Source organism: Maylandia zebra, linkage group LG10 (assembly GCF_041146795.1).
Source record: "Maylandia zebra isolate NMK-2024a linkage group LG10, Mzebra_GT3a, whole genome shotgun sequence".
Lineage (NCBI taxonomy): Eukaryota > Metazoa > Chordata > Actinopteri > Cichliformes > Cichlidae > Maylandia > Maylandia zebra.
In genome coordinates, this window is record NC_135176.1 from 29,808,649 (window position 1) to 29,952,259 (window position 143,611).

General features: G+C 39.6%; 7 protein-coding genes and 2 long non-coding RNA genes across 12 annotated transcripts; 5 read left to right on the top strand and 4 right to left on the bottom strand.

The window, feature by feature from the left end:
* Positions 1 to 16,993: 16,993 nt before the first annotated feature.
* Positions 16,994 to 54,543, bottom strand: pof1b (POF1B actin binding protein). Of its 2 annotated transcripts, none has more exons than XM_004551140.6 (13): positions 53,936 to 54,543; positions 49,242 to 49,322; positions 35,673 to 35,941; positions 31,935 to 31,968; positions 31,073 to 31,153; positions 30,392 to 30,484; positions 29,362 to 29,475; positions 26,482 to 26,634; positions 26,242 to 26,361; positions 25,322 to 25,453; positions 23,511 to 23,581; positions 22,761 to 22,875; positions 16,994 to 21,783 (listed from the first exon to the last, which is right to left on the bottom strand). In XM_004551140.6, the coding sequence occupies exons 1-13, from the start codon at positions 54,317 to 54,319 to the stop codon at positions 21,763 to 21,765; spliced, it is 1,668 nt and encodes a 555-aa protein (XP_004551197.2). In that variant the 5' UTR covers positions 54,320 to 54,543; the 3' UTR covers positions 16,994 to 21,762. The 2 variants fall into 2 exon arrangements, with proteins under 2 accessions (XP_004551197.2, XP_004551198.2); XM_004551141.6 differs by having other exon boundaries at positions 16,994 to 21,738; positions 53,936 to 54,541.
* Positions 54,544 to 55,604: 1,061 nt separating this feature from the next.
* LOC101474571 (putative monooxygenase p33MONOX) lies at positions 55,605 to 66,373 on the top strand. 2 transcript variants are annotated; one of them, XM_014413609.3, is made up of 9 exons: positions 55,605 to 55,764; positions 56,955 to 57,078; positions 57,193 to 57,259; positions 60,104 to 60,279; positions 60,353 to 60,464; positions 60,764 to 60,891; positions 62,458 to 62,561; positions 62,677 to 62,864; positions 63,901 to 66,373. In XM_014413609.3, the coding sequence occupies exons 3-9, from the start codon at positions 57,235 to 57,237 to the stop codon at positions 64,110 to 64,112; spliced, it is 945 nt and encodes a 314-aa protein (XP_014269095.1). In that variant the 5' UTR covers positions 55,605 to 55,764; positions 56,955 to 57,078; positions 57,193 to 57,234; the 3' UTR covers positions 64,113 to 66,373. The 2 variants fall into 2 exon arrangements, with proteins under 2 accessions (XP_014269095.1, XP_004551196.1); XM_004551139.3 differs by having other exon boundaries at positions 63,904 to 66,373.
* A 619-nt stretch (positions 66,374 to 66,992) lies between these two features.
* On the bottom strand, positions 66,993 to 74,467 carry LOC101466621 (rho GTPase-activating protein 24). The gene is made up of 9 exons (XM_012919140.3): positions 74,357 to 74,467; positions 74,160 to 74,273; positions 73,605 to 73,812; positions 73,397 to 73,529; positions 73,189 to 73,262; positions 72,952 to 73,073; positions 70,837 to 71,071; positions 68,527 to 69,471; positions 66,993 to 68,270 (listed from the first exon to the last, which is right to left on the bottom strand). Exons 1-9 carry the CDS (start codon positions 74,382 to 74,384, stop codon positions 68,030 to 68,032), a joined length of 2,100 nt encoding a protein of 699 aa, XP_012774594.2. The 5' UTR covers positions 74,385 to 74,467; the 3' UTR covers positions 66,993 to 68,029.
* A 12,963-nt stretch (positions 74,468 to 87,430) lies between these two features.
* Positions 87,431 to 97,125, top strand: LOC101466333 (dual specificity protein kinase CLK4-like). The gene is made up of 13 exons (XM_023155264.3): positions 87,431 to 87,548; positions 91,233 to 91,326; positions 91,453 to 91,547; positions 92,133 to 92,256; positions 92,738 to 92,804; positions 92,952 to 93,065; positions 93,255 to 93,421; positions 93,773 to 93,867; positions 93,987 to 94,116; positions 94,195 to 94,277; positions 94,348 to 94,427; positions 95,431 to 95,506; positions 95,593 to 97,125. Exons 2-13 carry the CDS (start codon positions 91,290 to 91,292, stop codon positions 95,728 to 95,730), a joined length of 1,206 nt encoding a protein of 401 aa, XP_023011032.3. The 5' UTR covers positions 87,431 to 87,548; positions 91,233 to 91,289; the 3' UTR covers positions 95,731 to 97,125.
* Positions 97,126 to 100,184: 3,059 nt separating this feature from the next.
* gpr119 (G protein-coupled receptor 119) lies at positions 100,185 to 103,731 on the bottom strand. Its single transcript, XM_004551386.2, has 2 exons — positions 102,950 to 103,731; positions 100,185 to 101,041 (listed from the first exon to the last, which is right to left on the bottom strand). Exons 1-2 carry the CDS (start codon positions 103,452 to 103,454, stop codon positions 100,356 to 100,358), a joined length of 1,191 nt encoding a protein of 396 aa, XP_004551443.2. The 5' UTR covers positions 103,455 to 103,731; the 3' UTR covers positions 100,185 to 100,355.
* A 5,998-nt stretch (positions 103,732 to 109,729) lies between these two features.
* Positions 109,730 to 116,130, top strand: LOC143420878 (uncharacterized). The gene is made up of 3 exons (XR_013100640.1): positions 109,730 to 109,899; positions 110,365 to 110,481; positions 114,006 to 116,130. It is a non-coding gene; the product is annotated as an uncharacterized LOC143420878 (long non-coding RNA).
* Positions 116,131 to 116,396: 266 nt separating this feature from the next.
* Positions 116,397 to 117,243, bottom strand: LOC143420879 (uncharacterized). Its single transcript, XR_013100641.1, has 2 exons — positions 117,036 to 117,243; positions 116,397 to 116,751 (listed from the first exon to the last, which is right to left on the bottom strand). It is a non-coding gene; the product is annotated as an uncharacterized LOC143420879 (long non-coding RNA).
* slc25a14 (solute carrier family 25 member 14) lies at positions 116,441 to 135,621 on the top strand. 2 transcript variants are annotated; one of them, XM_004551138.5, is made up of 9 exons: positions 116,441 to 116,504; positions 117,211 to 117,315; positions 118,655 to 118,793; positions 121,775 to 121,869; positions 127,789 to 127,874; positions 128,104 to 128,199; positions 128,460 to 128,584; positions 128,670 to 128,883; positions 130,971 to 135,621. In XM_004551138.5, exons 2-9 carry the CDS (start codon positions 117,252 to 117,254, stop codon positions 131,010 to 131,012), a joined length of 861 nt encoding a protein of 286 aa, XP_004551195.1. In that variant the 5' UTR covers positions 116,441 to 116,504; positions 117,211 to 117,251; the 3' UTR covers positions 131,013 to 135,621. The 2 variants fall into 2 exon arrangements, with proteins under 2 accessions (XP_004551195.1, XP_004551194.1); XM_004551137.6 differs by having other exon boundaries at positions 116,451 to 116,610.
* A 1,896-nt stretch (positions 135,622 to 137,517) lies between these two features.
* On the top strand, positions 137,518 to 141,734 carry btg4 (B-cell translocation gene 4). The gene is made up of 4 exons (XM_004551135.3): positions 137,518 to 137,995; positions 139,563 to 139,700; positions 140,679 to 140,958; positions 141,271 to 141,734. The coding sequence occupies exons 1-4, from the start codon at positions 137,823 to 137,825 to the stop codon at positions 141,472 to 141,474; spliced, it is 795 nt and encodes a 264-aa protein (XP_004551192.1). The 5' UTR covers positions 137,518 to 137,822; the 3' UTR covers positions 141,475 to 141,734.
* The last annotated feature ends 1,877 nt before the right edge of the window (positions 141,735 to 143,611 follow it).

Here is a 143,611-nt window from a genome sequence, read left to right on the forward strand (position 1 = left end):
TCGAAATTCATTCATTCATTTGTTCCATTAGGACAAGTGACATCACTGACAATATGCAACATAACTGAAATATGAACCTCATCTTTTATGTGTGTGTGTGTGTGTGTGTGTGTGTGTGTGTGTGTGTGTGTGTGTGTGTGTGTGTGTGTGTGTGTGTGTGTGTGTGTATATGTTTGTGTGTGAGGATGCTCGTGCATCCATGTGTTCGTGTGTACGAGCTTTTTGTCTTTTTTTGGTCTGCGCCCTTACTCAGCAGGATCCTGGCTAGAGCAAGATGCACTGTGCAAGCATACAAGCGTGTAGTCCACACACGCACACACACATTAAGGTAACTGGACACTAGTCCCTAATGGGGGTGAGGGGAGCTCTGTTTCCTGTTGAGGAAAGCATCTGAGATGAAACAAACTGCTGGTAGAGACGCTGAGGAGAGGGGGTAAAGACAAAGACAATTAGATTATCTAAAGGAAACCAAAACTACCTTCAATTAAGGCCCTTTCCTTTACCTAAAATCTAAAGAGCATTTTTCAATAAAAAATTACCAAAAAAAAAAAAAAAAAACACCTTATGGTAACTTAGAAGTGTGTTATGAAATGTACAAAAGGTCAGTATTCATATCATGTTTTGTTTGTGTTGAAGGTTAAAAATACAGCTTGAATATGGGAACAATTTACATTATGAAAATTGATGGCTGCCTGACAATAACTGCCCAGCTAAGATAAAACATAGCTGTCGTGGAGGGTCATCCACGACAGCTATGTTTTATCTTCCTTAGCCCTGAGTCAGATAGGCCTTGAGATAACTGAAAACTGTGTAGTCCCACACTAGTTGGTGACCGTTTGCAAAAGGTTGCTGGCTTTCACTGGGTGAAATCAGTTGCAAAGTGCTCCATCAAAGACCTTCTTGTGATTGCCTCAGCCACCTTTAGTATGCATGGAAGACAGCAGCCTGTCTGCAAAACTCACTAACTTTTAATTATCAAAATTAGACCTATTTTAAGAAAATTTGTGTGATATTTAAAGCAATACTGGATGGGTTTTTTTGGTGACTGCAGCTTCCAGGTAGCAGCATTTAGTAATGCAAACAGAATGAAGGGCAATCTCCATCCTTTTTCGGTGAGCTACTGTCATTGGTGTTTCAAAGTGCAAATATATTGGTAACTTACCACATCAGTAACTTCAATCCACAGCTCACTCTTCCTGTCATATGGAGGGCAGCTAGTGAGCACTCCAGCAAAGCTCAGCTAAGCTTACTTTTTGGTTGCACATCACCAGCTTCTAGTATCTACTCCTCTGACCTCTGGGTTATTTCCATCTTTATCAAGAACAAGTTTCCTCCATATTCTGCAAAGTACTGGGTTTGGTAAAGTAGTTCTTGTTTTAGGCAATAAATCATTAATAGATGATGATGGTGGTAAATGCACGTTGTTGCTATATCACTGATATCATGAAATAAGAATTTTGATGAGATGAACAGTCATCAGTCAACAGCCATTTCTGATGTGCGTCTTATTCTTTCACAACCACTTAGTGAGTAGTTGGGGAGTATTTGCAGACAGATCACTGTCTTCCATGCAAACTAAAGGCTGCTGCTATTTCTGATGTCATGTTTTGAGATTGTATCCTGACATTGTTGTCAAACAAAATTTCCCAAAAAACTTCAACTTTTCTGCATAACTGAACTCATTTGTGTGGAAAATGTATAAAAGACAAATGAGAATCCATAGACACGGGCCTATACGTTCTTTTTATGTGTAGCAAATGCAAACTCTTGCTCGTCTAACATGAAAGTTGCATGCCAGCTGATGAAAATAACTACAAATGTGTGTGTGATAAAGAGGGGGAGAGATAGAAAGATGTTCTGGGTCATGCAGAGATCAATTCCAAATGGCCTGGTTTACAGCACACAGTTGACAAAGTCATTCATTTCTGCCGGCGCTCCACACTCTGGAGGCACTCTTTGTGATTGTGTGTGTGTGTGTGTGTGTGCGTGTGTGTGCGTGTGTGTGTGTGTGTGTACTTGTATCTCTGTATGATTTTTGTTATGTGTCACATTGTGCTGCAATAACAAATGCCTTCTGGATATGGAAGAGGCGTCCCACCCATGAAGCACATGGGTATCAACTTACACAACACATTACAGTATGTCTGTCACGTGAACAGAAGTGCACACACACACTCTTTCCTTTCACTGCTTTTATCTGAAGTGCCTGGCTGAACAGTCAGACAGGAAGCAAGGGGGAAATATCTCCTTACTTCATATGCTTCAAGGTTAGTCTGAGAACTGCAGTGCTGACGGGTTTGATGAATCGATGTGAAATGACTGATGAGTCATTTTAGTGGTTTTGCTTGACATGGTTTTTAGTTAAAGGTGAGGAATGATGAAAGTTTGTAGAATAGTTAAACCACAGGCTGTAAAAAGAGTGCTGCCATGTGGTTCCCTGTGTGGTTTCCGAACATGTGTTTTGAACCCTGAAGTTTGGGTTTACCCTCCTTCATGGCAATGCCAAGTGCCAGAAATTCCAAATTTAGCTTATAAGGAAGGAAACTGGGTGGAGCTGAGATTAGACTTTTTATGACTATAGTAACCATCCTACTAAAAGATATGGATGGTTACATGGTCTTGCATTCTTCCCATCATCTTGATTTGATTTCCTTTACTCATAGTGTATCATCATCAGTTTGCTATCTCTATCTACCTTTGCATATATGTGTTGGTGTACAGTGCTGTACAAAGGCCTTGAGTTACCCCTTGTTTTGTCGTTATATTTTTCTTGGAAAAGAAAAACTAGGTGCAGTGATTTATTGAAAAAAAACTAAATACATTTTAACAAAAGTCTTAAAAGTCAGTAATTGGCATGACTACCTTTATTCATCACCCAGGCCTGAACTCTCTTATGCAAGCTTTCTTTTAACTTCTTTAAGTAGTCTTCAGGAATAATTCCACAGGTTTCTTTAAAGACTTTCAAAGCTCTTCTTTGGGTGTTTGTCTCCTTTTGTTCTGATGCTTGTCAAGATGATTTCACACTCCGTTAGTGTTTAGATCCAGGCTCTGGAAAGGTCAACCAATGCCTGATAGTGTTCTGTTTTTTTCTATCCAGGTATCCTTTTACTGTGTTGATGAAAAATGAAGCTGTGAATCAAATGCTTTCCAGAGGGAATTGTATGGTGGATGAAAACTGATGGTGCTTTTCTGCTTTTATAATTCCATCAGTTTTGATAAGATCCCCAACACCACTGGCTGAATGCAGTCACAAACCCACGACACAGCCTCTACCATGTTTTACAGTTGACTGTAGACACCCACTCTTGTACCTCTCTCATGACCTCCTCCATAACATAGTGATGACAATTTCAACCCAAACTTGCACAAGTACTGGACTGATTCAGTCCAGTACTTGTGTGGCTGGAGACTGAGAGAAGATCTCAGATCTTCTCCTGATTGAAATTCTTTTTCCTGCCATGTAGATTGTAATTTTTACTCTGTCCATTGGGATTCGCCACGTTAATAACTTTTATGTGGGGGAAAAAGTTAGCATTCATCGCACTGCGCTAATGTGTTTATATTATCCTAAACATAGCTCTCTAGTTAGCCACCATTATATACCAACTAGCCCAACTTCAGTAACCTGACAAACATTGCCACAGTTTAGTTTACTGTCTTCATTTATGTCTGACATGATAACAGAGCTTTATGCTTTAGATTCAGTTTTTCAGAAATCCCTCAGTCAGAACATGGTGTATCATCTTTAGATTGAAAATAGCAAGCTACCAACCATCCTCTTTTCCCCAGACATGTCCACTTTTCACTTTCTGTCCGGGGCATCCAGGGAGATTTTCGAGATTGATGAAAATGTCCGGGTTTTCCTACTTTGGACCCATATGTGTGACGTCATCTCCGAGCTGCGGCTTTGTGAGTTGTTGTTCTGCGCTCACAGACGGGACAGACATGTGTTTATATACCGTATATAAGTAGGAAATGTTTCTGCTAGAAACAAACAAGCAAAGTAAAACTGCCCTGTTGTGGTGCACAGCTTTACAAGAGTTCAACCAGAGTGCTTCACCTTGACAGTGCCTTTTTAACTCATCAGTGCTCCTGCTACACTCACTGTCCAGAACCAAGAAGCCTGCTTGCTTGATGATATATTGTGAAAGGCATCTATCATCTCATTTCATCTGGATACATGCATATCAGTGTTAGCTGGGCTGTGTGCTCAAATCTTGTTAAAGAGTAAATGTTGATTTACTGTGATGGTGAACATTATATCCGCTGGACATCATCATATCAGAATTATTACTGCAACACTGATAGAATGCTGTGGAATGGAACAGACAAGGAATGTCACATAAATGTCCAACGTAATCCAAATCCTTTAAATTTATGCCCATCCTTTAAGTGTTTCATATAGGGCTGCCACAAACGATTATTTTGATAGTCGACTAGTCACTGATTATTTTTGCGATTAGTCGACTAATCAGATCATGCATCCATTGGACGTAAAACGTACAGTTATTGAACCAGCATGCGTCTGCTCTTATATAACTATCATTAGCTTACAGCTTGAACTGTTTAAGGTATGTGCTAACTAAAAATAAAGACAAGATGATAGTTTGTTTCGGTGGACTTTAATAAACTCTCCTGGCTAGCTATCGAGCTGGTGGATAACAGATGTCTCCGAAAACGTTGGAGCACTTTTGCAAATGTGTGACGTCTTGATAAACCGATCAGATACTTGAAGTTTACACAGCTACATTCTCGGTCAGTGGAAGTATACAGGAGTTTCTCTGTGAATGTCACATTCCAGCAGCAGCATATTTGGTGCTTGCTTGGACATTTAGGGGTTTTTTCGCTGTAAAAAGAAGTTTTCTTCCCACACGGTGAGCAGCGGACGCTAATGTTTTTGTCACTTTTTACAAAATCAAACTCAAAGTAAGGTCAGTACTTCCACGCTTTAAACGCTGCACGCTCATACTCTCTCCCGCACTCAATATATTATCCATTTTTGATCTGCACACAGCTGTTGCCACGAACAGGGCACTCGCTTGCGTCATTGTCATGAGACACTGACGTACTGACAGCGAGACAAATCACGGTTTTAGTAACGCAGTAACGCAGCGTGCTTACGGGAAAGTAACAGTAATCTAATTACCTTTTTTGCAGTGGTAATCCCTTACTTTACTCGTTACTCGAAAAAAGTAATCGGATTACAGTAATGCATTACGCGTTACTGCCCATCTCTGCGGCCTACAAAGGATGCGGATACTAAATATGGACACCGCTATGAAACCGGACACTGCTTCTTCTTCTTCTTCTTCTTCTTCGGGGTTTAACGGCAGCTGGCATCCCTGGACATGCAGTGCTGCCATCTTCTGTTTCAGTCCGTTATTACACTCTTAAATCCTACAACTTATTCCTGCGTCTTTCAGAATCTTACAAAGCTTCAAACGCCGATTTTAATAGTCAACGTAATCGTGACTAGCCGACTAATCGTGGCAGCCCTAGTTAAGTATGACATGTTTGAGACATTTACAGTCTTTCCTGGGCATAGGATTAATCCAATCCTGCATTTGGGTCAGGTCAGGTATGATTGCACATGGCTGGTTTTTGGAGTCCCTACTTTTTAGGTGTTGCTCAGTTATACCAAATGCACAAATGCGCACACACACACCTTCTAATTGTTGCTGATATTTGGGTGTAGAGAAGAATAGAGCCACTCATCCATTAACTGACCAGGCCCCACTTGATTGGCTCCGGACAAACCCCTGAAATAGCTGGATTGGCTGTCGGCCAAGCGCTCATTTCCTGTGTGTCTGAGAGGAGCTCCAGCCACCGGAGCTCAAATGCATTTCCTGACTGTGTATAAAACTTTTATTAATGACCAGGAGTGCATCAGAGGCTATGCTTGCTCACCCACACCCATTCCCTCACCCCCTCATTCACTCACTCATCACGGGAGAAGGAAAAAAAGAAAGGATGATGGAAGCGAAAATGAGTTGCAAAGAGAAACGATGTGATGCAAGTCAAGGAAGGGAGAAGAGGGTGTGTGTGTCTGTGAGAGACAAACAGACATTGATGGATGGATTAGGAGATGGGAAGATAAAATTAAGTGAGACAAACCAGAGCTGAGACATTAAAAGATCAAGAGAGAAAAAGGAGATAGGGAGGGGGTTTTCTATAGGCTCCCAACCTACCGTATCACTTACAGTGTTACTCAATTATGTCGCAGCACATTGCAGGTCACGGAGTCCACCTTTCATTCCACTAACAATCAGACTGACACAGAAATATCACTCATAATGTGAACCTCAAATATGTATAAAATAGAATCAAATGCCTCTGCAATGTTGCGTGGAGATCAGGGGCAGTACCTGTGGACTGGCAGACCGGGGTGGTGGTCCCCATCTTTAAGAAGGGGGACCGGAGGGTGTGTTCCAACTACAGGGGGATCACACTCCTCAGCCTCCCTGGGAAAGTCTATGCCAGGGTGCTGGAAAGGAGAGTTCGTCCGCTAGTCGAACCTCGGATACAGGAGGAACAATGCGGTTTTCGTCCTGGTCGCGGAACACTGGACCAGCTCTTTATCGTCTCGAGGATACTTGAGGGTGCATGGGAGTTTGCCCAACCAGTCTACATGTGTTTTGTGGACTTGGAGAAGGCATTCGACCGTGTCCCTCGGGGTGTCCTGTGGGAGGTGTTGCGGGAGTATGGGGTGTCTGGCCCATTGCTACGGGCCATTCGATCCCTATACAACCGTTGCAAGAGCTTGGTTCGCATTGCCGGCAATAAGTCAGACTCGTTCCCGGTGGGTGATGGGCTCCACCAGGGCTGCCCTTTGTCTCCGGTTCTGTTCATAATTTTTATGGACAGGATTTCTAGGCGCAGCCAAGTGGCGGAGGGCTTTCGCTTTGGTGGCCTCAGAATCTCATCTCTGATTTTTGCGGATGATGTGGTTCTGTTGGCTTCATCGGGTGAGGGCCTCCAGCTCGCACTGGAACGGTTCGCAGCCGAGTGTGAAGCAGCTGGAATGAGGATCAGCACCTCCAAATCGGAGGCCATGGTTCTCAGCTGGAAAAGGGTGGAGTGCCCACTCCGGGTCGGGGATGAGTTCCTGCCCCAAGTGGAGGAGTTCAAGTATCTCGGGGTCTTGTTCGCGAGTGATGGGAGAAGGGAGCCGGAGATCGACAGACGGATTGGGGCTGCAGCTGCAGTAATGCAGACGCTGCACCGGTCCGTCGTGGTGAAGAGGGAGCTGAGTGTAAAAGCGAAGCTCTCAATTTACCGGTCGATCTACGTCCCTACCCTCACCTATGGCCACGAGCTGTGGGTAGTGACCGAAAGAACGAGATCGCGGATACAAGCGGCAGAAATGAGCTTCCTCCGAAGGGTGGCTGGCCTCTCCCTTAGAGATAGGGAGAGAAGTTCGGCCATCCGGGAGGGGCTCAGAGTAGAGCAGCTGCTGCTCCACATCGAAAGGAGCCAGCTGAGGTGGTTCGGGCATCTGACAAGGATGCCCCCTGGGCGCCTCCTGGGTGAGGTGTTCCAGGCATGTCCCACCGGGAGGAGGCCCCGGGGCAGACCCAGGACACGCTGGAGAGATTATATCTCTCGGCTGGCCTGGGAACGCCCTGGTGTTCCCCCGGATAAGCTGGAGGAGGTGGCTGGGGAGAGGGAGGTCTGGGCCTCTTTGCTTAGGCTGCTGCCTCCGCGACCCGGCCTCGGATAAAGCGGATGAAGATGGATGGATGGATGGATAGAATCAAATGATTTGTCATTATTCTTAATAAGCGTTCAGTAGGCTAGTTTTGCCACCTTGAATGTCCAGTAGAGTCAATCAAAACTTTATTTTAAAATTTCTAGTAATTGCAGTTGTTGGGGATGGAATAAGAAGTTTGTCCCAAGTGATAAATATTAATGAAATAATTTGGCCATGATGGTGGGATGATTGAAATGGAAGTTTTGGTGTGCTTGTCCACTACTTTAATCAAAATCGCAGACTGCATTTAAAAGATAAGTGAAACCATTGTGATGTCAACCGTTGTATGTGCACTGGTATTTTATCCTTTGCCATTTTCTTCTGAAACCCTTTGTGACCAGTGTTGGGGTCGTTTCTCAGAAAAAAGTAATGTATTAAGTTATTGAATTACTCACTGGCGAAAGTAGATTGTAGTACATGTTACTTTTGCATCAAAAAATATTTTCACATAATTACCACCTAACAATTTAAATGTCAGGCTACAGTTCCACACACAATGATTCTAATGAGGACCCACACAATTAGTTTTTATGTATGAACACAAAGCAAAGTTGGCAACCAGCAGAAAGCTTTAGCTGGCTTCAAAGCTACTGACACAATGATTCTTATGTGAGAAACATGAACAGGTAGGTGGACAGGTCATCACTGTCTTTGTTACCTGTTGAAGCTCAGGGTCTGGCTGCTGAGCTGAGCCAGCATTCATTCAGCTTTAGCATCATTCTGTGTTCTTGCCTAGCTTTGCTTTAGCATGTCAGCCATGCAGATGTTTGCAACGATCACAAGCTGTGTTAGCAGTATAATGTAGTTCTTATTGTCCTGGACACAGTTTGCATTTCACCATTGTGCTCTCGTCACTCTTGAGGAGTGTTGATATGGACATTACATTTATTTTTACTAAATAAAAGTAATGTCCATGGACATTTTCATTTTTTTTAACTTTTAATACTGTCCATATTAGCACACCATAAAAGGTGTACAGTGTTCCCTCGTTTATTGCGGGGGTTACGCTCTAAAAATAAATCCGCGAAGAAGCCAACTTTATTTTTTACAATTATTATAGATGTTTTAAAGCTGTAAAACCCCTCACTACACACTTTATACACTTTTCTCAGACAGGCATGAACATTTTCACACTTTTCTCTCTTGTTTAAACACCCTCAAAGTTCAAACCTTTGTAGAAAAAAAAGTTCAGTATTATAGAATGAAACCCGCAGGTGCCTTTGACGGTGCAAAACATTTCATCGACATTGTTGTTTGTTGGGGAGAAAACTTACAAACACACATTACAGAATTTCAGAGTCACACTACTAGCAATCAAAGATTTATGTAAATTTCACAAGCTGAATGCATTCTGTACTGTACAGGAGACACAGCACGAGATTGGCTGTTAATCAATCAGGACGCAGAACACAATGCGCTGTTTAAAAAAAATATATGCAAAATTGCACAAAAAAAAATCCCCGAAACAGCAAAGCTGCGAAACGTTATAGCGAGGGACCACTGTAGACCACTATCATTTTACTCCTCAATGTACATGAACATGTACGTACTGAGTTCAGCACAGTTTTGCGTTACAACATTACTTTGGAACACGTTATTTAACACCTGTTATTTGGAGAAGAGCTGGAAGTTATATGAAACAAGGACCTAACCATCATGCATTGGTTTGTGGGTGATCTTAAGCTTCAAGCTCATTTTGATTGTTGCCATTATTGCCATTTTAAAAATGGGAGGTGACAAGCAAAGTCTGAAACGACTCATCACAGGGTTGGCCTGCCCTATAGCATACTCTGCTTTATCATAGATCTTTTTCTAAATAGGGTAACAATTTACAAAATAAACACTATGTTGTAAAAACAATATATATTGTTTTTTCAATAAGACTAGAGATTGAGACCACAAACTAATCCAAAAAGAGTTTACTGTGGTTATAAATCATAATAGCATTATAGCTCCTTTTCCTATGGACTTCAATACAACCTGACTTCTTGTTATTAATTATTAAGAATTCAGCTTTTTACATCCAGAATTTGAATCTTTTACATTGTTTATGCGAATTTGCTGTAGGAATCTGTAGGTTTGTGTAATATTAAATGGGACAAAAGATTTTGGCTTTTAAACAAAATGCTCTTTGACTGGAAAATTAACTTCTCAGGGGAAGACCAACTGAGCTTTGAACAAGACAAAACTGCCTTCATTTGTCATTCAGAGTACCCAGTCCCCTAATTAAAAATAACTTTAAGCCTTAATACAATTTTAACATGTGTTGTCTTCTTCTTCTTTGGCCTGCTTCCTTTATGGGGATTACAATTGGTCATCTAAGTCCATCTCACCCTATCTCTAGCATCTCCTTCTGTCACACCAGCAGTCTGCATGTTTCCCTTCACTACATCCATTAACCTCCTCTGTGGTCTTCCTCTTTTCCTCCATCTGGCAGCTCCATATCCATCATCCTTTGTCTGATATATCCACTATCCTTCCTCTGCAGGTGTCCAAACCATCACAGCCTTGCCTCTGTAACTTTGACTCCAAACTGCTCAACTGTCCCTCTGATGTATTGATTTCTTATGCTGTTTATCCCCGTCACTTCCAATGAAAATCGTAGTACCTTCAGCTTTTTTGTTGGTACCACCACCTTCAAACCATGCATCACAGCAGGTCTCACTACCATTTTATAAACCTTCCCCAAAGCATATGTCCAAAAATAAAATTACTACCTGTACATCTGTGATGAAGGTGGGAAATTGGCATTATAAACCCAAGTTATTTTTGGAACTAGAAGGCTTTATATTTCAAACATGAAAGTTTCTGTTGGTTAAAACAAAAATATTTAAAGTGGTATTTAACAGGTGACAATTAAGCTTTATGTTCAAGATTTGAAACTGACTTTTCTAGCAGGTTTTCTATGCTTACAGCCTCTTTTGGCTTAATAATGACTTGTAATAAAACTTGTTACACATATTCACAGTGGATGCAAGAATGAGTCACAAATAAGATGCAAATATTTCTTTTATCTCAAAAACAGGAAAACAAAAGATCAGTCTTTCAGGATATTTTTTATAAGGCAATTTAGGAACCATAACTTTACCTAAGTTTATGTTGGGAAGCTGAGAACTGTGTGAGAACACTATGTGGCCTTTTATCCCACCATAAAATGTGAATGGAGAGCTTCAAATGTGGATTGAGAAGCATAATTACATCAAATGGATGAAAGATGAGAGCTGTCAACACTTTCCTGGCAGGGTGGAGAGACAAAGGAAGAGCGTGAGGCAGGGAGAGTGGTGACTGCCATGACTTGGGGAAAACTGAAAATATCCAGGCTGACACACAACCTGGAGATCCACCCAGACTACTCAGTAGTGTTGAATGAGTGAGAAAAATTATTTCATATATATACTATATGACTAGAGTTCCTGAGTGATGTTAACCCTGTAAAAGTAGGAATCTCTTGTTTATTCTGAAAACAGATCAAATATATAAATAAAGCCATGTTAGGCCCGAGCATTTAAAACGAAATTATTAAACTGTAGGAACAGAACAATGGAAATATAATAGCTAAAATTTACAAGGCAGATCAATCTGTGCTTTTCAGTGCAGTGCAGTGTGATTTGCATCATTGTGAGCTACAGCCTTTTCCCCTACTTAAATGCCTGGCTGTGACCCAGTGTGGAAGCAGGGGGTTGGCGATCATGTGTTATTTTACTGTGTACCCACCACACACTTGCACGCACTTCCCGACCCCACAGCCAAGCAGGGGGCTTCAGTAGGTCATTGACCCCAGGCATGATGCCTGGTTAGTCAAAGAGAGGGGTCGATAGGCCTGGTTGTATGAAGTAAAGAGGTCAATATGGATAAACGACAAAAAAAGTGAATATTATGGCTTGTTTGTTTGTTTGTTTGTTTTAAATTTGCTTTATTCTTGAATTCTCATATTATTAGTTATATAATTACAGTTATTGTTATCATCATATAATTGTTTAACAATTATCTATTTATGATGTGTTCTCAATATTCAGAACAACTTCTTCTATTATTTTTGTGACAATGGCTGCTATCCTATCTGGTAAATAAATCCTTTATTTGAATTGGGTGGGCAAAAACAGATATCTAGTTTAACTAACTAACACTTAAATCATACATGAATCCAAGACCACTGTAATATTCTTGTTTAGAGGCAGTAGATCAAGAATTTCTCCTCTAGCGTTGTTTAATGATACAGTTAAAGCAGGGAAAACAGCAATTGGAGACCAGCATGTCCATAATTTTTGCAATGGCGTGCAGTGAACTTGACTTTCAAAATGATTGCTTTGAAGACGAGGTCTGCAACCACTTGCAGGCAGTTGCTGTCTTGAAAGTGACTTTCTGCATCAAGACGGTGATGAAACAGCAATAAGATAGAGTTGCATGCAATTAGTTTGGGATAACACAGTGATTATCTCTGATAAATAGGCAAAAATTGCAAATCTGCTGCCATCTGTTTTCAATTTGTTTGTTGTTTCTGTATGCAGAAACATTAAACAATTCAAGTTCAGCTTATATTCAGATTCCAGTCAGAAAGTCAATGATTTAAAACGATTTGAAACAGAAATGTCTTCACAAATGGCCTTGCTTTTATACACAAATACAACCGCATGGCAATTATCCTATTGCAAAAAGATGCATTGCAGACGAGTTGCACTTATTGTGGTGTAGACTGACTCAGGTTGATTGCAACGTGTTGGCAATATGTATACATTTACAAATTAGAAAGCAGTTATTGGCAAAGCTTAGCCAATCTAAGAGTGATTGACGACAATTATTAAGAATCACAATCCAACCCACTGCCTCCCACTCAATGTCCTCTGCAGTGGCCTTGCAATCAAAAACGGTCCCTCAGAGGTTGAGAGTGCTGCACATGCAACCTCTGCTCAATCAGTTGTTTTTTCGCAATTATTTGCAAATCATCGCAGAACCACAATTTTTTGTTTCGATGAGATTACTGTTCTGTTTTTACTCTTTAATTTATATTTTATATATTTATATTATATTATATTATATTTTATATATATATTTATAATTTATATAATTTAATTTAATAGTTTAATTTATTAAACTATAGTTTAATTAATTCTTACCTATGGTATCGACAAACAGTTGTAAACTGATATATTTCTGATCCAAGAAAAACTGAATTTCCTGTATTGCCCACTTGAGGCCGTCTTTAAAAAAGTGAGGACTTTGCCATAGACATAGATGTTTCATGTTTAATGTTAAATTTATAACACCATGTTACTACAATAGTCTCCTCTAGGCACCTTGTATTGTGAGGTAAACACCTCACCACCGGTTTGGGGAGATGGGAATGAGAAGAGAAAATAGGCTCGCTGTGTGGCACAGACTATCCAAACAGACTGTGCTTCAGTTATGGCGATTAGTTAGTTATTGTATTTGTTTTTGGGTAATGCACCAATATGAAGCTTACTAACGTTAGGTGATAACCTACTGCTACTGTCTAAATATAGCATATTTGGACATAAAAATGCAAATCCTCAGGCAAATGGGTGACATTAGGATACCCACATCATCTTTTATTCTGTTTGTGGAACTATGCTCTCATTTCTGGGAACCTAAATATGATCATTCTTTTTGGGCAACCACTTTTGGTGGACCAGTGTCTGCTGATGCCAAAGAACATCTTACTTGTGACTATTAAGGCGCTAATGGATTCTGACACATACAACTATGTCTTATGTGATCAAGCTGGATCAGTGGGCCTCCCCTTGATGATAAGCAAAGAAGTGACTGAAGAAAGGATCTTTTGCTTATATGTCTCCTGGAGGGTGATTGTAGTAAAATGGTTTGACAACAAATGTTTCAACTATCACAGCAATGGAAGTGGAACTGTGCCTCTTTCAACCATCAAACTATGGAATAATAAGGTGCTACACAAAGATTGCCAAGCCATAGCCATTTACATATACTGGCCAATAATCAGCCACTGACCCTTCTGACACGGGTAGTGTACTGAAACCTAGCTGAATCAAAGCTGTTCAAATTCCTGGCTGGTCTGCAAGAGGAACTGTGGCCCACTGAAAAACCACTGCTCTCAAAGGTTTTGCTTAACAGTCAACCAATTTGAAGCGAGTCAACAAAGTTGGTTGACCGTCATACCCCTCTCGACCACAGATGTTGTCTCAGAAGAAACGTTACACCCCAAGACCCTCAGAGTATGTGGTATTTATACTTCGCAGCCAAAAGTACAACTTACAAAAGAGTCCCAAATTACTTTCAAACATTTATCATCCTCCTCCTGTATATTGGCAACTTGCTGATTAATTCACCATTATTTGCCAATATTCATAAGGTACATCCATTCATGCCAATAAAGCATATTGATCTGATTAGAGAGAGATAGAGAGAGGGAGAGAGAGTGAACGAGAAAGGATGACTGGAGTGCGTAATGGGAAAACATTGATTATGGCTGATAACTGGCTCTTTGATGTGGATAATGCAGTCACTCTCTTCCTGTCTCTCCACTGCCTTTACACTCTGAAACCCCCGGGCCTCAGAGGATATTGGGTTTACAGAGAGGGAGAGAGAGAGAGAGAGAGAGAGAGAGAGAGAGAGAGAGAGAGAGAGAGAGAGAGAGAGAGAGAGAGAGAGAGAGAGAGAGAGTGTGTGTGTGTGTTTGTACATGATGCATAAGCTTGAATTTGATAGAGATGTGGCATGAGATTATATTTTCATAGAAAAAAAAATAATTGTGCAAATGCAAGGGGGTGAACAGTGTTTATGTTACGACAAAAGCCAACATTGAGAAAAGAGAAGCAGAAATTGCCTTTTTAGGACTAGTGGAGGTCAGGGAGGATGGATGGGTCAGTACAACGTTGAAACAGGAGTTTTGATTAAATTTTCTGTTAGTCTTAATTTTTACTATCTAATGTTTACATAACTTTAAATCTACTACAAGAAATTCCCTATATACTCATATTACAACCCACATGAGTCATCGACAACATTAAAAGCTACAGTCGGTGACTAACATTTATGATCTTGTAACAAACTGATGTTCTGCTTGGTCCAGGCATCCTGACGCCACTACTCCCACCCTCCCACACCACATGGCTACAGCATTCCCCACCAGTAAGGACCTCCCCCAGTAGGACAATGTGCCCTGACATTGTGAAAAATGCTCAGGAATGACTAAGGTAACCCGATGAAGTGTCCAAGACATTGACCCAGCCTCCGAACTCCCCACATCTCTGGATGTACTAAAACAAGCCTCAAGGCCCACCCTCCAATCCACATTAGGCCAAAGGGTCCATTCAGTTCCAAACACCACTGGGGTTTGCAGCACAAGGGAGATTTACATGATATTAGACATGTGGTTTTGATGTTGTGGCAGATCAACATCTATTTAAAATACAACAAAGAACACTTCAGTTTACAACAAACTGACACTGTTGTGATTCATTCTTACCAACCGTCTTTCCTCCAGAATTAATAAACACCTGTTTTCAGCAACATTGTTCCAATGAGGTTTGCAAATCGCTGGTGGAAACTGGAAAATTTACTAGATCTGAATCAGCTGGATGTTTAAATGGCTAGCTGTTTAAGTTTGCATTGATAAATGAGAATTTACTAAATTCATTTAAATGTATTATAATAAATAATCAACGAGCAGGTGAATGTTTTGCCAAGTCATACTATGAACCAAGTATGAAAACAAGCGTGTGTAACTGTTAACAACAACTCAGTTTTGTAAGAGCTACAGTCTTTGTTTAGCATTAACTTTTATTGTCCTGCTGACATCAGAGAAAGGAAAGGTAAATACAGTTTCATGCACTTTATGGCCATAAAGTTTAAATTGTATTTAAGCTTATGATTTGCATGAATTCACATTTAAATCCCCTGGTTTATTAACATTATTAATACTAATTATTAATGAATATTTAATACAAAAAACGCTAATTTGTAGCTGATTATTCATTTGTTAGTTGTGTTAGTGCATATAATCAAACCTCTAAACCGGTGACGTTTGTTTTAGCAAAATTAAAGTTTCTGTTCCTCGGTCTTTTCTTCTGTGGTGCAGCACATTGAAAAATTATTTTAAAGAAAATGGAACTTGTTGTGACTGAACCCAGGTTTGGATAACATCTTTGTTTCTCTTTTTCCATATATTTCCTCATATTTAATTCATAATGCCCACACGGAAAGAGCTGCATAATCGAGTCAAGAAATGTGTCAGTGAGCAAAGAGGAAACACGGAGAGCCACATCATGAAACTAGCATGGTTATCAGTCAGAACAAATAATATTCAGCCCATGCTGCAGCGAATAGAATTCCATGCTTGGAGATTAGCTAAGAAAAAGAAAGATAAATAGACAGGATAAAGTGCTTTACAAACAGTAATATTAAAACGGGAAACCAAAGTCTTAAAAAAGTTTCTTTAATCTGCGCAAACAAAATCCTAAATAAATGTCCTGCCCATTAAGTAACATGTTTTCAGAGTCTAAAATCAGATGATAATAATAAACAATTTAGAAAATCCGATTATTTGTAGTCTGATCGCTTTAATCCTGTTTGCATGTAATCTTTTACTTCCCAGTAATGACTGTTCTCTGAGATGGTTTCTGCTTTCTGCGACCATGTGGGCTTTGAGAACACTGACTGAAGTCAAAATGGTTGACTAGCAGCCAAGTGAGCCAAGCCCTACAGAGCTGCCATGACCTCATTCTCTGTCTCTCTGCTCCATCAGCTCCACTCATTGACCCCAAGTGGAGAGAGAGCTGCTCAGGGGAGCTGGCTCCCCCTGCTGACCATTCTTGGACCAGCAGCCTCATGAGACTTGAAGATGAGAGTACTAATACAGTTGTTTTGACATTCTTATACCCTTTAAGGAGGGAAAGGAGCACAAATGTGCTTTTCTATTGTGAAGACAGTAAAAAAAGAAACAACTTTAAGGGCTTAAAGTAAAAAGAGCTGCTTTTATCCTTGTCATTGTAGACTTTAAACCAGTTTAAGTGACTTGTATTCTGTTTCTTAACCCAGTATGTGGAGCTTCAGGTTTGGATAATTTGTTACAGGGAGTCTGAATAGATTTTTAAAAAGTCCAGATACATACAAGTGAAAGCCAGCAGTGTGGACAGAGGGAAGTCAGACACCTGTGCTTTCATTTGGGTGAACTGACCCTTTAGTAAGACCATAATCTGATAAATGCTTCGTTCAGGCTGTATCTTAATTTAAGTACAAACACAAGTGCACTTCTTCAAAGATATATTACTCATTTTAATTGCAATCCACCTCAGCTGAAACAGGACTGAGGCAAATTCTCTCGGAATGAAAAAATAAAGAAAACAGTTTGCATATGAAAATATATTTAGACATTTAGATCTTTTTGCATATTAGCTACAACCAATTAATTTAGCTCAACACACAGATGATCCTTTGCTGGAAAAGAAAGGCAGGGTTTAATCAGGATAGCAAGCAAATGAAGGCACCTCGTTTGGCGATCAGAGAGCCGTTACCACAAAGTTTAAAATGATCCGTGTAGCTAACATGGTAAACACATTAAGGCACTTCAGGTTCCACAAAGTCAAAAATCGTTTTACAGGCTTCCTGCAGAAATGCAGCTGAGTGTCCACTGGGCGACTCTTCTGTCTTTAGAGTCAATCAGATGTTTAGTGCAAGGAGTTTTTTTGCAGTGTGGTTGACACTGTGTGAGGCTTTGCGTTTTTTTCAGTAGGCTATAAATCAGAGCTGCAGCCTGTAAAACCAGTTATAGTACCCGAATGTGTTGCACACACTAAAATAGTTAGGAATTCAGTTCAGTGTGAAACTCATTGAGACCACATCACAGCAAAAAAAAAAAAAATCTGTACATGTTTTTGACACGATAAACTGCAGAAATATACAATCAAGGAGACAGAAAGAGAGGAATATGTAATATGTAATAGTCAGAGACTGTAGTACAGTTTATACGCTGCAAGTCCTGTACACACTAGAGCAGAGGTGGGGAACTCCAGGCCTCAAGAGTTCGAGGCACCTCTGCACTAGAGGGACAGCAAAACAGGTGATCAGTAAAATTACTTAGCAGCAAACCACAAGAGGAGCCGTACTTAATTTGGGTTAGTACTACTTCAGAACTTCTTTAAAGTTTGGACTCAGAAATGGAGATGTTTTCAATTTATAGATAAATTGGTCTGATATATCAATATAATCATTATTAATTTGTGACATTTAATAGAATATACATGTATGCACGAGCTCTTTTATTCACTGTTGTGTTCCAGTGGGACATTACACTCCCTGTTTTAAGTTCACTTTGTTAAAAGCCTTACTGATCAGTACAAAACCTGCTTTGCATTGCATTTTACCACAACGAAAACTGGTGCGCTCGATACATAAGCACCAAATACAGCTAGGAGCATTTGGGGGTTGATGATTCCCTCAAAATATTGAAAATACACAAACTAAACCTCATCAGTTATTCCTTGCAGTAAAATACTCCAATATGTGTGTGCTGGACTTTCATAGAAGAGCACAAACCAGCTCCAACCAGAACAGAACAGATATGAGAACCTCAGTACCCAAATGAGCAAGAAGTCAAGTATCAGAATTAAGGAAACGTGTGTCTCACAGCTCCTCAGCTTGCCTTCATCATATTCAAGAAATGTTTTATTGAATGGCACCCGTAAAACATGCGTCTCGACTTGTCAAAGCGGTGACTTCAGTTTTCAGCACAGTAGATTGTAAAGTAGAAGTCATATTTGAGACTGGCCAAAGAACAAAGATCAAAGAGAAGAAAATGCTTTTATTTCTACAGCTCTGCATAAAGCCACTTTTCACTGCTGATGGTCAAGACTGCTGTTTTGCTTGTACCACTGAAAGGAAATCAGGGGTGTCCAACTCTAGTCCTGGAGAGCTACTGTCCTGCAGCTTTTAGATGCATCCTTGTTCCGACACACCTGAATCAAATGAATGGCTTGTTACCAGGCCTTTGCCAAACTTGATGGCATGCTGAAGAGATAATCCAATCATTTGATTCAGCTGTGTTGGGGTAAAAAAAAGGAAAAGTAGCTCTCGAGCACTGGAGTTGATTTAAATGCATTTAAATAAAGCTGCCAGTCGAGGCGTCACCATCACTTTTACCTCTCACGTCTTTCTATTCGGGTTGTAGCCAGTTTGTGCTGTTCTTTAAAGGAAGAACTACACATTGTTTTACAAAGATCTTGTAATATTACTTCACTGTTGTCTATATCACTTACAAACAATCATTAACTGTATTTTATACCCCATCATCAGCATCAGTATACTACAATACAAATCAACGACAACATAAGCAGGTTTAGTAGACAATCACGGATTGGTGGTTGTTTTTTAAAAAGAGGATGAAAACAATAACTGGACCTTCTCTATGCTTTCATCATTTTGGGTCAGATTATGTTGAAAATTAACTTTGTATGGAAGTTGTTTTTTTTCATTAGAACTGTCTTACAATAAATTCAAAACAGAAAAACAAATCTAATCCAAAAACTGTTTAATTACTTTAAAATCATACATTTAAAATTCTGAATTTTCTTTTGAGTTCTGCAAATACATTTGCCCTTAATATAATTTATTACCATCCAACCCTGACATTCGGTTATTAGCAGATTTTTTTTTTAAGCTTGTGGCGCAGTAACAAATACACAGCCTCAGTTTAAAGTCAGTAGTTTCAGTGTTCTATTTCATGTAAACCACAAGCTGCTGATGAGCCAGTAAAGCAGGCTACAGTGCCTTCAATACCTCTTTAACACCATCTGATACTGGTGCCAGTAATAGTGTTGAGCCAGTTCTGTCTTCAGCACCACAATGCAACAGGTTTTAGGACCGACTATGTAGTGTCAGGGAGTTGAGGTAAGTTCTATTTTAAGAAAATCATGGCAGCCAGAAACTGTGGGCTGTACCTACCAATCATTCTTCACTTTCTTGTGGTAGCCCCTCCCACACCACTGATGTCAGTGATCCCAACTCTCGGCCGGGAAATTTTGTGGTGCCGTTCTGATGCCAGGTTTTTTGGCATGGGCACTGGTCTTTCCTTGGTAGAAACACACGGAACTGGCTATCAACTGGGCACCTGCATCGGTGGAAAAGGGGTATGAGTGCTACCCAGTAGACACAAAGCCTTCTGCTTGTATGTAAGAAGAGTAGAAAAAAGAAGCTGAAACAGAAACAGACTCGGGCATAAAGTTTATATGATATTGTGCTTTAAATCTTCTTGCACCATCTTAACACCCCCCCTTCCCAAAATCATGCTTCAGTTCCAGCTATATTCCCCTCCCACCCTCCCGCCCAATGTGATGCTTCGCACCCGGAGGCATCCAATCAAGCCTGAATTTTCTCACACGAATGTGAGGCATCACACACCCCGAACCCGAGATCGCACATGAAAGCTACATGTGAACCCATTCACCTCTGAGTCATAGAAAACTTACAAATAAAGTAAAATGCACTGAACAAAAAAAAACAGTCACTTAGCACTAAACAGAAGTAAACTACCCGTTAAGAACGTTTGTTAAATGATCATGAGAACCGCAGTGCAGAGGGGGATTATTCCACACGCGCACTGGAGAGATCATACACTAAGCACGCCCAGCTTACAAATATACACAAATATTTACATGCAGAGTAGCAGTCATAGAAATGCATCCACTTCCTCGTCCCCTGGGCAAGAATGGCTGTGGTGGCTTTGAGGAGGATTGCATGCTACATGCTACATGGTACCAGTCTTGGCAAAACACACATCGGTGACAACTGGAGGCTGACACTTTGGTACTTAGCATTTGGTTCCACAGCGGTGCATTGTTTTCCTTCGGTTAGCTGCAGACTTCTTGTCTCGTTGATCCAATCTTTTGACATTTAGTGATTTCAAAGGTAATTAAGCAGATTTGACAGTTTCTTTTACAACTTCTCGTGTTTAGACAGAAGCATAGATTTGCAAACCTCTGTCAGGAGAGCTTTTCTAGAAAAGCTTATTCATAGTGTTCACAGTTAAGAATACTGAAGTCACTTTATTAGGTATATCTGTCTAGTGCAGCCAGTTCAAAGAATGAACAAAAACGGACACGTTGTACTATGATGCATGAGGATGCACAGGTAGGCTTAATAAACTGAACAGAGAGCATATAAAGTATATATATTTCAAACAATCTCCTTCCTCTAGAAAGAAAATGGGAAATAAATAAGAATATTACTTCCTTAGAAACAAAACTTAAACTATTTCCATCCAAGAATTTTACAGCATGGGAGGACAAACATCCACGTGGAACCAAATCCAAACTTATCTTGCCCCAGCTGGGTAGAGATGGGACAGATAATCATCAACAGAGCAATATATCACAATACAATCTCCTGTGAATATTCTTGTATATCAGACTAAGCCTGAAAGATTTTAAATTTCAGGTCATAGTGTACAATCTTTCCCATTTCTTCTTTAAATACCAACTTTGTGAGGTATCACAGATGACTGTATTGCAGTATATTGCAGAATCACTTGTTTAGTGATTCCATTGAGTGCTTTGTATTAATGTGCTAAAGTGCAGAGTCAAACCAAATAAGACTGAATGTTAAATTTAGTGAAACCAGCAGAATGAGGTTATAAAGGTGAGAAAAGAGAGGAAGCATCCATCCACGTCGGACAGTTCAACTCTAATCTCAGCGTGTTCCCAGTTGTCGTGACTCTTTTTACCCGTGCCTCAATCCATAACTGGCTGTAGCATCATCTGATCAGATTTGGCCTGTGATTAGTAGATTATTAATTCCCTTTTTATTAGTTACAAGGGGAAAAAAATGAAAATTTTGATAAAATTGTCACCCCAAACAATTTGGTCAAAGCAAAGATCCCAAATTTAGGGGCAAAGAAGGGGATTTCAACCACCACCATCCCTGGGAGCCCTGAGGGGAGGGGGAGGAGCATGCAGGGGAATAGGGGGTGACATCTGGATCTTCTGGTTGGTCATAGTTCATTCCTGTCGGAGAGAAGCAGTGTGTCTTTAAGGGGTTGTAATGATTTCCTGTTTCAAAATAAAAAAAACAGGTAGAGCTGTTATAATTCAGTTTAAATATGCAAACGCTTCACTTGTTTAATGGAGAAGATGCAAAGAAAACACAGTTTCCACAATTTGAACAGCCTCGGTCTTACGGATTCTCAGAGTCCCGACTATCACATTCCTTCACAGTAGATTACTCCTTTACTGCTTCATTGCAAAATACTTTAATGTTACAATTCATGATCAGAAAAATAAAAACAATCTCTGATATGAGCAGGAGGACTTGACAAGTCGATGTAGTCACGGGAAAACTGGCACATGCAGACACAGACAGTATAATCAGGGCTTTGCTGTTTAGCTGAAAACTTCAAACAGTGTAGGTCAATAATAAAATAAGATATCTTGCTTTCACAGCACGCAAAAAGTGCAGTTTTTATATTTATTATTTCTGAATAATGAACACTGATTTATTTGAACTCTTTTAAGATTTGACATTATGCATGAAATAAACTCCAAGTTTGAAGTTTGAATTTCCCCTTTTTAACATTCTATTTGTCACTTAAGAGCCGATAATGATGATAGACTTTGTTGCACATGTAATGAAGCTGCTTGACAATCAATTGATATAAAATCTAGCCGTGTGCCCACATGTGGATTGTTTTATTCGTTTATTTTCACCTTTGTCAGTTTTTTTTGTTTGCATCAGGTTGTAAATCTGCAAAATTAACTTAAAGTCCCACAAAAGTCTTTACATTTTGTGCAGTTTGTCAGTTTTTCTGTCAGAATCTCAGTTCAAATCACGTCGAATTATAAACACATACATGTAAATTCAAGAACATATGAACTTTTGGTAATTTCTTTTTCAACAAACCTAATATTTTTTAATGCAGCTGTATGTACAGGTGCACTGCTGTCGCTCATTAAATCAGTGTGGAATGTAGAGCAGCTCAGTGAAAGTGACCTGCTCACTCTCACCCTTCACTCTCGCCTCCTGTTTTTACCTGTTTGATCATCTGTCCACTTCTCTCGATGACGATGGTCTTGTCTTCTTTGACAGGTGAGGTGACCTGGTAATCATCACTGAGCAGACCAAGGATCGGGTACTGGTTCCTGTACCTGCAAACGCACATTTAGTTGTTATTCTCAGATTGTGAGTCACGTGGATGGTTAGAATTTGTCTGTATATACTGCATTCAAGTGATTCAACTGTCACTTATCTTTTTGAAAGTGTAATAGGTGGCAGTTTAAAAAAACAGATCTCCCCAAAACACAATAGATTAAATAATTTTGTTCTATTGTGTTTTTCTCCTTTTTCTCTCTTCGGCCAAACAACACGTTCCATAATCGCATTAATTAAGAAGAGCCACACCGGCAAGCTGTACAAGTACTCCTGTGAAATTTGTGATTAAAAATCAAGAATAAAGGCTATTAAAGGTTTGGTTTTCATGTCATTCCACTTAAGATAAATCCCACTCTTTTACTGTGTGTCCAAATGGGTGTCTTTCAGTGCCACATTTAATGACCTGCCTTATGTAAAAGATGCCCACCGTTCAAAGACCTGAGAAGATAACGTCAGGCTTTGACTGTGGTTGCTGGGTTAGTCCTACACGTCACGTTGCTTCAAAGCATTTTCAGCATGAGCTAGCAAGAACTCAGTCAGTAGAATCAGCAGAGTTAAGGGTCACTTAACTTTATATCAAGTTAACTTATGTTATCTTGTCTGGCAGCAATCTGTCATAGTTATTTCGTACCTTTTGGTGATGATGGTCTTAGTGACATTCTTGGAGCTGCTGTTCCTGTCCTGCATCAGCCTTCTGATCTCCTGAGGACCACAAGAAGCCGTCAGTTAAACGGCACATTGTGCTCCACACAGATAGCTCACACTCATTCCAGTCACTTTGCATTCATTTAGGCAATTTTTTAAATGTGTCAGAGTAAAATGGAACTCGAGTACCAACACATGGTATGGAATTTATAGTCTTTTTTACTGTTAACTTCACAGCAAATGAATGTCGAGCAAAACTATTTCCTGCAGTTTGTGCAGTTTTAATTGCGCTGGTATGTGATGTGAGCCACCTGAGGTAATCAAACGCGCCTGAGGTTAAACAACAGATTTTGAATGAAAACAATGGAATTAGAATGAAAAGAACAGAATTAGAATGAGAAGAATCATATTTGAATGAAAACAACGGAATGTGAATGAAAAGAACAGATTTTGAATGAAAACAAAAGAATTAGAATGAAAGCACGGGAATTAAAATGAAAAGAAAATAATTTGAATGAAAAGAACAGTATTTGAATTAAAGCAACGCAATTTGAATGAAAACAAAAGCATTAGAATGAAAACAACGGGAATTTGAATAAAAAGAGTAGAATTAGAATGAGAAGAACAGCATTTGAATAAAAACAACAGAATTTGAATGAAAAGAACAGATTTTGAATGAAAACAAAAGCATTAGAATGAAAGCACGGGAATTTGAATGAAAACAACGGAATTAAAATGAAAAGAAAAGAATTTGAATGAAAGCAACAGATTTTGAAATTAAATTAACTATCATCTTTCAGTCAGAGGAATGTAGTTGGACCTGAAAGGTACTGGCTTTGTTTTCTTCATTTACAAACTTCATTTTTAGCATTCAGTTTGTTTCTGCATGACTAAAGACAAATCTGTTGATCATCCAAAATGTAGTAAGTCTGATGGTGATAAAGGAAAATTGTGGTTTACTAAAATTGCTTTTGCAGTTTGCACATAATTGAATCCAGACTGGTTTTAACTGGAAACACAGCAGGATCAGTGAACAGAATGAGTCGGACGATCTCACAGGAGCTTCACAAGTTACCCTTTTTTTCGGATGTGAAAAATGGCAGACGGTAAAATCATTACCTTCACTATCAGTTTATATTCTACATATAAAAAGCCTATTTCTACCTAGAAACATCTAATCAGACTGCTTCCGCATATGCAGATCTCAGTATTAAACTTTGTGACTATATTGATATTGAAGCTGATATTGTGTGGAAAAATAACCCCACTTTAGTTAAATTCAAACTGAATGGCTTTGCAGTACCTCAAATGGCCACGTGAGGCTGCTAACTGACTCCATCTCCATTCCCAAATGGCTTTTAGTGTCAAAATACCAAACTTTTACAGCAGCAACAGGCAGGGTCAGAGCCTGTAGAAAAAAGTTATTTCTATAGGTTTTCCCTCTTCTTAACAACTGTGAGAGGGTGGAAATTAGAGGTGGGGCTATTTGAACTCAAAGTTGAACACAGGCAGCTGTACCCACTCATCTTTGTTTTAGTCCATCATTACAAACCTGTTGGTCTGCTTTTCATCACAGCCAGGTCTCCAGATATAATTAATACTTGATCTGTATTTAAGGTTTAACAGATTCTTTATAAAACGAACTGAAAAACAGCTATTTTATATAATATCCAGCTGATTCTATTTAGTCTCTTGATTCTGAGAGCGCCGGTTTGTCTCGACTGATCCTTTTGATAGTCTTCCATCTTTGACTGGCACAAAATTAAACACAGTGTTGATGTGTTGTGTGTTGCAGACCTCCTCTTGTTTGGAGATGGTGGTCTTCTGCTGCTCCAACATGGTGAGAAGCTCTGTGATCTTCAGTTGAAGACTCTTCTCTGAGGACGACCTGTCAGTGGTGACCTCTGTCTGAATCCTTGTTATCTGGGTCTGGAGAGATTAGAGCAAGAGACGGAGAGCAAACCAGGAAAAAAAATGAGTTTAGGTAAGACTACGACTGGGAGCATGTTAGAAGATATATTTTTATGTTTCTGGCCTATAACATGCAACTGAAACTGCCAACAACGTGCAAGCGAAAAACAATGCCTTCCTTAAATACAAGCACCGGGATGCACCGTCATCTAACATTAATCATTATTTCATGGTTTCTGGTACCAGCACTCACTATGGGAAGCAGGCAAACAGGAAGCATTGTGACACTGTGGGCAATGTTGTGCTGGGTTAGGGTTGCAGACCACGTACATCCTTTCATGGAAACAATGTTCCCTGATGGCTGTGACCTCTTGCAGCAGGATAATGTGGCCTCCCACAGAGTGAAAATGGTTCAGGAACGGTTTGAGGAGCACAACGACAAGCCTCCAAATTCCCCAGATCTCAATCCAATCGAGCATCTGTGCGATGTGCTGGAAAAACACATCTGATCCGTAGAGGCCCCACCTCGAAACTTACAGGACTTACAAGGCTCTGTTGCTAACATCTTTGTGCCAGATACCACAGCACACCTTCAAGGGTCTAGTGGAGTCCATGCCTCGATGAGTCAGGGCTGTTTTGGCAGCCGAACAGGGACCAATGCAATATTAGGCAGGCAGATCTTTGGCGACAAATCAACTTTTGTGCAGCTTCTGTAGCTCGCCACTTACCTATCTGAAAACCAAACTTCTGTGGTCTATTTTTTTTTTTTTTTCATTTTGATGAGAATCTAGTTCTTCCTGTCTTACCCTCAGCCTCTCGATCTCCCGATCTTTCTCTCGAGTCAAGGTGCTGAGCTGCTCATTGTACTGACGGGATAATTCGTCTGTTTTGATCTGAAAGGTGGAGCTGCTACCTTGTCCAGCCAGCTGATAGGAGGGACAGACAAGACAAAAAGACAAAAGATTTCAAAAACACATTTTGCTAAATAACTGCATAACTTTCTTTATTTAAAGAGATGTAGGGGAAAAAAGCATATCCAGCTTTACCTTCTGTCGGAGCATCTTGTTCTCATTCTCCATTGCTTTCATTCTTGCTTCCATCTCTTTCAGCTTGAAGTCACGATTCGAGTCGCTACTTTGTTTGCTCATGATCTGGCTCTCCAGTGAACGCTGGGCGGCCTGGGATTCCTTCACAGACAGCTGCAGAAAGACAACACACATAGACGCTATGTAGACGCCTGAATCCAACACAGTCAGAAACTGCAGTACCTGACTGTGTCAAAGAGTATTATTTGTTAAACTGAAGGTCAAATTCTTGCCTCAACGTCGACCTGCTATTTGTGCATATGCAGTAATCCATACTCTGAGGAATCACTACAAACATCTTGCGTGTCCTCATTCCAAATAAAGAATTGCCTTTTTAGATGAACTGACAAGCAAAAGTAGCAAAGCTACTTACATTTCTCCTTCTCTGATACATGAACCCATGCAGATAGATTCACAGAAGCAGCACACATTTTCAAAGATTAAAAAAAATAGCTGGGTTGTTCAGGTTTTCCTCATTTTGATCCTTAAGTGAAACATCTCCACTATTTGCACAGTAACGCTGGCCAGTGACTGCAATGAAACACTTTCTATGAAGAGTGCAACTGAGTCCTGCCCATGCTTGAAGGCAAAACAGGTCATAGCTCTCTGTTGTCTTTGCAAACATGCCTCCAGAAAACTCTGGATTTCTGGAATTCTGTTTTCATAGTCAGCACGCGTGAAAGAATGGAATCGCCTTTTTTTCTGGCAATTTTCATAGTGTTGTGATAATACGTAAAGTTCGTTTTTTGATTTTTTTACACACAGCCTTCAACTGTAGTAAAATACTTCTCTGTGACTATTAGTGGAAATGACAGCAGTCACTCTTAACAACCGCAATGTATCCTTTAACATTTCTCTCCTTAACACCATAGCTACCCAGGACCTCCTCTGCTCCCTGCTCCCTTCACCTACATGTCCATTGAAGTCCGCTCCAATCACCACTCTCTCCTCAATGAAGACTCTCTTCTAACACTTAGTCCAGAAATCCTCTCTTTCAACTGACTTCCAACCTGTGGGGCACACACTTTAAAACTCAGGAGAGTTTTCTCCAAGCATGACATCCCGGTGCATTTCAGACCCAGCAACACGCTCAGACAAAAACTGGTTCACCCGAAAGACAAAACGCCAAAACACAGACTTAACAATGTGGTGTTTGCTGTACAGTGCAGCGAGGAATGCCCAGACTTCTACATTGGAGAGACCAAACAGCCACTTCACAAGCGCATGGCACAACACAGAAGAGCCACCTCCACAGGACAAGACTCAGCAGTCCATCTGCATCTTAAGGATAAAGGACACTCTTTCGAGGATGCCAATGTTCGCATTTTGGACAGAGAGGACAGATGGTTTGAAAGAGGAGTGAAAGAAGCCATCTATGTCCACTGTGAGCGACCATCTTTGAACAGAGGCGGGGGTTTACGACACCAACTCTCTGCCATCTATAATCCAGTTCTGAGATCCCTTCCCAGACGCCTTAACGCCCACACACATCCTGGGCCATCTGACCTCAGGAATTCTTATGATAAGGTGGGGCCAGGTTTCACAATGAACTCACCCGAAACTCTGGCTGATTGGGACCCACGCCCAGTTTCCCACCTTGGCTCAGGCGATTAGAGGATCATCAGGGGGTCCTTTTGTCCCTCTGTGGGGGGAAACTCCCACTAGGTTTATATCTGGGACTCTCCACCATTTGACCTTAGAACTGAAGAAGCTTCTCGGATGAGAGGTGAAACGTCTTCAAGCAACTTAAAGAAGTCCAGACGCTTTTCTTTGCAAGCTCCTTGACACACTTTAAACACTCATCATATTTTCTTATTATTTCCAGCATGAAACTCTAGACCCTGTCTGGCGCTCTCTCTACCTCAACACTATTCACATAGTCTTGGTTCAAGATCGCAACTACTCCATTTTTCTTCCTATCTACACCATCGTAGAACAGTTTGAATCCACCTCCCTTCCACCCTTGTCTCCTGAATACACAACATATCTATGTTTCATCTCGCCATCATATCAACCAGCTCTCTCCCTTTACTACTCACAGGCCCTACATTTAGTGTCCCTAATCTCACATTTACACACCTGCCTTTCCTCCTCTGTCTTCACCCAACAGTAGCACATTTTCTCCCATTTCCAGTATCTCATTCTTGATGATCAGCACATTTGATTTAACGCAAACGTTTAACCTTCTCCATTTATGCAGGGAACAGGCACTAGGAGCACACTGGCTTGTGATCCCCCATCACTGGATGCCAACACTATGGTGGTGAATTTTTAATTTTACATCTGTATATTGGACTCATGGGCACTTTGACTGACAGCTGGCTTTGCAAGCACTTTGGTAAACTACAGTAGCTTGTTCTGGTGTAGAGACCTAAAGATAAAGGCAACAAAAAATTTAATATTTTTTAGCCTTGGGTAACCAAGTTCTACCTGCTAAGCAGAGAGAGGCCACTAAAAGAAACCTCTGACACTGAAAATCTTAATAATTTTGGCTGTTTAAAGTAATTTTGTAGCCTCTCATTGGTCCATTTCATACTGTAGTACCAGCCTCTCCCTCAGCCTGGTTTTGCCTGCAGGTCTCCTCTTCCAAAACCCTGCCATGCTTGCTCATGATTGTCTGATAGTTCGGGTTCTGTCTCTGTATGTAGACACTGACATTAAAAGAAACTGTACTGGAATTAAACCGGCTCTTTTCCCCTCCAGTGTTTTTGTGGTATTATGAAACAAACCAAATACAAGTTACTCATCAAAACGGTGGTTTCTCCAAGCACAATTTGGAGAAACAAATTTTGTTCATGAATATTTGGCACACACACTAACAGACAGACACATGTGGAGTACCTGGAGCTGTCTGTTGTTTTCTCGGACGGTCGCCAGGAGGGAGTCATACTGCCGAGCCTGGTCTGTTTTGAAACTCAGATCTCTCTCCAAAGAGTCCTTCTCACTCTCCAGACGCTGTAATATCAGACAGACATATCACATCTTTAACAGTAATAATCATATACTTCATGATCGCTGACATGCCTTCTTCTTTGCTTCTGGATTCAGATTAGTCATTACGCTGGGCTTGTTGTTGGAATCAGAGAAAACACACATTTGCATTTTTGATTCCTTGTCAGTTTAAAACGTTAATTGTTAATGTGACTCACCACACCTCATTAATAGTTTGATACTATCTTTCTGGTGTCCTGTACGTGCCTGTCTAATTGAAACTATTTAAGTAACTCGCACCCCTGTGAAAAAGCTCATATACGATGCGTGAAGCCTTTGGGCGCATACTGTTCTACCCTGACAGACGCTGCTGTACAGATCTGAATGTTACTTATGTAACCACACCCTCTGTCATGTTCTTCCCTCAGTGCTGATGTTACACTGAAGTCGTTATCAACCAAATAGGTTCAAGTGGACATGGCAGAACCATGAGGTGTTGATGTTACGGTCACATTTACACTCCTGACTTAAACCCATTAATACCGAAATTTGAATGTTTAATATAGAAGCATATTGAATGTACCACTATATTTATTCCCCTACAATATTATAAAGTGTTAGCATTTTTTCTTTGACTTTCTTTCTTAGGAGATGTTTGCTTGTTTGTTGTCATGTACTGGAGTTTTCTCAGTTGCTTAAAGATGATCTGACAGCTTTGATTTATACTCCTGTTTGTGTTTGTTACCACAGTTTTTTATTTTCTTTTGCTGTCGCCGCAGAGTCAAACTAGCGGTTCCAGTTTCTCTCCAAGATTCCAAGAAGACACAAAGCCGATCCACCCTACTTTTTATCCAGATACCAAGCACTGTGCTGCAGAGGACAGTGTCTGAGTTATGGTGACTGAGCTGGGACTTGTCTGAAGTGTTTTTCTCCTTCTTACCCGCAGGTCCTCCGACATGTGCATGAGCTCCTCTCTCAAACTGTTGAAGGTGGACAGCAGCAGACGCATGCTCTTATCTGCAGTGAGACGAGTCTGACACACAAACACAGAGAAGGTAACACCAGAGAGGGGACAGAAAAAACAAAGGTGTGAAGCTCAATGCTTTGCAGTCGTAAATATTATTTAAAAAGCACATATTCTGCTGTTTTAGGCGGCCCAACACAGAGGCTACTGGTACAGACAGAATTTCAAACGGTAACTAGTTTGACCTTATTAATGATCTTGTCTGGATATGATTATGAGGTCCAATACACAGTATTGAGCACTTTACTAAGGTCTAACAGGATAAACACAGAGCTGAATCCACTGTCAGAGGCCATAAGAAGATCAAGCTAACCTTCACTAGTCCTGTTTCTTTCAAGAACCTTTTAAATAAGAGGAAGGCTGGAATTCAGCCTATAATTAACTAAGACATGTGGTTAGCTAAGACAGCTGGAGGAATCCCAGCTCCCATCTATCCAAGTACTAACCGGGCCTGACGCTGCTTTGCTTCTCAGATAAGACGAGACCAGGCATCGTCAGGTGACAGGCTTGAATTTGTGGGATTATATTCTCATTGATAGCAAAATGTGTTATTAATTAAACTTGTGTATTATTGGAATCTTTCTGTCTGTCACTTACCTGTAGCAGGTAGCGCATTTGTTGCTTGGTCAGTTCAGTAGCTCCTTTTGGAATCAAAGCCTCCACCTCCTCTTTATCCACCTGAAGTTAAAGAATGACAAAAACACTTTTACTTATTCATCACCTGGCACGTTTTTGCACATGTTTTGGGACTGTCCTGTTGTATCCAATTTTTGGGTCTTTGTGAACTCTGTGTTATCTGAGGTACTGGAAGTTTTTTATGTTCCCAATCCTGGTCTTTGTCTCCTTAATGATACCTCTGAAATCTCCTTAAAACAAATACAATGCAAAATGTTGTTCGCTGGATTCACATCCGCAAAGAAGACTATTACGAGGCAATGGTTCAGTCCTGACATTTGTATGGAATCATTCTGGAGACGATGTCTTATCCGTGTTATTGGTTTTGAACATACCACAGCAAAATTAAATAAAGCTTGACCCACGACTGTCGAAGCTTGGAAAATCTTCTCATCCAGAGTTATCTCCTGGAAGAGGCAATAATTGGTTTTAACTTTGTGTTTTTGTGTTTTTTCTTTGCTGTCCCTATGCCTTGTGACTAATGTTTGCTTTGCTACTGCAGTTTACAGTTGTGCTGTATATGTCTGTACCCCCCCCCCCCCCCCCCCCCCCCAAACCCCGTTTTAAATCAATAAAATGTTGATCACAAAAAAAAACACTTTTACTTTAGTTTTTGTTTCCGAGGACTTTAGTCAAAATCTCTCATATTCTGCAGAAAATGTCTGAAATCTGATTAGTTTCAAGGTTGTGACTCATTTTGACCGCAGCTAATGTTGTTGTGTCTCTCTGAGATCTCCTCAGATTCACTTATCAGTTACTTGTGTGATGGAAGATTGTTTCTCACCATGGAATCTTTTCCCAAATCCATCTGGTGTTTCCTGGAACACAAAGCAAGGAAAACAATGAGTAAAACAGCGTGACTGGAAAGAGCTCCAGTAGGCGTGTTTTGTTCTATCTGAACAAAAACCTGTTCATCTCTGATGATGCATCAACGATTTGGGCTCCTTTTGGTGCACAAACTTATTTTATGGTTGAAAATTTTAATTTAGGACCATACTGAGATTAGGCACCATACTTAAGGTCACATGAAATCTTAGGATCATTTCCTGGTGCTGTGCTTTTCTATGTGTGGATAAGTTCGTGTGTTTTCCTGTGTGCCCAGAGGAGCGCCTGTTGGTGCCACTCTGACTAGCTCCTCTGTCCCATCCATATTCATCAAGGTGTGCGATCTGGCTAATGACAGCTGCAGCATTTTAAAGAGGTTTTCAGCTTTTCATGGAAACATTTCTTGATTATATGAAAACACCCTGAATCTCATCAGACTTGTCAGCGTGATATTTATTTCAGCCTAATTGCTTAGTCTGGACTGTGAGTCAGCGCACGTACAATAGTGTGGAACAAGTAAGTACATCTGTGCTCGGTGATTTAGAGACATGTAGGTGGTTGGCAGGAAGGTGAAAAGTTATGGCTACCCTCTCACTCACCCACACCTCATGAATCAACTGGGTGTTAACTTATTGGAGCTCCATTTCACTCCCTTTGGCCTTTTTAGCAAACCTGACCTACAGTTCATCCTTTTTTCTTACCTTGGTTTCCTGTACTAACATGCAGAGTGATGTGAAAATTAAGCAGAAACTGATGACGGTGAACATGTGCAAAATCAGCATGGGTGATTTAAAATACACGTGCTGTACCAGGTTACGTTTTCAGGTGTACATACTGTGCAGGCACTCCTTATGATTCACAGACAACATGTGTACAGCTATATACACAATTAAAAAAATACAAATCAAAAACTGCAGAATCCACTGTCAGCAATCCCAAAAGCACAAGAAAATTCCAAAACACGTGATCCAGAATGCTATTATCACTCTTGCACAGCTCAAACACAGCACGAAGAATCTTTTGATCAAGTTTTCAATCTGATTTGAAAATGCTTTCCTGTTTCTTTAATGTAAACCATCTCCAACAAAACTCCAACTTGTCACACTCGTGTCCAAAGCACCGAATCTCTCCCAAATGACAGAGCAATCACACAGTTTGCAGGTGACACTGATCACCACAGTTCTGTTGTCTCCCACAGCAGCTGCAAACAGTGCTCACACACTGTATAGATCCAGTGCTGTGGTTCATCTCCATCTTTAGTATATTGATTATAAAATGGGGAGCGACATGCTGGGTGTGTGGATATCTGAATGGGCTTCACCAGAGGTACTGCATGACCTCACCTGGGAATTTGAAGGGGAACTGCGAGGTACTGTAAGGAGATCAGAGACGAGAAACTGCGGGAGTTACGAGCGAGAGAAGCCAACCCGAAACTCGCCTTCAACCTGTTTGAGCATGTTGCGCATGAAACTAATCCAAGCTGCCAAACCCAGTGTCTGTCTCCATGACAATCTCACACAGCTTATCTAAATGGTGTACAGCAGTCCAATTCAAAACGATGTATGCGTATAACATCTCACCTTTCCGTGGACAAACAGAAAGGTGTGATGTTAAAGAAACATCCAACATAAAATTACACATCATCATTCGTTGTTCTGATCTCTCAAAGTTCACTTGAGGAATGAAAACAATTCTTCCGTTAGATGATTGGTGCTTGACGATGGGGTTGCAGATCGTGCAGGTGTCAGTAAAAGATCTCCCACAGGTTTTTTAGTTTTTCATGTCTGTGTGGACTGGAGTCATCATGGAGGCCCCTCCCCTCATGATAGAAAGGTTTCATCATAACGTGGAGGTGAACAACTCCGTAATGGTTTGAAAGACAACTCCCTCTAATGCAGTGGAGCATGACGCATTGGGTAATTTAACCAAAGCATGACACAGATGTTTCTCAGTTGTGCTAAACTCCAAAATCTGGTAGAAATGGAAGATTTCTTTGCGAAAGGCTATTTGTCTGGTAATAAGGACCGGGGTTTCCTTTTGTCCCCTGGTACTTTACTTATTCCAGAGTAAGATATTTGAAATTTCCTCTTCAAAATAAATCCATACTTCTCAGTTAAAATTTTTCTTTTTTTAAAAGCATATCACACAAAATAAAAGCTTTGTGTTTTGACTAGGTCATGGCCAGCTTTGCATTCTGCACTAAAAGTGTTGCAGAGCATGTCTGAGAACCAGACAATAGATGTCTTCATTTCACATCACTGCTTAAATAGCAGTGCAAGAAGTTGAAACAGGGAGCAAGAACGCTGTGTGAGTTTTTTTCATAAACTCATTCTTTTCAAGTAGTTCTTGCATCTGCTTTATATAAGAATAGAGGTTAAAATGCTAAAATTAAATAAAAATCAAATGTAAGCTTGGATTTAACCTCAAATTATGAAGACTCTTCCCTTAGGCTATTTTATTACAAAACACTGCATATAGTTTAACTGCTATGCAAATGATACCCAGTTATATTCACGCCAAAAATATTCCTAAAATGAGAAACATCCTGTCACATCCTGTGATACTAAGAAACTAGTCCACACATCTGGAACAATTGGAATTCCTTATTATCAGGCTTTTTTTTTTTTTTTAAAAACACAGTCTAGAAGGAGAGACTATAGTAGGCTCCAGAACTGAATTTAAAATCCTTCATCTCACCTACAAAGTCTTGAATAATCAGGCTCCATTATATCTTAAAGGATTAGTACCATATCTTACTATCATACCTGAAATCTGTCTGTGTTTGTTCCTTTTTCCAATGCAGGAACTCCTGCAACACTTAAGGGAAGAGGAAAAATTTTATTGACTGACCAACGCGTCATTTTTGCTGTGATTTGTTCCTTCACCAACTCTTCCTACACAATCAGAAGTTGAGCAATCCAAATTTGCAACAAAGAACAAGATATGTCAACAGGCTAAAACTACCAAACTTTATTTTGCTATAAAAGGATTGCATCGTTTTCATTTCACAACCACCAGCACGAACAGGCCATTTGCTACTTGTTTATTCAGTGGTTCTTAAAGTTTTAGAATGGGAGGCGGAGCCTCTCCTCTGAAAACAGCTTCAAGTTTGAATTCAGACGACAGACATCTTATCTACTTTTATGATTATACAGTAAAAAAAAATATTAAAAAGTATATTGTTTTGTTTTGTTTTTTAAATGAACTGAATGAAGCATATCATTAATGCTGGATCAGATGACCCAGAAACATCCATTAGTTATGGCTCAGGCTGTTGGCGGTCTTCCCATGATGCATTGAAGGTTTCTTCTGTGCTCACGTCATTCACTCCCCATGTGTTTTATTACTGTCTTCTCTCTTATAGTGGCTTTTGTCCCCTCTCCCTATGCTCTCTTTTCTTTTCCTTCACTCCCATCGACTAGTTGAGGCGCAAAGCTGCCGTTCTCTAAGCCGAGTTCTGCCAGAGGTTACTTCCTGTTAAGAGGAAGTACTTCCTCCCTATTGTTGCCAAGTGCTTGTTCATAGGGGATGTATTGATTGTTGAGATTTTCCCTCTAATTTTGTGGGGTGTGTAACTTACAATATAAAGCATCTTGAGGTAGCTGTTTTTGTAAATTAGCACCAAATAGATAAAGTAATTTTAATCTTGTGTGTACACTGATGTAGATGTGAACTTAAATGCCTAAAGTTTACTTACTGTCCACGGATCTTGGACACATGCTCGGAGATGTAGGAGTGGATGTCGCAGTTCTTCCTGTAGACATCAGCCAGCAGCTCGCCGAAGTAACGTGTGTCCAGCTTTGTTGGCTCTGGTATCTCCTTCAACTCAGTCCTCACCTCCCTCCTTGAGATCTTCTCTATCACTGGAGGTGGTTTCGACTGTATGACATTAACAATCTCCACCTCCTCCACTTCTACAGCATCCCCCTCCTCCTCTTCCTCCTCCTCTTCTACCTCCAATTCAACCTAGAAGTACCAGGACAGAAACAGATCCATAAGCACTGTGTTTTATCCGAATGACATGATTAAGTCCTTTTTCAGTCTTTTTTCATGGTTAGTTAGCCAAAGGCTCTCGGAAACAGACACTGAATCGTATTCAAGAGAAAGCAGACATTTCTGCAAATCTGGACAGCACACATCAAATCAATCAATGAGTAAATAACGTTCAGATCACAAGTAAAGTAAATAAGTCTGTTAGGTAACCTGTTGGTTCTTGCTCCAGAAAGGTATTTTAAACATTTTCAAAGAAAATCACCAGAAGTGATTTAACACAAATGTAAAGACAGCAGGAAATAAGCCACACAAAGCAATTCAGGACGAGTCAGTATGATGACATGAATCTGTCATCTTTTGTCTGTTTCTCAGCCGATAACTGTAAGGAATGCAATTTTGTGCTTTAAGTAAATTTTCTTCTCAGCTACATGCTGAACACCTGCCAACAGGGATCACGCTTGAAAAGAAAAGAAATCCTTAGCAGACCGAATCACAGCTGCACTAAACGACATCTTAAACCTTTTTAAAGGTTAAATAAACACATTAAAAATTGCAGCTTATTAAACTGCTGCTTCAAAGGCCCCACTATTCTTGAGAGGACTTTCTAGGAAGGGTTAAAAGCCAACTACCAGGAGGCTGCACTCTTTTATTTACATAAGGATTACTTAAATATGTGGGGAGACAAGGCTTGGCTGGCAGTTTGCATTCCAGTTCATGTCTGAAGCTGATGGGGTTAAGGTCAAGACTGTGCAGGACACTTAAATACTTCTGCAGAATTGTCTTTATGGCTTTATGCGAAGAAGAACCATTGTGTTGAAATGCTGAAGGGGCTTCCCTGACCTGCTGGCCTTCACCATGCTGCACTTCCAAACTACACTCAATCAAAGCCAAACACATCTGTCAGCTGCAGCTATGTGCATGTAACAGCAGAGAATTGCAAAATGCTGGCTGTTAAAAAGCACTTATTCACAACTCAACCCTCCAGACCTTCAGTGACATCTTACAACAAGACAATCTCATCTCTGAATCTTTTGAGCTGAGGGAAAGTCCCAAGTAGTGGCTATAATTATTTACAGAGGAACAGAGAGACAGAGAGTGACTGAGAGGAAAAAAACACTAAATGGTTTTTCAGGCATGTTTGTGTTTTGCCCATAATTCGAGACATTAATATTTCATTCAAGTTTACACACGAGGAGAAAAAAACTAAGATGAACCAAATGAGTCGATACTGTCATATTAAATCTTTAAACATGTTATTGCTCAAGAGCTATTATGTACATGGACAACCAGTCATTAACATAATAACTGCACTTTGATTTTATATCTAATTTCACTTTCTGTCCACTACAGGAGAGATATGTTTCACTAATACAATATTTGGCAGGCATTTTCACAGGGATACAGATTTTACAGGAATAGTCAAGCTGTAGTTTTTTAACTTTTTCACAATTTTAAAATTCCATCCATCCATCCATCTTCATCCACTTTATCCGAGGCCGGGTCGCGGGGGCAGCAGCCCAAGCAGAGAAGCCCAGACCTCCCTCTCCCCAGCCACCTCCTCCAGCTTATCCGGGGGGAATACCAAGGCGTTCCCAGGCCAGCCGAGAGATATAATCTCTCCAGCGTGTCCTGGGTCTGCCCCGGGGCCTCCTCCCGGTGGGACATGCCTGGAACACCTCACCCAGGAGGTGCCCAGGAGGCATCCTTGTCAGATACCCGAACCACCTCAGCTGGCTCCTTTCGATGTGGAGGAGCAGCGGCTCTACTCTGAGCCCCTCCCGGATGGCCGAACTTCTCACCCTATCTCTAAGGGAGAGGCCAGCCACCCTTCGGAGGAAGCTCATTTCTGCCTCTTGTATCCGCGATCTCGTTCTTTCGGTCACTACCCACAGCTCGTGGCCATAGGTGAGGGTAGGGACGTAGATTGACCGGTAAATTGAGAGCTTCGCTTTTACACTCAGCTCCCTCTTCGTCACAACGGAAGAGGGTGAATTTTAAAATTGCTTAGTAAAAAGTAACGTACAGCTGGGGCTCTTTGTTTACAGTTTCAAAGAGCAAACAGGGAGGTGATGTTCCCGTTATTTAAGTTTTGACTTAAAAAATACGAAAACTTAAAACTGTGACGAGTTTTACGTTTTAAAGTTTTAACTTTTTTTCATGCATTAAAATGTAAAACTAAAACTAGACTGAACTGTCTGACATGTTTTTAATGTTATAAATCACTAGTTGCACCCTTTCCACCACTGCTTAAAGGCTCAGTATTAACAATTAAATTAATAACACCTTATAAATAACAGTAATAAAACTAATAAAGACTCATCAACAGGCACATACTGTTCAGTTTTTTTCTTTTTATTTTACAGTTCACAGGTATAATTCATCCTGACTTTTATGTGAAAAAAGAACCCTACACAGGTTTTTACTGTCAGTGTGATCATGTTATTGCCTGACTCTGAGCACAGTATGTACTAGCAGGTTTTTTTAAGGCCTACCTGTGACTTGGGTGCACAGAAGTTGCAATGAGTGTGATGTCATGGTTTTGCAATGTACATCTGTGAGAATGCCAGCATCAACATAAAGAGTCTGGCACCACAGCTAAAACAATTCCTATTCCTGCTTATGCATTCTGTTAGTACAGAACGAGTACTTTTTACTTTTGGTACTTTAAAGTACATTCCACTACTAACGCTCCAGTTCTTACTTAAAAAGTATTTTTACGTGTTGAATTCTACTTATGGCACTTTTAAACTCAGGTATTTAAACACAGCAATTTGGCCTATTTGACGACCAACACTGGCGCTAACACTGAAAATCATGGCATTAAAGCTGCAAAAACAGCTACTTTATTATGTTCTAGGACTTTTTTAAAGATTTCTCTGCATTTATTTATTTAAAAACACCTGCGTGAATGATCTTTCCAGAATGGTAAACTCAGAAATTTCTTTTTAAAACTAAATACGTTGGACTAAACAAAGATAAGGATAAGATAAGATATTTCTTCCTACACATCCAAACCGTGGCTGAGCAAAGTGGTTCAGCCAGATTCCACACAAGCTCGAGGGAAGATCACAAGCTGGAATTTCCCACCAAGTGAAGTTCAAAGCATTGTGCCATTGGAGAGTCAGCAGGTCCTGCACAGAGCACTACAGGTGCAGCTTCTTTCACCACTGTCAGAGAGGTGTTTATTCACTAATACTGTGTTGCACAGTGCTAAAGAGAAAGGTGTTTTAAAATGTTTTGCTCATAAAAGAGACATACACAAGACTACAAACAAAAGAACTCTGCAGGATTTTTCTATAATTCATGCAAAAAATAGTTTTTTCCCTCCACACGATTAAACACTGCATACATACACAAAGACATTACTGCAAGGTTGTGTCAACAGATTACATCATAATTTACAGCTTTTACTGATGAACTAGTATTTCAGCATATACGGTACATAAACACTACCAGTGGGAACCTTGGTTGTAATGCGGCAGGTTTCCTTTATGCATGGCTCATATAATAAACTGCTGTGTAAGTCCTATCAGGAAACAGTGGCACAGGAGGTGGGTGTTACTATTGTTAAAATAAGGGTCAAGGAAATTCCAGAGAAGGGAAGAAAAACACATGTAGTGAAACTGTTTAAATGCCTGAAAGACAGCAACAAGCTCAGGTAACTTCTCACAAGCTCTGGGAAGCCAGAAATGCAAGACAATCGCTTACCTGTGTGAGACAAGCCTGACTAAACCAAAAAAACTGCTGAAGTTTCAAAACTTTAATCCCTCAACAGAAAGAAAGGCTTATCTCAATGTTATCTTTAATTTTTGCAAAGTGAAAATATAAACATCCCTCTAATCCTGAAAAAACCCACAGTAAGTTTCATGCGCATGATCTGTGTTACGTACTAAGTTAAGTCTCCCACCTGTTAGTATATTTTATTTGTACCTATTTTATTTTATTATTTTATTTACTTGTATTTATTTGGTTTCTGTGAAGCACTTTGGCCTACATCTGGTTTTTAAATGTGCTATATAAATAAAATTGTATTGTATTATGAGATGTGAGGCACAACAGACAATGAAAGCAGCACAAAAGCATGATAAACAGTAAGTAAAATGCACGTTTTTATATAATAAATCACACAAAGAGCGATTTTGTTTATTAAAACAGGTCCAGCTCTCACGGAGGAAGAAAAAACAAGCGACTCAGATGACGCACAACTCTGGTATTTGACAGGCTGTAAATCCTATCTAGACACTGTGAAACCTCGAGGTTGGTTAATGATCCCACACAGAGCTCAAAGGTCACAGCAGTGCCAAAGACTGGCACTACTTTCTCCTGTTTCTAATTCTTAAACAGTAAGAGAAAAATGGGAAACAAAAGGAATGAGGCGGCTACACAAAAACTATAACAGCGTGGAGGTGGGAGTGTCTGCAGAGAAAAGGAGTGTAGAAATGACTGACGGGCAGATCACTCTGGACACAAACACGACTCTAAAACAAGCCGCTTGCTATCAGCAGACATGCTGGTAATGGCGTGTAATCTATATAATATTATTAGTTTTCACAGGTTAGTGTCAAAAGTGTAAATATCCTCCTTTTTTTAATAAACTATATTCCACAGCTACACTCACCAGTCCCATTTAAAGTGACTTAAATGAGTTGATCTGTGATCTCTTTTGTCTGTAAACATGCACATACAGCTTGGTAGCAATGTGGGTAGTTCCAATGAATAAAATCTCTCACAATGCACGACAGACAACTGGTATGAATGTCACGGTGGATCCACACACTAATTCAACAGTCTTTTAAAGCCACTTCCCACACGTCTTAGATTAAAAAAACCAAAAAAACAAACGGATATCAAAAAGATATAAAACTGCAACAAAATCTTCAAATTGCATACATTTATATATCAGGTCAATAAGTTTAAGGCTCTTTGAGCAAAAATCCAGTTTTTTGCTCAAAGAGCCTGAAATTAAACTTGACCCCTGAGCTCAATGCTCAGTGTTTGTTACAATGTTCACTTTTTTTGTGCTATTTTAAAGCCTAAAAATGTGTTAGCTACTCAAAAATAATACCAGTCAGTATGTCACTACAGGTTAATGCAAATAATCATTAGTTACAGCCTTTCAGCAGTATGAGGGTAATTGCGTTTCATGTTTACCATCTCAAATGGTTGAGGTGCTCCAGGTTGATTTTCTTCTTCTTAACTGGAGATAAGATTGTTTTTACCTGTGATACGAAATCAGGTATTTTAAGTAAACGTGGTTAAAAAAAAGTTGAAAAGGCAGCAGCTTCCTGTTTTGAATGCAAACAAAACTTTTTCAGCCTTCAGTAGCTGACTGTCACGGGCTATGAATGGAGCTTCCACAAAGAGCAGTAACTCAATACATCATCACCTCACTTCTTCACCATGGCAGGCCTTCTGGTCAATGTGTGTGTGCGTCCGTGTGTGTGTGTGTGTGCAGGTCAGTGCATGAGCCACACAGGCTCTCAGAAGCCTGAGTGACTGAGAAACACTAGAGATTGTTACTGGAGAGAGAAGAGTCACGTTACCACACAAGCCTCTTTGTGTGAGTCTCTGTGAGTGCCTTTGTGTGTGCATACTGAAGAAAAAATCCTTATCATGCATGACTCAGTCTGTCTTTTTAAGACTTTTTAAATTATTTAATAAATTTTAATAATTTTAAATTATTATGAATTATTGAGCCAGGAACAGTCAGAAGCCGCATTAAAATGTGGAACTGAGGTGAAGGTGGGTTGCAAAGCTGCTTGCACATAGCCATCTACTGTTGGCAGACTGAAACAGCCTAAACTGAACTTCCTATTGAGACTCATATATAAGTTTCTGCTGAGCAATCGGCCATCATGTGAACGGCAGAGACACCTGCTGATCTGTCGACATCTTGGCAAGCCTGAACAAACATTAAATTAAATTTTTAAAGACATCAGACGTGTAAAATCCTTCATTCACAAAAGTGAGACAAGAGACATTTTAATCTTATTAAAAATAAACATTAAAATGGGATATTATTACAATAGAGTTTAATGCTGTTTTAAGCCAGACCTTTAGTTCACAGTTTTGTCCACAGTTTTCCCTCAGTAGGAAATAAATAACTCCTACACTGGAAGCCACCGAGTAAAACTAAAACAGGAACTCAACAGGATGCATTGAACAGGTGGGATATTTGTTAGCTGGCAACACTGCATGTGTTGGGTTTCCAATTATAGTGCAGGGGCTTCTGTGATTATGACTATTAAGTTTGACCTTTAACAGGTACAGACTGTGTTACCTTAATGATTAGATGCTTGGATGAACCACAGTTTTGTAGCTCAGCAACAGCACTGACATGTAGTGCATGCTCGTGAAGATGGATTCAGTCACTGAAAACAAAAAAGGCCAGCCAAACCACAGTTTGTCTTGAAGGCAAGACGGATTCACATGTGATAGTGATATCCTACAAGAATCCAGCTACACCAGAAAGTATTATTTACACAACGTGTACATCAAATAATGACTATAATTACAAAAACATCTCTGGGCTTTTGGATATGAAGAGGGCAAAAGCTGGGGCTCACTCTGAACAGATCACCAGTCTGTATTTCTCTCATTTATGTGCCTTCAATAAATTGTGAGAAAAAAAGACAACAAGCATGAATGAGATCAACATAGCTGTGCCGGCTTTTTGAACTACAATTGATAAATGACTTTTAATCTGCTAATTTAATGGCAGTTCAACTTTCACAACCCCAAACCAAAACAAAATGTATAAACCATTAGCTTCAAAGAAAAAATAAAACATGACACTGACAACGAAAAAATTTGAAAACTTGAACTTGACTATGAAGTCAACTCAACTGAAAACCTCACTGAAGCCAAAGTGATTGCAGCATAAGGTTATAACTCTGTGTCTGTGGGTGTTTATCAGCAGAGAAGACTGAGGAGCAGATGGTATACTCATGATAAAAAACATGATGCATTTCAGCTCTTTGAAACTTGCTGATGTTTGAAAGGAGTTGACACTGCAGAAAATATGACAGGAAACTCACGTCAGACAGGCTGGATCTGTGTGGATCACCTGTTTGATCAGCTGTTGATCTTTTTAACAAGATAAAAAAGTGGACAGTGATAATTCCTAAGAGATTCCTTAAATTTAAACATTTAAAACATGATATCATCATTCTTGCTTCACCTCAATGTGACTCCCTTCTTCACCATCCTATAATTAGGCTTGAAAACCTCACATACCACACAGCTGTGAGAAAAACCCTCTAAGGAAGCATCGGCGCATAAACCTTCAGAAACCTTCAGCTCAAACACAGCTAATCACATTCACAGAAGATAGTCGCAAAGACTGCATCCTCCACACCAAACATGTCTGTCAACAACCATCCTGCTTAATTACCCATGAACCTGTAGATTTTTCATTTGGCAGAGAATTTTTGTCAGAGCACGAAATACTTCAGGGAATCCTTGAAATCTGATTCTTTACACGGCATCAGAGATGTAGAAGTTTCCATCCATTGTAAAAGACAGAAAAAATGCTGAATGTTGCTTCCACATCAGATATCTTCCTAAGAGAAACTATAAAGCCACACATTAATGCGTTGACCTTTACTATGTGAGAATTTACTATGTGCTTGCTGAATCATAAGTCATTAAATCAGACAGATCTCCTCTTCGGGGTCGTCTCTGTGCACCTCTGCACCCGTTCTAGCCCTGCTGCTATTTTTAAATCACTCCATGCAAGCACATGAAAAATTCACAGGAAGGCAAATCCACAGCCAAATGTTGTCCCTGAGGACTCCACAGTACCGTTCCTTATTAACGGTCTGGTCCTGTGGGACACATGTAAAAACCCTCCTCGTCCTTCTACTGACACATAAAGGTTGAGACAGTTTGACAAATATGTTAAATTTGAGGTTCAAAGTTAAAACAATTACGACATTCCTTCCCAACATTCATCCAAGTCAGAACAGGAGTTCCTTGGAGCTAATCTGCCCTAAGATGACCTTTGAGATGGAGTCTCCAAACCTTAAGATCCCTCCCCTGTTATTCTAAGCTCATATCTGTTTATTTTGGACAACTGTTTTTCTTCTTCATTTTTTCTTTATTTTGTTAAAAAACTGATTGCAACATCTTCTGTCATAAGCATTAATTCATGAAGAAAAAATCAGAGTAATTATGAAAACATTCTTTAGCTGCACCCCTGTTCTCGTTCGTCAGAGAACCGTGTTATGCTCTAAAACTTGCTCCGTGCAGGGAATCCAAGTGCTTTCGCACAAAAGTGGGAAAACATGAACCTGGCAGGGTGAATGAACAGGCCAAAACTACTGCCACACAGACAAAAGCCCTTCTGTTTAATAAAAATGAATCCTATCCTCAAGCAACAAGATTTCGCTTCACATAAAGCAAGAAACACATGTGCAGACATGCTTTTTACTATACCTTGCAAAAGCTGGGGCCTTCATGTAACACATGAATCTGCTACCATGTGAAATTTGCGTTTCATTGCACCAGATGTCACAGTCAAACCCGCTCCCAGGTCATAAATATGCTAATATATAGAATTTTAACTTCAGCCTGTACAGACCTGCAACTGTAAACTTTCATTTGCATGCAAAGCAGTGGAGCGGTGTAGAGTGTCCTACGGTCACTGCACGCTGATTGGCTCTGTGACAGCAGCATTTTAGGTAGTGATGCATTTTAGAGAAGCGTCCCTTGCGTGCCTGTGGAAGTCTGTTTATGTTGTGTGTGTGTGTGTGAGAGAGAATAGGTTAAATGTTTTTCTTCACTGTGGGTAACATTTTCAAAACTGGTCCGGCAACTTTTTTCTCCTTTGATCTTCCCGTGTTTATCGCTAGAATTTAAGCCGAGACTTGGCTGGTGACAAACATGATGTAGGTCACAGCGGTAATGGTTACCTGGTCAGTGCAAAGGAAGCGCTATATTCAGTTTCTTCTCTGTAGGCGCCTGATACAAGTCAGATCTACAAAACAGAGTTTGATCTTGAGAAGATTCAGTTATGCCACACCTTCCATTCAGGGTTAACTGATACTCTTTGTTAATCAGTCGCGTCGTGTTGCTTTTGGAAACATTTTATCTGCTGCTGTCACACACTGTACAGCCTATGAAACATGACTTCATTCAAACCAAAACAAAAATGTGAACAGCCTCCAAAAAGAGTAGCTGGGACTCTCTATCAGTTCATTTAGAACTGAAGAAGCCTTTTGGATGAGAGGTGAAACACACAAGTCCAGTTCTCTTCATTTCAAGCGCTCAACGATTACCTGGATGATGTAGAACCTACACAGATGTGAGGCAGTTACCTCACATCTGTTAGAATCTAACAGATGTGAGGTAACCGCCTGTGCATCTAACAGTCAGATCATAGTATTTAAATGTATATATGTTACCTTACCCTAAAGTAAAAGCCCTTTACAGCTCTTTGTATCGTGCTTTAAGTGTGCATATTTCTATTGTATAGATGGGCATTTTAACAAGATTGATGTGCCTTTGGAGTCAGCCTGCAGAACTGCAGTTTCTAGCAGGTATGCATTGGCTTCACTTTTCAGGCCTGGAGGTTGCAGCTCATGGGTGAATTTCCCTTTACGCTTCAGATTCTACCTCTTATCCACACTGTGCAGCCTCATTGCGCTATGGCTGATGATGAATATGGAAAAAGGTGAGAGGTAAATGACCAGTCTGCCAATTAGCATCTGCATTTGCATCTAATAACCAATCCCCACCGCTCTCAAGTGCTCAGGGAATGTCTTTCAGTCCTCAGATAACAAAGGTCAAAAGGCCTCCGTGACATTCAACAGCACTCCAGCCGTCTCTGCACACTACAAGAATCCATCATGTTTTGGGTTTTGTTTTCTGAACTTGTTCCCCTCCCACGGAGATGGACAATTTTAGCCCTCCAATCTTTCCGGCCTCACCGGTGGGTCCGTGTTCATTACAAACACGCTGTGTGTTGAGAAATGTTTTAGTCAAATTTCCAAGAATGTGTCACACAGTAAGAGTGGCGTTTGTGCTCAAAGTGGCTTCAAATGACTTCAAAAAATGTTAAAAATGAAAACCATCATTAAAGTCAGGAGCAGACTGACAGACATTTCTTTTTCTGAGAAAAAAAAAAGTCAGGTCAACCACAATTTGCTTCATGTCACTTTATCCTCACTAAAAATGAAATCATCAAGAAAGAATTCTTCAAGCAGGTCAAGAAAAGCTGATTAGTAATAAGTTGTCACTGACGAGCTGACGGGAAAGAACGCTGCGAGCAAGTTGGAGCGAAAGCAGATTAGAGGCAGGGGTAACTCCAGGACACTCTGCAGATGGTTGATGTACGAGCAAAGACTGTGATTACGAAGTTTTACCTTTTCATATCAAACCATTTTATTCTAAGATTAAGTGAAAAGAAATGAAGAAAAAGACAAAAATACCAAAGAAGACATAGAAAAAGATGAAAAAGTCATAAAAGCAAAGAAAGAACACAGGAAGTGAATGAGTTTGACCAGACGGGCTTCACCGATGCTGATAAAAAGTGGCTTGTGATATTTTCATCAGACTATCAAAACATGCAAATGACAATGCTGTAAGCTTATAAGGCAATGTAGCTACCTATAATCAGGCTGGTACAATATTTGTTGAATTGCAAAGTTTTACAGCATTGGAATAGTTAACTAGGGTTTCATTTACACAAGCCATTTCTTTTTTATCAAGTGGTCAAAAGCAGCTTTACCTTCACAATAAACAAGTCAAAGGTCATAAAAGTGGAAATATGTCAGTGATAAAGTATTACATAACTGTGGACTGGCTGATTAATTTGTTAGTGGACTTAACAGACTTAACAGTGTGTTTAGATACACAGGATTTTCTTCGGCTGTGCCAAGAAAAAATGCCACACCAGCTCGATAAATCAAAGATCCTCCCTCCTGTAACAACAGCCATATACATGACACTGCAGGTTCAAATCAAAAGAATGCATCCACCTACAGCAAAGGCCTCTGGGAAGTGGCCAGACACACCTCAATTTTCACACCCACCCAGCATGGTTTGTCAATGTTGTGACCGTTTCTGGTCCTGTGATTACGAACAAAGTGCTGTGATAACAGTGTGACTGTAAAGCAGGGCGTTGCTGCCTGCACAGAAAGCATGCATGTGCAATGAGTTGCCCCTGGCTGAATTCATTTTAAAACAAAACCAGATAAAAAACAGAAAACACTTGCTATGCTACTGTACTTTGATGAACTAGTGTTCCCATGTTGAGACTGATGGGTGTGTCCCTGCCTAACTGACAGACGAACTCCACACCCCTTCTGCATTTTTCCGTCTTTTTCAATTTTCATGTTGAAGAAACAGCTTTGACTTCAAAGTGTCTGTAACTACAGACAGAAACCAACAATTGTTGTATCAAAAATATTGGACTATGATCAGATTTTTCTGTGTTCAGATTATCAAATTCATAATTTGATTCATAACAAGTTGAAGTCTTGTCTTTTGGGTTTAAATTTTGATTATTTTTTTGTTGCATCAGTGCTGATGCTCAGGTACAAGCAAACAGTCTTTCGGTGATTAGACATCAATGTGCAGCATGTTTCTAACCACACAACTAATGTACATGTTTAAATATTCGCTGAAATGCGGCAGAAACAAAAGATAGATTTAAACGTTTTAACTGTCCAGTCACTCTCTGCCTCACAACTTCACATTTATGTTGAATTACTGTTGATTTAATTTGTATATAACTGTAATGCAGTCCATCCTTTGCGTTTACATGTCAAACACAGTTTGGGGGTTTCCTTGCTCTTGAATGCTTGCAGCATGAACCTGTTGAACTAGACTGTGGTGTGGTGCAAAACCTCTTCTCTCTAAGTTTTTCTTTTTAATCTTGAAATGACACTGTCAGACAATGGACCCACCTCTGACTTGTTATAACAAGCTACAGTCTCATTTGCCTAATGATGTGTTCATCACTGACATGAAATGTCTGTTGGTGGAGTTTCGACCTGTATTCCTATTGCTGCTGACTTTTTTCAAATATTATTCTTATCATTATTTGCACTTTTCGTTCATCTTAACACCATGAAACAAACTAAATATACTTTAAATAGATTTGAAGCTTGTGCTCTTGTAGCTTTAAAATCAGTGATGAGTAGGGATGGGTATCGAAAACTGGTTCTTGTTGAGAACCGGTTCCCACTGTTCCAATTCCTTGGAATTGTTTGCCATTTTTGCAAACGATTCCCTTGTTGATTCCAGTCGCCCCGAATGACGTCACCACGTTGCGGAGCGTCATTTACCTGGCAGGAAACATGTTGCTAAGCGGCTCAAAGGCTCAAAAGTTTGGTTATACTTTACGAGAACGGATGACAACAGGGCAACTTGCAATACTTGCAAAGTAGATATTTCATTTAAGGGAGGAAACACTACGAATATGCAAAAGAATTTGCTCACAAAACACACGATGACCTTAAATGAATGTCATGTTTTTAATTCGCTCCAGACTCGTGAAATCCAACCCAGCAGCAGCGGTAACGTTCGCACGTCCTCTCCCATTAATGCGGCAGGTAAATAATCAACTAACAGTGCATATTATGTTAGCGCGATCTGCCTTATTACAAAACCTGCCATTACTGTGCATTTAGGTGACTATGATGAGAGAGACAGACAGAGTCTGGCTCAGATGCTGGCAGTTCTCGCTGCAGTCTACCGGTAGCGTCTCCTTTCAGGCCAGGATAGACGAATGTCACCGAGCAGTGTCTAAGTTTGTGGTCAAAGGTTGCCACAGCAGATGCCCTCGATTTTCGGTAAGTGAATGTGTTTAATTGTAGGCAGGGACATTACTGGATATTCTTGTGTAATTGCTACAGAATAATTTATGTTATACTTTGTTATTGCTACAGAAGAATATTTATTTTATTATTTTACATTTACAATTTTTTTCCTGGGGACCCTGTGACACCCATTGAAGAGCCGTAGGCTGTGGATCTCTTAAGATCTCACTGCTGGGTTTGTAAGGCCATGTTACCTCTAAATTTCTATCTTGTTCAAAGAGAAGATATAAAACAAAGTTCTAAGCTAATCGACCTTAGTGTTCTCCTTTTTAAAAAAAGAATCGATAAAGAATCGAATCGTTAAACAGAATCGAAAATGGAATCGGAATCGTGAAAAACCCATCCCTGGTGATGAGCTAATGCTTAGGCAGTACAGAGACTTCTGCTTTATAGAGCATTTTGTACCCAGTAAGGAGGCTTTTGTGACTGGGTGAATGTGAGGTCCTTACCTCCTCCTCAACACTTGTCGCAGGGCTCTTGATAGGACTGGTTGAATGGCTGAACACAGATGAAGACTTCCTGCTGGTGCTCTGAAACAGTTGGCAAAAGAGGGAGAGAAGAAAGAAGAGACTGTCAGACATAAAGAGAACTACAAGAGACCTCAGTCCTTGGGACACCCATAAAACCCATTGAACCCCATCAAAATAATCATCATTTATCTTATACTGGGCTTTGAGAAGCCCTGTTTGAAACAAGCTGCACCACTCTGTGATGCAATATGAATCCACTAGTAGAAAAAACTGAATCTGAAACTGAGCCATCAGAGCAGTCAGAAGCTGAGGCCCGTTAGTAACATGAATCTTGCTCTGTTAGACCCAAACATGGCCTCACTGTCCTACAACACTCAACCCCATTTTACTTATTCGTTTCCCAGGTTCTTCCTTGTACTCTTCAAATAAATAATTACATGGTATACAAACTCTATGTCCAACATACAGTGTGTTTAAATAAATCTGAATTTGTGATTTTGTATCATGACCTTCAGGATATCCAGTTCAGAGCACTAATAAATAACAGTGCAAAATAAATGGAGCTCATTGGGAAGTTAAGTGCAACTTGGAAAAATTAGAAAGCTTATTATTTCCCATTTGAGGGCGTCTGCCCAGCAACAACATGCCAGAAATTTGAATACAGCTGCTTTAGCCTTGTATGCTTTAGAAATTTTAAAAAAGGGCTTCCTGACATTGTGAGAATTGTTGACACTTGTTTTTTTTTCACTCTGAAGGCATTAACAAAACCAAAAATTGAATCCGAGCCAGTAAAAATCAAAATACATTCCAATGAGGCAAACAAGCTGTGAATTAGACAAAAAGCGGTCCATGGGTCATGAGGTTTGCAGCTAAGACACAGTAGAAATCTGAAATGCTCAGCTATTTTTCCCCATGAATCTATTGATAATAAAAGTATACACGGATGCACACGCCAATTAAAAGTTTTGCAATGCTTTAAAAATCAGAAAACAAATCGGTACACCAATACACCAGCGCCAGATGTTGTATTTTAAATGAAACATGCTTTACCCATGAGAATCCCTACTTTGTGGCTCTTATTTTTTCCTTTCTTGCCCACTGAGGCATTGAATTGTGATATGTTGTGTGCAATTCTCCAGGATGCTCTTGTAAGTTACTCGAATTCCCATTCCTAATCAGTCAGTCCTATTAAAGTGAGACGTCTGGACAACGAACTGTTTCAAAAATGATGTTTAACCCTTTATCTACCATGGGCCTGCTAGCAAGCCCATTTTACAAGTCCTCTTTAAATGACTGCAACTTCATTACCGTTTCCAACAGAGACAAAATTAAACAGTTTAAGAAAGAAGGCTGTATGGGAATAATCAGTGTATAATGACAGCGCAAGACATTCAGAAGGTATTGTTGTCTGAACACAGACAGAACGAATCCCCTCTGCCTAGATTTACTATGTCTGCTTCTATTCCCTTACTTTCCTGAATGATGAGATTTTAATCTTTTTACAATTTTATAGCCAAGATAAAAAATAGGTATTTGAGGCCTTTATGAATCTTGGTCAATAAAGGGTTAACAAACACCTTTGATGATTACTTGAACTATAAACAATGCAAACGAGTGCCAAGAGTAACATAAAAATGATAAACGGTCAAATACAGCATGTAGTACTACTACATTACTATACTACATGCACAGCCTCCAGTCATTAAGAGCTAACTATAGAGCATGGCAGCTTTTTCTAAAGTGAAAGTCCTGTAAGTTACTGGCACAACAAATCAGCTTCAGCTCCTTCAATAATTAAAAAAACGAAAGACGAAGTTAAACACTCGATCACCAGAGTCTACTTGAGCAGATGTAGATCCCATCAGGTGGAACAATAAATGAGTCTTCAAAAGTCAGGGCGTGCCGCCTCAGCAGTCAGACGGGGTGTGGCAGCACTTCTTTATCACACACGGTGTGAGCACTTAGCTTTCAATGCAGTGGCTTAAGCAGCAGAATGAGCCTGAAATTGTAAGTAGCCAAAGTAAAAAAAGACGCAGAGGAAGTTTTTCAATTCTGCTGCACTTGACGCTAGATATATGAAATAAAATCATCATTAAAGAGGCAGATAAAAATGTAGAAAGCTGATATAATTCAAATGTTTTCAGCCTGCAGCAGAAACCTTGTGTAAACCATTGCAGGCACAGAGGCCAACATATTCAGGAAGCAATTACTGGAGCAGGGAAATGTTCGCTGGCAAGACTTTGGGAATTGGAGGACCACACCGGTGTCTCGTAAATCAACAAATGATCAAGGAAGATTAAGATTCAGAGAAATCGGAGCTCAGGCTGAGTGTACTCAGGTGGCAAAACTCAAGAGACCTAGAGCACACTTGGTAGTGATCATGAGGACGTACTGCTAATGATGCCATATCGTATTTTGCCAGCGACCGAGCTCTAGGCTGTTTGTTTTACTGGCAATGAGCCAAGCTGGCAAAAGTTCCTTAATCCTTGAATAAATGTGGGGAGATAATGCAAGACATTTAAAGCACTTTATTCTTACCTCTACTATAGTAGCTTTGTATACTTCACCATTAAAGTTATTCATCAGTTAGCCCGTGGCTTCTTCTAATTGGCTTCACCTTACAAACTGATGATTTTAACTACAAGTGGATGGTGCTGCTGTTCTCACAGCCAGAGTCATGTGCCTGAGATGACTATTTTCCTTTCTAACTGACCTCATAAAGAGCTAAGAGCAGAAAAAAGTGCCTTTACCTGAGCATTAATAGGAGCCTGAAGCCTGAACATCTGGGTCATACATTATCTGCCTTTTCAGCACAGCAATAATTTACTGGGTAATCAGTTAAGGAAACTAAATACTGTAATCAGAGTATCTAAATCTAAAGAAAAGACCCCCACCTCAACTACTAACAGTTATTCAACAAGTCTACTAGCCCCCTTCTAGAAGATGTTTTGCAGACACGGTACGACGACCTCCATGTGTAGCTTCAATGTGAACGATTGGTTGTGCTCTCTGTGTTTGTATATAATTAACAGAAGTTCTTGCTGTAATACAAGTAAGTATTTATGTACTCATGCATTTCTTTAAAGACATAAAATAATGTTAAAGAATTTTCAACTAAATGATTTCTGGCTTTATTCTGGATATTTACTTTACTCTGCATATTGTTTTTAATCTAATGAAGCGATACACATGACATATTTTCACTCTGCTAAACCCCACTTAAAAAAAATAGCATATGCAGTAGTGATGTGTCGGTCGCGAACGAAACGACCCTTAGAGCCGGCTCTTTTTAGTGAGCCAAGCCGAAAGAGCCAGAATTCCCATCACTAATATGCAGTATAATGGATTGCATTTATATAGCGCTTTTCAGGGCCCTCGAGGCGCTTTACAATTCCACTATTCATTCACTCTCGCACTGGTGGAGGCAAGCTACAGTTGTAGCCACAGCTGCCCTGGGGCAGACTGACAGAGGCTGCCATATCGACCCCTCTGGCCATCACCAGTAGGTGATAGGTGACCGAGACTGTCCGAGCCGGGGCTCGAACCCGCAACCTTCCGGTTACAAGACAAACTGCCAACTCTTTGAGCCACGATCGTCCGTATTAAATGGGAAAGGCTCAATTTTATATTTACATAGTAAAAATATAAATTCCTCCTTCATGCCAGCAAATCAGAAAAAGTGTCTTCAACTGCACAAACATCACCTCAGCCTTGAGAAAATTTACAGCACAGTGAGAGAAATGAGAAGCTGATGCCATATTAGGAACATGCTTACATGGCTAATGCTTTCCTGATGGCTGACCCATACTATCTGCACACAGCAGCCTCCCTGCTCTGATAGCTGACTGCAACTTAAACCAATCACCCATCTAAAGATGCTTAACAGCCATGTGTGAGCAGAAACTGATTTACACCAACACAAGATCTAGTAGATTGCATCAAAACCACCAAATCTGTACTGATACTCATATTTAGCATTTTATGCTTGTGTTTTTATCTCTAATGGGTAAAACGCTTAGTTTTAGTGAGTGAAATCAGTCAGTACGTAGCCCACTGTACTGTGTTAAATAAATTATTTTGGGGGAAATGCAAACATATAACAGTATAACAGTATGAAAAATGTCTAGTTTATTTATATCTAATGTAAATAACAGAAGATAACCGAATGTGCTTTAGAGACACATTTACATTCCAGGCGTCCAAAGAAAATACATTTCAAAATACATGAAAAGTTGAAAGGTGTGTTTTGTTGTGTTAACCAATAATGAGTTATTTAGTGATCATTAAAATGTCAGATGATTAATTTCAAACACACATGGAAAACAAACACAAGTAATATAAAAGCAGTGGTGGAAAAAAGTAATTTTTATATTAAAAAGAAATCCCTGAAAGTGCTGCCTGAAGATATCTGATTTCTAATGAAGCTTCTGCAAGGATCTCATGTTTTGGAAACTCTCTGTGGTGTTTTGCATCACACCAACAAAGAAGAGTTTAATGTGGGTGATTATTGTGGGTATTGCAAATAACATATCTTAAGAAATCTTCATTCTTAGTTGCTGTCAGTAAACCATATTCCTTTTTTGGTTTGACTCCCAGTATTTCTTAGACTTTTGAACTGACTAAATAATAAGAGTTGTGGGGGGAATACTGGTTGAATGCGCGCATGACCTCACCTCTGTCATGCTGAGATCCTGGTACATGTAGTCGTTTTGGTTGCTGATGCTCAGCTGTTGCATATTCTGCAGGTACATCGGGGACACCACCTGCTGCATCACAGGCTGCTGCATCATAGGCTGCTGCATCAGGACGAAGGACTGCTGCTGCTGCTGCTGCTGCACAGGGACCAGGTACCGCAACGTCCCATAGCTTGCGCCGTTTACCGCGTACGGCACCGCGGACACCTGAGACACCTGAGACATCGGTGTCACCGACGACACGGAGCTCCCGGAGAACACAGGGCTGGGGGAGACAAGCCTTGTAACCATCGGCTCCGGAGAGGCCTGTAGATTCCTGAAGCTGGTCGTCGTCGTGATCGTTTTCTTGTTCATCTGAGACATCTTGATGGATCGGCCCAGAACGTCACAAAACCGACGGAGCGACAGCTGAAGTGGGGAAAACGCACAGCGGGATAAAACAGAGCAGGTCTGTCAGCGCTGGCTGGGCGGAGGAGTCGATCCACCCGAGTTTAACTTCCACCTCTGCCGAGCAAAGTCTGGTCAGAAACGTACTGCTTGGAAAGGAAAACCAAACTCTTGAGGGAGGCGGGCGCTCTACTCCTCTGTATGCAAATCCTGGTGTGCGCGCCACAAAGTGGGAGGGCGCAGGGCGAAAACGCTGCTCACGACCTACAAAGTTCAAACTGACTGCGCTTCGTCTCAATGGCCACATAGTTTGTAACCTGTAATAAACGAGTTACCACCACGCCCTGATCTTGGCTGTGCGGGGAATGTGTGCTGCATGCTCCTCCAACACCGCCAAACACTTTACCTGTACACCTGTGCTAAATGCTGAAGAGGTGTTCTCCCTTCATTAATGTGTTGTATGTCAGGTTGGACTTTATATAGGCTGTACCTGAAGAAAATGCAGGTAGCCAGTGAAGTTAGACATTAAAATGATGCAAGTCAGCCGCTAGGCGGAGACAAACACTCACTTATGTTACAGACAAACACTGAACAACTAAAACAATTACACATAATGTAAGTTCAAATGTAAGCACAGGTTTTAGTAAATCAGTGAGTATATATAAACTCATGACAATAAGATGTTGCTTAGTTTTTGTTTATGTGAAATTGGTTGCATAAAATGTTCAGCACGGCTGTAAAATTATATTTGACCAAAGGCAGAGTGTAGAAGTGTTTGCAGTATTATTAGTTTTGTAACAATTTTTTACTCATTAGCTGTGTTTTTATTAACATTTACATCAGGGGTCACCAACACGGTGCCCGCGGGCACCAGGTCGCCCGCAAGGACCACATGAGTCGCCCACGGGCCTGTTCTAAAAATAGCTCACCATAACAACTTACCAGTAAGCTGCATCTATTTTTATTTTTTCTTGCTATTTTTTTTTTTAATCACAATTGCATTGGCGTTAATTTGTTAGAGATAATATATTAAAAAAAAGTTTATTATTAAATATTAGATCATGATCTAATATTTAAATATAAGAGGTTATTTTAATAAAACATAACAAAGAAAAAAAAGATTTTTGAAGTAGAAATTGTTTTTATTTGTAGTTACCGGTACTGTTACAGGTACTGCGTTACACCCAATGACTGTGACAGTGTCCTCTCAAGTACGGAAAGGCACACGTGTGATGGCCAATTCTCGCGATGAGATGAGAATGCGCGAGAACAAGCAAAGGGAACCGTCAAGGAAGCGGCTGTTATTTATCGAACCCAATAATGGCTGCTACCCAACAAGTCTGTTGTTCTCTTCGCGCGCTGGTCGACATTGGAGGGTCATCCATATTTCAATCGTCACTTTGAAGCCGTCATTACCTCCGGTAAGAAAAGGCAAACAAAGCAATGCTAACTTTGCTGATAAAACCGTTTTAAAATACCGTCAGTCGTCAGCTGTTTTGTGTCTTTTTGTCCAGCTCAGACTGGTTCCGCTATCTCGTTCCGCCAGACTCCACTCAGAAAATAAATAACTGAACTATGCGGCAGGTTTTGGTTTGTTTTGTAAACGTGAAAAACTCAGTGCTAGGCTTTTTGTGAATATGTAACAACCACTCTCAAATTCGGGAAGGTTTAAAACGTGCCAAACTGCACCAGTTTTAGTGAAGCTGTGCTAAATTGTTATAGACCTATCTATTCTCTTTGACCTGCACATTATCGGCGTGCAGGAATCTCATGGCATGCTATTGGCTCATTAGCTTCTGAATTTAAAATCATGATAATATGTTATCCCAAAAGCAATTGTACAGGCATGGGGCGGTTACCTTTAAAACATTAGACTATAAAATACGAATTTCCTCAGTGGAGTTCTGCGTGTGCAGGGGCAGTGGCCTTTATTACGGCTAACCCTGTGACGATTTCTCCATATATCTGCTTTAAGCTTCTTTTAATTCACCCTGTGATTGAAATTCTTAGACAGATAAATTTCTGCATGATAGTTTGAGAAATTGTCCCGGAAGAGGTCGCAGTTTGTTTATTTCCAAGATCACCAGTCAGTCACCTCTGCATCCTCCCAGCCGTCGTGTTTACAGTGTTGGAGGGTATGGCGTGCATGTTTTTGTTCCATGTGGTAGGAAATATGTGTTTAAGGAAACCTTCAGCGTGTGCCTGATTCAAATCTAAGCTTTTATTTTGAAGTGGTCATTACCGGTGTTGCATGCACCTTGCTGCTGCAGCAGGGATTATGTAATGCAGCCTGTCTGCAATCATCCTCTGGAATAATCCTGCAGGCAAGCGGTGGCTATGTCAGTGTTACAGAACAGGATAATGGTCTGTGCTCATTCATTTCACTATCTTTCTCGGTAGCACTAGATGTTTCTCTTTCACTTTGAGATTATAGTTGGTTTTGCGCTCTTTCATGCCTTAAAATACATTTTTTACAACATTACAGTTTCATAAAGTATTGTTGTCGTATTCGACGAAGGATGTTCAACCTCTCTTAATTTAGTGTAACAAGGGTTTGCCTTCAAACTGAAATTTCTCACAGCTGACCTTTTGAACTCTGGTGTCTCTGTAGTTGCTCTGCTGGCCTTGCTGCTCTCCCACAATGCATTGCCAGAGGCGTTTCTGTGTGTCTCACCAACCATCATAACAAAACCCACCAAACCACCTAGTTTACACCAGTGCAGCAAAACGGGAAGGTAGGAGCCTGTCAACCACTGTTCTACTCTTTGTTTATGAGTTGCTGTTTTAATCAGAGGGGGGTAAATATTTATGGAAAAAACACATGTTGAATCTCCTTTCTTCTTTTTTAGGTCCTATTCTGGTCTAACTTGTTCCTCATCTTTACTCCAACCATGTCTGGTTCTGGAGATTTACCAGGTGAGTAATTCCTATGACAGGAGTATTCAAATTTCAGTCAGGACTAGTTTTCCATTGTTAGATTTGGGCCATTCTGTTCATGTATGCAGAAAGAATAGTGCGCTTGCAGCTATGTAGAAGCATCTGAATAAGGCTTTTATTTCATTGTATTGTTGCCTGTTTGGGAAGAGTGTAAGCCTTGTTTTAATACTTCTAGCTACAAGTATATTTCCTCTAGATGTGTAACATGCAGGCAATCATGAAGTTGCTGTTTTGATAAGAGGACACCTGCAGTTGTTGGCTACATGAATCATTTTTTTCCTGCTTGAAAGGTGGTTGAACAAGCTTTGTCCAAGCAACATGAATGAAGCCATTTGTCAGTTAGACAAAGTTAAAAGTTTTTTTTTTTTTGGACTTACCCTTAGCCTTACATTTAGGTTTATGGTTTAGTTCTCATGGTGCCAGTATGACATACTGGATTTCCCCATGTTTGTGTTGTTCCTGCAACTGGATGATTAATATTGTTCCAGGATCAGCGCTACATATCATACCAGCCACATAGTTGAGATGTCATAACCTTAAAAACGTTAAAACTAGTGTCGCAAGTGGTAATTGTGGGTGTGTAATGCAATATTTTGTGTCCACAGATGACACAACCCTTTTATTTATTTATTTTTTTAACATGTTACAGATGATTATCTTCGAGGCTTTTTACCAAAAGGAAAACTTGAAAAAGCTTTCTAACACATGGTTGATGTTTGTGGGGTGGGGGGCGTTCTTCTGAAGTTTTGCCTTCAGAAGTCAGGTGAGCTGATATAAAGAGAAGCAGTGTAAGGAGCAGGCTGCGGTGGATGAATGGACCCTTTTTAACACGGGAGACTGTCATTTGGGTCCGGGTCAAAACAAAAAGTCAGTGCTGGCTTAATATTTTTAGACTTTATATATTTTAAATTATGCTTTTAAATTTAATTTTCAGTTGTTGCTTAAGTGCAAAAGTGTCAGGTGGATTTAATTCAACAAGGTCAGGTTTAAGAGAGGACATGGATTTGAGTTTATACCTTTTTTACCTTTTCTTTGCAAACATTAACTATGTTTACGAAAGTGTTTTGTTTTTGTTTGTTTTTTTCGTTTTTTTTAAGGTGTGAAAATTGCTGCGGGTAATGACGGGCTTTCTGACGTCATTGCTCCTGAAAGTTACATTTTAACAACCCGTTCGTAACTTTCTCCTCTTTATACAGTTTTTGAGCTTTGTTTCATTATTTTATTTTTTGCATATGTTCAAGTTTTCCTCCCAATGCAAATTGTTGGCATGTGACTGTTGCCAGTCATGGTTTCTTAGTTGTGGTTAAGAGATCAGGAGTTGTTTTTGTTTTTCTACAGAGTTTAGTTTAAAGCATGATATTTTTTATAAATGAGTCATGCAGAATAAATGAAACTTGGGGAGAAATGTGGCATATTTTAAGCTTCGATTTGTAGCAGCAAACCATACTTCACAGATGCTTAATTGAATAAAATGAAGTTGAATATCTAATCAGCACGCTTGTCTTTGCAGCATATTGCTGAGAAAAATTGCATAATTTTGGCATCTCTCATCCTTACAGGGAGAGAATTAAAAAATGATCAAATAATTTGCCTTTGTTTCACTTCCATGTTTTCCACTTCATTGTCCATATGAAGGCACTCACAGTGGCTTCACGCCCACCCTACAGTTTGGGAGTCAATGCCCTGCACACAGAGTGGTGCATTGAGCAGTTGCTCTCCAGATATCTCTGGTAACAGAACAGCTTACAGCAGCTCATCCAAACAACCATGCTCAGCCCCCCTCGGCAACCACATTCTCTATCTGAAGCTGATAAGCTAAATGATTGTCGAAGTAGGCAAAGAACAGACACATATACAAATATACTGAGATACTGATTTATTAGTAAATTGATGTAATAGACTGTAACTTCTGTAGGTCCAAAATAGTTTCCCCACTTATTTCACATCACTGGGATGAAGTGAATAGGGTAACTGCCAGGATGCCGTATGATTAATTCTCAGTTGCATGTTAATGTGCAAAAAGTTCAGCATTTTCCTGTTCACATATAAAAGGATTGCACACATTGTTTTGTCTTCCCCACCAAACGCAGCTGAGCAGATTTCAAGTTAACACATTTATAGTGAGTCCCACGCTGAATCACACACGTTCATCAACTATTAATATCTGTATGTACTACGGTTTATTATTGTTCCTGACACGAACATTAACAAAACAGATGCTTATCACAACATTTGCCTGAAACTGGAACTTCCAGCAGTAGCAGATATTTCTCAACAGTCAATCAATATGATGTAAACATTAGAAAACCTATAAATACGCACTGTTCTAAGGTTTATATACCAAACATGTTTTTTGGGTTTGTTTTTTGTTTGGGTTTTTTTGGGGGGGGGGATTGGGAGAATTGGGTCAGGGTGTATCCACAGGTGTCTTTTCTCACACAGCAGGATTTTCTGCCTTAGCAATATTTATAGTATTTTAAATAATCCATGTGTTTTAGGCATGGTGGAGAGGGCAGAAGGCAGGGTACATGATAGATAATTAGCTGTGGCGTTTCCACAACTGCACAGTCTAACACGACGTGTTCTGAGCAGGTAAAAGGTCAGCTTATGTCTGAACTGACCATGTAGGGGACATGCATTGTCATGAACCTGTAGGTAAGCTTCAGGGCTACAGTCTGACACAATATGAAGATTGAACCACAATCTCAAGCAGTGAATGTGGGAAATCCTGCTAAAACGCATCTCAGAATGATTTTGGAGACTGCACTAGACGAGGGAGAGCTGGTGTTTAGTCCCCATTGGGATTATTTTTTGTGTTTGCAGCCATCGAGGGATCTGGGATGGGTGGGATGAAGCTTCCTGTCGGAATGACCCGGCGTGCCATCAGCTATGACGATAATCTGGAGGCCCCCATGTCCACACCGCCTCATGACATCAGTATCAACAACCTGTGGAAACGACCAATCATACCCGAAAGGAAGTTCACACACCTGGCTGAGGTGACACACGCTGCTTTACTATTAAACTGCCCGTATTTTCAGTGCGTGGGTGCTGATGATGTTTTCTCACCAGGAGGATGAGAGTGATGCGAGTCAGTCTGCAGCGCAGGACACTGGAGCCTCTAGACCACAAGCTGTGGTGAAAACCAAGGCTTCTTCCATCATCATGAATTCTCTCATCAACAGTATGTTACTCCTGTTAATGATGATATTCTGTATTAAGGGTGCATTTATCTGAGTGAGTGTTCTTGACAAGTTTGATCAAATACTATAGCAGAAATAATTTTACATCATGGACTGGACGAAGTGGTACAGACAATGTAATTTAATTAAATACTTTAGGATTAATTTGGAAGAAGAAAATGTGCAAACTTACAGAAAAAGTTCTGGTACAAAGTAGCTTGTTTACTCATTGTTTGAATTTATAATAATTGTGCATGAAAATGCATTCACATTAGAATCAAACTGCTTTTCTCTGTTTCAGAGCAAACTCAGGATAGCGTATATAAGTTTGAGCAGACGGCAGGGCTCTCTGACACCGGCTACACACCCCACAAAGGCCTCACTGCTGAGGAAACGAGACATCACCATCGCGTGCCCGAAACAATCCAGGTCAGACACACGTGTATTCCGTGTGCACCCAAAATGCAGCTGATTATTTCTCATGGTTGCTAAATCAGCCTTGAATTGAATTTTTACTTTATGCCACCAACCTGGTTGATGGCTAACGAGATTGCTCGCATAACTGTTTCCACCAATTAAATGTGCAATGTGGAACAGAATCCATAAATTCCCACTGAGAAAAGACCAGTGCCAGTCATCAGCAAATATGCATTAAACCAAAAAAAAATCATTTATGGCCGTATCCAATGCTCCATTCGTGATCATCAGAAGTAAGCTGCTGCACCTGTTGTTACTGGTTTTAGGCTGTATCATTTAATTCTTGTTTGGCTCACCAGTTCTACTGTTTTAGTGGGAGTTTATTATCAAAGGGCTCCAGCTGTTTTTAGAATGATATTACAATAGACTGCACATAGATGATACCCAGCAGGGAACCGAAAACTAACAAAGGAAGCCAATGCGCGTGCACACGTGCAGGAGACCATAATATTTGGAAGAAACTTCTATTTAATTTTTTTTTTTATATATATATAATGCCACATTAAAACAACAGTCACCTCAAGGTGCTTTATATTGTTACAATAACAGAGAGGACAACCTCAACAATCAGACAACCCACTATGAGCAAGCAGTTGGCAACAGTGGGAAGGAAAAACTCCCTTTTAACAGGAAAAAAACTCCTGCAGAACCAAGCTCGGAGAGTGGCAGCAATCTGCCACGACCAGTTGGGAATGATGGGAGGAAGACGGGACAAAAGTGACACTGTAGGAGTGAGGTGGAAATTAATAATCACTAATCATTAAATGCAGAGAGGTGTATAAACACTTAGTGAGTGAAAGAGGCGAGTGAAGTGCATCATGGGAAACCTCTTTCAGCCTAGACCTATTGCAGCGTCACTAAGACAGGATTCAGGGTCACTGGATCCAGCCCCAACTATATGCTTTAACAAAAGCCTTATCTTAAAAGTAGAGACGGTGTTTGTTTCCCAAATTAAACTGGGAGCCGTTTCCTCAGAATAGAAGGCCTAATAGCTGAAGGCTCTGCCTCCCATTCTACTTTTAAACACTGTAGAGAAGTGCTCTGTTGGAGTGATGCTGTACTACAAGGTCTTTAAGATAAGATGGGGAAGGATTATTCAAGTACTTATATGTGAGGAGGAGGATTTTAAATATTGATTCTGGATTTAGCAAGGATCCAATGATGACCTGACGTTGCCTTTGGAGGAACTGCTGTTTCAAACACTTCCTCTTTCTCTTCAATTTCCCGTGCTTCAGGGTGTTCTGCCTTAGTTGCTTGTTATTACAAATCCTTAAAAAGCCTAACCAGGGTCATAGTCTGCAAATTAGCTGTGGCTAGAAGTCCTACATATACTGTGTCGGTTGCATTTTTGTTTAAATGCAGTGTTATTTATGTGTTGTCCCTGGTATAAAAATAAATACAATACAAATAAAAGCATTTGCCCTGCAAGAAGCATGTTTGTTTCAAAGTGAGTAAAGTAACTGTTACATTTTCACAGAGGTCAAAGGTTTACAGTGTGTTTTGTTATTTCTATTGTAGAAACTCCAGATCCAGAGCATGGAGGCCAAGGAAGAGCGCCAGAGCTCCTCCGCCCACTCCACTCCATCCAACACACCACACAGCTCCCCTAAATCACAGCGCAGGTACAACCACACACTTACACTCAGTGTCCTCAGGTTATCAGCCTGCCCATCTAAACCCAACAATGTGATAAATGCTAAAAACCTAACCGTGTTTACACTTTGTGTGTTTGTGAAGAGGCTGGTTCGGCAGTTCGAGTTCAGAGCTCAGTATTGCCTCCTCCTCCAACAGCAGTTTGGACATGGCTGGAGTAGACGTCGGGGGAGGAGGAGGAGGAGGTGTAGTGGAACGATGGGGTGTCTTCGGACCGCGACCACCTGTCCATAAGTCGACCTCTGACCTGGGATCAGACTCCACAACTGCAGGTAACAGCACAGCCTCAGTTTGAAGCCTGTGGAAATGACTTGACTGTTTGCTTGTCTTGTGTAAACAAAACTCGAAAAAGGTTCTCCTCAGAATTCCCATGAGACGTGTTCAATTCAATAAACAAAATAAAGAGTACAAACATGAAGCGCTGCGGTAAGAAACTAAAATAACCCCTCACTATGGAAGAACAAAGGCCCATATGACCAGTTCAGTCCAGGAGTGGGGTTAATGGGTGATTGAATGAACTTCAGACTGACAGTAAACACTGAACAACATTCAGGGCTCACAACACTGAGAGACTGATCAGTCATTGACTTTTAGCAATGGCGAGCTGAGATTTCTTCATCGCATTGATATAAAACTACAGCTCACCGATGACTTTTGAGAAACTGCGTTTAGGTCTTTACATGTGGGATGTTCAGTTTGAATCAGAGACTTTTAAAATCTTCTTCCCAGGATGACTTTCGGTAGGTAACCCGAGAAAAGTAATGTTTGCAGGGACCTGAGTGAATGAGATTTTTTACAGCTTAAAGAATTTTTTTTCTTTCAAAAGACGTTTCTTTCAGAATTTCACAACTTTTATAGAGTTTGTTAAAAAAAACAAAAAAACAGACAGCTGCTTTATATTTATAGTGTGGTGGGAGAATCAGATTCTTTATTATTATTATTATTATTACTACTATTGTTATTTTTTGTTTTTTTTGGGGGGGGGGGGGGGGTAAGAGATTAAATTAGGCTGAGGGGGTTTTCTTGAAGATGGAGAAGTAGTTTTGGGTGTGTTTGTTTTATTTTGGGGGTTTTGGTGGTGTGGGTTGTGTGTCTGTGTTATAATGGGAATTATTTATTTTTATTAATTGGCTCTGACAATGAATTCAAAGAGATAATAATTTAAAAAGAAACCGTTATTTATGGACACATGTTGTAAAATGTTTAAAATGTATTGATTTTTATTTTTTAATTTTTAAAAATATTGTCACTTTATATCAACCACCTTCTGAGCCTCTTGCAAGTTGTATTATCATCTTTTTTTCCCAGCAGGCTTTGCTCTGCAGGCGTACCGTGGCGCTCAGAAGCCGACCCCGATGGAGGTGATGAAGACGCAGGCTCGACTGGCCGACAGCGCTTCCATTCAGAAGGTGTCTCCACCAACAATGGAGATTCCCACGGTGGAGGGTCGGCGGCATGGAACCCGAACACACAAGCTCAAACCGAGAGATATGAACATCCTGACGCCCTCCGGCTTCTGAGAACGCAAGCTGCCTGACGCACAGACACCACAGGTCCCATGAAATGATGACGTCCTCGTGCTTAGTTCAGTGTATTCCAGTTCTCCTTGTTTTCTTTTTTTAAGTCCAAATCTTTTCAAATGTTACCGTATTTAGGTTATTAACGAGGTCCGGTTACTCTTCCAAATATAAATCCAACAGATTTTGCACTGCCTAAACAGTCCTGTATAAATTTCTGTCGTTAAGCCATAATTTAACCCACCAAGTTACCTGCCTTGGATCTGCAAGTGCAACACTATTTGCCACACAGGAGTTTGATGGAGAACGTTGTAAACAAACCTCCACTTAGTCTAATTTAGGTGGCAGGGTGGCTGAGCTGTAAGCTAAGCACCCAAACTGACGGTCAAACATCACAATTTACAGACAGACCTCCTAATCACGTTTGACCTTTAATTACTGTAATAATCTGGTTTTTGGTCAGTTAATCCAAGCTTGTGGTTTTGCCTCAAAATAAAAGTGAACCAGTAAATCTGACTAACTGACTGATTATCATCTGACCTGCCAGAGAAGAACTCTTGCAATCATGTTTCAATTTAGATCTTTCCCCCCCCCGTTATCCAAAGGCTTAAACGTCTCTGACCTGAAATTATGCTGGTAATGACTTTTCCCATTCCTCCATAGATTTGGGGGTGAGCAGCTTTATGTAAATATTTTTGAAATATCAACTGTGGAACTTAAACTATTTCATGGGACCTTTTAACAGCAGCTCTAACCACTTAAGATAACCACTGTGCTGTCCACCATCTTTCCCATTTAAAAACAAACATGGTATATACATTTGAAAAACAAAAAAGAAAACCGTGATGCATATTCAGTGTTTCTTGGATGTAAAATCAAACGCATTGACCAACCAGGTCAGCATGAATCACCCCACAATGAAGTGAGGAGCTTATGTTGGTGAAGCTGAAGCTGAAACTGAAGATGGTTGCGATCCAAGTTTATAAGTATCATATACTAACGCACTTTATCCTCATCATAACTTCTAACTCAACCCCAGACCCTCTGCTGTCACGCAGCCCTCCAGGGTAACGATGCTAAAGCTTCCTCTGATATGTTCTGCCTGTCACTAAAATATTTTTCTTCCATTTTGGGATGAATAAATAATAAATTTCTCGGGTGCAGTTCAGTATCAGACAAAATAAACAGACAACGATTCTCTAATTATATTGTAACAAGTTTTGTCTCAGGAAAATTGTCAGGCTCCTCAAACGTTCCAGTTATTTCTTTTGCAGAAAATGGTTTTTGTTTTGTTTTGTGGGATATTTAATGTATAGATTGAAGTTTGCTTGTTTTTTTTCCACTTCCTCTTTTGCAAAAGATTTTATTCCCTTTTTGGGTATGAGAAAAAAACTATCTTAGTAAATTTAGGAAGAAAAGCTAAACGATGGGAAGAATTCCTGTTTGTAGTTAGTGCTTATTAGCTGATGTGTGCCCAGTGAGCATCCTGCAGAAACCTTCACCGATGCTCTTTCTGCTTTTGGCAGTTTTTTTTGTTGGGGGGGGGTGTTCTCCCCAGTTGCAACAGTGTGCAAACAAATGTTCTTCATCTCTAAAAGGCCTTAATATACAAGGAAGTAAATGTAATGCAAGGTTTTATTTTACTTCTCTTAGTGGTCCTACAATGCTAGCTTACTGGTAATTATCGATGTTATATGCAAAGTCTCTGCAGGATGATGCATGCTATGCTTCTTAGAAAATACTGGGCGCTGTAGTTCCACCGCTAAATGAAAAGGTAGATCCTGGTTGGAGTTACTGATGATGCACTCTTGTTATGAAGTGGAAACGGTCCCTTTGTTGGGAATAGATTTGGCGTGTTTTGTAACACAGCAGTGGACGATTTCATGAAGTGGAAAGTTCAAAGTCCATGTCATCTGCCACCTGTAACTCTGCTGTGGTGTTTAGTCACATGTTGTTTCCTTTTGGTCCTGTGTGAACAACCCTGGACACAAAAGCAAACGCCACACTGTTGTTAGATGTGTAGCTATTTTTTTGTTTTTTTGCTGTTATTTTTATGTTCACAAGTGCTTTGTGTTTAAAGTGTGACCCTTTGAATCTTCCTCCAGACCGAAGCATCAGAACCGAACCTCCTCTGTATGTACGTGTGACTCTGTAGTAGTGACTGAAGTAATGTTTGTTTGGTTTTTTGTTTTGTTTTTTACCAATTAATGGTTCAAAGAAGTTTTCCTGGATTTCCTGAATAAATGTTAAACTCTCATCAGCCACACAGGAGTCAAGTGTTCATTGTGTGTGTTTAAAATCTGTTTCGTCAAACATTTTAAACGGACCCTCCTGCCAGAACAGTTACATTTATCTGTTCATTTTATATCTAAAATAAAAACAGTTATATACGCACAGTGACATCACTTAATAGTTGTTTATCTCCCACATTCTGCTTTATCGTGCTTTTAAGCTCTAAATGTTACCATAATTTCTAAAATGAACATTTTGCAGACTTTAAACTCCTGATTGAGACGATACACTCAACAACAGTGTTTATTGCAATTATAGATCCATTTACAGTTATAGTGGTCTCCGGTTTTATAACTATGAATTTAATTTAGCTTAATTTTTATAGATCCAGAAACAACTACGGTCTTTTATATACAGCTGTTGTTGGTGCTTTTTGTTAGCTGGTGGATGTTAGGATGCCAACTTGTAACCCATCTAAGGTTTGGGTTTAGGTTCAGTTAACATCCACTCTGTTTCAGTTGACATCTTTAAAGTTCTGAAGAAGTGCTACATCTTCCTTTTATAGAAAGTCTGTGGCTGACTGACGGGCAACAAAGAAAAAAAAAATCAAGTTTTTATTTTAACAAGTTTTTTTTTTTATTGTTATTTGGAAATGCATCATCATGCAGTCTTCAAGTTATTTGGCACACTACACTGTAGAAAGAAAAACATTTCCCCTCTGCTTCTGTTGCAGTGCATCTCGAGCCTCAGAGATTTCCTGCAGCGTGTGTCAGTCTAGTTCCCTAAAAAACAGAAGTCATGTTTAACCACATCCAGTCCGTACATGACGTAAAACAGTCTGTCAGCCAGTGTTGGTCCACCTGACTCAGAGATCTTTACAAAGTAACCCAGACTGCTCTGATGATTTGACCTGTGAAACAAATGTTATTTCAAACCAGTCTTTCCATTTAGGACAACAAAGTTGATACCGGCTCACTTTGATGAAAGACATTTTGGGGAAAGGTTTTTTAATTTTGTAGGATGAAAAATATGAAAGTGCATGTGAGCTTGTTCAAAAAGATCTATGTGGTTTATGGATGCATGCCAACAACAACCTAGAGATGATCACTGAAAAACCACTTTAGCTTCTCTTTATGGTTACTGTTTACTCAGCAGGAAACGCTGGGAAAGTCAAATCAATATCAAAATTTTAGATTATGCGTCCCACATTGTTCCACACAAACAGTCTTTGTCCTACATTTGTTTGTTGGGATCTGGTCACCTGAGTTCTGTCTTTCTGAATATCCTGACATATTCCTCATATGTCAGGTCATAATCCACGTCAGGAAGCTCGTGTTAGAATATCTCTGAGGTGTATCTGTGACTCTGCAGCAGCCTGAAAATCCAAGAAGAAAGTCGAGTAACTGGGCAGCGATAGATCGAGCAGTCCACCTAAGCATAGTTTTAGAGAAGACCAGCATTAGTGTTCCCTCTACTACATGGACACAAAAAGTGAACAAAGCTGGAATTCTCTGACATGTGGTCATAACACATCGTAATCCAAGCATCTCAGATGTGTGGGTCATCTGTGACGTTTTCAACTTGGAGAAGGTCGACGTCCATGCTGAGAGCGTCTTTCTCCCCCTCCTCCTTTCACACTGTTTAGTGCCCTCCATTGCAGGCTTATCCAGATCTGTCAATACACATCTTCAGATACTCCCTCCTACTCTCCCTTTTTTGTCTTCTTCACTTCTCCTGATATCTCCATACATCTGGAAAAACAGCTCCATGTCTCTCTGCAGTTTGGTGTTTCGGCGGTCGGCGTCTGCTTTGGCTCGCTCCATCTTGCGAATCTTGATTTCAGCAACACTTTGGCTGCGCTTCTGCTGCTCCAGGCTGGCCCGCAGGACTGCAACCTGCCTCTCAAGGACGTCATTGCAGCGCTCCAACCTGCAGAGACACCATAAAACGTGGTGAAGGCTTTAAGCAAACACTGGTGGCACGCCACACATTATATAGGATCATTTATGCTGATTCTGTTACAAGGGAGTTTTTCCTTGCCACTGTCGACGAGTGCTTTCTCATAGGTGGTTGTCTGATTGTTGTGATTTCCATTATTGTTGGCTCTTCATCTTAAAGTGCTTTCAGGCAACATGATTTGGCACTATATAGATAAACTGAATTGAATACACTGAAGGTGTCTCACCTCTGTATCCTGGTCTGGTACTCAGACTTCTGCTGGGCCATCCTTTGCCGCAGCTCATCCAGGAGTGAGTGGGTGTCCCTGGGTTGTAGATGATCTTCAGCCCCCTGGAGATCAGGAGAACCTGAGGGAAGGAAGACATCTGAGCTGCCTGTACTAAGAGGGCTGCCACTGCGTACTGAACCCGAGGCTGGAGAGTTTGGGTGGTGGGTGTGGTCGTCATGGTCGTTATCACTGTTTTCATCATCATCCTCGTTGCTATCTTCATGATCGTCTTTGTCACTGTTTTCCTTCTCTGCTTCCTGATTTGAAGGCAACCCTCCATTTCTGACTGGACTAACTACACCGACATCATCACTGCTTTCATCCAATGGTAAAACCTCGCAGGAAGACCATGAAGAGGAATCCCTCGTGCGCTGCACTTCTTCAAGCTCTGCCTCATCTTCACCAGTTCCAATGTGGCCTCCGGAAGAGTTCATTTTCAAATGTCCATCAGTGACATCCATCATTGGTGGGTGTAGAGACACTTTGCTCAGATTGTCATAGGCGGAAGGGGTGCTCTCCTCCTGACCCTCACTGCTGCCCCCACTGGCTGTTTCTGGCACTGCACCCTCTTCCTCAGCACCAGCAGAGCTCCAGAAAGCAGAGCTGGCCTCTCCTGGGCCTGGCCAAACTTTGGTCCAGCCCATGAGCTCTGGTCTGGGCTTAGAATTTTCTGGCACCTGGAAGCTGGTTTCAGAGGCTTGAACATTTCCACTGGGTGCTATTTGGTGAGTGTTATGTTGGTGACAGTCGACGTTATGTCTGTCAGAGTGGTGCTGAGTGGGCTGACTGGAGGAGGGTGTGGGGTAGAAACAGTTCCCCGGGTGGGAGGAGGTGTAGCGATGTCCGAGATTCCTTTTCGGACCGGAAGACAAGTCTGATTTGGCAGCAGCTGAGAAGGCACAGCTAGACAACAACAACAAAAAGTTAGAATTTGAAGTTGAGGCACATTCTTGCAGCTGAAATCATTTTTCTTGCAAACTTTAAAAGTTTTAATGACATCAAGTGACAATGAAAGAATGCAAGTAAAGATGTGAAGGAAGAACAGGTTGTTGGGATAGACACAAAGACTGGGGATGATTATCTGGGATCCATCTCTTGCACAGGAAGCACATGAGCAAGGCTTAGATAGAAGAGTCTGGAGGAAAACAGAAGAGGACAGGTACCTATGGCAAGCAGGTGAGGTGTGGGTGAAGCCACATATTCTCATTCCCAAGACATCATAAGTTGATGCTTGGTTAGAAACCCGGTCTCGTCATATTTTAATTGTATTTAATTTTATTTATTTAGCACCAAATCACAACAACAGCCACCTCAAGATGCTTTATATTGTAAGCTAGAGACCCTACAATAATAATCAAGGTATACCCAAATATCATCATTTTCTGAGGCACTGATTTTAATAAGGAACAACAAAACTACAGAATTCCACAAAAAAGAACCAGAAGCCAAATTGTTGAGCCCTCTTTACACCTATTTATTGCACTTTAAGTTGCTCCTACTTTGGTTTGGCTAGGTTTAGGCTGAAATACCCAGCGCGTCACAATCTGAGGCCAGTGGCTACTGACAAAGTTGACATGTTGACAGTGAGCATGAGTTGGCCATGATCTCTATTGTTTACAGCTGTGCACAAACCTGTCTCTTGTTTGTTTGTTGTTGTCTCATTCCAGACCTTTTAGATTTGGATCTGGAGATTCATGTCCTCTCTTAGCTGCCATTTGTTGTCTGACAGTCACAGCCCTGCCTTTCTCTATTTTACCTCTTTGGGTCTGTGTGAGCTCCGCCCTTCTCTCCATCCTCCTGTATCTTCTGTATCTGAAATGTGTCCTCATATTTTTCTTTGCTAAGTGAATTGTGTCTTGCTCCTTTCTCCCTCTGAGCTTTGTCCTATCTCTTCCTCCTCCCTGTAAATTGTGTTTTCTCCTCTCACTCGGCCAGTGGTGTCATCTGTTTTCCATTCGTGGGAAGTGTCAGTCCTTCGCCCTCTGTGTAAATGTTGTCCTTGAGTAATGCCTTGTGTGTGTATGAGTGTGTGTGTGTGTGTTTTTCCTCTTCCCTGGCCTTTGTTTTTGTGGTGTAGCTTCTCCCTAGATGTCTTCTGTCATTAAAATTTGTGTCTATCGACATATTACTAATCCTTACATTAGGACCTATTTGTGAGTACTGACTTGGTACCCAGAGCACCCAGAGACAGTGTAAGTTTTGAGTTGTGAGGTTTCCACATTGCGATTGTTAGCTGATGGTGAAGTTGTTAGAGCAGGTCAGTTTTACCTGGAGCTCTCTGCGTCTGCAGCAGGCTGTCCCGTCTCCCTGAAACGCTCCGCTATGAGAGGCAAAGACAGCTGGCGAGGGCAGGGAAACGGGTGGAGATGAGGCTGCTTCAGAGCGCTTGGAGATCCATGTGAACTTCTAGTTGGGCGGGCATAGATGGGTGGAGAAATTTTTGCAAACAGAGACTCGTGTTCTGTGATCAGCTCTAACATTAACACCTGGACCAGCGCTGCACCTAGAGCACAGACAGATATTCTCATTAGACCTCGCTGCTTGTGTTCACAACCTTAGAAAATTCACTGCAGTCAGACCAATCAGATGACCACTATTATATCAGGCTAGTCGGGTGTGTATGCTGCTCACTGTGTTCTAATATTAACTTAAGAAAGAAAGAAGCACTGGCTGCAGCACATGGAGCATAATAGCATCACAGCTAAGCAAACAGGGAGTCATGCAGCTGACTAATTTGTGAATTACACTTCTAAACGATGACATCATCATTTAAACCTTGGCATACCGTACATATTAAGATTAATGTTAAGATTCTTTATTTGTGATTGTAGAAAGATTCAACAACATTTATTTTGGTGACTATCAACCAACGGCAACTGATAAAAGTGGCTTAAAAACTCACATACACACAAAAATACTAGTAATTAAAAGAGCTATCAAAAGTATCGATCAAAATAGCTATGTATCAATGAGAGGAATACATAAAAATACACACAATACAATATATATAGATATTTATAAAGATATTTATTAAAGCTACTCCACAGTGTATATTCTGGCTTTTTGGTGTTTTGAAAGTGACTTGTCAGCAGTGTTGGTCAAGTTACTTGAAAAAAGTAATCAGTAACTAATTACTGATTACTTCCCCAAAAAAGTAATCCCATTACTTTACTGATTACTTATTTTCAAAAGTAATTAATTACTTAGTTACTTTTTAAAAACACGATTTACAACCTGAAGAGGTGATAAAGCGATAGATCTTTCGGCTCAATTCTACTTTTTCTGCATAATCCATCATACAAAATGTAATCAAATGGAAAAGTCTCCTTTTTTAAAACTTGTTTTATTAGTTTTAATCTTTTAACTTTATGCATCAAGCAAAAATTTAATTATATGCAACATTCTCTGACTGGAAGAAATTTGTTTAATATGTAAATCTATTTTCTGCCCAATCCAGCACATAAAATAAAATATTTTTTTGTGTTTACACTCACTCTTTCAAATAGATGCAAGTAAAACACAGCAGAAAATAAATAAAATCAAAGACTCAGTGGTACTGTTGCTCTATTTTCACCTGTAAACCAGGAGTGGGGTAGGCGGAGGTTTACCCTGGTGCAGGTGTGCCGCAGCGGTAAGTGGACGAATCCGCGAGTTTCTCTGTGCATTTCCCATTACGTAGTTGCGCACTCGGTGCTTGCTTGGAAGTTTAGGGGGTTTTTCGCTGTAAAAAGAAGTTTTCTTCCCACGCACAACGGACACTAACGTTTTTGTCACTTTTTATGGAATCAAACTTAAAGTAAGGTCAGTACTTCCACGCTTTAAACGCTGCACTCGATATATTATCCATTGTTGATCTGCACACAGCTGTTGTCACGAACGTCGCACTTGCTTACGTCACTGTCATGAGACATTCTTGCAAAAAAAAAAATCACGGTTTTAGTAACGCAGTAATGCAGCGTTCCTACGGGAAAGTAGCGGTAATCTAATTACCGTTTTTGCAATAGTAATCCCTTACTTTACTCATTACTTGAAAAAAGTAACGCGTTACTGCCCATCTCTGCTTGTCAGTCACAAAGAAGACACACCCTAAAGCTTACCCTGCTTTATCATCCATTTAACTCTAAATATGGGACCATAACTTTTAAAAATGAGCTTCATGCTGTACTAAAGAATATCTGAAATAAGTGACTAGTGAGAAACTCATCTTCAGGTCAATCATCAAGGTCATACCCATGACATGAGTAGTAGAGTCACCCCCTTGTGGCCAATAAAAATCATGACGGTTTATGGCATTTCTGCATTTACTCTCTTTTCAGACTTGGAGGCTGTGTCTGCCTTTAAAATAAAATCTATAGATGGCACAAGTGTTCATGTCCTGTTTACCTCCCACGATGCTTTGTGGGTCTTCAGCTTTGGCTCGGAGGATGTTTGGTCCAAACACGGTGGCCAAATTCTGGACACTCATCTTGTTGGTGCAGGAGTAACTGTGGACCTCAGTCAGAAACCTGCACAAACACACACACATTTCCAGTACCCATGACAAGACTAATCAAAAAAACACTCATTCGGTTTGACTATTATTCTTACTTTACTATTATTATTATTAAGGGGTGGTCTTACTGGCAGATAAAGTTGAGCAGGTTGAAGTTTGCAACTGGTAACTCATGAAGAAGAATTCTTAACTCCCTCAAACCCTAAAAGAAAAAGGAGAGCAATGCATCAAGGTGACATGTTAAACCACTGAAGGCTAAAATAAGAGTGCAGATTTCCAGAGGGGCGAAGCTGCTTTTAATCAAACAAACTGCTTGATGGTGCAGTGTGCAGTTACCAGTGTGCGGTCACTTGACAGCTTTTGGCCACAGAGCAGGAAGTCCTGGTAGTGGCTGTAAGGAACCAGCGGTTCAGGCAGCTGTCTGAGGTAGAGCTTCAGCAGTGATGCCACCGTGTGGACGTCTGTGTTACTGCAGATAAAACGTTTTATCTTAAGAGAGCAGATCAGAAGAAAAGCAAAGGGAACATTCAGAGAGGAACTTTACCTATCGAAGGATGGCCTCTCTCCTGAATCGAAAGCCTCCTGCAGCTCTTTGACTAAACTGGCCCGTCCAGGCTGGCGAAACAAGCCCACTTCATGCAGACCTCGCTCTCGAATGAAGGTCACGCATTGCTCCACCACCAGAGGAACCAAACGCACCCCATAACGCCGCTCATACAGCACCGTTTCCTCCAGGCGCTGACCAAAGACCCCTGCAAGAGGGAAAGATTTACTGAGTGCTCTCTCTGAAGAGTCTTCAAATCATAAACAATAATAAGACTTTACAGTGTTAGGTAAGACTTGTAGGTGACCTTGCACATCACATAGCTCTAGTCGCATAGAGTCAATTTGACAACATGAGCAAGAGGAGGCAGGGATGCATGCATGAACTGTATCTGGGATGCTTACAGCGCCAAAGTGTTGTGTTTGTATAACAACACATCTCAATCCTTAATCTCAGATACCCTTCATATATATCGAGCAAAACCAAATGAAAGCAGGATATTTTTAAGCTGTGTACCAGTGAAGAATGAGAAATAAAGCCAATGAATATATGTACCCGTGAAAGGGATCCAGACACCCTTGTTAAGGCTCTTCAGCCACTCGTCACCCTGACCGGCGCTGTTGGATAAAAAGAAATAGGAGCCTGGGCTGGCCAACACATCTCTGTTACCTACAAACACACAAATGGGGAGATGTTAAGGAGCTTACTCAGGTCAAGTCTGGACTTGTTATAATAAATCCAGATATTATTACCTATCCTCATAGTACTTTTATAAAACATCAGATCATAATTTAAAAAAACAACTTTATTGCACTTCTCTTATGCCGTTTAATGATTATCACTTGTAAAAGCAGAATAATGGTGTGATATTGGGTTGATGTCATTTTACTTGAAAGTGTTCTGTTTTATTCTGTTATCGTTCGCCCCTCCTCATTAGTTTCAGCTGGGTTTAGGCTGTCACACCTGCGCCCAGTTAGTCATTGGTCTCCTCAGTGTATTTACCCACGGATGTCTTTTCCTCGGATGGCAGATCATCTTGTATTCACTGTAGTAAAGTAATTCAGGTCTTCCTGGATTCCCCACTTTTTTTATTTCCTTGTGTGTGACTGCTGGACGGTTCTATTGATGCTCCTTGATTGTTTGCCACATAGATTGATCTCCTGTTTATGCCTCATGTTGCCTCAAATGACAGACTTTGTCATACTAACATTAGACCTCTCCACACTTGATGAGTAAAACCTTTAAAGTCTGATTTGGCTTGGACACAAAAAACCTAGTTGCTTCTATGTGCTCTTTACTAAACCTTCATTGCTTTATTCACAGTTGACAATAATCCTCATATATTTTATACAGGGCCTTGGAGCAGCCTCACTGTGCATCGACTTCCTGAATCAAACTGTTTTATCTCTTTTCCTTCTCTTCCCTTTAAGCTTTCTTATGATTGGCTGCCCATCATGAACACACACTGGAGCAGCAGGAGGGCGGAGCTTCTGTGGTAGAGTGTGGGGTTGCAGCAGCCTGTCTTACTGGATTACGATTATTCTTTGTGGCACAGATTCAATAAGGTGCTGGAAACATTCCTCTGAGGTTTTGGTCCATGTTGATGTGATAAAATTCATGCAGCTGATGCCATGATGAGCTCAAATGTGCTCTACTGGATTGAGATTTGGTGACTGTGGAGGACATTTGAGTACAGTGAGCTTTGTGACACGGTGTGTTATCCTGCTAGAAGCATCAGCCATTAGAAGATGGGTACACTGTGGTCATAAAGGAATGGGCTTAAGCAGCAACAATACTCAGCTAGGCTGTGGCAGTTAAGTGATGCTCAGTTGGTCCTAAGGGACCCAAAGTGTGCAAAGAAAATATCAGGATGGATCCATGCTTTCATGTGACTTACATCACAGTCTGATGCTACAATTCCAAAGGTCACAGCAGAAATCAAAGCTGCTGAATTTGGTCAGTCCCTGCAAACTGTAGCTCCAGGTGTCTGTTCTTAGCTGAGCTTAACTTCAAAGTTTGGTTGTAATGAATTGTTATTTGACTTACTGTCGTCTTCCTATCACCTTGAAACAGTCATTTCCCTCTGATTTCTGCATCAACAAGGCATTTTCACCCAAAGAACTGCTCACTGGATAGTTTGTCTTTTTTTAGGCAGTTCCCTTTAAACCCTACAGACAGGCTTGTGCAGAAAAATCCCAGAAGATCAGCAGTTTCTGAAATACTCAGACCAGCCTGTCTGGCATTGACATCCATGCCAAGTTCCAAGTTGCTTCCACATTTTGAACTTCAGCAGGCTATCTCAACCACGTCTACAGATCTTCTTTTAGTAATTTAATTTATAGTTATAATGATGAACACAATTTTGTTTTGAGGAAATTCTATATTTTCTATTGTGGCATTGTTGTATTTTTAGAATAGTAATCCTGTGTAAGCTGGACTTCAGCAAAGCAGCACTGTTGTATCTATATATATACCGCAGTGTCACATCCATTCAAATATGCATTAACCTTCTGATATAACCAGCATCAGGACACAGAGACATCTCCCCACTTTAATCACTGACTCTTGACGCTTTCCTCTCTCCTCTCATCCTTTCATCCTTTCATGCTCCACTGTCTGTACTCCTCAAAGTCACATGAAACACACAGACACATATGTCTGAAGCACACTAAAACACACACACACACACACACACAGTCACCTGAATCTGAAGACCCTGACTCAGCATTTAACAAGTGTCACTCAAGGGCAACACACACTAACTCACACAGCTGGAGTTTGGGAGAGATTAGCGATGGTGTGTGTGTTGGTGTGTCTTACCTTTGTGGCCCGTACTGTCATGCTTCCAGGACTTGAAGCAGCTGAGTCCCATGCTGCAGCACTCCTGCGAAGCGCAAACTTCACACGGCAATGAGGAATTTTTTTTGAAGACTAGTAACTGAATGTGAGCATTTCGGAGAGTGCAGTTGCATAAAAATGAAAAAACAAACATACAAAACAAGATTCTTCTAATTTTGCTGTCGTTGCACTTACGCTTCCTCCTCCTATCAGCACCCAGTTTCATCTAGCAGGATTTCAGTCTGGTTTTGAACATCTTGGTAGCTCAAAAGGAGTTGGAAAAACCTTTATGGGGGGTATTTCTGGATGGACGTGGACCATGACATACACAATCTTGGAAATGTCCTTGGGTGAAGGTAAACTTTAGATTCTTGGTGGATAATACTGCTTAAAGAGAAGTTCTGGTAGAAATATTTTTAATATGAAATTCCAGATCCCAGCAGGAAGCTTTCTTGGGAAGTTTCAGAGAATTTTTTTCTTTCTTGTGTCTTCTTGTTTTCCTCTTCTATTACTACCCAGTTTTAGTTAGTAGAGTAGTTTTGAACTTCTTGGCACACCATAAAGAGCTCATACTTGTTCAAAAAAAAACTTCAGAAATAGACATTGTTGGTGGACAAAGACCACAAAACACATGTTGTTGTATAGACTTTGGTCTTTTTTTAGTGAAAACTCTTGCAGAGATGCATTTGATGAAGAATTGACCTCAATTTCTTGATGAATACTGTATCAAATGTACATAAAAAAGTGATCCTGATAGTGACAGAAGCTTAATACTATATGTCATTTGAATTGTTTTTTACAAAGAGCTTCCTTCTTAAATGTAAAGACAATCACACATTTCTTGAAAAGAAGTCCAAGTGGATATCAAACCTTAAATACAGGATCCAAATGATTCAGTTCCTCTTGAAGATGATTTCTTGGTGGATATTGTAACGTCAAATGCCTTAAAAGGAAGTTTAAACCAAAGCACGAGATCCAGAGGGATATTAAACTCCTGGAAACCTCAACTTGGCCTTGATTGACAAAAATTTCGACAAAGAATCTTGTAAAGCTGCTGTTCCTATCTGTAAACAGACATGTGTCTAAAGGAGAGGTTTCTCGTAGATGAGGGGTGTGAGATTTTAACTTCAAATGGAATGATATCTCATGGTTACAGAGCCTCTTTCGGTACAAGATTTCAGCTTTGGGATTTGCTGGACAAACACATTATGGGAGGTTCCTGGAGGGAGTCTGTTTTTCTTTAAAGTTGTCATGTTAAATTAGATTTCTAGTGGATACTACTGGACATTAAGCAAAGGGAAGTTCCAGTATACTGCACTCTTTCCCACCTCTGCAAGCAGACAGCTCATCTCTCATGCTCTTCTTAAAATAGTTTTCCCTTCTTCCTTTGAAAATCTTCATTGGGCTTGAGCACCTTGTGTTGATTTTAGGTTGTGGCTACCTAAACAAAAAACAATCACAATTTTTGGCAACATTTTTTCAGCCATCTCTGCTCTGTGAACACAAATGAAAAGATGCATAGCAAGCACAACCTTCCAAATGTTCCAAGTTGCTTGTTAATGAAGCTTCTTCAAATAGCTGTTTTCTCCCTGCAGAACTTCTGGGGTAATGTCAGCCATTACCCCAGCAGATTTCTCTATATCCAGAGCCCAAGACGTCCAGTCTTCATTTTTCCTTTTCCTCAGACACCCATGAACTCATCACTACCTCCAGGAGTGAAACGTCTCACTTTACTTCCTGTATCTCACGATGACTATCAACGGATCAGTATGATTTCCACCCGTCTCTCCCTTTGCATTTCTTTTTAATTGTATATTTTCTTTCAGAAGTTAAAAAGTAAAACCATCTATCCCCCTCCCCATTTTCAGTCCCTCCTACCAGAGAATCAAACTACTCCATCTTCTATTTGGAAAGACACAATCTTAATACTTATTCCTGCATCCTTCCTCGTCTCCCTCTTCACGTCCTTTGCTTTATCTGCTCGTTATCTTGCAGTCTCGCTCCAGTTACAGTCTACACATCTTAATGTCCACGTCATTGCCAGCCCTTTCCTTCTTCTTCCTCCTCTCCATCCCTTTCTATCTGTATCTCTCGTTGTCCCTCCCTTTGTCCCCATCCAGCTTGTCCTTCTGTCTCATTCCCACTATCCCTCTCTCTCTCTCTCTCTCTCTCTCTCTGTCTCTTAATTTCCCAGCAGTCTGTATGCCCCCACTTGGCCCCCTCCCCATTTACCTCATCAATAACCATAGTCTCTGCGTGTGCGTGAAGGCTGTGCATTAGGAAAATTGGTTCACTGCGACGCAGTGCTGTTTTACCAAAGTAATCACAGCTGATGGTGAGAGAGAGAGAGACAGAGAAATGGAGAGAGAGAGATGATCTGGCTCAAATTCTGCTGCTGCTGAAGTATGGCCTGCTGCAGAGAGCGCGCACACACACACACACACACACACACACACACACACACACACTGGTACCATGATTCAAGCAGACATTAAAGTAAGAGAGGCTGTCCGGTCCAGTCAACTTTTGAACTCCATTAAAGTATGAGGAGCCTCTCTCGCAATACAGTCCAATTCAATAAGCTTCATTGGCCTGATGTAGGATATAATGTACAGTGTACTCCTGGAGCCTTTTTCAATACAAGGAATCAAATAAACAGTTGTCTGCCTAAAGGTTAATACATCAAAAGAATGTGGACATGTGAACTTTACAGTCAAGCTTGACCCCACGAGAACAAAAACAAAAAAGGAGTGGTCAATTTTGAAGGGGGCTGAACAGCCACAGGTATAAAGGGGCCCTCTTGTGGTCATATGAATGACCGAATGTAAACCATCCAACATTTGGACAGATCTAATGTTACACAGAATCTGTATGAGAGTGTCTCAGCTGTAGGGCCAGGGGCTCCTGTTGAAATGATGCTGTAGTGATGTGTAGGTGGACCAGTTTATTTTATTTTATTATTTTATTCATAATTTTCAGGCAAACTTTGACCTGTTATAACATTTGACAGCACTAAAAATACCTTAAGTGTCATTCTTTTATCCTGAAATTTGATGATTTTTCCTAAAAGTATCCAAAATGTGAATAAAATCTTTACTTTCCCCTGGGGCTGTTCCAGGCCTAAGTTCAGATGGATTTTAGATCCACTAATGTGCTGCCATTTCAGTGAGTGTGGGAAACAGATGTGCAAGTCCCACACATGCAAGGTTTCCGAACACCGCATTAAATGTACAGACTAGTTTGCAAAAAGCAAACTAATATTGATAATTCTAGATTGTACTTACGAGGACTGTCTTTATAATACAGCAGTGAAGACAGTGTCTAATGATTGTGGTGGTTATATAATAAAACAGAACAGTTCCAGAAAGTTCTTCCCTTTTCGCTTTTAAAAAACTACTTTAAAGTCATTATGGCAGTTAGTTTTTCATGTTTTAGGTAAAATGATGTGTGAAAATACACATTTATCACTGAAAATAAGAGTTGTAAATCCTAAAAAACACGCTCTCGATGCTCTTGGAAACATTAATTAGACTTTAACAATTGTTTACTGATGTCAGACGAGCTATTTTTACATTCTAAATCAATCTATGATTCAAAATGACTTATTATGATTGGCCTGGGTCACAACTCACCTGAACTAGATTCATGAACAAATATGAACAGTATACAAAGGTTAATGGCATTATAAAATTGATCTGTAAATGGTTCTAGATGCAGTCTAGTAAGATTTATGTCCCCAACCTAAAAGCAACCATAATGTTAACATGTTCAGATGCTGCCAGATAACGCAGTCGAGCACTACCTGTTTGAAAGCCAAACAATCTCCAACAGCCATCACGCCTAAAGCTTTTTAGCCCTGTTGAATCACTTCCTCACTTTTTCTGAGACAACAAGCAGCCTTAAGTAAGAAAAATAAAAAAACACAATAACAAACACAAAATTCCCAGTTTGCGACACACAGTTGTATCCGTGTCTGTCTGCTCGTGCCGTACTGTAACTCTGCTGGTTTGTGTGACTGATTGACTATATTCTAATCACAGCTGAGAGCTTTCACATCTGTCTGTCAATACATCTGGCAGTGAAAAGGACACTCTTCATTAGAAAGTGGTGTGTGTGTGTGTGTGTGTGTGTGTGTGTGTGAGTGAGTGAGAGAGAGAGAGTGTGTCTGTGCTCTGCACTAAATTAAATGTGTCACGTCCTCACTATGACTGCATGTCTGTAATGAATCACATGCGTGGAAATATTGCTAACCAGGAGCTCGTTGTCTTCTTTTTCTGAAAAAAAAGAAAAAAAGAATTGATCTCCTTAGTCCAGCAACCTCTAATCACACACACATATCAATCACATAAACTGTCCAGTGGGTTGATACTATAAAGAACAATACAATATAGCACACAGACTATTTATATACTGGTTCTGTTGTTAAATTGTAAATGAAAACTGTTCATGTTATTCAGGAAATATGTTAAATTATCTACTGAGGACTTTATGTTTTAAAGAATTGAATTGACATTTCGGAACTTGTTGTTCTGTAAAGGATATTCCTAAAAAAAACTTCAATAAAGTTTAAAGCCTGATTATTGGCTAAAAAGAGAAGAATATACAATGAAAAAGTCCAAATTTTAAGATAAAATAGGATTTTGGAACTCAAACTAAGTTCTAAATATAAAAGAAATGTCAGATTCAGGTGACTAAAATATCAGGTTAAAAATGTCTGCACACCTGAATGAACGACAAGTCTTTAGGATGAAGGAAAAAACAGAAACTGATAAATTATACACTGTAATAAAGAGTTCAGTAGAAAAATTTTTATTTTGTTTTTTTTGTGGCAGTTGACAGACTTTTCCATAAATGATAAAACGGAAAATTCTGTAGATTTACAGTATACTCTCTGTACTATTTATGGACATTTCCTTCAGCTAAAACAAACAGAAAACTAAATTTTCTGTATCACTAACTGATATTTTCCTTTAATAGAAAAATTGAAAGTTCTGTTTATATACCATTCTCAGGCACTTCTTTTCACTGTAACTCATTAAATGTACTTCTTTATATCCTATATTTCTATACAATTACAACCTAATACACCACTTGCGCAAAATTTTGTAAATTAAAACCTTTTACATTAATCTGTGCTTAGTACACAATAACATTGGTACAATTAATGTTAACTATTCTTCACTCTCCTCAACTCAAAAACTATACTAAAATATAATGACAGACTCACAAACTTTCAAATTTGAGCATTTTTATTTCCTTGAAATCAGTTTGCCCAAATGTAAACGTGTTTATATACATTCATTCAAGTGGCTCCAAAGTGTTTTATTCAAACAGAACACCTGACAAACAAAAAATGTAATATTTAACGATATGTTTACATTTAATAATATCCAGAGTACCTTTAAGTTAGAATCACTGCCTTGTGGTTATTTTGCCTCAGCCAAACAGTTATGGTGTGGTTTTCATCCATGTCTGTCCACTCATGATACAGTATACACATGTAGTCAGTTATAGCCACTCACTTTTGATTACTGAATTGCATTTACTTCATCAACAAAGTGAATTTTTGTGAACATTTGTCCTGGATCAACTCTGTGGGGTCTTTACCTTACAATATAACAAACTTTGAGTCAAGATTTGTTGACTGTTGACGCCACACCAGAGTCTATTTAAAGAAGTTTAAAGTTTACAGTGGAACACCTATATCAATGATCGGATTTTCAAACACTATCTTTAACAAAGAGAGAGTAAATGATCAGGAAACAAATACAGATTAAAACACAATGGGAAATAAAACATCTAAGAGTAATCCTGAAAATGTCAGGAGTGAAGTCACAGCAAATGATATGAGGCTATTCCTAGACGAATTGCAGTGTTACACAGGAGCAGTGGCAGCAGTTTCTATCAGGTCACGCAGATTAAGCCACCACAGAAACGATTTGTAATTTTGTTGAGAACATCATCAATGTGCTCGCAGTCGGCAGGTGTAGAACTGACGTTTTGCCAGGACATCCCCTTCACTAAGAGAAAAAAAAAGTGGTCCCAAAAGAGACAGAGACAGCCCCAGAACTTGACTCTAGGTGCAAGAAAAAATGCAAAAAACTATATGCATGCTTGTGCATGTTCTGCATGCAGACTCCGAACACAGATGAAAGACAGTGAGGGGCAAAGTACAATAATAAGCGCTTGTCCGGATGAAGACAAACTGTAAACAGCGGCTAAGTGAAAAAAGATCATCTGTGTCCACAAATCCTCAGCAGTGACAACACTTAAACAGCATAGTTCAAAATCCTCAATGCACACCTTTTTTTGTTTTTTGTTTGTTTTCAAATTGTCTTAGCTGTTTAACTTTAAGTAGAGGAAAAAGTACATATTTGCACAACCACTAAATGTTAGAGAAGCCTCTGAAAACGAGGTCACAGTTACTTCCCAAGCAAAAACCTCTGCTTATGTGCACAGACCCTAAACTGCAACAAATAAGACCATAATAAGACAAGTGATTACAAAGTGACACCAGAGGGTAGAGGAAGAGCAAGCACAAAGTGACACGTTGTGTGTGCACACTTTCTCTTGGTACGACTTCATATGCCAGTGTGAGAAAGTCCTGAATGCAGCCTGCATCTTAGTCCATCAAGTTCCATCTGAGCTTTAAATAAAATACACAAATAAGCTTTTTCTTAGATTTTCTGAGTTGTTCAGTTCATACAGGAACTTATTCAGAGGAAAAAAAGAGAAACAAAAAGACATTTTAAAAAGTTGTTTTTTGTTGCTGTTGTTTATGTTTAAGCTAAAAAATGAATAAAAATACAAAGGATTATAATACACGTAGAGTTGCATACAAATAACATGCTGTTGCAACATAAGCAGTTTATAAATAAATTAAGATACATACCTTGAAAAACTAAACAACCACAACATTAAACTCACCTTGTATTTGTAGAGAAGGTGATCAGGCTTTTTCTTCATTTCCTGAGACCAGCTCGATCATCACCAGATTTTCTTGGCCATTTCTCTGACCTGGAAAACCAAAGTGTGTGTTCACAGACTAAATAAGGAACATTTTTCCACTGCAGGTTTTAGAGTGGTTCAATTAGTGATAGGTGTTGATCCACTTCTCAAATAATCTCTAAGGACTTGAATTTTTAAGAAAGACACATATATCTCTGCATATATTAGCCTAAAAGCTTGATACAGACATTACAGTTTATAATATGACAGCATCCCCCACAAGGCATATAACACCCCTGCACACCAGCACTGTGCTTATATTATACTTCAATCAAGATATAGTTATTATTTATTTATTTAGTTATAATTATTATTATTTAATCATATTAGCACAATCACATTAGCACAAGTACAAAAATATTCAACATACTTGAAATGCTGCTCAGCGTTACATAAATTACATTTTCAACAAATCTTGGAGTAAAGATACAGTTACAAGGAAAATGTGTCTATTTGCAAATATTAATTAAACATTTCTATGTGCTACAGAATGGACATAATGATAAATGTGCTGAGGTGAAAATAAACTTTCAATAATATTACCACTCTAGTTTGTTAATCGCCAAATTAATCTATGCTGGTCAGCTAGCTAAAAGCCTTTACTTTAGCAGCCCAAATAAGAGGCTAACATTAGCTTTTGTTAGCGTCAACCAGGAAGGTCTGAGGCTTAAACTAGGGTTAGTATAAGTTTTCCTGAAACCATTTAAAGTTTAAAGTAGAGGCAACCATAAAGCATATGTATTATTATAGTATTTGTTAGAGTCCTAAAATAATTTCTTCCTCTCTATACATTAGTAGAACCATGAAGTTTTCACTTTTCCTAGTTATCTACATAGACCCCGAGATACTTGAACTCCTCCACTTGGGGCAGGAACTCATCCCCGACCCGGAGTGGGCACTCCACCCTTTTCCGGCTGAGAACCATGGCCTCAGATTTGGAGGTGCTAATCCTCATTCCCGCTGCTTCACACTCAGCTGCAAACCGTTCCAGTGCGAGCTGGAGGCCCTCACCCGATGAAGCCAACAGAACCACATCATCCGTGAAAAGCAGAGACGAGATTCTGAGGCCACCGAAGTGAAAGCCCTCCGCCACTTGGCTGCGCCTAGAAATCCTGTCCATAAAAATTATGAACAGAATCGGTGACAAAGGGCAGCCCTGGCGGAGCCCATCACCCACCGGGAACGAGTCAGACTTATTGCCGGTGTCGTGGCAAACTAGGTATCCCCGACAGAATTTGTTTCCCCTTGCGTCGTGAGCATACGCTGGACTGTCCAAATCACGGACAAACAGTATCCCACATTGTTGATTTTTAGTTTACAAACACTTCTTATAATGACTAACTACTCCTGACATTTTTGAGATGTTAGCTCTTTATACAACAAAGTTATAGTGGGATACAAATAATATCAGGCTGATCCTGCCACAATTTGTTCCCCCTGTGTAAATCACGGACAAACAGTATCCCACATTGCTGATTTTTCGTTCACAAACACTTCTTATTATGACGCATTACTCCTGAAACTTTGGAGGATTTAGCTCTTTATATAGTAAAGTTACAGGAGAATAAAAATAGTTATTAGCCAAAATGTTTATGGTTTATTAAAATAATCCCATCTGATACCCCCTGGGGAATAAATATATAATTTTCTGTTGTAACCCTCTAACTGAATGGTAATGTAATGATACTAATTTTTCACTTTTTCACAAAATGAAAACATCAGTACTTCCTGCGTGCTCCCAGCACAGGGGAAACAAATTCTGTCGGGGATACCTACTTTGGCACGACAAACGTCTCCGTTTCCCCTTCTGTCTGTCTGTGGGCGTGGCTCCTTCAGCTCGTTTTAGGCTCTGAACTGCACACCTGTCCCCATTCGAGTACTCATCAGCTGCAGTGTATATATACAGCAATCCTGTCATTCACTGATTACTCTGTCACACAATGCAGTTAAAAGTCAAGGCCAATAGTTTTAGCGTTTGTTCTCAAGTTCAGTTTACTCGAGCTACTAACGCAGCTTTCCAGTGCCTCAGATTTTCCATGTGTGCCAAGTAAAACCTCTTATTCCATGTCAAGAAGCCTTCCTTTCCTCTCTCCATCTGTTCCTCGAATGACTTCTGACGCTCACTTTTTCCATGAGATCGTTTTCAATAAGCTCTTTAGGTGAGCCTCCGGTCATGTTCTTGTCTCAGAATTTGAAGAATGCCAGTTGTTAAAGGTGCGGATATCTTTACTTTGAATGTTTTTGAAAAGAAATCTAAGTAGTGGTGGGCGTGAAACAGTATCAAAGTGATGCAACAGTGCGCTTTCATGTCCTCTTACCCAATTAAATACGTTTTTTATCAGGTTTCATTAAATCTTATCTTATCTTAAACTGTGAATCAAATAAACAAGACTGATTTAAATATATTTTGGACTACAATATTTATGTATACATTGTGTTAAATGTAAATAAAGCTGCTTTTAAGTGAAACTGGATGTGTACAAGTAGCAGCTGCAGCTTTTTTTGACGTTTTTAAAGGAATTTCAACATTTCTATCACAGGAGGTAATAAAATGGAGCTCATCTGGACAAATCCAGCATTGACATCATTGAACAAACCCTGAACATTTGCAGCTAATTGAAAAGACCGCATTTAGACCATATTTAGAGGAGTATTTGTGTCGTTCTAAAATTTAGTTGTAAAACTTAAGATATTTTAACAGCCAAACATAAATTTTAACTACTAATGTTTAAGCATCAGTTGGTTTTTCCTTCATTTGATTATGTACGCTGTTAATTTCTTTTTGACCCAGGATGATCAACACTACAGGATTTATTTAAATTAGCGCATTTATGAACAGTCATCTGTGAAGCAGTGAAAAAAGGTGATCCTTCTATGATCCCTCTGAATCAACTATGGGCCTAGAAATGAACTCTGAGCAACACCATATGCAAGAACTGTGACGGGGTTTGGGTTTTTAAAAGGTTGAGAGGTTTAAATCAGACCAGAGATTCTAAGATTCAGAGATGACTGAATATCACACTCACACTTTAGTGCAGAGCTATGTAGGCTGTAAACTAAATTCAATCTGATACAGCAGAACAAACCTGTTAGCAACTAATTTAGCAGTGAGATTGACAATATAATAACATTAGTTCTAGACTTTCTGGGAACTCTAAGTAGGTCTTTGTATTAAACCAGTGGTATTATTCCACATTTTGATTTTGGATGCATGTCATCCCCTTTAGTCCTTCATCTATGATAATTTGTCAAATGAACCAAAAACAAACTCTTTACTCATAAAGCATCCCAAGAAGAATGAATAACCAGTTTTCATGTTTCTGGGTTTGTCAGCACATACCAACAAAAGTTAAGTGTTCAAGAGAAAACTTTAACCTCACGAAGTAGTAGTTATCAAACATAACTCTGGTTCTATGCTTACATTTCAACATGTTTTGTTGTTATTTGCTGTATTTAGACTTTATTATTATTATTATTATTTGTTATGTTATATTAGCTTTGCAACATTTAATTTAAAGATCGGAAAATAAAAGATACTGCTCTAAAACAGTATCAGTGAGTAATAGCTTACGTTTTGTGGATCCAAGCCTTAATGTGGCACTGTGCTTACATGGAACCACAGTTATGTATGATTTGCTGGTGGATCGTGTGCCCCATGTCATTCATAGAGTACATCACCTAATGTCCTGCATCATCCTGTATCCACAGTTTCAGACACAGTACACTATGTTTTCTCCTGAAGGATGAAAGAGGAGCCTTTACGGGGTGAGGCCAAGGGTCGAAGCAGGAGCAGCCCCCGTGTACTTTTTCATTACAGCTGGCAGAGGATTTTACTGCCTTGAAGTACACCGGAATGTCCATGGCTTGGTTTCCTGAAGGACATAATATTTTATTGCACCACGGACGCCATTTTTCCCATTCCTTCTTTGGCAGCTATGCCATGTGGCAACAAGTGGTTGTGTTGCTTTGGTGGGGCGTGGAATAGTGGCCCAAGGAAGCTAAAGAAGAGGACGATAAGTTGCTTGAACAGACCTGCAAGAGCCCAAAAAGCAGATAGAAGAGAAGCAGAAGACTCCACAGCTTCAATTCCAAATACAGGTAAGCAGATAGATCACTATCACTAAACACTGCAAAATCTGTTGTAACCAGTTAACTGTTTTGCAAATTGTTACAAATGTTGCTTTTTAAAGTAGTTTATTATTGACTTCAAACAATAATGTATGGTTCTTATTATATGATATATATTATTATATTTTATTTCGATTTGATTTTTTTTCTTAAATTGTTACTTTTATAGCTAAATGAGTTTGTACAGTCGAGGAATTTTTCTTATTGCTTCAGTGACAAACATCCAATGGGGGCGTGGGGTGAAAAAAAAAAGCAAAAAAATTTTAAAATACCAACTTTTAAAATATAAAAATAATCTATAAAAGATTTTCTGTTTATAAAATGATGGAGATATGCAGTAGGCTGCAATGCAAGTAAAAAATATGAACCGTGCACCAAATGTTTAAAATGAAAATTATAAGAACTATGTCCACTACTGTGAAAAGGATAAATGCACAGAAAAAAAAACATCAATATAACTTACAGAGTTGGATGCAGTGGTTTTATTTTTAACTTGGAATAAGTGAAGCAGTACATTGGTACTTAGCACCCAGGTAAGATGTGGTTCTTCACAGTTACACTGGAATTTGAACTTGTTTACATGTAGTTATTCCTGAACTCTGCTGAAGTAACTCGGCATGAGTTGCAGTTAATAATAATCCTTTTGTATCTTATACTGGGCATTGGAATGGTTTATCCTTTTACCCCCTTTAAGATAAGCCAGCTTCATTCTGATTGGATGCTCTTTGTAAACAACAGATTTGAAGGGGGGTGGGTTTCCTGTGCTTACAGAGCCAATAATGATAATAATAATAATGATAATGATAATAATAATCAGTCTGGAAGGAGCATTTAGAGCCAATGTAAGTCTGAGCTTTTTTCATTATTTGAAGCTTAGTTCACATTTAATATAAACATCCAGCATTTTAGCAATACTCTATATGACGCACAATAATAAGCTAACCAGCCAACCAGAATTTTTATTTATTTTTTTCATAGCCATGGTGTTGTGACATTTCACTTTGCTGCTTTATTTAACCTGTGGTGTGAAAAGACAGAATCTCATTCTGTCCTGCAGTATTCTTAGTGTGTCGCATGCATGGACTGTACACAGCAGCAGTGTGTTAGCAGACACAGTGCTGATTGTTGGAGCTCTGTGGTCTGGACAGCTTTCAGAGCACAGTTAGAGCTGTTGTTAGATTTCATCTAAGTGTATTTTCAGCTGTATCAGATGACCTGTTAAACTACAACTGAACTGAACTAAATAATCCCCTCCAATTAAAGCAGTCACTCACCTATCTCAACCATCCAGATTGAAATTTATCCTATTACGTAATATAGAAAAAGGGTACAAAGGAATAGAACTTAAAGGAACACAGTAAAAGTCAACTTTAGCAACTTTGGCTGTTTCAGCAGTTGTCCAGAGAGCATTTTATGGTAATTTTCAAATGACAAAGACTCTTGAGGTTATGAAATTGTTATTAGAAGTAAAGAAGAAAGCAGGCTGATGTCACAAAGCAGCCCTCTGCAGAGATCTTAAATCTTCAGACTGCTGACTGCCTCCTGATTTATATCCAGTCAACAGCTGTTTCTTTTAATCATTCCTGAAGGAAGTAGCTTCCCTTTTACTTACAGTAACAAGGTACCATAACTCTGACCTGATTTTAATCCAAACAGCATTTCCTTTCCCCAGTTTGTATTTGCACTAGAACACTTCAAGATAATAACTCAAAAACAAAAAAGCTTTTAAAAAAATATTTTGCCATTGTGTTTTGTTAGGAAGTTATTGTGTTTCAAGAAGTGTTATTTGCACCTCATAACCCAACGGTGTTGTCAGTCTGAGGCCTCCATGGTTGACCTCCTAACATCAGTCAGGTGTTAACCATATTCGGTCAGGGTTAAGTTATTGTCCAAATTTTTTAACATCAAAATGTGCGCAATATAATTTGAAATCCTTTCCTAGCTTGTAAAAATGTGGCATATGGCTAAAACAAGACCCACACTGTCAGCACATCCGATCAGGAACACCTTGTACTTTGTTCTAGATTTAAAATTTAGGCAGTGAATTTTGTTTGGAGCAGTAAGAGAAGATCTTCTAAGAAGAAGATTTTGTTTTTCATGTCCAAAAATAGAGTTAAATTAGTTTTGTTAGAGAAAATAAGCAATTGGGTAATAATAAAATCACTGCCTAGCCAAAAATAATCAATCCCTATACAGATGACTACAGGCACAAATGACTGGCATTGCCTTTATGTAAACCAGCATGTTTTAAATAGATCATGTCTTGGTGGCTGCACTTTTACTGGGCCCTATCCTTCAGCTGTATTGGTTTCTTATTCTGCCTATCAGTAATTAGGAGTGGCGTACTCTGTGCTCCTGGCAGTGGCTGGTGAGTGAGTGTTGGATATTCTTAAGTGAGTGACAACGGTCCTACATGTTGTCAGTGAGAGTGAGCCATCCTTACTGCTGATTTACAGTCGATCAGAGACAGCCGACCCAGACGGGCACAGAGAGACAGATCTATGTCTCAGGAGGGAGGAAGAGAACCCTGCAAAGGAACACCTAAAAGCCCCTCAAGAGCAAAACTCCTCAACGTCTCATATGCGAAACCAAAATGCAGTTATTTCATGACGCAGTTCAAAAACACACTGCAGTAGTTTTGACTATTAGAAGTTTCACTTATTCTGAGTGACTGAATAAGCTTGGGGCTTCTACTACTCTTAGTTGACTAAGAAACTGCATATTTTGACAAGCATGAAGGATTTGTCTTTCAGTTTATATGTTTAAACAGCTGGTCACAATCTCCCATGGACCATTATGCTATCATGCTACCTACACATCCCTAACTTCACCTTCTGCACAGAACATCCTAATATAGGGTTTTCTAAAAGGTCAGTGATAAAGAACCAAAACCCTTGAGACTGTGTGCTATACCTCATGTTCTTAAAGTTAAGAATATGAGGTATAGCACGGAGAGCAACTATATTATTCCAAAAAACAGAGAAGAGTTTCTCCACTTCACTGAAATTTCTCATTCAGGTGCAGCAACAGTAAATTATAATGCTCCTGACTATTTTTAGAAGCACTTTATGTTTACCAGCACAGAAAAGCATGTTGTCTGTGTTATATTCTACTCATGGAAAGCATTTTTAATGTTGTTCGCTACTTTGGTGATATAAATGTTAATCTATATTCACGAACAAAGTAGTCTATTCAAAGTACCAGAGATTTTTGGTTTTTTAATAAAAGCTACATCACTCAAGTTTCCACTGCTGCCGTTAACCATTTTACATAAATAAAAACAGTTCATAAAATCATGAATATAGATATACATAAATAACATATATATTACATGAGTGCAAGATTACATTCCCACTGCCTCGTGGGAATTTGTACTGGCCTCATGTAAGAGTAAAAGATCCTAAGCTTAAAATGCTGATAATGTGCCAGTAAAGAATTTCTATATTTGTATCGATAATGTTTGTACCGGTTTGTTTGGCACCTGTCATTCCTAAATTCTAGTACGATAACGCTGCCTCACACGTGTGTGTAAAGTTTAATGCTAAAGTGTGCGATTCACTCCTTAGTCTGTGAAGCTAAATGCGAAATGTCCTTTTTGCTTTTTAAAGCTTTCACAAAACCTTTTTTGAAAATAAGTTCTCCTTACATTTGCAGACACTACCAGAGTGTGGAGAAGAGGCCTGAGTCAGGTAGAGTGTTGATAACACTGCAATGGGCAGAAAGGATGACAACTCCGAGTACTGGAGAGGTAACGCTATTTCCTCTTAGGTTTTGGCCTTTAATAATATCTGTTACTGTGATCCTCATACAGGTTAATTATTGTCTGTGTTTCCTGGAACTGTTTTGAAGTCTTTCTCTCTCTGTCCTTTGGTAGATGGCGATGACTCCAAACCTGATCTACAAACGGATACAAAGACTGGAAGTTTCAACCAGTGCATCCACCGCACCACCTCAGAAACTCATAACTTGGTTGGATAATCTTCTTTCTGCTCAGTCCCCCTAAGTTTGCCTGAGGCTTTTTTTCCTTATTGTTAAGTACATTAACATTAGTTAATTAATTACATTATATACAGTGCATTACATTATATTATTTGTTGCTAATTCAGATGAAAAATAACAGGTGTGAATGAGTAACCCATCAAAACTAGGAGCATCATCTAATATGGCAACAGCAGGGTCTTGTGTAATATGATTACCCCAAATAATCCACTGTGATTCAGTCGATGAAATAGGATCTGTATATAAAATATATTTTTGTAGTTGAACTTTCGTCTTATTTTGAATGGGAACACATCCCAGAACATCGGCAATTAAATTGCTGTTTGGAAAACTTTAGCTTGCTAGACATTTCTTATATAATCTAATGGCTTCTCAACACTTCTATGATTTTATCTTAATATATAAAAAAGGACAGAACTGAGTCTTTTATGATTTCAAACTATCCCATTATTGGAATTAAATTCTATGAAAAAATGGACATTTTTCAAATTGACACTCTGTTTTTCTCTTTTGCTTCTTATCCATATATCTGACTGAAACACAACCAACGCTCAGGCTGATGACAACGCTGGCAGCGCCAATGATGATGAAGTGGAGGAGGGTCAGAGGGGAAAGAGCTGTGAGGATGATGAAGAGGGCCACCTGGCCTATCACATCGGCCTCGTGATGAAAGAAAGATGTACTTATCACATTTCCCCCCCCCCCTTTCCCCTTATGCTTTTTTTCTTCTAAAAGGGCAACTGACACCAGAATAGCAACTCTAGAAATAGTTTCCTGTTAACGTGATCACCTGACTACTTTCACTGGTACAGAGGAACTGGCTTATTATTTAATTCAATTCCTCTTTTGTACAATAAATGTACTCTCAGGCACTTAGTCCAGGATGCTAAACCTTTCACTTTTTAATTTGCTGGAATGCATTACTGAAAATTAACCAAATGGTTTGTGATTAAACTTGAACTGAACCTTATGCCATAATTTGGAAGCATCACACAATCGTCTGGCTGTGGAAGAAGAATGAAAGGAAAGCGACTAGTTGACTTTTCAAATGTGTTTGTGACAAGTCAGAAGCTGCAGGAAGTGTGTTTTAGAGTGTTTTAAAAGTGCTCTGCTCTGGACTGCACTGGTGATCCAAATAAATATCTGTCTGTCCTTTCCAGATGAAGTTGTCTCTGCACTTGGAGAAGGAGCATTTGGAAAAGTAGTGAAGTGTATAGACAGAGAGAAGTAAGCACGCATGCTGAAAAATCCTTGGAATTGATGGGTATTTCTAGTGCTTCGAGATTATATGTTTTTTTTGTTTTCAACATTCAGAGGTCCATATCAGCTTTAAACCTCATATACACCTCTGCATGTCGTGTGTCTGTTCAACAGAGATGAGCACGTAGCTGTGAAGATAGTGAGGAACATTGAGTGTTTCTGTGAAGTAGCGAGGTCTGAGATCGCTGTGCTGGAGGAAATCAACCGCCTGGATGATGATAACAGATTGTAAGTGTAGCTTACATGAAATCCAGGGGGTTACATTTTTCCTTGACAGCATTCAGTTAAATCTTTTTTCTTCTTGTTTAACTGATGGGCTGCAGGAAAGAATAGCTGTGTTATTGCTGTTTGCATTCATTTCTCATTCTAATCTCCAGCGATTGCGTTATTAAAGTGATTTATCGTGTCTTCTGACAGCGCCTGCGTGAGGATGCTGGACTGGTTCGAGCATGAAGGCCACGTCTGCATCGTGTTCGAGCTGCTCGGCCTCAGTATCTTTGAGTTTCTCCGACAGAATGAGTTCCTGCCGTTCAGCGTGGAGCAGATTAGACGCATGGCCTTCCAGATCTTCAAAGCTGTGTGCTGTGAGTCGGGTGTTTACTTCTGTGAGACTGGGCGTTGTAGGTGACTGTTTACGTTGGCAATCTTGGGACTGAAACATCTCTTAGTTTCTAAAGACTTTTTTATTGTTTGTGGGTTTTTACATCATTTTAGGAGAGAAATCAAAACTAATGTAGTGTAACAAAGCGTAACCCTGTTAGCTTGTCTGCCACTATTTTGATCAACAGTAGCTGACAAACAGGCAAAATTACTGATTCATTTAAAAAAAAGGGTTTTTTTGCCTTCTACAGGGACAGTCGAACACTGTGTTGCTCAGTTTAAAAAATTGTTGATTTCATGCACAATTGTATTGTGTATTTTTGTGTGTTTTGCAGTTCTGCACCGTAACAAACTGACCCACACAGACCTGAAGCCAGAGAACATCCTGTTTGTGCGCTCTGACTATGACCTGGAGTATAATGAGGACTTGGTAAGAGTGCAATATCACGTCATGGTTTTATTTTAAGGTTTGCTATGTGATGAAGGATGTTTACTAGAGAGTGTGTGTGTGTGTTCCTGTTTGTGTGTATGCGTCCATTTTTATGTCAGGAGTGTAAGGAGAAGAGGCTGAGGAGTCTTGATGTGAAGGTTGTGGACTTTGGCAATGCCACATTTGACCACGAACCCCATGAATCCCTGGTTTCAACGCGTTACTACCGAGCTCCAGAAGTCATACTTGGTACACAAACAACTGACACATGCACACACACTCCTACATGAACACTCAGAGAATTAAGCTCAGTTATCTACATTTCAGGTCTGGGCTGGAACCAGTCATGTGACGTTTGGAGTCTGGGCTGTGTCATGATGGAGTTTTACCTAGGACGCGCACTCTTCCTGGTACACACACACACACAGACACACACACGTGCACGCACACACAGTATTATAACTGCTGGTTTTGTTTCAGACCCATGACAGTAAAGAACATCTGGCCATGATGGAGAAAGTCCTCGGACCGGTCCCTCCACATCTGCTCAAACAGACCAGGTAGCTACACAAATAGCTACACACACACACACACACACACACACACACACACACACACACACACACACACACACACACACACACACACACACGTGTGAATCAATTGTTCTTGTATTTTGATGTCAAAGACAAATGAAATCAAGAAGCTGGAGGACTGTGGTTGTTGAAAAGTCATACTTACAACTTACAAGAGAAAACACAGAACTAATAATAGGAGAGCGAATAAAGAAGAGCAACAAATGATAACTAAGGACATTTGAGAACATGGCATGAAACCATGACTAGACAAAAGGGCTCATAGAGCAGTCTAATTATGCATTGCCCCTACAAAGATCCTTCCCAAAGGGTTTTCTGCACCATTCTCAGGGTCTCATAGGTCGTTCGTACCCATGGAGGCTGCATAAAAGCATCCCTAATTGAGTCCCAGTTAAGTGCAGGAGTGCCTTAACTGGCACTCCTGCACTCAGCCTGCACTGCATACTGAAAGAGCACTTCATTACATACACCTGAACACTGAGGTGAATACTCTGAATGTAACTTTTCATATAGCACAAAGTTCAGCTGAATTTCCCCATAGTCTGCAAATGAATGCATATTTGCACCCACAGATGCAGATGATGACAGAGACACTTTCAGTGAAATCCAAAAGAAATCATATTAAACATGGCAGAAATGCTGCATTTCATTTGTGCAAACAGACACTGTGCATGTGCCAATAAACAACTCTTATATGCAGCATTTTTCTAAAGAACTGTCCAAGGAACTGTGCACAAAGAACAAAAAATATATAAAATAACACTTTGATTAAAAAGATTGTGCATCTGCAGGAAAATGAAATTTAGCAGCAAGGGTCTCCAAATGGTGATATAGAGCTTATCCATGATCTCTTTTGTGAATATGCTCTCCTCAGCTCCAGGTGTAATTTGAAGTAGTGTGTTGTGTGTGTTGACAGAGTGTTTTTGTCTGCAACTGAATATAAACACTGTGCATGTAATCTGTGTAGGAAGAAGCATTATGTGCACAGCGAGTGTCTGAACTGGGACGATGAATACATCAGGAAACACTGTCGACCTCTCAAGGTACCCGGCACTCACATCAACCAGTCAGCTTCAGCTGTGAGCTGGGACTGGTAGCTGTAGGAAATCTGATTATTTCTGTCTCTCAGCTGTACATGCAGACGCAGAACGAGGAGGAGAGGCAGTTGTTCGATCTGCTCAGCTGCATGTTGGAATATGATGTGTCCAGACGGATCACCCTGGAGGAGGCACTGTGGCACCCGTTCTTCAGCCCACTGAGGACGTAGAGGCAGCAGCAGTGCAGCTAGCTAATGCATGCATACACACACACGCACATACACACACATGCACACATGTTTTCATATCTTAGTGAGGACCAGTGTCACGTCAGTGGGAGGATCCGGGGGTTTCTCTGTGAATTTCACGTTCCCGTGGCAGCGTGCTCGGTGCTTGCTCAGATTTGAAGTTCAAGTTTTTGCTGTGGAAAGTAGCTTTCTTCCCACACAGACTGTACAGCAGACGCTAATGTTTTTGTCACTTTTTACGGAATAAAACTTAAAGTAATGTAAGTACGTCCATGCTTTAAATGCTGCATGGTCAAACTCTCTCCTGCACTCCATATTATCCATTGTTGATCTACACACGTCTGTTGCTGCCACGGATGTCGCTCGTAAATCATTGTCATGTGACACTCTAACAAACAAAATCACGACAGTTTAGTAATGCAGTAATGCAGCGTGCTTACGGGAAAGTAACAGTAATCTCATTACTTTTTTGCAATAGTAATCCCTTACTTTACCCGTTACTTTAAAAAAGTAATCGGATTACTTTGGAGGACTTTAGAGGTCCTCACTCTCATTGGCATAATGCTTTCCCTAGCCTTACCATCAAAAATGAATACCATACTATAACCCGTAGCCTAAACCTAACCATGACCTAATAGTAACCCTGACACTTTAACCACACTTTGAGCCTCAAAAATACCTTCAAACTTGTGTGAACAGGCATTTTGTCTCCATAAGTGACTGTTCGTCCTCACAAGTACAGTGGCATGCCAATTTTCTGTCCTCACAAAGATCTTTTAACATGTACACACACACACACACACACACACACACACACACACACACACAACACACACACACACACACACATACAAAGAGGCACTAAACATCTACCTCAGGCTCTAACTAAAGAGTGCAGATTATTTGATTGCTTGGTTTTTAATTCTGAATTGAATTTTCAGCTGTATTTATAGATTCAAAGAGCATTCCTGTTTGAAATAATCCCACCATGATGTTATAATCCACACAGTATTTAATTCCATGTTTTTGATTTTTTTTTTTTGTCAGCTGTTTGTAATAAAGATTTCAGATTTGATGTGTCCGAAATTTATTCTGTCCCTGATTGCTGATCCCATTCAGGGTTGCAGGAATGGGCGGAGAATATCTGTGTAAACCCCGGAGAGGTCCCCAGTATAGAATTGCTGTTTTATATGATTAATTAATATTCTTTTTGTAAAAGTACTTTCTGCTCATGTGAAATCATGTTAATGTCTAAAGAAAAAAACAACACAAAATGTTGTTTTTTCAGAGTTTTTCAGATGCAAACTTGCATACTACAGTGTGTATACACTCTGAAAGGATTGCATTTTTTTGCAGCAACTTCATCCTCAAAAGACAAAAAATAAAGTCATCGAGCTATATTAATATAAATAATATAATAATAATATAGAAAGAGTATTTTTACTCAGTTGTATATAGAATTTGTATTCTATTTTTATCCTATTGTATATTCTATTCTATTTTATTCTACTGTATATAGTATTTTATTTTATTCCATTCTATTCTGTACAGTTGTGTACAGTATATTATTTGTATTGTATTCTAATTTTTGCTATATAACTTTTGCACTGTCCACTTTCTGCTGTGTCAAAACAAATTTCCCACGTGTGGGACTAATAAAGGTTATCATATCTTATCTTATAAGTTGGTCATAATGTCTAAACAAAAAAAGGAAGAATGTGGAGATTCCTATTTCATCAAGAAGTTCATGTTTGGGTGTGTAAGTACGTAACACGATAAATTCGCATTTGAAAAACACACTCGGTATGTAAAGAACAAAAGCTTAAAAAAGTGGGAATTTTATGTGTTTTGAACAGAAGGAGGGTGAACTAAAGTTTGTGGTAGTTGAGATTTGGGCCTTAGAGCTACTAAAAAAGGACGTTGACAGAGTCTCTCAGAGTCAGCCACCAATGACCATTTTTAACATTCACTGTAACTATAATGAGTGATGTCTACGGCAAAAGTAATCTGAGTGACCATGCTGGCACAGAGCAGCATGATGTAATGACAAATATTTGTTCCGATTTTTAGCTGAGCTTATTATGCTTAATGTAGATGCTGCAGCCTATCAGTCTAAAGTAAATGTCAGCTATCTAAGCTCATGCTGAAATCTCTGACATTTGCTGGTGTAACTGCCTTGTTGATACAGACTGCTGACATGTAAAGTGGACGGTAATTTCAAGATTTAAGTAGACAAGGAAGTCTCCATGACTGAACAGTTATCCAGGTATGAAATGTTACATGTGCAATAGCTGCTACTCCGAAAAACAGCCGGCTCATCGGCTATCTGAGAGTCATCAGCTGAAATTACATGGATGTAATAAAAGAGGATGAAAACAAAATGTGTCCGAGAGAATTGATAACGTTATCAGTTCCGCCTGTTTCCAGACATGCAGCTGCATGTTGTTTATGATCCGTATGACTTCAGTTTACTTTTCACCAAAGAGACGCTGCATATCTAAAGCCATAGGCTGTAATTTTAAATGCAAGATAAGGTTGTCAATTTTGTTTTTTCCTGTGATAAATCTGGAAATTTCCATCTTTATCCAGTTGAAGATTTTGTCAGTAAAATTATCAAAATGATGGTTAAAAGGATTTTATAGCAACTAAGAGTATTTAGGTCCTAAAAAGATGAGAATTCTTCAGACTCTTGTGAATGTTGCCAGTTTAATAATCACTTAAGAGCTAACTGCACTACTTGTGTAATAACAGTGGCAGCACTTCAGCTCATTAACTGACTGTGTGGTCACTGTAACTGAAGACTGCTACATGTTCTGGTTGTAAATGGACCTGTTCTTATATAGCGCTTTTGTGCTGTACATTCAACTTGTACATTCACCCAAGAACTTTTTTCTACGCTGTTTCTAAGTGCTTCCTATCTAACATTCACACATATTCATACTCCGATGGATGCATCGGAGAGCAACGTGTGGTTAGTATCTTGCCCGAGACATACAGACTGGGATCGATCACCTGAGCCCCACTACACAACACTGTTGTGTTATCCCAAGTTCTGTAGTGAAGTTTTGATGTAAAAAGCTAATGTCCTTTTGGTACAGCTGCTTTGTGTGAAAGGTAAAGTGTAAACACTGTATCACTGGTCGACCTCTTGACCTTGGTTGTATCACAGGGACAACTAACAGAGACATACGACCATTCATAATCACATTTACATCAAGGGCCAGTTGATGGAAGGAAGCCTGAGTACACCACAAGAACCCACACCGATATAGGGAGAACAGGACCTTCTTGCTGTGAGGTGGTAGTGCTAGCTACTGCACACATGTCCCTCCTGCCAGGACCTACCTGTGGGACAACTGTTTGTGTAATACTAAGGTCTGCTCTGTAGTTTTCTGTGCTGCAGTTTCATCCATCCACCTTCTTTTGCCCATCCAATTCAAGAAGCTTATTAAGGCACAGGAAAGCATGCAAACTCGAAACAGAAGGGCCCCAGCTACATGGTGGATTTGAACCCAGGACCTAACCAGACCACTGTGATGTGCTCCAGAGTTTGTGAGTGAAATTCCAGTATTTTATCAGCATTTTGACAAATTATCAGTTAGTCTGATAACTTAGCACTCCACCCCGTCATCTAAATATGAACACTTCTGGCTAAAGAAACTGACATGGATGTTGGCAGAAATTATCAAAGTAAAAACATGGCTCCACAAACCACGGTGTGACATCAAAGTCATTTATAGAGAGCCAGGAGATTCCAGAGACTTCTATACTGACTTTCTAACAGGCTTCTCATCCCACGTCCTTGTGGGATTTCTCCAGGCTGTACACAGACAATGTCCTCTGTGAGTCTCTGTGGAATATCAGGCTTGCAGTAAGTGGGCATAAAGGGCGTAAATATTCGGTAATTATAGTCATTCTAATCTTGGGACTGGTCTGAACCCCTCCAGACTTATCAGGAGTGCACGTCAAAGTCTGTGAACTGAAGCACTGAACTTCCTGCCCCCTGCTATCACTGACCTCTGACCCCTCGTTTCACATGGAGCAACGGAATAAATATCCAAGTTATACATAAATGTTGTTGTGCTCACATTTCTCCCTCCTACAGTCATTCAGCACAGGGAGTACCAAAGAGAAGTACTGGCCTCACTCCTAAATATTTCAGGAATTACCCTGGTTTTTCATAATTTATCATAACTAATAAATATATGGTTAAAACCGATGACATAATAAACCTGATTTCCCCTTTACTGTCAGATGATATTTGTGATTTTTTTCCCTGCCAAAATATTATACAGATTAAGCAGATCAAATATGCATCAGAACTATAGCATAATTCAAATAATTAAATTAGACAAACAAAGAAAGCAAAAGTTTTGACTTGAACTTTATTAGCTCCGTGGCCTGTTCGTAGTCAGGCTTGAAGGAATTGGGTGAAATCACATTGAAGCCTGAGGTGCAAATATGGTACTTAAAAAAAGCATCATATTTAGTGATAATAATAATAATAATGTACTTCAGGGGTTACAAAGCCTATTAATCAATGCTTTATCCCTCAGAGAATCATTCACATGTGTTTTTGTAGTATATCTCGAGTTTCCCAGTTTATTTCACAGACTTGTTGTGGCCGTTTGTGGTCCTGCATGAGCTTCATCATTGGTGATTGGTTGCAAGAGTGCAGGGTTTAGTGTGTCTCTTCTAGAAGCAGAGGCTTGAGTCTGCACATTTGGTTGTGGGTCGCCTCTCTCTGTGACAGTTGCTCTGGCTGCCAATGAGCTGCCTGTAATGCAGGAAAACATGGCTACCAACTGCAGCCGCACTTCCCTTTGCCAAATGGCATACACTATAGGGTTGATTAGTGAGTTGGAGAGTCCCAGCAGCCATATATGATTCTCAATCACAGCTTTGAGAGCACAGCTTTTACAAAGAATGTGCACTATGGACACCACAAAGAAGGGGCACCAGAGGACTAAGAAGCAGCCCACGAGCACCGCCACCGTCCTCAGGGCCTTGACGTGACTCCAGTAACTGATCCTCAGATATGAATGGTGAGGCTGATGCTGGCTATGTTGCCTGTGGTGGTCACCGTTCCAGGAGCTTGCTTGCCTGACACGGCAGATCTGCTTCTGGTGGTTGCTGGCGATCTTCAGGATATCCAGGTAGATGTAGATGAAGATGGCGAGCACTGGGAAAAAGACGACGCTGAGGAAAATGACGATGGCCACATTGTGAATCACAGAGAAGAAGGCACAGAAGCCATCATAGCTTGATTCCACCTGCAGCTGCCGCACCATAACTGAGGACAAGAGGACATGAGGTGTTTTTTTAATATATTCTTTATATATTGATATGCTCAGATTACAAATCAAACAATGCAAAAACTTCATACATTTTAGAAATAACAAGGTGACTGTAATAACTCATTTCCTTTCTTTTTATAGTATTGCAGCGTATCTTGACCCTGGAGACAACACTACACTGGCTCCAAGAAAATAGTGACTGTTTTGAAGGGAAAAATATATGTGCAGTACAATGAGTCTGCACTTTTTCTATGAAAAAGTATCCTCTATAAAAATACTTCAACCCTGCATTGCCTACATTTGTTGAGTCTTTTTTTTTCTCCCTTTAACAGCACATAATTGCATTTCTTGGTGCATTACCTCCAAACGTAGGCCGGCTGAATGTAATGCAATAGAATGTAAAAGCCTTTGGCAGGGTTTTGCATCACATTAACTTTGTGTATTTGCATCAGGTTGATTGATCTGGCCAGTACAAACCCTTACATGCAGGTCCGCACCAGCCAGGGCCTTAATTAGGCATTCATCTAATTGGTATTCCTTAAGCTATCTGTTCAAAACAACACTAGCAGTGTTAAAAGATGGGTAGAAAAACAGTATTTAAGGGCTCATACTAAAAAATTAGGTACTTAGCACCGCACCAGGAGTACAAACAACCAGGTCACAAGCCAGTGTAATCCCAGTGCCGATCCCATGCCAGGGTAAATGTGGAGGGTTGTGTCAGGAAGAGCATCGGGCATAAGATCTTGGTCAAATCAAGCATGCAAATCATTCAGAATGAGATTTCCACAAATCGGTCAGGACTTGGATTAATAACTGCCTCTGGTGCTGTTGTGTGTGCAGGAGACCAGGTGAATTAGAAGCAAAGAGAGTGGTGGAAAAAAGAAAGTAAAAGGCTTAAATGAGTTGAGACTTGACCTCAAGGAAGGAAAAAAATGGCTTCCATTGATTCTCTGGAGAGATTCATCAAGCTGCAAAGGACGTGTAACAGGTTAGTGTGGTTAAGAATAGAGATAAACTTGCTAACAAGTAAAGAGAGTGTGTTGAGAAAATAGAAGGCTCGTTTCTGATGAATGAAAGAGTGGATGATGGATGGAGGAGTTAATGAATCAGGAAGTGCAAAGGACTGCTAAGGAGAAATTCTGGGAAGAGAAGGTGGTAAGGAAAGGTCAGTGGTGCAGGAGGAAAGGAGGAGGAGGCTTCAGAGGAGGCTCATGGATGTAGTGATGGAGGACATTCAGAGAGATGATCCACTGTGGCGACCATAAAGGCCCGAAGAAGAAGAAGACACGAGGAGAACATGCAGAAACAAAAGCTTGGACTGAGAGTTTCATATTAAGCAGTGACATCAGTTTTTGTTGCTTTTGCAGTTTAGATGAATGGAACACTTGCAAGAGGCCACTTATTAGATTTGCCATTGGAGAGGAATGAAACAATGGAGTTACATGATCTGTCTCACTGGACTGCAGCTGTTCAAATTTTACCGTGCATGCTTGTAGGCCTCTCATTACGGGAGTAAAACACCCTGAATACTCATATGATAGAAACGTATCGGTCAAAAGGAAGCCACACTCAAAAGTGCACACAGGCAATCTCAATGTGATCTGCAACATCCTGAAAAAGCCTTCCTCGAGGACTCTCGAGGTGAATACAAAGTAAATTTGTGATTTGTGTTTCTCATCCGTAAAGTCCAGTGGTATATAATTTGAACTTACAGTTTTGGAGCAGTGACTAAATCTGGGCCTTTTCTTTTCCAGGTAGAAATTTCAAAGAGGAGCATTTGAACTCTTAGGTCAAATCCAGAGTCTAAACCTTGTATAGCCCCTTCTTACATATGCCTTTAGATTACATAAAAGCACAGTCCTCTGCATATTTCAACACACTGATTGATCATTTCTGTTTCTCACCTGGCATGAATCCCATGGTGAGTGAAATGATCCACAGAACCAGCAAGGCTCCAGCTGCCGTCCCCTTCCCAGACAGCAGCGAGTATCGCAGGGGTATCTTGATGGCAGCATAGCGGTCCAGTGAGATGAGAAACATGGACATGATGGATGCTATGCAGGGTGATATCACAAATGCCATTCGCAGCAGGCAGCGGGTCTTGTCCTGGCCAGTGGAAGGCGTAGTGTTTGAGGGACGATCAGCAAGACTGACATTCCTGCTGAGGTCTTCTGTGGCCAGGCCAGTGATGGCTACGCCAACCAGACTGTCAGCGAGTGCCAAGTTGAGGACAAAGCACCAGCTCTGGCTACACTTCTTGAGGAGTAGCTTAAGTAAAGCAGCTGCCACGAGCAGGTTTGTGGAGATGATGAGGGAAGAGGCGACACTGAGCATCATACCCATCACCCAAGGGGAGTGGCCAAAGGAGGTCACTGTGGGTTGGTTGGAGCCTATGTTGTCAGGAGTCATCCTAAAAGGCGCTAAGACGTATGCTTGTCCGGTTAAATTCACAAAGCCAGTGTATAGCTGCAATGGGCCAATATTGTTGTGATCACAATCAGAGATTTAACTCTTACAGTCATTATACGTCAAAACACAAAACGTGAATCTAGCAAAAAAAAAAAAAAATTCGCAAAGATCCTTAAAAACAAGTTTTGAACTTTTTTTAGGCTGTTTAACGTACCAAATGAAACATCAGATATCACAGTACTCAGTCCAGTGGCTAAAAATGTGACTAAACTGAAGAAGCGTGCGTTCAATCACCGCAAGCAGAAGAATCTTCTCAACAATTCCCCATTAAATGAATCTAGCTTGCAGTAAAGAACTTTAAGAGAGTTAGCTTGTTCTGAAAAGCATCCATTGGATCTCGGCAAACTCGGCTGTATCCTTAAAATCCTTTCAACTAATGGAAGGAGGACAGAAATGCAACAATATCAGCAGGTCTCTCTTATCCCCTCCCCTCTCACACACAGTCTGCAGACACACACACACACCATCGTAGAGAGCACATATATCCCCTTCACTGCTCATCCGCTGCTGCTGTTGCCTCTTTGTGGTTGAACCTTGTCCCAGCTTTCCCCTCTTCTCTCATTCTCTCTCTTCCATGCCGGAAGATTCCTACTTTCATAATCACTTTATTGTATTTATCATCTTTAATCGAGAGGGTTGTTTTTTTTAACTAGGGCAGGTTAGCACTAAAGCTTCCTTTTAGGGAAGACATAAATCATTTACAGTGGGTGAGTAACTAATAATAGTAAACCACCAAATAAGATTTAGCTTTTTAGTTCGACTGTGAGAAACATGTAAGAAGAGGCTGTGTAATACAGTCTTTTAACTCAACTTTAAACTATATATATCACTATTTATAGCAAAAAACAACTAAAGGAAAAACACACATCCTAGTAACTGTGCTTTCCCACCTTATCGCTACTTGTGAAGCACATTTGTCAAAGCTAAGCTAAGGTTTAAAACTTCTGTACTTCTGTAAATTTGTTGGCTCGGGTATTAGTACTATTGCTCACTATTACTTGTGGTTATTGGAGGAGTGGAGCCAGACTTGGTGCCAACCTAAATAACTAATACAATGGAATTAAATTAAATGCTCAATCACTTGCCAAAAGCAGAGAGTTTCTAAGACTTGGTTTCATACAGATGTTCTCTGCCTATGACTTCCAAACATGAACAAGAGGAACACACATTACTGGTTGTTGCACATATTTTTGGCACTGCCCTCTGGTGACAGCAAACAGCTACATTTTGTAGCACATGCCGGAACTGGAGTTACATCAAATAACTATTATTTTGCTACAGCGCTTTTTCAGAAACAAAATCTTAAAGTATGGAAACTTTTCATGGGTGGAAAAGAAAACATTTATTGGGGCATCTACCAGACAAATTTTGGGCTTAACATCTGTAAATCAGTGTAGATAATTTTGACAATATTGAGGGAAAAATGAGGTGCAAAAAACAAAAACAAGGTTGGGGTTTTTTTGGCAGAGGAAACGAGCTTCCACCTAAAACAGACCCTTAAAAGTTCCCATAAATTTGAACAATTTAACTGTAACTATAGATATCATAGGTATGTAAAAATGCTAATATTCCTAACATATTTATAATGAAACTTTCTACCACATAAAATGGTAAATATCTTTCCTATTTTAATAAATGAATGTGTTGTTTTGCTGAGCACCTGGGGTGTTTTTCCCTTTTGGTGATAGTGTTACAGAGAGTAAAAGGATGCACATGTGGAAATTAACTGTGAGCAACATTAATAAAACAAAACAAACCACATAAAGTAGATATTTACTTTTCAGTTAAAATGTAAGCAAAACAATGGTTTGGATTATGTTGATTCATCCAGTTTGCTCCTCCATAAAAAAGCCAGCAGCATACATTATATTACATTTCAGAGTACTGTGATAGCATATTATCACCACATGTATCCAAGCAAATTTTGCCCTGTGGACTGCAGGTTTATTGTTTGAGTGTCCAGAAGTGCAATAACACGGGGACGTGTGACAGCGGAGCTGAAAAGAGACACATTTTCAGACTTTTGTGTTAAGAATTAAGCTGTTGTTTTTTTCTGTTGATCATTACCTGTGACGCGGTAACATTAAAAGCAGAAGCAGCTAATGTGCAGTGCTGAATGGGCTTAGTTGAACTCCAACCCTGCTGGCTAGCATCCTATTTTGGCTCCAGAGTCCCCAGGAGAGACATCTGGCTTGATGGGACAATTTTCCACTTGGATTCACACACAAATAGATCAGACTAATGATGCTTTCTCTCTGCACACACTTCAAACAGTACCTGGCATCACACCAGCTTCTAAAACCTGCAAATGGCAGCTATATCCAGCTGAAGAAAAATATCACTATAATGCGATCAAATCTTATCAAAATATGGTAATGATTAGCTTCATAGTCTGTTTACCTGTTACCCATGCTTAATGTGTAACAGGCTTCATGTTTTTAATAAAGTACTGCCAAAAAGGCACATTTCCTTAATGATTATTATTATTTTTAAATATATTAACGTTAGATTTTATATATTTCAGCTGTGTTTAATCAAAGTTATTGCTGCATGTTTATTGAGGGTGCAGAATCATATTTTTGAGTGTAGAAGTGTAGAAGTTATCACTTTTAAGTTTGCAGCTGAGTTCAGTGTGACTCACATATATATACATATATATATAAAAGTCTACATTTTCAGATGTGCTGATGAGAGTTTTCATTAAATAATGCTTCATTTTTCACAATGCAGTGATTTTGAAAGCAGGCACTGTACGCATTAAAAGTTCTGGAGACGAGAGGTGTAAGTGACTCAGCTGCAGACTTGCAGTTAGCATCAGAATTTGCAGGAGCTTTTAGATATATAGAAAGACTGGATAGAAAGGTTCAGTGTACAATGATATGTCCAAATCACATTCATTAGTCATTTTGTTTATTGAAAATTTATTAGTGCAACTTAAATGTTAAGTTAGGCAAATTTATTTTCACATTCATTCAGTCCAATCTCCTCCTTATGGGGTGATCTTATGGTACTTTTGTTCCCAAGATTCAAAGAGTCATAGATTTATACATATAAACAAATAATGTTTAATGAAAAACAAGTCACAGTGTCATGATGATAAACTAGCACAGCCTGTTCCATGATACGTTCAGGTTTTACTTCTTCTTCTTCTCCCCTATCTGTCTCCATAAATGCCTTACTAAGCTGCATTCATTCACTTTTGTTCATACATTGCTTGTGCTTTGCGTTTCGCTCTGTCTCAGCGAATATGCAGAACATATTATTACCTAATAGAAGAGAATAAATTTGAAAGGTTCTTGAAAAACAAAAAGAAGATGGGCATCAGTGTTTTCTTGATTGGAATGAAGTGGATAATCTATGTCGCCAATGTGCCTCTGCATCTCCGTGTGTGTCAGGGGCTCATGTGTCATTTTTGGTCATGCGTCAGGTTCATGTGTTTGTTGGTGTGATATGCTCCTGGTCCCTCGTTTCCCTGTGTAAACGTTTGTGTGTGTGTGTTGTGGTGTGTTAGTTTAGCTGCAACGCAAGGCCTGTAGAGTCTCCTGCCTTTGAGCCAGCCACACCTGGGATTAATCACTCACCTGTTGACGATCTGCCTAATCAAGGAGGCCTACTTAAGAGAACAGTGGAGTGGCAGTTGGGATTGTTATGAAGTTAGTTCTCAAACTCATATCACTGTGTTTTCATCTCCTGTTGGAATGGTTAGACTGTTTTTTGTCAGCCGGTGGATGGGACTGTACTCACTGCGGCATCTCTTGTTTCTAGGTAGATTGCGGAAATGTGTGGTGGGAGCAGCACACTGTTGTACATAGGCACCAAGGAGGACAAAGCATCACCACGTATCAACGAGAAGAATCATGGCATCCAGATTAGGAACGCATGCACTGTGGATTATTGGCACTGTTTCATAGTTTCTTTTCATGGTAAACACGGTTTTTCCATTCAGAAAGTCATGCATTTGAGTCCTCCTTCAACCAACCCTGACAGTGCCAGAATATATGGATGGAATAAATCTTGTCTCCTTATGCAAAAAAAACAAAACAAAACAAAAAAACAATTACTGACATATTATCAGTCACCAGAAACAGCACCCCACTTGAGCTTTCACCTTACTCAACAGAGTTTTTAGAGAGGGAAAACATCAAAATAAAAAAAGTGACTCCATAGTTTATTTTTCACAACTGTGCAGTATTTGCTAGTATGCAAGTATTTGCTTCTTTGTTTGTCCACCAAGGGCCATGCATGTTTTTGGGGTGTGGGATGAAGGGGGGGTACCGTGCATGCAATGAAATATTTACATCAGCTGATCCATCCACCCCTTCGGTCTAGACTACAACAAGGTGACTGTTGGATAGATTGCAATGAAATTTTTAGTACAGAGTTTTACATTCAGCCTGTCTTGTAACACTTCAAACTATTTTTATTACTTTTTCTTGCAATTTTTTACAACTTTAGCACCAAAGACTTTTCAAGTCAGATTTTGTTTATGGTTTTTGCAAAACTAATCAAATTCCTTTTATACTGATGAGTACCCTGTGTTTTCTGCTAACAGGAAAATGTTGCTGTGACTTGGGAAAACTGGGAACCGGACAGGAGGCAACAGCCAATCAGATAAGAGGCACAAACTGAGAAGTAGGTTGATTGCCAGCAGGTGTGAAGACTGCTGCTGGGCTTCATTCTGCAGATTATTAGTTTGGTTTATTGGAGTTCTGGCTGGAAAACAAAGGACTTTGATAACTCTTAAGAAATAAGAAAGTTAAGTGTTTAATATACATTTTATTAATTATAATCAGTTAACCTACAATCTGTTGTGGCCTCTTTATTGAAGCTCCTGTTTTATCTATTGCATGTTACATTTGCATGCTGACATTCATATCCAGGAAGATGAAAATTAATGTTTGGTTAAGCTTCAGGGATAAAGGGATCTGTCCAGCTAGGGAGCATAAACCAGTATGAATCCACTTCACCTGCTTTTAATGTAAATGAAATTAATGACAGGTGTGCCACAGAAGCAACAAGAAGCCAACCCCCAAAAGGGGGAATGGTTTCACAAGCAGTGACCAAAGACCATTGCTCTTTTCTTATTCCTAGTGATTTTTTTTTCTTTCTAATTTTGCTTTTTGCTTGTGGCCTCGTCATTGTATAGCAGGCAATGAGTTTCAGACAGTTTTAATGAAAAAAAGCACGTTATTGATGACAAAAGAGAAAGTAAACAAAGTCTAAGAAAAAGATGGGAATGGGGCAAGAAAGAATTAAATTGTGGGATCAAGGAAGACAGAACAAGGGCATACACAGTAAAAACAAAGAGAAAGGGGAGACTCAAACAATAAATACACAAGGCAACAAGGCTAGGCCTAGACCCATATCTGCTCTTATGTGCAAGGAAGAACATAGGCACACTGTCAGAGGCCTACAAAATGACCAGCAGTGGGCTACTCATGGGAATGTTTCTAACCAAACTGTAGGAAACTAACTGCATAAGCTTGGCTTGTGGTCCCAGCATCCTTTAGCGGGACCTTTGCATCATACTGGTCTGTGAGCAGCTTGTCTGGCATCAACCAGAGAACACCAGAACTGGCAGGTGTGCCACTGGCACCTTGTTCTCTTCACAGATGAGCGCATATTTACACTAAGTACATGTGACAGACATAAGAGCCCGTAGACACAGTTGCAAACCTCCTGCAGGATCAGAACAGAGAACCAATAGCAGTGCAGAGTTCCTAATGTGACACAATCACTGGGTCTATACTGTTTTGTTATCCTCAAAAGCCTCTGTTGATACTTCCAAGGCCGACAAATCAGTGATTCTAAAATCATCATCTTACAACTTCCATATGTCCAGTGTGAACAGTCTCATGTTATACATGACAAATGAAGCTAACAGAGAGATCAGGACAGGAGTCCTGTAAAACTATTTATATGTACTCTGCAAAACCTGATTTGAATATGTCAGTCCAGCCTGATTGCTGTCACACCTCGTCTGTGAGCCCACACCAGCAGGACACAGGTTCAACTAGCTTAGTCCACAGCAACCTGAGGGGAAAGAATCTCTCTTTTATCACATGCAACCCTCCCTCTCAACACACTAAAATAGCTCCAACACACACACAATGTGAGAATGTTATTCACTCCTGCTAGACCTTTCAGGACCGTTCAAAAACAAAGCGTGGGTCAGCAGTAATTGTGCCCAGTGCCCAGCAGCCCTCCCGCCCAGGGAGCTCTGATTGTGTTTATACTCCTACAGTCACAGCGAGGGATTTTCTCCATCTGGGGTTTGATTTGAAGGAGTTTCAGAGTTTTTTTTGTTTTCAACCAAAGCAAGGATTTTCTAAATTTTGGAATATCAGTCTGTCAGTAAAGATTTCTTCTGAGAACAACTCTTAAGGTTAGGATGGTGTTGTGTGAGTGATGCTGTCAGGATGATGGAGGACAGGGGATTTTGGGCTAATACACAACAGTGTGACCTTCAGTAGACTTTGAATTCCTGCATTAAGCTCATGATATAACATTTGTCACATATATTTTTTCACACTCCCTCCATCATTTAATATTTATTTATTTATTTTTATTTATTTATTTATTTATTGTCATTGTCAGAGAACAATGAAATTGCATTTGGGGCTTCCGTAAAACCCGTAATACGTGAATGAATTATAGAATGTAGCATTGAAGATTAGATATTTGAACAGGTTTTACAAGCTTAGAGTCTCTAAAGAAGAAACACTTTATAATGTAATAATAATAATAATGTTACTTTTTTTGTTGCAATTTTTAACCCCGTGTGTAAACAGCATATTGGAGGAGAATGCCAAGTTTTCAAGTGTTACCTGTTGCTTCTGTGTTTTGCCAGACTGAAGATGTCTTTAAAGAGGCGCCTGCTGTCCATGTTGTTGTGCTGTGTTTACTGCGTGGCCTCGCTCTTCTGCCTCCATCCAAACCGCAACAACTGCTTCTCTGCCGGAGCTCGGTAAGTCTGCGTTTTCATATAGATCAGGGGTCGGCAACCTGTGGCTCCGGAGCCGCATGCGGCTCTTTAGTCCTTTTAGTGCGGCTCTGCGTGGTTTGGGAAAATAATTTTTTTTTTTTTAAGTAAGTAGCTGAAGTGTATTTTATTTCTGTTAGTACTTTTTTAACTTGTAGTTCTAAACTGGAAGATTATTGTGATATTGAAATATAAATATAAAATTATATTCTATTATTTTTTTTGATCGCTCAAAATAAGCGTCACACTTGCGGAAGCCGATATACCCACCGAAACGCCGTGCATTTATCGAGACTTTCAACCCCAGGTAAGACAATTCTGGATGTTCGGATCCACATTATGTCAGCAGCTGTTCTCCACCGTGAACTATGTTAAAAACAAACACCGCTCACGCCTCACAGACGACAGCTTACAGTTCTGCGTAAAGATGAAAGTGACTTCGTACAGCCCCGATTTGCAGACGCTGTGCGCAGAGGTTCAGGAGCAGAAGTCCCGTTGTAAACATATCACGGCAGACCCGACGATGTTTCCATGAACATGCTTTTCAGCATCTCTTTATTGACTACTTTTCACACACGGTTGCTGTATGTATATTCAATTCAATTCAATTCAATTTTATTTAGATAGCTCCAAATCACAACAAAAGTCGCCTCAAGGTGCTTCATAGATACAGAGAAAAACCCAACAATCATATGACCCCCGATGAGCAAGCACTTTGGCGACAGTGGGAAGGAAAAACTCCCTTTTAACAGGAAGAAACCTCCAGCAGAACCAGGCTCAGGGAGGGGCGGGGCCATCTGCTGCGACTGCTCGGGGTGAGAGAAGGAAGACAGGATAGAAGACATGCTATGGAAGAGAGACAGAGGTTAATAACAGATATGATTCAATGCAGAGAGGTCTATTAACACATAGTGAGTGAGAAAGGTGACTGGAAAGGAAAAACTCAATGCATCATGGGAATCCCCGGCAGCCTACGTCTATTGCAGCATAACTAAGGGAGGATTCAGGGTCACCTGGTCCAGCCCTAACTATATGCTTTAGCAAAAAGGAAAGTTTTAAGCCTAATCTTAAAAGTAGAGATAGTGTCTGTCTCCCGAATCCAAACTGGAAGCTGGTTCCACAGAAGAGGGGCCTGAAAACTGAAGGCTCTGCCTCCCATTCTACTTTTAAATACTCTAGGAACAACAAGTAGGCCTGCAGAGCGAGAGCGAAGTGCTCTAATAGGGTGATATGGTACTACAAGGTCATTACAATAAGATGGGGCCTGATTATTTAAGACCTTGTATGTGAGGAGCAGGATTTTGAATTCAATTCTGGATTTAACAGGAAACCAGTGAAGGGAAGCCAAAACAGGAGAAATATGCTCTCTCTATACAGAGAGAGCATATTTACAGCCGGTATATATACAGCCGGTGTTAAAGCGCACAGCCCAATACATACCAACACAACAGCATAGATAACACAGACGTTAAGGCGACAAGGCGCCTTAACGTCTGTGCTAATTATTCCCAATCATTTTTTTAAAAGTCAAGTCAAGGCTCCAAAAGCCCAAAGGCGATATAAGGGTGGCGGCTCACAACAGTTTTTGTTTCCTACATGGATTATTTTAGTTCAGCTGGGTGTCTTTCCTTTTGTTATATTTCTTTAAGAGTTCAAAATGTGTTAATTACATAAATAAAATGTAATTTTCTCTGTACTTCATGGATTTAAGCAACACACCTTAATTGTTTACACAAAGCATAAAGGTAAAAAAACAATATATACAGTGTTATCTTCATTTTAGATGTCAAAAAGTATTTGCGGCTCCCAGTGTTTTCTTTTGCGTGGAAATCGCGTCCAAATGGCTCTTTGGGTGTTAAAGGTTGCTGACCCCTGATATAGATGAAAAACAGCGGAGTAACCTCATACATATTTTTTTAAATAATGTTTTTAATCATGTTTATGGCTTTACAACAACCAGACAGTAGCTAAATGACAGGAAATGAGGGAGAGGAATGCAATTAAAAGTTCAAGCTTTACATATTAATCATTATGTCAAAGGATTTTGCTTAATCTTTGATTCACCCCCTTATAGCCTGTGCTAGAAGCAGCTAAGCTGTAGGCTCAGTTTCTAATCCAGACTAATCTCTAAAGAAACACACAAAAAAGTAAATAAGTAATCTTCACTCCACTGTGGGTCTGAATAAAATAGTTGCTTAAGCTATAAACTGCCTTCATGCTGGACTGCTAAAGGAAGGGGGGGAATAAGGCAAAGGAAAGACAAAGACGCTTGGTGGTCCGCAGGATTGCATCAGTGAGTATCCATAAAACATACACTCACTGTTTACTCACTGCTCATCACTGCAAATATTTGATCGCCCAATCACATAGTAGCAGCATTCTGCGCACAGTAAAATGGAGACAAAAGGTGATTTAAGTCACTCTGAAGGTGAATGATATGGTTGCTGCTGTCAGACTATTTCAGAAACTACTGATCCACTGGGATTTTAACTCAAAACCGTGTCTAGACTTTACAGAGAATGGTCTGAAAAAGCAGGGGTAAATGCCTTGTTGATATCAGACAGAGGAAAAGGCCAGACTGCTACAAGCTGATTGGGAGGCAACAGTAACGTGACTAACTACTCATCACAACAAAGGTTTGCAAAGCATCCCGAAAGGCACAACACTTTGAATCTTGAAGCAGCAGAAGATGAAAAATGTTGCCTGGTCTGATGAGTCTAAATATCTGTGACATTCAGATGGTATCGTTAGAATTTTGTTAACAACTATGCTCAATCATCCAGGTAAGGAAATCACAAAAGGTTGATTCTGTTGATCTGGACGTAGCGGTTTCAGTAGGAAAACATTTCGTCACTCATCCATGTGACTTCTTCAGTCTCTGCTGACTGCAGGTTTCCAACCTTATAAACTACATTTGCATAATGACTGAAACCAGCCCACTGACTAGCAATGCACTGTGAGGTCAGTGTCATGATAATTAATATACAAATTGTAAACCGTGTTTTATACATCGAGGAAACCAAACTACCTCTGGCTAAGCGGATAGCAGAACACAGAAGAGCTACCTCGTCAGGCCAGGACTCTGCAGTCTATTTACATCTACAGGGCAGTGGACACTCTTTCAGTGGTGAGGATGTGCACATCCTGGACAGGGAGGAACGCTGGTTTGAGCGGACAGTCAAGGAGGCCATTTACGTGAAAAGGGAAAGACCATCTCTGAATCGAGGAGGGGGCCAAAGGGTACATCTTTCACCATCCTACAATGGTGTGATTGCAGCCAACTCTCTGTGAATGGTACTCGTGACTACTGATCAGTGGTCACTGGTCATGACAATTTGTATATCTATTTAAAAATCACACAGATGTTCAGATGGTAGATCTGAAAGAGCAGCACAGGTCACCAGTATGTACGACGTAGTGTTAAAGAAGTGAATCTACACTAAATTTTGGAGCGATTCTCTCTCCATCCTGTTTTTTTTTTTTTTCAAACTCAGTCTTTTCTCCTTTAGGAATCTGGTGTCAGTTGTCCAACAGCTTTACCAGCGAGCCATTCGGCTGCTGCGCACCACTCTGTGATTCCACACCACTTCCTGTGCCTGAACAAGTAAGGCTGGATTTCATCAAGAATGCCCTCTAGAAGAAGAAACAGAGGAAATGCATCCCTAAACTTTCGGACTGCAGAGTTTCCATTCACTCAGTTTCCCTTGAATTTGGCTCCAACTGCCCGTTTTTGTTTATTATTGATATTTTCCAACTATATTTTAAATGTAGAGGAGAAGAATACCTAGCCAATGTATATTTTTCTACTGATGAAGTTTAGCATTGTGGATATTTGCTGTTTGACATGTGAGTGATGTGGAAAGGACATCAGCAGTCCTCTTTTAAAAGCATTTAAGGGGTTTACTGCAGTTTTTTTTATTTACATAAAAGAATCTGGGTAGCCGAAAATTTGCTGATTTAAATTCCGGGAGGCTCTGTGAGTTGTAATGTTTGAAATGCAAGCGCAAACTTTCTTCCCTCTGCTAATAACTACCAAAGAGCTGTTTTTGTGTTCTGTTTCTACTGTATCCTGTGATGTAAGTGCTGTCTTCACAGGTTCAAAATGCAGGAAAATCCACAAGAAACAGAGGAGCATGATGCTCCTGAAAAGGAAAGAGAATGATAAAAACAAGACAGTAGATCATAATCAAAACCCAGTGAATGCAACCTGGACTAACTACTAAAGCTTAAACACTGCAGTAACACTTGGCTCATTCATTGCAAATATGTGCCACGGTTGTACAAGAAACATAAGCCTTAGACATGTTAGCTGAACCATGTTGCCCTTATGCCCTTTACTCCTATTACATAAGTGAAACTGTAGATCAACATTTCATCATATGAAAAATTTCAGGTGTCATATTTTGAAAGGTAATGTCATTTGTGCACAGCATTTTTATTTGTGTCCCTAATGGAAGTATGTTTTCATGCTGTGCAGCTACCTGATGAGAAACTCTCAGGTGCTTAAAGCACCAAACAGATGCAGTTTGAGGGGGGTGGGTACTTTTTTTTAATGCTAAAGTAATGGGAGTGAATTTATTTTGTAACACTTGCAGGTAGTGAAGGTAGTTAGGTTGCATGGGTAAGTTTAAATACAACGGGTCAACCATGCAAACCAACAGCCATTAGACAATGCACAAGAGAGGTGAGGAAGAGAGCACAGGCAGAGTCGAGGAGGTGGGCGTAGATGACTGTCAGGGGTGATTTTTGGCTAAAGGATAGCAAAAAGAGTGAAAGGGAAGGTTTACAAGATGGTAGTGAGGCCTACTCTGATGTACAGTTTTGAAATGGTAGCACTGCCGGGAGGCAGAGCTGAAGATTTACATCAGGAATGAAAGGATTAGAAATGAGTAAATCAGAGTGACAGCTCAGACAAAGTTACAAAGAGAAGGCTGAGATGGTTTGGACATGTACAGAGGAGGGATAGTGCAAGTACTGGACAAAGGATGTTGAATATGGAGCTGCCAGGCAGGAGGGAAATAAGACTGCAGAGGAGGTAGTGAAGGCGGACGTGTAGAGGGTTGGCGTCAAAGACGAGGATATGGATTAGGTGAGATGGGGGCAGATGATCTGATATGTCAACCTCAAGCTGCTTCTTCTGGAGCAGCCAGAAGAAGAAGAAAACAAACACTTTAGCATTAGAGCAGTTAGGTGTGAAAGAATCCAACAGGAAATCATAATAAAATAAGAAAGAAAACTTTGCATCGTATGTAAAATAAATTTCATTAAGAAATCGGAAAAAAATAAAAACTTGGGTTGTTTCAAGTTGCCGATTTTATGTTTTATTGAGAATGGAGTCTCTCATCTGTTGCAAACACGCAAGAAAAAAAAATGCCGAATATGTGTTGCCATACAACTGAGAGCACAAAGATAAAGGAGTAAGGGTTCATTAAAGAAATATGATGATGAAAACGCTAGGGTGTGATTAAATATATCACAGTTTGAATGCTGTGGATGGATTTTAATTTAATGTGCTACCTGAAAAGATATTAGAAAACTATGTACTTTTCTTACTTTTGTATGACTGCGTGTTTCACACTGTTCAGGGGAAGACCTGTTCCACAGTACAACTCCAATAAAACAAATTCAGCTTTCCTGAAGATCTATCAGCTGTGGTGGTTAATTATATATTTGTATAGATGAACACCCAATAAACATTTAGAAATAAGTGCAACAACAGTAAACCATCAGTAGCCTAGCTAAATCACTAGTTTATAATTGTTTATTCCATGAAACTTTATTTTAAGATCACTGTTTTCATTTTTAGCCACCTGAAATTACATTTAGCATTACTTTGTTTATTTATGTTTTATTTGTGTAAACACTGCTTTAACCGTAACGACATAAATTACATTGCTTGATTACTTTAGTTAGACAAAAGGCGTTTTATTTTGAAAGTGTTAACGGAAATCCTGTTTTTACAAATTCTGCCACAGTTGGCGCTAGCGTAAATGGGAAGCTAACGAAAGGTGAGAAGTTTTCCGCTGGCATTTTATTAAAGTCAATGCATAGTTATTCTCTGACACATGGGAAACCAAGCTGCATAGAAGGTCGCGGACTTTATCTACAGCACAGGTACGTTCAGTTTGACAGTAACTGGTTGCCAGTTGGTAAATTTGCTAACAGACCGGCTAGTAATTTTTTAGAAGTAGCATTTAGCCTAGCAGCAGCCATCTGTTTCGAGGCGGAACGCTGGAAGCAGGTGGGCGATCATCTCTGTAAAAAAAAAGAAAAAAGAAAAAAAAAAGACCATTTTATAAAATGATTAAAACTGTATATATCATCATATGATTTAGATTTCATTAATAAAATAGCTTCTTTGTCATTCTATGACTAGTAGTAATAATAAATAACTTCATTTATTTCTCTTGGCACTGTTGCTATCGGTAACGCATTCCGTGCCCGCCTCTTGCACCCCAGCCAATCAAGACGCCGAAAATGTTATTGACTTTATTATAAGCCAATAGTAGGGTCACAACAAATATGACGGCTCTCCTCACCGCGTTCGATACTGCGGGGCGTCTCTTTCCGGCGCAGTATGCTGGGATGCTGATGCTGAGGCACTTCGTTGATCTGTAGCATCCTCTTTTACCTCAATGTTTGTCGACATGTTGTATTGTCTGAGGTGGCAGCACTGCGTTGACCTCTGTCTGGGTGGTCTTCTTCTATTTTTAGCGGGGCTGCAGCAGGTGGAAGCAGCAGCCGCCGCCACGGAGATGGCCAACTTGAACTGGAAGCCGTTTATCTACGGAGGGATGGCCTCGATTGTCGCAGAATTCGGTACGTGGTGCGCCGCAATATCCACACATTGACCATCAGGTGTATTTTTGGGTTTTTTTTTGTATATATTTTTTTGGGAGTCGGGGGTATATGCTTTAATGTAACACGAGTAGAGCGCGTTGTATGCAAATGGTTAACCGCCAGTATTGTAGGAAAATGCATCACTACAGATAACACTGGCTCCAAAAAGGGAAATGGTGCATGTAGCAGAGAAAATGTCAAAGCCATTTGGTGATAATTGTGTTCCCCATTCTGCAATCGCAGGTGTGTGGCATTCACAAAGTTCAGTCCAGATTGTTGAGTGCTGACAAAAGTCTGGTGTTTAGCCTCAGTTTGTGTCTCTCACACAATCATCACATTCAAAATCATATTTAGATTTTTTGCTCCATGCAAAAGCCCATTTAAATCACTCTTCATCAGCTACTCTTTGCTATTTAATCCTATTGTCTACTATTTATATATTTTGTTCCGGTACAGTTGGTGTGGAGCACCTCCAATTTCATTGTACATGTACAGTGACAATAAAGGGCTATTCTATTTTTTTTTCCCCCAGAGAACATGAGACAAAATTAAAACATTTCATCTGTTGCTCTATTTAGAGTCTTAAAGAATGAAGAAAAATACATTTCCTGTGTTTAAATACATGTTGCTTAGAATTGGGTTGTAAAACTAATAACACAATGACATTCTAAGAGCAAGTAACCAGTAGCAAGAGCCATGGAGGCATTCAAACTTAAATTTTAACAACACTTTGGCTTTCAGCCCATCATATTCTTTCACTCAAGTGTCTCCATAAAAGTTCAGATTTACTCTCTGCTCGGTTCTGGCAGGGTTAGTCCATTTTACATGGACCTGTTTGTTTATTTTTTTGCAACTGAATGAGAAGTTCTGCAACTAAAAAATACATGCTTCTTTTTAATATAAACAATAAGTAAATGTTTAATTCTGTTGAATAATCTGTGGTTTGAGTGCTGATTAAAGTAACTGTTAATAATAGTTTTGTCATAATCAATATGTAATTTTGAGGCGTTCATTTCAGACTAATCTTTTTTTGTTTGTTTGTTTTTGTTTGTTTTTTTAAACGCCAAAAATAAACTTTCTGGAAGTTATGCTTCTACCACTATCTTTCCTCTTGTAGAACTCATCTATTGACTTCAGTAGAAGATTTCTCTTTTAACATGATTGATGTTTACTGTATATGATATGAACATAGAGCTACATGATATACATTTGTTTCTGTATTCTGAGTCTTTTTAAAATAATAAAATAAATAAAATAAAATAATAAACCACATAAAATGTGTTTTTAATCCCTATTTATCATTATTTTTCATTCTCAGGCACATTTCCCATTGACCTTACTAAGACCAGACTACAGGTCCAAGGTCAGTCTCAGTACACAGAGGTGCGCTACAGAGGCATGTTCCATGCTCTGTTCAGGATCGGGAAGGAGGAGGGCATTCGGGCGCTCTACTCTGGGTATGGAATATTATCTTTTAGGCCACTCATTTGATCTGCATAACATGTCATAGTTTCACTGTAGAAAGGTTTTCCGTGATGCATCTCTCTAGTTTACATGAATGCTATTGCTTGATCAAGATTAAAAATTCCTGTCTTTGCTTAATACGTTTTTGTTTTCTGACTCAGCTGAGCCTTTGTAGGCTGACTGTGCACATAAGCAGTGTTGGCAAAGAGCCTGTGTTGCTTTACCTAACGGATGTCTTAGCATTTCCTGTATTTTCTGGGCCATTTGATGTACAGAAAAGTCTTAATAAATTTAACTCTGTAGCAACAATGTTAAAAAATCTGGTTTATATCTCTTTGGTGGAATGCCAAAACCTCATTGATTGGCTCCATCATTTCTTATATGTAGGAAAGTCCATTTGTATTTAATATTTTCTCTAATGTTATAAATAATTCTGCTATCTCCCTGTCTACATTGCTTGTGCTGCAGAGAAGCGACTGCCCCCCTCGCCAGTGTTTTTCATTTGAGCTTTACTGAGAGCTAATACACTTTGAAATAAGACTCCGCTGTAAGTTTAAGTGGGGGTTATTTGAATAAAGATTTCCTTAGAATTTCAGTCCTACCAGCTCTTATTTCCAGGGAGTGTGCATACAGTCCCAGGTAAATTATTGTTCCTAGAAGACAGGGAGATCTCATTTTCTTTTCTCTCATTGTGCAGTCAAATAGTCTTACTTGCTACTCACTTCTGATATCATATATGGGTGACGCAGGCTGCTGCTGGCTGCTCTGTTAAAGCAGTTTAGTATTCTATTTTAGCTTCATGATATTTTGTGGAAGGGGGGTAGAAGGGAGTCGGGTCACGTATGGTTAGAGTGGTCAGCAGCTTAGGTTGGTCGGGATATGAACCTCAGTAAATATGAATGCACTCCACTGGTTAAAAATAAACTCACCACTGTCAGTGTTTCTCACATTGAAGTTTCAAAGTGTTATTGTCATATGCACAAAATATCTGCATATAACAAAATATTTCCCAACATGTTTCCCTGTACAACTAAATTTTTCCTTTGCTGTCCACAACAGATGCAAAAAATGCTCATATAAAATGGAGAAATAGAATAAGTGATCATTTAAAGGAATAATAAATGTATAAAGACAGCATATGAGAAATATAGTAAAAATATATGATATGCAAAAAAATATAACTATATGAGCTGCAAGGGGTCTGTACACAGGGCTATGCAATAAATGAATTTGAATTTCAGCCTAAACAATATTTGTGCTGCTTCTACTTTGAAATAATTTTCTCTTTTGGCCTTCAACACATCTCTTTCCTTGATTTTTACCCCTTAATAAAAATCCCTGCCATGCTGCTGTATGTTTGGTTTAGTTTATTTAGCTTTTGTTAGGTAAGGTGTAATAAAAGTTTAAGAAAGATGAAGATAAAATATTTTATTTGCCACTTGTACACATGCACGAGGTCCGGGTTCATAGGAAATCTAGTTAAACAACTCTTTTCTTATTCAATAAATCCCTTCCTTTTGAGTGATCGTGATGAATATCTATAGTCTTACTGACCAAAAAAACCCATAATTAAGCAACCCTGTGTTCACATTTGTGACTCCTTTCTTTGCACACATTTTCTTAAATGAGTTATTGAATAACACAGTTAATAAATTCTCCAGTGGAAATATTTGTGAAGTACTTTGTGGCCATAAATACCTGAACAATGTAGTCAGCTGTCTCTCACCCTGTGGATGAACTCCAACTCCACTATCTTGGATTGGAGCTGGTGGAAGGTCAGTAATATCATGGATTGCCAGAGTAGCTAGCTGGCGAGCTGTTAGGGAAACCACAAGGTGGGAAGAATTAATAATATACTTGGGTTGGCTGCCCAAGTAAAGCCTAAAGTCCTCTGAGTTCTCTAAATTATGCCTCCTTGTCTCTTCTGTCCTCTATCCTCCTGCCAGTGACCAGGAAATCGGTCTTTTTCCACCATACTGAAAAATGTTTGAATTCTTAAAATTCGTGTGGAGAGCATAGAGAACAGGCATACAGGGGAAGCTGCTAATCAGACTTTTTGCTCTTGTGTGTATGATTTCACATTTGGTCATGTTGCACCCTTCTCAATTTAACTAAGTCCTAAATGGTACCATGTCATGAGCGCTGTTACATCTGAGATCGTAGCATACATCAGTAGGTGGGCAGTAACAAACCAATTTATGATGAAGCTGCACCACATGCCCTCTTTAACTGAGGCGCAGAGGCAAATATGTTCTCATTCTGTTAAATTCATATTGCCTCCACTCCTCTGCTCACATTTCTCGTGGGTGGAATAAGACACAAGTTGAGGATGTTGCAGTCTGAGAAAAGCAAAAAGTGTGGGCAAGTGTGGGACTCATTCGCTTCTCATTTATCAGCCACACTCATCTTCAGCCCTTTGGTACTCACCTTCTGAAGGAGAAAAGCTGGATGGTTGTTCACCATGTGGTTTTTCTTAACTGTTTGCAATCATCAGAACAAATAGTTTAGAATGTGCCACAGCAACAACTTCATGACAAGTAAAGGCTGATTATTTGAACATGATAAGACACTGTGAATACTCTTTTACGTTTACTGATGTGGGGAGGGAAAAAAATTGAACATTAGTCTGGAGCCTTGATGTGCTCTACAATATGCAGTAATAAAGACTGAACGCAGAGCTGCTACACTTTGTGGGCGGCTGAGCTGAATTCAGCTGACAGCCCCGTGGGGAAAGTAATGCAATCCATTCTGAAAAAGATTTAAAAACAAGCTTCTCTTTGTTTTTAGAGCATTCAGGTGTTTTCAGAGCACTTTCTGTGTAACAGACAATAGCTAGAATTTCACAATCCTTAATAAGGCCGAAATGGTATTGACTTGCATTCATAGCCACGCAAGTAAGTTCTTGATATATATACTCGCTTTAGGAACTGACTTGAATCAAACTTTTTTTTTTTTTTTAATCTTCTCCTCACAGAATTTCCCCGGCTCTTTTGAGACAGGCTTCTTATGGGACAATCAAGATAGGAACCTACAATTCTCTGAAGAGGCTATTTGTCAGTCAGCCAGAAGGTTGGTACCACTATTTCTAACTCTAATATTCTTTTTTTTTTTTTTTTGTGTCCCTTTACTAAGTTCTCCTTAAAAGGCAAATTTTAGACTGTCTTTAATTCACAGGGTTTCATTAGTTAGTTACACAGAACCCAGCTGAAAACTTGATAGTATTCATACATTTACTCTAATCAGCTAAACCAGACAACTGGCCAACCATGTAGGTGTTTTAATACGGCATAAAATTTAGAATAACAATTATTCTGTCCTCACAGTAAACTGATACAATGTCCTTTAACATGCATTTGATTTGTAAGATTTTAGTTTGGGCTCAGCCAAAACCAGAGATTACAGTAAGCAAATGCTTTTTAAGCTATCTTGGATCTTCCATAATAAAAACAGAACGGACAGAGTCATTTTCTTACATTTGCATTTTAGCTGGTTAACTGATGCTGCTATTCAGAGTCATATCTTTGACCCCTTTAACATATGAAATGGAAAAACTATGTAAAGCATTTTAGTTAATGTGTTAATATAAAGACACTGGGCTGTGCAATAAATAGAACTTTGACTTTTTGGGAGGGGAATAAAAAAGAAAACCCAAGCAGTTATGTGGCACTTTGGTCATCTCTTTACAGCACTGATAGGCAACTCCAGTCCTTGAGGGCCGGTGTCCTGCAGGTTTTAGATGTGTCCTTGATCCAACACAGCTGATTCAAATGGCTAAATTAACTCCTCACCATGTCTTGTAGTTCTCCAGAGGCCTGGTAAGAACTAATCATGTGATTCAGGTGTGTTGACCCAGGGTGATATCTAAAACCTGCAGGACACTGGCCCTCGAGGCCTGGAGTTGCCTACCCCTGCTTTACACAGAGGTGCATTTGTATTGTGACGTCTGTTGTGATTTATTTTTTTTCTTTTTCTAAATTTCTCCAAATATCTAAACACCCTCCAAACTGTACTAATGAGAAAGTCTAAAACTACCACTGAAACAATAGAAAACTAAAACTAAACATTTTCAAATAATTAAAAGCTGAACACAGACAAGTAAACTAACTGAAAATAAAGTGAAATAAAAACAAAAAGTCTAAATCTGGGATTGTTGTGGAGGCTAAAAAGCTGAACTGGGTTCTGTTTATGGTGCAGCCCTCCCCTTCTTATGTTACCCACCCCTGCTGTAAAGGGTTTTCTTTTTTGTTGTTGTTTTTTTTGTTTTGTTTTTTAAAGGACCATCTTCCATTCAGCATACCCAGTAATGATGACTAAATGGATATTTCGGCTGCTCCTTTTCTACAAGGATTCACCATAACAAGTAGCTCATGGTTTGATCTGGCAGAGTTTTGAGCCCAATGCCCTTTCTGACACCCCTCCAAAGGGGATTTGTGTTTCCAACTGGAATCAAATCACCGTTGGAATACTTGAAGTAATATTGCATTGCATCTTGAGGATCAGTAAGCTTACAAAATGAACTCCAAATGGTTTAAACATACTATGTTATTGGCTTATATAGTACAGGAGAGGAAAGGGATCTGTCACAAAGGTAAAGGCCAAACATAGATGAGGTTGAAATAGAGATGCTCCAGAAAAACTGTTTTTAAACAGACTCCCTTTGCTTATTTTCTGCTCACGCAGGTTCTGTGCTGGACTTTATCAGCACAGTTAAAATGTAGGCAGCTCTGCATATGCACAGCAACAGGGAACCAAGTAAGGCAAAGATAATGTGTTACAACTACACTCATTAAGATGTTTGATCATTTTTTTTCCCCAGCAACGGCATCATTATTATTGACGATCCTTCTTCGTCGTCGTCTTCTTCGCTAGTATTCACTGTCTGACAATATCTAATTTAGTGATGCGGGCACGGATGTAACAGAGGTTTGTGGTGTTAGCACTAGAAGCATGATGGAATTAGACAGGAGAAAGGGGAAAAGATTAATATTGCTGTTTATTTATTTATTTTTTAAATGGTAAAAACTCTGCTACACAAAGCGAGCTCTTTACAAGCCTGCCATGATCTTTAAGGCGAACTTTGAAGCTCAGTTAAACAGTCCAGAGTGAATATCAATAAATGTCCTTCTCTAACGGCTCCCTGAGACACAACAGCCATTTCTTCTTTCTTGCCAAGTGTTGAGTTGATCATTAAGATATACTGACATTGAAAAGGAATAGAGCATAACCAAAGCTGCAGTGCACTGATTTACCTCAATTTGACTTAAAGCCAGTATTTTTTTATTTTTTTATTTTTTTTATTACTATGCAAGTCATATTTCTAGGACAGCAAACCAAACAGCAGAATATCAGAGTCATTTAACATTGTAGTGTGGAATAATTAACACAAAATTCGGCTTCTAAAATGCTCTTGGCCTTCGATAAATCTGGGGCTGGTGCAGTTTCATAACTATAAAAGTCTCCATGGCAGGTGAACCAAAAATTGATTGTGCATGACCGTGCTTCTCTTGCTTTTCATTTTTTCATGCTCATTCTTTTTCTTTGTTTGCAATCAATGCTAGTTTTGTGCATCAAACATGAAAAAACCCCTTGCAAATCTTTTCTTCCTTGTTTGGATTGCAAAATATTGGATGTTGTGTTGTCACTTGTTTGAGATTAAGTGGATGAAAAGAGGTTAATGATGTTTGTATGTTTGTTGGAAATGGTTGAAAGTAAAGCAGTTATATGATAATTTGCCCCTGGTAATGAATAAAATACATTCACCTTAGCTGAGCGGATGTCCTTTATTTGTTAAAAATCAAAATCAGCCTTGATAAACACACACTGAGGTCCCAACATTTTACCCAGGTTAAGTTGGACATTTCTTTTTTCCAACATATTTCCTCTGAATAGAGCGACAGTACAACACCTGTGTTGACCCATCTGGAAGTGAGTGAGTTAACATCCCGGCAGTAATTTGCAAGCTAAACAACAGGCAAAGTGCGTCCAGTAAGGAAGGAAGGAAGGGACAGAAAGATGAGTGGGGATGGAAAAGGCAGGAAACTATGAAAGAGGCTGTTTTGATACTGATACTCTGATAAGCTTTTATCCATTTGTCAAACATATATTTGATATTAAGTGTGCACAGCACAAAATTGCATAATTTTTTTTTTGCCTGAAAAGGAAAGGGATGTTGTTTGAGACTGAAATTGGCTTCCTTTTTATATACTGTGGTATGCAAAAGTTTGGGCACCCCTGATAATTTTCACGTTTTTCCTTCATAAATCATTGGTTGTTTGGATCAGCAATTTCATTTAAATATATCTTATAGCAGACAAACACAATGATATTTGAGAAGTGAAATGAAGTTTATAGGATTTACAGAAAGTGTGCAATAGTTACTTAAACTAAATTAGGCAGGTGCATAAATTTGGGCACCCTTGTTGTTTTATTGATTTGAATACCTTTAGCACTAATTATTGAAACATAAAATTTGTTTGGTAAGCTCATTGACCCTTGACCTACATACACAGGTAAATCCAGTCACGAGAAAGGGTATTTAGGGTGGCCAATTGCAAGTTTTTCTCCTCTTTGCATCTTCTCTTGAGAGTGGCTACATGGGAGCCTCAAAACAACTCTCAAAGAGATTGTTCAACATCATGGTTTAGGGGAAGTATACAAAAAACTATCTCGGAGATTTCAGCTGTCAGTTTCCACTGTGAGGAACATAGTGAGGAAATGGAAGACCACAATTGTAATTGAGGCTGGAAGTGACAGGTCAAGGAAAATCTTAGATAAGCAGAGGGAAAGGATGGTGAGAACGGTCATAGTCAACCCACACACCAGCTCCAAAGACCTACAACATCATCTTCCTGCAGATGGTGTCACTGTCCATCGTTCAACTATTCAGCGCACTTTGCACAAGGAGATGCTGTATGGGAGACGAATGCAGGAGGAACAAGTACAATGTTCTGGAATGGCCATCTCAGTCCCCAGACCTGAATATTATTGAAAATCTATGGTGTGACTTAAAGCGGGCTGTCCATGCTCTGAAACCATCAAACCCGACTGAACTGGAGATGTTTTGTAAAGACAAAAGGTCCAAAATACCTTCAACCAGAATCCAGACTCTCATTGGAAGCTATAAGAAGTGTTTGGAGGTGTTATTTCTGTAAAAGGAGGATCTACTAAATATTGATGTAATTTTTCTGTTGGGGTGTCCAAATTTATGCACCTGCCTAATTTAGTTTAAGTAACTGTCATCCAAAGACATAAGTGGGAGGGGGGGGGGGGGGGAGGCACCATCCCAGCCACCTTGGCAATAGTTGTTGTGGTTTGATGCTAAATAACAAAAGTCAGTATAAAATATAATAAAATTGAATTTAGATGGCATTTGTCAGCACACTTGCCAGCTTGTACTTGCACTGACCTTATTTGAGACCACAAATCACAGGGAAATGTGTACATTTCTGTCCTTAATAAGCAACACAGCGATTACACTGTTGTACTGCTAATGTCAGATTTCTATTCCTTGATCCAGTGTAGACACCACATTTGGTTACTACAAATGAGATCAACCATCTGAATGTTTTTAAGCCAGTATGCACAATGTAGATTATAGAAAATATGAGAAAATTAGATAAGCCAAACAATGGTTACGCCTTTGATTTTCTCCTTCTCTCTTCTCTTAAAACTGACTGTGAAGTACTGTGTGCTTGATAAGAGCTCTGAATAGGAATCTGTAATTTCAACTTGGTGCCTTTTAGCATATTTTTAACCTTTCCACCTTCCAGAAATAGCTATCCTAATTTTGTAGCTTTTACTCAAAATTAAGAGAACTTCATTTCAGACAGGCTCTAGTTAAGAGACAGGCTAACGGCTAATGTTTCTTTTTGAGGCTAATAATGATTTCTGTGGAGTTCAAATAATTCCAGTGTATCATTTGCTACTGTTGATACACAATATTCTGTAGTATGCATTTAAAGAGAAAAATAGTCAGAGGTTGGGTAGGTTCTCACCTACTAGCAAAAGATCTTACAAGTTAGTTAGCAACTTGCCATTAAGGTGTCACTTGACTATGCATTGTCTGCTTAGCCGTGTTGCCTACTCCATTCTGCTTTATGTTGTTGTTTTCAGGCCATTTCCTTTTTTTAATTTAAATTTATTTTTGGCAACTTTGGGTTTCGTTTTTTTTTAGCGCATGCTCAGACTTTAATGGCTAGTACTGTTGGACTGCAAGAAAACTCTCATATCTGTCTAGAAACAGCTGTAAACACTGAACTGTGATAATACCATTTATACATTTTCATGAGGATTATTTTCAGCATTATAAGAAATGTAAAAAAGTGTGAACAACAACATCAACATTTACACTAATGCTGAAATGAGAGAGACTGATATATCAGTTGAGCTCTACTCTTGATTTGTCATTTTTTAAGGATGTAAGATATTTAAAAGGGTTGATTCTTTGATATGTCGATTTTTCTCATTGTGATCAGACGTTGATGTGAGATGTTGAAAGTACAAGGTGCAAAAACAATTGAACTTTTCTTCCTCAACAGATGTTTCAAAACAGGCCCTAAAATAATGCCAATATGTGGGTTTTTTTTTTTTTTTTGTTAATGTCACAAAAAGTCAACACTTTAAGTTAGTTTGCATTAAAGAAATTGTATTTATATTTTAAACTGTATACACTATACAGTAACTGGATCCTTGCAAAATTAACACTTTGTTCTGTAATCTACAGACATTAAGAAGAATAATAATAATTGTACTGAGTTGTCTCGGTTGCTGTTCTAAATAATTACACTGATGTTTAGACCCAGAGAAGATGCAATAGTGTACCAAAACTGATACACAAAGCAAGAATTAAGTGTTCATAAAATTTACGTTATCTCTAGAAATAACCCTTTAGACATCAATTCATAGTTAATTATAGGATGATCTAGTATTTGCTAGTTTGCTGGTTGGTTTTGGCTCTGCCTTGACTCAATTTGTGTAATTTTGTGACAGATGAGACGATGGTCATCAACGTCTTCTGCGGTGTCGTGTCTGGAGTCCTGTCGTCCTCTTTGGCCAACCCTACAGATGTTCTCAAGGTGACTACTAATGTTGGCAGTAAGCCCTAGGATATTGGAATGTGTGTACTGTCAATATCAAAGCACTGCTTTATTATTTATTAAACAGCAGTTGTGACACTGATATGCTGAGAAATACTCACTCATGAAACATAATACTAGTAACTTTATAGTTGAACCTTTTTCTGTTTTTAAACCTAATCCATGAGCCAAAAGTTTAGCAACTGTTTTGTGTTTCCATTTGTTTTAGATCAGAATGCAGGCACAGGGCAGCCTGCTCCAAGGCAGCATGATGTCCAACTTCATCAACATCTACCAGACAGAGGGCACCAGAGGGCTGTGGAGAGTGAGTGCTGCATTTCGCTGTATAGCTAGGTCAAGGTGTTTTTGACCATAAAAGTTACAGTAAGGTCTGGTCTAGCTCTTCACGTGATTTCTTTACAAATTAATCTGGTCCAATCTATCCACAGTTTAGCACAAAGCCTAAAAGCAACTTTTCTATGCCCCCAAGGAAAATAGGCACCCATCTTGCTTCATTCTGTTCACTGAGTTGCACTGTAAGTGTGTTACGGTCTGATTCATTTTCTCCATCCTTCACGTCTTCAGGGTGTCATCCCCACAGCACAGCGAGCAGCTATTGTTGTCGGAGTGGAACTTCCTGTCTATGACATAACAAAGAAGCACCTCCTTCGTTCCGGCCTCATGGGAGACACTATTTTAGCACATTTCATGTAAGTTTAAACTATTCTTAAAGTCTGTCTTTAGCTGTGCAGTGACAATAGCTGTAGTTATTCTGCAATCTGTGTTTTTCTGCAGTTCAAGTTTTGCATGTGGCTTGGCGGGGGCACTGGCCTCCAATCCTGTAGATGTGGTCAGAACTCGAATGATGAACCAGCGAGTTTTGTCTGGAAACCCCATTTACAAAGGAACATTGGATGGACTGATGCAGACGTGGAGGAATGAAGGCTTCTTTGCTCTCTACAAGGGATTTTGGCCTAACTGGCTACGACTGGGACCTTGGAACATCATTGTATCCTTTAAAGTAAACAAAACTTGAACTTGGATCATTTCTAGTTCTTAGAAAAATAATTAATTCCATAAAAGACCTGGAATAGGATCAGAAATAGTAAATCTAGATATATAATATGGAAAAAAACTGCTAGTACTTTAAAATTTAGCATTTGGCCATCCCTATTAGACTCGGGCTATATCATGGTGTTATGGTATACCAGGGTAGTTATAAATCCCAGTGGACATGACTTCCAGTTTTTAGGCCTGCCACTTCTTATTTTGTCCATCCATCCATTTTCTTCCACTTATCCGGGGCCGGGTCGCGAGGGCAGCAGCCCAAGCAGAGAAGCCCAGACCTCCCTCTCCATAGTCACCTCTTCCAGCTTATCTGGGGGAACACCCAGGCGTTCCCAGGCCAGCCGAGAGATATAATCTCTCCAGCATGATCTGGGTCTGCCCCGGGGCCTCTTCCCAGTGGGACATGCCTGGAAAACCTCGCCCAGGAGGCATCCTTTTCAGATACCCGAACCACCTCAACTGTCTCCTTTTGATGTGGAGGAGCAGTGGCTCTACTCTGAGCCCCTCCCAAATGGCCGAACTTATCACCCTATCTCTAAGGGAGAGGCCAGCCACCCTTCGGAGGAAGCCCATTTCCGCAGCTTGTGTTCACGATCTCGTTCTTTCGGTCACTACCCACAGCTCATGACCATAGGTGAGGGGAGGGACGTGGATCGACCGGTAAATTGAGAGCTTCGCTTTTACACTCAGCTCTCTCTTCACCACAACAGACCGGTACAGCGACCGCATCATTGCAACCGCTACACCAATCCGTCTGTCGATCTCCGGCTCCCTTCTCCCGTCACTCATGAACAAGACCCCTCCAGGTCAGGGACGAGACCCTGACCCGGAGTGGGCACTCCACCCTTTTCCGGCTGAGGACCATGGCCTCAGATTTGGAGGTGCTGATTCTCATTCCCACAACTTCACACTTGGCTGCAAACCGTTCCAAGGCGAGCTGGATGCCATCACCTGATGAAGCCAACAGAACCACATCCTCTGCAAAAAGCAGAGATGAGATCCTGAGACCACTGAAGTGAAAGCCTTCCGCCACTTGCTACACCTAGAAATTCTGTCCATAAAAATTATGAACAGAACCGGAGACAAAGGGCAGCCCTGGCGGAGCCCATCACCCACCAGGAACGAGTCAGACTTATTGCCGGCTATGCGGACCAAGCTCTTGCAACGGTCGTATAAGGACTGAATGGCCCATAGCAATGGGCCAGACACCCCATACTGCCAGAGCACCCTCCACAGGACCCCCCGAGGGACACGGTCGAATGCCTTCTCCAAGTCCACAAAACACATGTAGACCGGTTGGGCAAACTCCCATGCGCCCTCGAGTATCCTCGAGAGGATAAAGAGCTGGTCCAGTGTTCCACGACCAGGACGAAAACTGCATCGCTCCTCCTGTATTCAAGGTTCAAATGTATAGAAAGCTTATTTTATCCTCAACTTAATTAATTTCACTGCCTCCATGTCACATAAATGCCTATGAGTTCTCCTCTCCTCGACCTTTGCATTCCATTACTCCATTAAGCAGAAGGATGATGTCCATCTCAGCCACTGTTCAAAACCAGTGCCCACTCCTATGTATTTTTATTGGATTCATTTTATGCATTTATGAGAATGCATCAGTTTCTTAGAGAACATAATTACACACTAATCAGTTTATATTTATGAGTGAAGTATGTTTCTTTTTGTTTGTTTTGTATTGCTAAATAACTTTTTTTTTTTTTTTTTTGGTAACAGCTGGCCACTGGCTGTACTTTTAAAGAAAGTCTGGCTCTTTGAACGAAAAATATAAAGAAATTAAAGGAGGCTTGAGACTTTTGCACAGTACAAATTAAATTGACTTGTATGGCAATCAAGTAATGGACTTGGTGAGTTTGTTCAGCCTACCCCATGAACCATCGTAGTGCTGGCAATGATGCTCTCTGTCAGTGTTTTCATTGGTGCAATTTGAATACCAACTTTTTTTGCAAGGTAAATGCATTGAAGTATTTGTATCTGCCAATCCACTGTCTGTTTCCTTAACATACTTCTCAGTTCTTCATCACCTTTGAGCAGCTGAAGAAGCTCCCATTTTAACAAGAGCCGGTAGTGCGACTGTGTGGGTCGGTTGGACTGTGTCAGAGATAAGTGGGGCATGAGCATGGCACCAGGCGATTTGGCAAATCTATATTCACACTCCCTTTGAACGAAAACCAGTTTCATTTCAAGGTTGTTTTTTTTGTTTGTTTGTGGGGGGGTTTTTTTGTTTGTTTGTTTTTTTTTATTGTTACTGATTCTGTTTTAAAGACTGCTGTGGTTAATGATTTCGCTCACCATTTCACACTCCTCAGGCAGCTAAATGCGTAGTTCTAGCAAAAGAGGGAAAGCTTAGAGGACAATGTGTTTTGTTTTGTTTTTCTCAGCTGATGAGAAATAGATTAGTGTGGATTGCATGACTGGATTTTTAAACTTGGGCTTTCCGAGGACAGAGTGAAAATTTCTAATTATTTGCTCAGGATTCTTAGACACAGCTGATGCACGTACGGAGGAAAAAGGGTGTTAGATTTTAAAAAGAATGTGTAGAAAGCTTTGTTTTAGGGGAAAGATGGTGCATGAAATTTGCTCAGAAAATCTCATTTTAACTGCTGAACAGAGGAATGGCGCGAATGAGTGGTACACGTGACAAAGTGACTGTTACTGGTAGTCACAGTAATAAGAGAGATGAAGGTACAACAGAGTTGACACTGTTACAGAGAGATGATGGCTCTTCCAGTGAGCTTTGTGTTCATCTAAAGGTTTTTGTTATTCATTTGTTCTGTTGTTTTACAGTCAGAAATCTGAACCATCTGAGCCTGTGAAGAGTAAATAGCACATCAGCTCTTATTAAGAAGTACTTGATTCAAAGCAGCAGCCAATCCTTAACAAAAAGGTTGTTTTGTTTATTTTTTTCAGTTCTGTTCACATCCATCTGAATCAGTATTAGGATGTAGTCGGTGGTGGGCAGAGAGCTTGCTGCCACACAAACAAGAGAACAATCAGTACATAGTGTAAATGTATGTACAGACACATTCACACTCAGAGGTGGATGTATTTTACCTGAGGCATGTTCCTGTACATACAAGGCCTTATCGTTCCTCTTTTAACCTCAGTTCCTGTGCCAAATTGCGTCCCGTCCCGAACTTGCACTTGGTCTTTGTAATAAGTCACTGTAGTTGATGTAGATTACTCGGTGACATGTGCACATTTGTAAATCACATTCTCTGAACTCCACCCATGTAAAACAGACCAGACATATTTACATTTATTTTTAACTGCTTGTTTAAATTTTATTTAAAATAAACATTTTTTTCTTCCTCATTTTGTGTCTGGGTGCTGGTCAAATTCAGTTTATTTATTTATTTATTTATTTTTTGCTTAATTTATCAAAATCCTTTAACAGCACTGTTATAGGCAGCCGTGCTCTTTAGGTTATATTTGACTAATATTTCATAAACCAGCACCACGTTGGTCATACTCATCCACATAGCTGTGCCATCTTTCTCTCAAATGCTAAAAAAAAAACCTGATTGGATTTTGTGAATCTGTTTCTTCTAATTGCATCACCCAGTCTCCTCTAGTTTTGATTAAAAGACGCACACGGTGTCCACTGGTACTGAATCATTGCGGCTGCAGAAATGTCTGGGTTTTGTTTTTTGTTTGTTTGTTTTTTTAGGCTGCATTTGCACTACGTACAGTAGTCCTCCTTTCCTGCCCTTTAATTACATGTGCTTAATAATCTGCCCCTGAGAGCGCTTTACTTTGTCTCAGCATCTCAACTCTTCTCTATCATGCTTGCTTGTCTCTTTCAAACACCTTTGGGCAGCACTCTTCCATAGGAGCATTAGGATCATAATTTTATGCATCTTGTAGTTTAATTGGAACAATTTGTTAACTGCGTAACACAATTTTCATAAAGGCAGCTGTTTAAGTGCCCTGCTTAAGCCTGGGTCTCTGTGTACTCTAATGATGCTAATCAAACAAACGGGGCACATGGTACCCACTGAGTTCTCCTTAATTGAGCCTGACTTTAAAATCCTAAGTAAAACAGACAGTCTTCCAGTGTAAATGCTGTCGTCCTGTGCACAGTTTTTAAAGTGACTAATGGTGAATAAAGTTTTCCGAGGAGGAGTTGGTAGGTTTTACCTGTCCTCAAACTGCTGTAGCGTTTAATTTCTTTTCCAGTTTGTGCTCCAGAGTTTGTAGTGAGCCGTTTCACTTTGCGTCTTTGTACGTCTAAGTGTGACGTGCTGCTTTCAGAGGTCACTTTAAAATAGGTTTTCCTGGAGTCCTGGGAGCGTTGTGCTGTTACAGCCTTACACTGTACATCAATCACCTGTTAGAGATGATATTCTGTAATTATATTCTTCCAGTCCTGTTCTGACAGCTCATCACTGCACTGAGTGTACGGAGTACTGATTTTTGCACTTCAGTTTTATTTTTTGTCTGCACACTGGTAATCTGAGTACAAGGTTTAATCCACGGAGTGGGTTAAAGACTCGGGTGGAGATGCAGCTACACAGGGATGTTTTTCATAACATGGGTACATCTGAAAACAAAGATGTGTCTTCAGTTTTGGCTTCAGTCCACACTTAAGTAACAATGCTGCAGTTCTAAGTCTGTTTAATAATTTCTTTTATTAAAAAATATCAGCAGGGAATTCTAGGCAGAAGGAAAAAGTGCAGACCTGCCTGATTTCAAACTTGGGTTTTTGTTTTGTTTGTTAAATTAAATTGTTTTGTTTCCTCCTCAATAACTTCCATTAATATACTGAAGTACTATAAACATATGCTGCAGTATATGTTTATAATGCTTTTCTTGGATGGAAACCTTTGATGTGCAAACAGCATTTTCAGATGTATCCATGTAAATGTGGATAATATTGAACATTTAGTTAATATACAATTGTCTTCGATTCATTCAACATGATACATGTAAACTAATATTTTTTTTAAAATGATGAAATTACTGGAAAACCAAATTGTCATTTGGACTGAAGAACTTTAACTTTAATTCTCTTTGGACAAACCTTTTCAAGCTGTTAACTTGGGTAAAGGATGGTACACAAAAACATAATTATTTATTAAATCTGAGTATAACGGCTACTTTTTGCACATTGTTGTGAATGTAAATGTGATTGTGATACTCGGACAGGTAAATGATGAGGCTTTCTGTCGTGTACTTGTTCAGTTCAGCTCTGTTCATAAATAACAGTTGAAGGTCAGCTCATTTAAATTTACAGAACACGTTTTCATCTCACTCCTTCTAATGTTCTGTAAAACCAGGAGTGCTGACTGACATTCGCTCTCATATTTCATGTTTCCACAAATGTATGTCACAGTGGGGTAATTCACTTACTGCTCAACCTGTTTTTCTGCTTTCCAGTTTCCCCTGTGATATGTCTACAGTTCAGATGATGAATGCTCATAATAAACATCAGCAACATAGAAATAATCCCTGTAATTCAAAACCCCAGGTTTCAGATTGCTCTAAACAGCAAGTTTCAAGTCTTTTTTTTTTTTTTTTTTTTTTTGGGGGGGGGGTGTTCTCCTCAAATTTAAATGAATGATGTCAATCAGGGTGGATACCCCAAATATGGTCATCTTAGGTACAGGGCTCTGGCTGTGACCACAGAGGCCCCACCCACATGCTGCGTGTGTGTCAGGGACAGCCAATTTAGAGGGTTTGATTCAGACACAGGATGAATTGAGGGGCTGAGCAAGTGTCCAGTCTAAGATAAATGGGATCATTTGAAATTGAGAACTGTGTAAATCCACTCTAGTACAGTCCAACGGTAAAACCACGGAGCTGGAAATTCACTGTAATGTTCTGTGAACTGTTCAGCTTTTAAATGTCCAAAGGTTTCTCTTCTTTTCTGATTGTCAAATATTTAGAATCATGATTGTACAGGGTCATTTTATGTTTGAAGATGACATTTCAATTTTTTTTATTTTTTATTTTTTTTTATTTTGGCTGATCTTATGTGACAATCTGTAGATTTGTCTATTTATTCGACTGTCTTCAGTTAACCTGAAGTCAAGACATGTTTATTTTATTTGTTTGGGTGATTTTATTTAGACTGTTCAGGTGCTATGTGTCAACCACATTATTTCACATTTTCGGGCCTAGTAATTTTTCCCACCGGTGTGTGCCATGTTGTTATTTATTTTTACTCTTATTAACAAAACTAAAACACTGTTACACTGACTTAACGGCCAATAATTTAGTGTTAAATTTTGAGCATTTGGCATCAATGATCTTTGTGATGCAGGGGAAATGGGTTTTTCTGGACACGTAGTGTATTGTTTTTATTGTTTAGTCATACTTCATGAAAACATGTAATTGAAGGCTGGATTTCATCTATTAAAGGCAATGTTTCTTGTCCTGATGGGTCCGGACACACTTAAATTTCATCATTTTACTGTTTAAAGTAACTTAATTATGAAACTTTGTAACTGCCAAATTTTCGTCTTCTTTTAAAGTCTGAAAGCAGAAGAAAATCTTTATTTTGTAAGTGTTCTCTTCACTCCCACTGATCATTTGCACATTTATTTGTGATTAGCTTGTATCATTGCTGTATAAAGACATCTTTCTTTCTTCTTTCCTTTCTTTCTTTTTTTTGACAGAATATAAACTCACTGTTCACTTATTATTAAAATATAAGCTGTGATTATTAATTTTGTGTGTTTGTCAGTTGATAAAATCTATTTCATGGATTTTTAAAAAAATTTATGATGAATAAAAATGTATGTAAAAGTAGATGATATAAGTAAATAACAGTAACTTTTTATTAGTATTGGTAAATATCATTTGTTCTCTTGGGGGAGAAAAGTTATGTGCTGTCACATTAATACCACATCTAAGAGTTAAAAATTATATAGAGAGATTTTTTTAGATATTTAAAGTTTTAGGCAGGTGAGGGAAAAATGCTGTAAACAAAGAATGCTTTCAAAAATGGAAGTGTTAATCATTTATTTTCATTAATCAACAAAATGCAGTGAAGGAACAAAAGAGAAATCTACATCAAATCTATATTCTTCTAGGTACACTTGCACACAGTTTTTGAAGAAACTTGTTTGGTAGATTGTTACAAACATCTTGGAGAACTAAACACAGATCTTCTGTGGATGTAGGCTTCCTTGCATCCTTCTGTCTCTTCATGTAATCCCAGACACACTCGATGATGAGATCAGGGCTCTGTGGGGGCCGTACCATCACTTCCAGTACTTCTTGTTCTTCTTTATGCTGAAGATAGTTCTTAATGGCTTTGGGTGTTTGTTTGGAGTTGTCATCCTACTGCAGAATACATTTGGGGCCAATAAACAATCATTTATATTTCTTAAAGCATTCTTTGTTCACAGCATTTTTTCACACCTTCCTAAAACTTTTGCACATATGAGAAGAGATATTTATATAGCGAGCAAGAGAGCAATATCAAAGGATCAGCAACATGGAAAAGACTAAACCCCAATGGTGATGCACACAACTGTGAAGCTTACTTAGGTCCCCAGTGATACATCTTCAAGGTTCAAGGACTGGATGAGGGATGGGGTAAGTGAAGCAGAAAAAAACTAACAAGGAGACAATCCCTGTTTTATTAGTGAGGTTAAAAGGAAAAGCAAAAATGTGTGTTTGAAGTAGATTGCATGACTATTTGTCATGTTGAAACCTGAAAAAAACCAAACAGATTTTCTTGTTAATAGGATAGTTGACCGATTAATCAGTTTATCAAGAGAATAATTTCCAGGCCTACTTAGAGGAAGGTTTCACTTGCGTGTACAAAAAAAGGATCTGTTTGTTTCACTCATTTTCCCAAAATTGAGGCAACAACCTTGGACCTGTCTGATAAACTGTTTGGAAAACTTACATTGGTATCTCACAGCTGTGTTCCCCGCCTCTGGCTTTCTGTGCACTGTAATGGTTTTTGCCAGGCCTGTGGCACAATTGCTTCGCTCATGTATGAAAAGACATGACGTGGCAGACGTGTTAATTTATCACGTTATTCCTTTCATCTTCATCATATCACCGTATATAGTCAGGTGACAAAATAGGCTGTTCGTGAACGCCAAACAAATGAATAACAAAAATATATGTATTGTTCTTTTTCCTTGCAAGCTACATATTTATTGTATAAAAGTAAATAATCAATTACAAGCATGATTAGAGTCACATTTAAAATACATTTAAGAACCGTCTTGCACAACAGTATCACCATAAATAAGTGAAAGTGATTTTAAATGAAACTGACTCAACAAAATAAATATAAGTTGTAAAAACAACTTTTTCAGTCTTGCACCATCATCAGAAATGCCTCTCTTCTTATGTGCTGATGAGCTGAGAAATGTAAATATTCTCTCTGCTTGTACTTTATGGACAGATTTAATGTAGAAGTCTGTTCCTGCTGCACAGAACTGTTCACACATTTCATTGAATTTGGGGCATTTTAACATTGAAGAAGTGCAGACAGGGCGTTGTTTACATTTTAACCCTGAGAGGAGTCATTAAGTAAATCAGCATCAGCTGTGGCAGCTGGTTGCACAGCTGAACGGTGGTTTTATTAAAAACTCTTTTAGAATTTGATTTGAGTGAGGTTTCACTGCTGAGAAGGGTGCTGCTGCGTTTGCACATTTAGATGCATGTGGATATATTTGTGTTTTGGTGTCTTTGATGAAGCTGCCTTACAATTCAAGCTGAGTTCTCTGTTGAGCTTCAGCAGCAAATATGTTTGCTTGAATTGTTTGGTTTGGTTTCCAGTTTGCTCTGGATGTTTTTATTTTCTGTGGTACTAGGATCCCTACATGCGTTTTATCTGAAGAGATAATTTTTTTAAAATTACGGTTTCAGTTTGCTGTGCTCGGTAAGTGTGTCGCCATGAAGGAGGAAATTGCTGCCGCTGTGTTCTTTTTGGCTCGGCTGGTGAAGAGATACGGATGTCTGGACAATGACAGCAGAGAGCGCTTTGCTGCTTCCCTCACCTCCCTTCTGTTTGAGAACTACAAGAACCACTGGCACCCAAGTGCACCCGCCAGGGGTCAGGCCTACAGGTCAGTAATCCAAAAGCAATTTTTTTTTTTTTTTTTTGGTTGTTTCAAAATGGCTTCTGCTTCCCTTTTAAAAATGAAAAGTTAACCAAACATAATATTAAAAATTAAAACTCAATTAAATTTAAGAGGAAAAACTTTGTTTCAAAGCTTGAATGTGTATCCATTTGGCACTCTCCTTTTAAGTTGTATGGATTTACTATAAGACAAGTTGGTTGGGGACCCACAGGAAATCAGATTATTTGATCAGAAATAAATGGTTAAAAATAAAATGATTTAAGTATTTTTCAGACTGGTGGCTTATGTACATGTACTGCATCCAGAGTGTTATTGCAGGCATGTTAACTTTGAACATAAACTGCCTTGAGGTGACTGTTGTTGTGATTTGGTGCTGTATAGATAAAAATGAAGTGGCTGAGTTGGAGCCTGAGAACCTTTTTGTAGTGAACAGCTGTTTTGTAAAGTATCTATCCTTAGGTAAAGGTCTCGCTGCTGAAATAATGTTAAATGTTTCTCAGTCAAAATTCTTAATGAATATGTTTGCTTTAGTAACTTTATGTTATTTTGTATATTTTGATACAATTACTGATTTTATTTTTAATGAATGTCACTTTAATGTTGCAGCTGCTGATTGTATTAAATGTACTTGGCTATAAAGTATCCAAATCTTTAAAATTGTAAGGTTATGAAACTCTTTCTGCCTTCAGAAATGCAACAAATATTATGAACCCACTTTGTAATTGAAAGTATTGATTCTTTACTTAAAATACCAACTGTTATACTTGAGTTATTTAACCTTGTAAATGATCAAAACACCTGGAAAAACACTTGTAATGCTCCACTCTACTGGCCTCAGTAAGAAGCAGGACTGCAGCTCTCAGGTTTATTCACAGGAATATAATGGATATCAATCTAAATGTTGGCGGGTTAATTTTAAGCTTTGCTCAGCTGCTCAGAAAAATGCTTGACTTAGAATCTGCTCACTTTATCTGAGCAACCAAAGGAGAGGTCTGAAGACTCAAAGTACAAGACTCCTTACGGTGGTGCAGGGAGTAGAAACCAGCACAATAGAAATACATTTGCATTGCAGCTGTGCTTAAGTAAAGTACTGGAGTAAATGCACAAAGTTGCGTTCCACTGCTCACTTTGAGTGGTGCTAGACCCTGTAATATTAGGTGTTGTCGTGGGAAATACCCCCCCCCCCTCTTTTTGTGCTCTAATTAAAATAAATGGGGCTTGCATTGCACACTACAGGCGACTCTATAGTTCAATATTCTGCATTTTCTCATTTGATTCGGGACATAAAGAAATCGTACAATTTTAGGATTCATGAAAGAGATCTTCAGTTTGTTTTTGTACCATTTAAAGAACTAATGTGCTGATGCTATTCCTAATTGTCTGGCTTTAAACCACCTTTAACTGTCACCAACTACTACTCTTCCATCTATATTTTAATTGGATTTTTACTGGACTTGATATCTTGGTGACATGTGAAATTGCAACACTATTTAAAAAAAAAAAAAAAAAAAAAAAAAAAAAAACTTTCTTTGAGCTGCCCGGTGTTTTTCAGGTGTCTGCGTATGAACAGTGTTCGGCTACAGGACCCGGTGCTGGAGCAGGTCTGCGAGCGGAGCGGGGTGAGGTACGAGGACCTGGGCCTGCCCCAGGAGCTGACAGTGTGGGTCGACCCTGGAGAGGTGTCCTGCAGGTTTGCTTTAATCATTAGTCACCTTGCATTTGTGCGACGCTGCAGGTTACATTGTTTCAAAGTCCTCAGTCCTTTTTGGTTTCACATCTAACTTACTAACCAGATGGTGATATCATTAAGACATGAATAACCATTTATTTTAATGTCAGTTTAAAAGCAGAGTTTGAAGTAAATGCTTAATTATAATCTAATTATTGATCATCCACACAGTGACAAGACTTGAGGAAAAGTGCAAATAAATTGGTCTAATCAACTTTTTTTTTTTTTTTATATGGCTCAAACAGGTGGTGATATGATTAGTTAGCAGTGTCTTCATGCCAAAGCTAGAGCTAACAAGTGGTTCAGCGAGTTACAAACCTAATGTTGAATCAATAAAACGAGTGTCTTTCTATAATACACAAAATCTTTATCTCAACTTCTCCTAGACCACCAGGAGTTAACAGCCAAACTGAAGGTTCTTAGCTATATCAATATACCATTGCATTGGCTGACAACCATTTAGCACGAAGATAAAATGACCTGTTTTTTGTTAACTATTTTACCTTGTGCATCTACCACACCTATAGTTGTAATTTCATTTTTACAAATAAGCATCGGATTACTTGTAATTAAGTTTGTCATGGGCATGTACTAATATATTCATAGTTGTGTACTTGATCATTGCTGCTAAGGGAAGGAATGGATTGTGACTGAAAAGGGCTGATTTGGCTTCCTTACTGGAGCTTTTTTTGTCCTGATTTCCTGCCACTAAACTAAAGATATGTGAAGCACATGAGTCGGGCTGATGTTGTCACAGCTCTGGCAGGTTTCTAGAACATTAGGACAAGGAGTGGTGGGGGAACAAATGTTTAGAGCAGTGTTAAGGTGGAACTTCTGGCCTCATAATGGAAAAGCCCTTTATTGTCATTGTACATGTACAAAGAAATCGTGAAACCTGAATTTGCCGTCAGTTTCTAATTTTCTTTTGAATCCCTGCAGGTATGGTGAACACAGCAGTCCATTCTGCGTCTCAGTGGTGGACAACTGTCGGCGCGGTGATGGGGAATTATCCCGCCGCATCCATGAAGCTGTGGAACGGGCGAGTCTCGAGGTCCCATCAGGAAGCTCATCAGATGAGGATGAAGATGGCGGTGGAGACAACAGCATGAGCATGAGTACCAGCAGCAGCAGCCTTTCAACCCTCTGCCCTCAAATCCCACCCATGAACAGTGAACCCAAAACCATTCCGACTGTTAGCAACCCCAACAGTGTTTACAGGGTGAGTTCAATATATGAAATGCAGGACAATTTAAAGCCTCCCAAGCTTGTTTTATGACGATGATGATGGTAGTGTTTTATATCTTAACATATTCATTCTCTGTAAGCTCATTAACATGAGACTTGGAAAAAGTAGGCTTCCTGAAAGTGCAAGTTGATTGACCATCTTCAGGAGCAGGTTTTTAGCCAAAAAAAAAAAAAAATGTAATTCTGCTGAATAACATTTTTAAAGCTAGAGCTTTGCAAAGTATTTTTAGTAACTTCTCTAAGAGATCTCAGGTTTTCTAAATGACTTTGTTGTACCTGTCTTCAGTTCAGCGAGTTCTCTCCAGGTGCCCCTCAGAGCTGGCTGAGGGAGAAGCGGAAAGGCTTTCCAGGAGACATGTTCCCACCTCATGGCGCTCCTGCTGGAGCCCACTTCTCAAGCCAGAAAGGCTTCAGATCCTATCGAGCCACGTTCACCTTCACTGGGCCTCGTGTTGACAAGTACCACTGGGTCAGCAAATCGCGATCCTAGCCTTAAAGCTACAAACCAGAATCTGGTTCCTGCTGATGTCGGATTTAGGCCACACACTTTGTACATCTTTTAAAGGATAAGCTTATTTGTACCTGATTTAAAGTAATGCTGTTTAAGTATGTTTTTAAGATGTGAAAATTGATATTTTAAATAATTCTTCACTCTAATTGTCTTTTTTAAATTAAAGTGTGAATAAAGTAACATTGACCTGTCATTGAAAAGAAATAAATAGATTCATGCCAGCTCTACTGGCCATAACATGTCTTGTTTTGGTTTTTTCTCCCTCTCTTAAACAGTTTTAGTTAACCTAACATTTAGGACTTTTAGATAAAACATCCAAAAGTTCTTTGAAAAACACTGAATCTATATTTACCTGTAAAGCGGGTCAGTCTGGAAGGAAATACAGCTGCGCTGGTGTGTGTGGTGGTTGTACTGGTAGTGTAGTTAGTGATTAGCGTGTAAGAACAATCAGCTAACGACACTGCCTATACAGCCACCCCAATCACACTGACCATCAGAAACTTGTAATCTTGCAGTAAATGCTTGTTGTAATAAAATGTATATTTTTGTCCCCTTTAGCTTGCCTTTTGTCAGTTTCATTTTTACTCTTCATTGAAGGCCCTTGTGCAGTGTCTGGTCCTGGTGTCACACCTGCAATATTTTTAGCAGAAGTGCAGGAGACCCTTTTCTTGCATAAACCTTGTTTCTGATACCTTACGAGATTGCCCATCTGCATCACTGAACGGCACAGGAAATCATTCCTGAATTCGGCCATCTCTCTCTGCAACCCATCCAACTAAGCAGAGTGTGCAATAGATGCACAACCTTAACATTTGCACATCCTCTACAGTGAAAATAGTTATATAGTTACAATTCCAATGTCAATCATATATAATCTGCGTAATATTCTGAGATTTTTATAATTTTTGTTATATTTTGTAACTTTGTATTTAATTTAGTTCAGTCAGTTAAATGGAACCACATGTGATTTTCCCACTTCTTAAAAAACAAACAAAAAACCCCACTCACACCTTCCTTCAGGTAACATCAATAAAGCACATCGTGGGATGGGGCAAAGTCTCACAGTGGTTTCACCTTTAACCCCCAGTGACGGTAATGACTCGTTTTTGTTTTGTTTTGTTGATTTTGTTTTTTCCCCCCAGACCTTGGCTCATGTGATGACTCGCATGATGAATAGCAGGTCAACGAGCTGCCAATACCTGGGACTGTCTGCCTTTTATTTTTAGAACAGAAGTGTTTTGGATACAAAGGGAAATGTCTTCACAATCTCAAGCAGCCAGCTGCCCACTTTTTTCAAGCTCTTATAATAACCAATGCTTCCTCTGACAGGATTTTTTTTCTTAAATCCTCCAATGGTGTGCAGTGGTTATCCCAGAAAGCAGATTATGTTTATCTGGAAGTTGTTCTGGTGGTTAACATGTTTTACAATTAAACTGTTGCTGGTTCAATTCCGGCCAAAGACAAAAATGTCTTCATTATTCATTATGAAGCGTATCTGGCATAAAACTATTTGAATCAAACTTGCAGAGCTCCTGTAGTGAACCTTTGGGCAAAGGAGCAGCCAGAAGTAGCTTAAATATGTTGTTTAGGGCAAATGAGTACATGCAAATTACAACACAGTTTTACAATGTAATAGTGTGTGTCAAAAATAGCTTGAAGCATTAGCAAATGCCATTTTCATGTTTAGTAAATGTAAGGGTACAGGGAGCAGATTACTCAGACTGGAAAAACAGGGAATCTGTAACCCTGTCCTGACCAGAAGGTGCCGGATCTGTTTATCAAAACATCCAAAATCCACCACTTAATCCATACGCACTTTATAAATCCCGACAAGCAGAAGTGCAAAAAGCCTTTTTTTTCATGTGATTAGCTCTGAGCAGTTACCAGGCAACCTTCAGACACTCCAGGAGGGAGCTCAATAAACTAGTCCTATACTTCTGTAAAAGAGTGAAGTCACCACTTTGCAAAGCCACGTCTATGCCTTCTAATGCATTTTTGCCGTGGAAAAAAAAGTTTGAATGAGTCACATGCAGTAAGAGATCATTATTAGAACAACAAAAGCAGTCACACTGTCTAAGACAACTTTTCTCACTCTTATACTTGGTCTTTGGTAACA

Excerpts from the sequence above, each read along its gene's own strand:
- LOC101466333 (XM_023155264.3), top strand. The coding sequence starts at position 91,290 with ATGGGCAGAAAGGATGACAACTCCGAGTACTGGAGAG. Across the intron at positions 91,327-91,452 it reads CAACTCCGAGTACTGGAGAG|ATGGCGATGACTCCAAACCT; the intron begins GTAACGCTATTT and ends GTCCTTTGGTAG. Across the intron at positions 94,428-95,430 it reads CATCTGCTCAAACAGACCAG|GAAGAAGCATTATGTGCACA; the intron begins GTAGCTACACAA and ends TAATCTGTGTAG.
- slc25a14 (XM_004551138.5), top strand. The coding sequence starts at position 117,252 with ATGGCCAACTTGAACTGGAAGCCGTTTATCTACGGAGGGATGGCCTCG. Across the intron at positions 118,794-121,774 it reads ATTCGGGCGCTCTACTCTGG|AATTTCCCCGGCTCTTTTGA; the intron begins GTATGGAATATT and ends TTCTCCTCACAG. Across the intron at positions 127,875-128,103 it reads ACCCTACAGATGTTCTCAAG|ATCAGAATGCAGGCACAGGG; the intron begins GTGACTACTAAT and ends CATTTGTTTTAG.
- gpr119 (XM_004551386.2), bottom strand. The coding sequence starts at position 103,454 with ATGACTCCTGACAACATAGGCTCCAACCAACCCACAGTGACCTCCTTT. Across the intron at positions 101,042-102,949 it reads CACCATGGGATTCATGCCAG|TTATGGTGCGGCAGCTGCAG; the intron begins GTGAGAAACAGA and ends TCTTGTCCTCAG.
- LOC101474571 (XM_014413609.3), top strand. The coding sequence starts at position 57,235 with ATGTCTGGTTCTGGAGATTTACCAG. Across the intron at positions 57,260-60,103 it reads TGGTTCTGGAGATTTACCAG|CCATCGAGGGATCTGGGATG; the intron begins GTGAGTAATTCC and ends TTGTGTTTGCAG. Across the intron at positions 60,280-60,352 it reads AGTTCACACACCTGGCTGAG|GAGGATGAGAGTGATGCGAG; the intron begins GTGACACACGCT and ends TTTTCTCACCAG.
- btg4 (XM_004551135.3), top strand. The coding sequence starts at position 137,823 with ATGAAGGAGGAAATTGCTGCCGCTGTGTTCTTTTTGGCTCGGCTGGTG. Across the intron at positions 137,996-139,562 it reads GCCAGGGGTCAGGCCTACAG|GTGTCTGCGTATGAACAGTG; the intron begins GTCAGTAATCCA and ends GGTGTTTTTCAG. Across the intron at positions 140,959-141,270 it reads ACCCCAACAGTGTTTACAGG|TTCAGCGAGTTCTCTCCAGG; the intron begins GTGAGTTCAATA and ends ACCTGTCTTCAG.
- pof1b (XM_004551140.6), bottom strand. The coding sequence starts at position 54,319 with ATGTCTCAGATGAACAAGAAAACGATCACGACGACGACCAGCTTCAGG. Across the intron at positions 31,969-35,672 it reads GTGTCCAAGATCCGTGGACA|GAAACACCAGATGGATTTGG; the intron begins GTAAGTAAACTT and ends TTTGTGTTCCAG. Across the intron at positions 31,154-31,934 it reads ATTTGGGAAAAGATTCCATG|GTGGATAAAGAGGAGGTGGA; the intron begins GTGAGAAACAAT and ends CTTTAACTTCAG.
- LOC101466621 (XM_012919140.3), bottom strand. The coding sequence starts at position 74,384 with ATGTTTTATAAAAGTACTATGAGGATAG. Across the intron at positions 73,074-73,188 it reads CTGCTCAACTTTATCTGCCA|GTTTCTGACTGAGGTCCACA; the intron begins GTAAGACCACCC and ends GTGTTTGTGCAG. Across the intron at positions 69,472-70,836 it reads GCAGACGCAGAGAGCTCCAG|CTGTGCCTTCTCAGCTGCTG; the intron begins GTAAAACTGACC and ends GTTGTTGTCTAG.